This window comes from Panulirus ornatus, chromosome 4 (assembly GCF_036320965.1).
Source record: "Panulirus ornatus isolate Po-2019 chromosome 4, ASM3632096v1, whole genome shotgun sequence".
Classification (NCBI taxonomy): domain Eukaryota; kingdom Metazoa; phylum Arthropoda; class Malacostraca; order Decapoda; family Palinuridae; genus Panulirus; species Panulirus ornatus.
This window is the reverse complement of record NC_092227.1, coordinates 10,420,305-10,564,483: the sequence shown is the minus strand read 5'-3', so window position 1 is coordinate 10,564,483 and position 144,179 is coordinate 10,420,305. Positions and strand designations below refer to the sequence as shown.

General features: G+C 39.6%; 4 protein-coding genes across 5 annotated transcripts in view; 3 read left to right on the top strand and 1 right to left on the bottom strand.

The window, feature by feature from the left end:
- The window catches only part of Nulp1 (Nuclear localized protein 1), a 79,679-nt gene extending 10,692 nt beyond the window's left edge, over positions 1–68,987 (top strand). The window contains exons 2-14 of the mRNA XM_071693590.1: positions 4,465–4,660; positions 9,993–10,190; positions 13,008–13,095; positions 25,300–25,408; positions 30,587–30,803; positions 32,930–33,123; positions 40,499–40,718; positions 42,217–42,324; positions 43,152–43,321; positions 45,006–45,097; positions 56,820–56,977; positions 57,482–57,657; positions 64,580–68,987. Coding sequence (XP_071549691.1) covers positions 4,496–4,660; positions 9,993–10,190; positions 13,008–13,095; positions 25,300–25,408; positions 30,587–30,803; positions 32,930–33,123; positions 40,499–40,718; positions 42,217–42,324; positions 43,152–43,321; positions 45,006–45,097; positions 56,820–56,977; positions 57,482–57,657; positions 64,580–64,775 — 2,091 coding nt within the window. The 5' untranslated portion in view covers positions 4,465–4,495 and the 3' untranslated portion in view covers positions 64,776–68,987. The remainder of the gene's footprint in view (positions 1–4,464; positions 4,661–9,992; positions 10,191–13,007; positions 13,096–25,299; positions 25,409–30,586; positions 30,804–32,929; positions 33,124–40,498; positions 40,719–42,216; positions 42,325–43,151; positions 43,322–45,005; positions 45,098–56,819; positions 56,978–57,481; positions 57,658–64,579) is intronic.
- Positions 68,988–74,089: 5,102 nt separating this feature from the next.
- Positions 74,090–108,072, top strand: LOC139765780 (probable glutamate receptor). 2 transcript variants are annotated; one of them, XM_071693580.1, is made up of 12 exons: positions 74,090–74,181; positions 77,263–77,485; positions 78,257–78,447; positions 83,007–83,108; positions 84,546–84,800; positions 85,969–86,072; positions 86,459–86,635; positions 92,169–92,380; positions 95,439–95,656; positions 104,299–104,447; positions 105,233–105,340; positions 107,650–108,072. In XM_071693580.1, exons 2-12 carry the CDS (start codon positions 77,323–77,325, stop codon positions 107,948–107,950), a joined length of 1,980 nt encoding a protein of 659 aa, XP_071549681.1. In that variant the 5' UTR covers positions 74,090–74,181; positions 77,263–77,322; the 3' UTR covers positions 107,951–108,072. The 2 variants fall into 2 exon arrangements, with proteins under 2 accessions (XP_071549681.1, XP_071549673.1); XM_071693572.1 differs by lacking the exon at positions 74,090–74,181 and adding an exon at positions 74,188–74,267.
- Positions 108,073–110,556: 2,484 nt separating this feature from the next.
- On the top strand, positions 110,557–127,826 carry LOC139765768 (uncharacterized). Its single transcript, XM_071693560.1, has 3 exons — positions 110,557–110,709; positions 114,675–114,741; positions 122,247–127,826. The coding sequence occupies exons 1-3, from the start codon at positions 110,614–110,616 to the stop codon at positions 122,333–122,335; spliced, it is 252 nt and encodes an 83-aa protein (XP_071549661.1). The 5' UTR covers positions 110,557–110,613; the 3' UTR covers positions 122,336–127,826.
- A 5,270-nt stretch (positions 127,827–133,096) lies between these two features.
- Positions 133,097–143,004, bottom strand: LOC139765742 (probable methyltransferase-like protein 24). The gene is made up of 6 exons (XM_071693555.1): positions 142,569–143,004; positions 137,900–138,059; positions 136,368–136,481; positions 135,200–135,361; positions 134,015–134,119; positions 133,097–133,559 (listed from the first exon to the last, which is right to left on the bottom strand). The coding sequence occupies exons 1-6, from the start codon at positions 142,700–142,702 to the stop codon at positions 133,359–133,361; spliced, it is 876 nt and encodes a 291-aa protein (XP_071549656.1). The 5' UTR covers positions 142,703–143,004; the 3' UTR covers positions 133,097–133,358.
- Between the last annotated feature and the right edge of the window lie 1,175 nt (positions 143,005–144,179).

Below are 144,179 nucleotides of genomic sequence, written 5' to 3'. Positions count from 1 at the left end.
TTGGATATTTCAGAAAACTTGAGTATTCCCTTGAGGCACTGAAATTCAACTTTTCTGAATTATTGAGCTCTTACTGCAGTAGTAGCACCCCCTAATCTCATTGATTATGATACATTCTCTGTGGATTTTGTGATAGCACCTCCGAATCAAACAAGGTGGTTTCCACAAAGTGGGGAGTGCTTAAGTGAGAAGGAAATTGTTAGCTAAAACCACTCTATACAAAGTGTTAAATGTATAGAACTGATTGATATCACTTTTAGAATCTGTCAAGCAATGTAATTTATTGATGTCCTCGTGTACTCCAAGTACATTTGCAAATGAATGTCCTGTTGACAGATGTGAGCAAAACATTCTGGAAAGTTTTATTAAGCTCTTTAATCAATTTACAAACTAGATAAAGCTGTAAAAAACAAGATAGTAATTATAATGATGATAATGATAGTAATGATGATAATGATAAATTGTCTATGGGGTCTAGTAATGGCTAATTTCTCTTGTTATTGGAGGGACATTCTTCCCATGATTGTGTCATGCATCTTAAGATTTAAGACGTAAACATGACTGAATCCAAATCTTTTAGATATGTTTGATAAGTTCTGGTGTCTGTGAAGGTGAAGGGTCCAAATTACTGTATGAATAGATCTGTTGAAGACTGGATTAGATTCTGATGTATCTATTAACATAAGAATATAGGGTTTACTCTTGAATCTGACAATCCATGGTGCCGTGCTGTGAAGTACACCTCGATAATGAGGAAAATTGTCCATCACCAGGCTCCACATGTTAATTGTAGTGTTCAGATAGGCAAGTTATTTTATCACTTTATATTTATTGGAATTCCATATTACTTTATTTTGTATTCAATATCACTTCTTCCTCTGCCTGATAACCCAGCTTTCTATCAGGTCATTTATTGCAGAGTGATAAGATATAATGGTAACAGTCCAAAAACCACACTTTTAATGCCTGCTTTTATTTTGATCCCACATTTTCTCCTGTTTTCATAGACCTTTTTGCCGTCAACTTATTTAGAATTATAATGAATAAAGATTGGTATTACCCTCTCCAGCATTTCCTTAGTCTCCATACAATATACTACCATTGCCAGTGTTATACTCCACCATTAGATTATTAGTCAGACTGAACTATGACCTTACTCAAAAGTTTTGAAACCTTTTCCCTTTGGTTTATACCAGCGGCTTGTGTTGGTAAAGTATGATACAGAGTTGTGCCAAAGTCATAAGTATCTTTTTATAATACCTTCACCAAGATTTAAATGATAAAGTTTTACTCTATGGACACAGTGACCCTCCTGATACCCTGGTGGGTAGTACTGGCATTATACCTCCTTTGTTGTTGGCAGCCTACCAGCTACTAACTTTTTTTCAGTATTCATTACTTTTAATTTCATGGCCACTGGATATGCACAGTACTAAATAGTGACACGCTGGACGGTGATGATTAGATGCATGATTCTAAAATCACCACCTCTCATCCACAGCCAAATTGCACAGACTATTTCATAGTTTACTATGAGCATTTAATTTGCTGCATTTCAGCCCACTGACATTGTGTCACCCTCCTATATACCACATCATTTCCCTTCAATCTAATGCATGCCTACCTCTTACCTTCTTGAATGTTCAGGTCTCAGCTCCCTAACACCTCTCTCAGTTATTCCATCTCTTTCTTAGTCTTCTACCCTTCACTATTCTGCTGTTGACACAAGGATACTCTTAGTCAGTTTTTAATTGCTTATCCTCTTCATATGTTTGAGTCATGTCAGTACTCTGATCAACTCTCTTAGACAGCTCTTACTACCACATCTATTTCTCAGACTCATTCTTTATACAATCATCCCACCTCACACCTTATATTGTCCTTGGGAATTTAGTTTTCAGCATGTCTACACTGTCCTTTTCCTTAGCATTTAAAGCTCATGACTCATCCATACAACACTGTTGGGACTGGAATATCTTCAAACATGCCCATCTTTGCTCTAACAGATGCTATCATCTCCTTGCACACTTTCCTTAATGACTAACAGCCTTAACCCTTTCTTCATCCCTGGAGTACTTCAGCTCTCATGGTTCTATACTTTTCGACTTGTACTCCCATGTTTCCTTCCATTCTAGATTTTAGATAGAAGCTCTTCTCAATAGATTTATTGCCAGACAAGATTTGCATGAAATGTATAGATAGTAGCCAAAAGGAATTTCTTTTCATTAGCTGCTGTAAACTTTCATCCACGTTTAACTTAAGCTGTGCATGGTTTTTGTTCCTGTCTTTTATTTTTCCTGTAGGGTGGGGAAAGAACCTTTATACTGGTCAGTCCTAACCTCAGCTATCAGAAATATAAATATAACTACCATAATATTAGAATATATATTGGTATTAACCTTGTCTTAGGCCAATAGGTCTGTTTATTATATTTTTTAATTTATTTTATTTATTTATTTTGCTTTGTCGCTGTCTCCCGCATTAGCGAGGTAGCACAAGGAAACAAACGAAAGAATGGCCCAACCCACAGACATACACATGTATATACATACACGTCCACACACGCAAATATACATACCTATACATCTCAACGTATAGATATATATACACACACAGACATATACATATATAGACTTTTTTTTTTTTTTTCCTCCAAAAGAAAGAACAGAGAAGGGGGCCAGGTGAGGATATTCCCTCAAAGGCCCAGTTCTCTGCTCTTAATGCTACCTTGCAAATGTGGGAAATGGCAAATAGTATGAAAAAAAAACAAAAAAAAAACATAGTTCATACTGTCTGCCTTTATTCATTCCCATTGCCACCCCGCCACACATGAAATAACAACCCCCTCCCCCCTCATGTGCGCGAGGTAGCGCTAGGAAAAGAAATATTTTTTATGTACTCTTAAATTTTTTCTCACACTTGACCACCACTTCCCACCTCTCAAGTTAGGAGCAAGTGGAACTCAACTGGATGAAGAAGTTTTATCAGTATTCCACATAATGATAATACCCTGCATAGTCAGTTACATAATAGAAAGTGTAATATGATGCTTCATAGATGACATTAACATAAGCAAAATGGTAAGCACAGAAGAGGGCAAAGAGAAAATGCAGGAAGACTGAAACATGAATGGGTAGAGGAAAGTCTAATGGAATCCAGTGAAGGGAAATTTGAACAACCAAATCATGGAAGGGTATTTGTTGCAGTGATTACAGCCAGTAAAGGGCCAACAGGAAAGGAAATTATGAAGAATAAAGTTAGGAGTAATCATAAATGGAGAGCTTGAATATGGAAAATACATTGATGGAATATTATTACCTGGTTAAACATTCAGTGTAATGATAATGAGACCTTTCACGTGAGAGATAAACTGTTATAATAAAGCCATTTGTTTCTTACTGTAAATAAAAGGCAAACTTATTACAGTTGTATGATACTGTCTCCATTAAGACCTAGAGGAAATTCAGAGACATTGCACATGTAAGATCAGTTGACTGTAGCTTTTGAATTATCATGAGAAAAGTGAACTCTGTAGCTTACAAAGAAAAGAAGGATGTATATGATTTTATGGATGGCAACAAAACAAACATACTTGCCTTAAAAGTGTCCTAGCATAAAAGAAACAGTGGTATCTTGTGAAACATGCAAAGAGGATGCCCAACAGAAATATATAAGAGTCCATCAAGACTGATGGAGAAGTTATTCAGTATACTATCTAGAAAAGAAATCTATACAGGATAAACACGAAAAACAATCAAAAGAAACCTTGTTGCATGGCTGAAGACATTTTGAGTTGCAAAAGATTGATAAAAAACAATGGGCACGGTAGCAGAGAAGAATATTATTATTCATAAAGCAAGATTTGTGGTGACTGTTATGCAGAACTGTATCTAATGATAGAATCTTCATATAGGTACTCTTGTTACCTAGATGCTCCATCACCACCTCCTCCTCTTCCCTCTCTTTCCTCTTCCACCTCCTCCTCTTCCTCATTACTTTACAGAGCTACCTCATCTGTTATGGTACCTTTCTCCCTGTGGTTTAAGAAAAGTGCATCACTTAAGGTATTAACCTTTAATTTTGTAAGTTTTTGACAGCACTAGAGTATGCAGAGTTCTAAATGTGGAAGAGGATTTTGCATTTACTATCACTTAGATTATAAGGATTGTGAATTTGAATATTTTTCTAAATCTTCCTTAGATTATAAGGATTGTGAATTTGAATATTTTTCTAAATCTTCCTTCTTTGAGGAACAAAAGTTTTATATTTTTTTTATCTTCTATATCTGTTATGTGTGGTTAGCATTTATTCAGATCATCCAATTCCTTGGAATGGAGTAGGTTCAAATTTTACATTATTTTTCTTTGTAGTGATATGTGTTACAGTTATTCAGACTTGTTAATAATAAGGATTTATGACTCTGCAGTTAAAGAATTGCTTGCTGACAAATTATCATAATTCCAGAGTAAAGTAACCTTTCAGAAGAATAATCAGAATGTCAACACGCGCCTTAAGGAAACTGCAAGGGGGAAAGAGAGATTTGGACTTGCCAAATGACTGTCAAGAGGAAGAAGAAGAAGAAGAAGATGAGGAGGATGAAGATTTAGAGACAGAAGAAACTCAAGTATTGTCTTCAAAGGGACAGAATAGATTTGATTTGGTATGTTACTTGTTCTCAGTGAATCCCAGTTATGTCATAATAGACAACTGCAGAGTGCATGCTTGAACAGCCAGTTAGTTACTTGACCATAGCTTCCTTACAAGACTTATGATGGCTGCTTGGGGCTATTTGTGTGTGCATTTGTGAGAGTACCTGCTCAGTAGTTGGCTAAGCTCATTTTATACCCTCTGAATTAGATATGTCCATGAAAATTTACCTTTCTCTCTGTTATAATAGAAATAAGCGAGCAGGTGCTCATTTATGTTACACATCGACCATACAATAGTTCATCCAGGTATATGACACTCTGTGTAGAGATGAAGCATTGCAGCCTCTCACCCCCATTCATATTTACACTTGCTTTCTGATGTTGTTTGAACTTCCTGATGGTTGCCTATGTCATCTTAGGTTTGTCTTATCTATTATATCTGTACTTCAGGAGGTTGAATAGTATTAGTGTTTTTCAGTTGTAGGTTTTCCGTGACATTAATCTTAAAGTATGTTGTTGTCTCTGGAGAACCAGTTTACCTGAAGGTAATGCTACAAGCATCAGCTGCTTCAGGAGGATGGCAACTTTGTTCACTGGTCAGTGTAATGTTACTCAGCACTTTTTACTTTATTTAGAAATAGGTCTGTTTTTCTTTCATTTTAAATAAATGATGCACCTTTCTGTTATGTAAAGGGATATTTTCCAGGAGAATTGCATATTATATTAGAAAAACAGGGATGCATTTCCAACACCTCCCAGAGACTTCCTGCTTTGTTTTTACATTAAGGCTCCAGTCACGGGTGAAAGTCTACATCAAGGCCTTGTTTTAATTGAAAAATAGAGAGGATTATGAGGTTCCAAAAGAATAACAATCAGTTATTTATTTAAAAGCCTCTATTTCCTCAAAAAAGATTTGCAGGGAATTTTTTGCCCAAATTTCTATTTGTTTCAAAATTGAAATATGTCGTATTGAAATGCTTCAATACTTGAAATGATCTTGCAAAATACCTTGTAATGCTTCCCCAAGGTGACAGATACCCCATAAAAACTGAACAATCACAAGATCTTTTAAAAGAGTAACAGTTGATTACATGTTTATAGGTTTCAGTATACCCTGACATATATTTCAACCCCTGATTCGAATTTAGTATGAAAAATAGTGCTTATACTGAAATTTCAAACAAATATATTACCCTCACAAAAATTACAGGGCATTGTTTAGGGAAAAACCTTTTTTTTTTTTAAATTGAAATATGGCATAATGAAACCCTTCTGTACTTGAAATAATCATGGAAAATATTTCTTAATGCTTCCCCAAGCTGACGACAGATATCCAATTAATACAAACTGAATGATTACAGAACCTTTTAAAAGAGTAACAATTGATTACTTATTTGCAGGCCTCAGTATCCCCCAACATATATTTCAGCCCGAGATTAGAATTCAGCATAAAAAATTGTCCTTATATTGAGGTTTTCAAGTAAATTCATTACCCCCAAAGAAATACCAAAAATTGCAGGTAATTTTTTTTGCCTGAAAAGCTTTTTGTTTCATAACTGAAATGTGGCATAATAAAATGCTTCTGTACTTGAAATGATTACGGAAAAGTCTCATAATGCTTCCCCAAGCCGACAGACACCTATAAGTATGAACCAAATAATTACAGAATCTAAAAGAGTAACAGTTAATTACATATTTACTGGCCTTAATATCCCCCAACATATTTGAACCCTAGATTATAATTCAGCATGAAAAATTGTCCTTATACTGAGGCTTTAAAGTAAATATATTACCCTCACAATGATCCAGATCTGGATGTACAAAGGGGTGTTTATGAAACACTGATATGAAGAGTCAGCTTATGGTAGGAAATGTCACAGTGTATATATTATGTCTGTTTTTTATTTGTTTTCTCTAAGAATATCCCAATATTTTAGAATTACTATAGATAGTGCCATCTTATGATGGAAGTAAAGGCTAGTTATTTGAAAGCATAGTGCCAAGAGCTCTGGTTGATAAAGACAGGGCAGATCATGCATATTTTTGGAAAGTATTTAATGTGAATTAGGTGCATCTTAAGAGTATTTTTTTGGTGTAATAGATGACAGCTGGAGACTGAATGTGAATGGGTGTGGCGTTTGTCGACTTTTCCCTAACGCTACCTCGCATGCATGCGGGGGAGGGTGGGTTGTCATTTCATGTGTGACGGGGTGGCGACAGGAATGAATAAAGGCGACAAGTATGAATTATGTAAATGTGTATACATGTATATATATGTATATGTCTGTGTATGTATATATATGTATATTGTATTATACTTTGTCGCTGTCTCCCGCGTTATTGACGAAGTGCAAGGAAACAGATGAAAGAATGGCCCAACCCACCCACATACACATGTATATACATACACTTCCACACACGCACATAGACATACCTATACATTTAAACGTATACATATATATACATACACAGACATATACATATATACACATGCACGTGATTCATACTTGCTGCCTTTATTCATTCCCGTTGCCACCCCGCCACACATAAAATGACAACCCCCGCACGCGTGCGAGGTAGCGCTAGGAAAAGACAACAAAGGCCACATTTGTTCACACTCAGTCTCTAGCTGTAATGTATATTGCACCAAAACCACAGCTCCCTTTCCACATCCAGGCCCCACAAAACTTTCCATGGTTTACCCCAGACTCTTCACATGCCCTGGTTCAATCCATTGACTGCATGTCGACCCCAGTACCATATTGTTCCAACTCACTCTATTCCTTGCACGCCTTTCACCCTCCTGCATGTTCAGGCCCTGATCGCTCAAAATCTTTTTCACTCCGTCCTTCCACCTCCAATTTGGTCTCCCACTTCTCCTTGTTCCCTCCACCTCTGACACATATATCCGCTTTGTCAGTCTTTCATCACTCAATCTTTCCATGTGACCAAACCATTTCAAAACACCTCTTCTGCTCTCTCAACCACACTCTTTTTATTACCACACATCTCTCTTACCCTTTCATTACTTACTCGATCAAACCACCTCACACCACATATTGTCCTCAAACATCTCATTTCCAGCACACCCACCTCCTCCGCACAACCCTATTATAGCTATAGCCCACGCCTCACAACCATATAACATTGTCGGAACCATTATTCCTTTAAACATACCCATTTTTGCTTTCCATGATAATGTTCTCGCCTTCCACACATTTTTCAATGCTCCCATAACTTTTGCCCCCTCTCCCCACCCTGTGACTCTCTTCCACTTCCATGGTTCCATCCACTGTCAAATCCTCTCCCAGATATCTAAAACCCTTCACTTCCTCCAGTTTTTCTCTATTCAGTTACTTCCTGATTGACTTGACCCTCAACCCTACTGTAATTAATAACCTTGCTCTTATTCACATTTACTCTTAACTTTCTTCTTTCACACACTTTTCCAAACTCAGTCACCACCTTCTGCAGAGTCTCACCCAAATCAGCCACCAGTGCTGTATCATCAGCGAACAACAACTGACTCACTTCCCAAGTCCTCTTATCCACAGCAGACTGCATACTTGCCTCTCTCCAAAACTCTTGCATACACCTCCCTAACATCCACATCCATAAATAAATTAAACAACCATGGAGACATCACGCACCCCTGCCGCAAACCAACATTCACTGAGAACCAATCACTTTTCTCTCTTCCTCCTCGTACTCATGCCTTACATCCTCGATAAAAACTTTTCACTGCTTCAAGCAACTTGCCTCCCACACCATATACTCTTAATACCTTCCACAGAGCATCTCAATCAACTCTATATGCCTTCTCCAGATCCATAAATGCTACAAACAAATCCATTTGTTTTTCTAAGTATTTCTCACATCTTCAAAGCAAACACCTGATCCATCCACACATCCTCTACCACTTCTGAAACCACACTACTCTTCCCCAATCTGATGTTCTGTACATGCCTTCACCCTCTCAATCAATACCCTCCCATATAATTTACCAGGAATACTCAACAAACTTATACCTCTGTAATATGAACACTCACCTTTATCCCCTTTGCCTTTGTAAAATGGCGCTATGCATGCATTCCGCCAATCCTCAGGCACTTCACCATGAGCCATACATACATTAAATATCCTCACCAACCAGTCAACCACACAGTCACCCCTTTTTTTATAAATTCCACTGCAATACCATCCAAACCTGCTGCCTTGCCGGCTTTCATCTTCTGCGCGCTTTCACTACCTCTTCTTTGTTTACCAAAGCATCCTCCCTGACCCTCTCACTTCGCACACCACCTTGACCAAAACACCCTATATCTGCCACTCTATCATCTAACACATTCAACAAACCTTCAAAATACTCGCCCCATCTCCTCCTCACATCACCACTACTTGTTATTACCTACCCATTAACCCCCTTCACCGATGTTCTCATTTGTTCTCTTGTCTTATGCACTTTATTTACCTCCTTCGAAAACGTCTTTTTCTTTTTTATTATACTTTGTCACTGTCTCCCGCATTAGCGAGGTAGCGCAAGGAAACAGACAAAAGAATGGCCCAACCCATCTACATACATGTCCACACAAGCACATATACATACCTATACATTTCAATGTATACATATATGTACATACACAGACATATACATATACACACATGTATATAATTCATACTTCCTGTCTTTATTCATTCCCAGTACCACCCTGCCACACATGAAATGACAACCCCCTCTCCCTGCACGTGCACGAGGTAGCGCTAGGAAAAGACAACATAGTCCACATTCATTCACACTCAGTCTCTAGCTGTCATGTATAATGCACCAAAACCACAGCTCCGTTTCCACATCCAGGCCTCACAAAACTTTCCATGGTTTACCCCAGACACTTCACATGCCCTGGTTCAATCCATTGACAGCACGTCGACCCCAGTATACCACATCGTTCCAATTCGCTCTATTCCTTGCACGCCTTTCACCCTCCTGCATGTTTAGGCCCTGATTGCTCAAAATCTTTTTCACTCCATCCTTCCACCTCCAATTTGGTCTCCCACTTCTCTTTCCATCCACCTCTGACACATATATCTTTTTATTCTCCCTAAGATTTATTGATGTATATGTATACGTTGAAATGTATAGGTTTCTATATGTGTGTGTGTGGACGTGTATGTTTATACGTGTTTATGTGAGTGGGTTGGGCTATTCTTTAGTCTGTCTCCTTGCGCTACCTCGCTAATGTGGGAGACAGCGACAAAGTATGATAGATTTGTGGTTTGTAAGAAAATTATGGAAAATGGAATTATATGGCATCGCTGTTGATTCTCTTCATATCTTGTTAACAGTTGATCCAGGGGTCTCCATCAGAGTCTGAAGTGAAAGAAGATGATGACTTAACTGAAGCGGGTGAAGGAAGAGATGATGTCCAGAGAGGTGGAGCCTCACCACAGCCTCCATTTGGGTCTGGAGCTAAACGGAAGCGCAAGAAAAAGAAGAGGAGAGGTAAAGCCAAAATTCCTGCCAGCAGTGAAGATCCAACAGATGTAAGTACTCTCTTGCAAAAGTTTGTTCTTGCTATAAGATAATAAACTTAAGTATGAAGGAATAAGTCATAAGTATATAGTTATCCAGATAGCTATCGTTCTTTACCCCCTCTTATTGGATTTCTGCTGCTTTGAGGCTGAGCTTTACACATAAGGAGGTTAAGATATTGTGATGTAATTACACAGTTTTGGTGCTCTACACATGAACAGGGTAAGGTGGGTTATTGTGATCACACAACCTCTGTGAAGTTTACTCTATGCTTAGGGTGTTACAACATACAGGCAGAATTCACTCTCTTCCTAAATGAATTCCCATTACCTTCAGAAAACCTTAACAAAGGTCTTCCCATTTGCACTGACCTAACAGTCATATCGCAATGCCCTGACGCCACAATAGCATCAGCAAACATGCCACAACATTGCACAATTGGAATGATAACACCCAGAACAGAATGATGGAATTCATGGAAGTCTTCAATAATTTTTTTGTATTCCCAAAGAAGTATGAATCAGACTCACACCTTCCAGTCACCTTGAATGGACAATCACTCCTGCAAAACAGTGCGCCAACTGTTTTAGCTAGACATCACATACAACATGTGTAACATTCACTCCCCACACCAAAAACATTAATGATTTAAATGCTAAGGTGAGTAATGTGGCAGTTGAGGGTATAATTAGAGGCCATGAAGTATTCAGTGCTATGAATGAAAATGGTGAAGAGCTTGTGGAGTTGTTCATCCTGTCTCAAAGAAGGTTGATCGTTCTAACCCTTCTAACTATTTTGCTGTTACTTTGACATCTACTTTTTTCAAAGTCTGAATCCTCGCTCAAGTTCCATATCCTCAGATATCTTGAATCTCATGGTCTTCTCTGTGATCACCAGTATGTCTTTTCATAATGCGAGATCCATTGGTGATATTCTTTCCTATCTTACTAATGTCTGGTCATCATTCTGGAAGATTTAGGGGAATCCTGTGTTGTTGCCTTTGATATATCAAAAGCTATTGACATAGTATGGCATTGGGGTATCATCTCTGTTTTAGAGGGTGGTGTAAATTTTTTTTTGTGTTGAGGATGTATCATGGGATAGTGTCAAAGGCTTTGCTGATACCTGTTGCTACAGGTACACCCCCGATTTTCCGGCAACTGTTGGTTCGGTACCTACTTTAGTCCGGACAAAATTACGTGAGGGAACTTGAAATTACCATGGCCACCAGACTAGTTTACTGGGCGGCCACAGATGGTGTTGTGTGTAGGGCGTGCTTATTTACATTCTTTACTCTGCACTTGTTGGTGGTGATACTGCAATTCTGTGAGATTCTGAGCTTATTGTGCTTAAGTTTAACCTTAGCTATGGCTTCTAAGGCATATGAGAGTGTCACTTGTGGTGTCAAACATAAACACCAGTCCATATCAATCCAAGATAAAGTAGAACCATTGAAAAAGAATGGACCGTGGTGTTTTGGTGCGTAAGCTGTGTGACTTTCAGTGTTGATTCATCATCTGTTTATGATATAAAGAAGCACAGGGAGAAATTGTATGCAGACAGTGATTCCAAGAAGCAAATGATGAATAGAAGAACTATAAAAGATGGTAAGAGTACTGAGCACAATTGAGTGATGATGGAATGGTTTCGTCGGAGTGATGGAGTGGACTTGTCAGGTAGCATGATAATGGACCAGGATAAGTTGTTTCTTAAAGAACTTAAATCACATCATGACGTGACTGTAGTGAAGGATGGCTTCAAAGATTCAATAAGCGCCATGGAATTTCCGTGAATAAAGTGTGCGGAGAAAAGCGGTCTGCAAACCACAAAGGAGCTGCCAAGTTTGTGGACGAATTTGCAAAACTCGTAACTGATGAGCACCTCAGTCCTGAGCAGGTATAAAATGCAGACAAAACTGCATCATTCTAGCGATGCACACCTAGGAAAACACTAACAACAGAAGACAAAGAAGACCCCACAGGATTCAAACAATCTAAGGACACACTTACCATCTTAGGATGCTCAAACATTTAATATTTGTTTGATGTAAATTTCTAGCAGTCTATGGTATACTTTAGACACATGGGAGATGTATAATTAGTGGGTTAGAAGTGTGTTGATGAATTATTATTACGTAACTACGGTTGGTCCAGCAGAATGGTTAATCCGACAAGGCTTTGGAACCAAGAGTGCAGGAAAATTGGTGGCGTACATGTACTAATATCATGTGGGAAGGGAGTAGTAGTTGGTTGAAGCCATCTAGGCCATTGGTTCTTGTGAGGTCCTTGTGTAGTTTGATGATGGTGTGGTTAGGTCTGGAGCCATATTGTGTAGGTAAGAGTGGGATAATTTGCTTCATTTTTTTGTGGATCAGTTTTTCATAGTACTTGGATACTGAAGACAGAAGTGAAGACAAATGAAATATGGAGAGGATTTCTGAAACCTCTATGGAGTAGTGACTTTGAAATTTTAACCTAAAATGTTTTGTAACTGTTTATGTGCACCTTCATATATTTGAGATTAGATTATGCTAGATTGCAGAGTTTTTTAATTCAGAATCATATTTGCTTAACTTTTTTCATAGAATACTCTGGGACTTGCAGATTTTTACTGTTATTTATCTGATGTGCTTTTCCTTGTTGTTCAACAGGATGTCCTATGCAGAATATCAAATGACAAAAAAGATTTTATTTATTGTAAATGAAAGGAGCAGGGTGATATTGCGCTTTGTGACAAGAAAGATATTATTCATTGTAAATGAAAGGAGCAAGGTGATATTGCACTTTGTGGTTCACATGTTGATTTTTCCCTTTTCCTTTTGCCTTCAGAATGATAAGGATGATATTGATAACATCATTGAAGAAGTGAATGCCATTTCTGGTGAAAGTCGAGTTCAAGTCACCATTGAAAAGCCAAGTAAGTGATTTATGATTTTTTTACAAGGATTTTTTTCTTCAGCCCTATTCTGTCTATATCTCTGGCTTCTGCTCCAGTTGGAGAGATGTTATTGGCACCATCATGCAGTATGCAGGAGTGACCACAAGAATGTGATCACTAAACATTGTCATGAAAATGATCACCCACAGATCTGGAAAATCCGTTATTCTATACCCCTCTGCTGATTATGCCACATGCAACATCACTGAATGTAATAAGTGCTAATACTAAGAACTCTAATTTGTCCCCAGGCAGTTTTAAAGCCCATCCTAGGATTAACCAAATCATTATGAGAGAATTGACAAAACACGAAAACATGGTAAAAGTTGTTCAAGACGCACCCAGGTACCCAGGTCAACCCCCGCCATGTGACCCCCCCCCTTAATCACTCTCCCTTTCAGTGGTTGCTGGAAATCCTCCCCACCTGTTTTTGATTTTCCAAAATAGGGAACAGAGAAGGTGGCCAAGTGAGGATATTCCCTCTAAGGCTCAGTCATTTGTTCTTAAAACTACCTCACTAACACAGGAAATTGAGAATGCCTGAAAAAGAAAAAGACAACAAAAGCCACATTTGTTCATACTCAGTCTCTAGCTGTCATGTGTAATGCACCGAAACCACAGCTCCTTTTCCACATCCAGGCCCCACAAAACTTTCCATGGTTTACCCCAGACACTTCACATGCCCTAGTTCAATCCATTGACAGCATGTCGACCCCAGTATACCACATTGTTCCAATTCACTCTGTTCCTTGCACGCCTTTCACCCTCCTGTATGTTCAGGCCCCGATTGCTCAAAATTTTTTTTACTCCATCTTTCCACCTCCAATTTGGTCTCCCACTTCTCCTCATTCCCTCCACCTCTAACACATATATCCTCTTTGTCAATCTTTCCTCACTCATTCTCTTCATATGACCAAACTATTTCAGTACACCCACTTCTGCTCTCTCAAACACACACTTTTTATTACCACACATTTCTCTTACCCTTTCATTTCTTACTCGATCAAACCTTCTCACACCACATATTGTCCTCAAACATCTAATTTCCAACACATCCACCCTTCTCTGCACCACCTTATTTATAGCCCATGCCTTGTAACCATATAACATTGTTGGAACCACTATTCCTTCAAACACCCATTTTTGCTCTCCGAGGTAACGTTCTCACCTTCCACACATTCTTCAAGGCTCCCAGAACTTTCGCCCCCTCCCCCACCCTTTGACTCACTTCCGCTTCCATGGTTCCATCTGCTGCAAAATCCACTCCCAGATATCTAAAACACTTCACTTCCTCCAGTTTTTCTCCATTCAAACTTACCTCCCAATTAACTTGTCCCTCAACCCTACTGAACCTAATAACCTTGCACTTATTTACATTTAATCTCAGATTTTTTTCTTTCACACAGTTTACCAAACTCAGTCACCAACTTCTACAGTTTCTCACCTGAATCAGCCACCAGTGCTGTATCATCAGCAAACAACAACTGACTCACTTCCCAAGCCCTCTCATTCACAACAGACTGCATACTTGCCCTGCTCTCCAAAACTCTTGCATTCACCTCCCAAACAACCCCATCCATAAACAAATTAAACAACCATGGAGACATCACGCACCCCTGCCGCAAACCAACATTCACTGGGAACCAATCACTTTCCTCTCTCCCTACTCGTACACATGCCTTACATCCTCGATAAAAATTTTTCACTGCTTCTAGCAACTTGCCTCCCACACCATATGCTCTTAATACCTTCCACAAAGCATCTCTTTCAACTCTATCATATGCCTTCTCCGGATCCATAAATGCTACATACAAATCCATTTGTTTTTTTAAGTATTTCTCACATACATTCTTCAAAGCAAACACCTGATCCACACATCCTCTACCACATCTGGAACCACACTGCTCTTCCCTAATCTGATGCTCTGTACATGCCTTCACCCTCTCAATCAATACCCTCCCATATAATTTCCCAGGAATACTCAACAAACTTTTTTTTTTTTTTTTTTTTTTTTTTTTTTTTTTTTTTTTATACTTTGTCGCTGTCTCCCGCGTTTGCGAGGTAGTGCAAGGAAACAGACGAAAGAAATGGCCCCCCCCCCCCATACACATGTACATACACACGTCCACACACGCAAATATACATACCTACACAGCTTTCCATGGTTTACCCCAGACGCTTCACATGCCCTGATTCACTCCACTGACAGCATGTCAACCCCTGTATACCACATCGCTCCAATTCACTCCATTCCTCGCCCTCCCTCAACAAACTTATACCTCTGTAATTTGAACACTCACCTTTATCCCCTTTGCCTTTGTACAATGGCACTATGCATGCATTCCTCCAATATATATTTATTTGTTTATTTTGCTTTGTTGCTGTCTCCCGGGTTGGCGAGGTAGCACAAGGAAACAGACGAAAGAATGGCCCAACCCACCCACATACACATGTATATACATACACATCCACACACGCAAATATACATACCTATACATCTCAACGTATACATATATATATACGCACAGACATATACATATATACACATGTACATAATTCATACTGTCTGCCTGTATTCATTCTCATCGCCACCCCGCCACACATGAAATAACAATCCCGTTCCCCCTGTGTGTGCACGAAGTAGCGCTAGGAAAAGACAACAAAGGCCACATTCATTCACACTCAGTCTCTAGCTGTCATGTATAATGCACTGAAACCACAGCTCCTTTCCACATCTAGGCCCCACAGAACTTTCCATGGTTTACCCCAGACGCTTCACATGCCCTGGTTCAATCCATTGACAGCACGTCGACCCCGGTATACTACATCGTTCCAATTCACTCTATTCCTTGCACGCCTTTCACCCTCTTGCATGTTCAGGCCACGATCGCTCAAAATCTTTTTCACTCCATCTTTCCACCTCCAATTTGGTCTCCCACTTCTCCTTGTTCCCTCCACCTCTGACACATATATCCTCTTTGTCAATCTTTCCTCACTCATTCTCTCCATGTGACCAAACCATTTCAAAACACCCTCTTCTGCTCTCTCAACCACACTCTTTTTATTACCACACATCTCTCTTACCCTATTATTACTTACTCGATCAAACCACTTCACACCACATATTGTCTTCAAACATCTCATTTCCAGCACATCCACACCACTCTGCCTAACTATATATATATATCCCACGCCTCGCAACCATATAACATGTTGGAACCACTATTCCTTCAGACATACCCATTTTTGCTTTCCGAGATAATGTTCTCGACTTCCACACATTCTTCAATGCTCCCAGAACTTTCGCCCCCTCCCCCTCCTTCACTTCCGCTTCCATGGTTCCATCCGCTGCCAAATCCGCTCCCAGATATCTAAAACACTTCACTTCCTCTGGTTTTTCTCCATTCAAACTTACCTCCCAATTGACTTGTCCCACAACCCTACTGTACCTAATAACCTTGCTCTTATTCACATTTACTCTCAGCTTTCTTCTTTCACACACTTTACCAGATTCAGTCATCAACTTCTGCAGTTTCTCGCACGAATCAGCCACCAGCGCTGTATCATCAGCAAACAGCATCTGACTCACTTCCTAAGCTCTCTCATCCACAACAGACTGCATCCTTGCCCCTCTTTCCAAAACTCTTGCATTCACCTCCCTAACAACCCCATCCAGTAACAAATTAGACAACCATGGAGACATCACACACCCCTGCCGCAAACCAACATTCACTGAGAACCAATCACTTTCCTCTCTTCCCACATGTACACATGCCTTACATCCTCGATAAAAACTTTTCACTGCTTCTGACAACTTGCCTCCCATACCATATGTTCTTAATACCTTCCACAGAGCATCTCTATCAACTCTATCATATGCCTTCTCCAGATCCATAAATGCTACATACAAATCCATTTGCTTTTCTAAGTATTTCTCGCATACATTCTTCAAAGCAAACACCTGATCCACACATCCTCTACCTCTTCTGAAACCACACTGCTCTTTCCCAGTCTTATGCTCTGTACATGCCTCCACCCTCTCAGTCAATACCCTCCCATATAATTTCCCAGGAATACCAAACAAACTTATACCTCTGTAATTTGAGCACTCACCTTTATTCCATTTGCCTTTGTACAATGGCACTATGCAAACATTCCGCCAATCCTCAGGCACCTCACCATGAGTCATACATACAGTAAATAACCTCACCAACCAATTGACAGTACAGTCACCCCCTTTTTTGATAAATTCCACTGCAGTACCATCCAAACCCGCTGCCTTGCTGGCTTTCATCTTCCACAAAGCTTTTACTACCTCTTCTCTGTTTACCAAATTATTCTCCCTAACCCTCTCACTTTGCACACCATCTTGACCAAAATACCCTATATCTGCCACTCTATCATCAAACACATTTAACAAACCTTCAAAATACTCCATCTCCTTCTCACATCACCACTACTTGTTATCTCCTCCCCATTAACCCCCTTCACTGATGTTCCCATTTGTTCCCTTGTCTTATGCACTTTATTTACATCCTTCCAAAACATATTTTTAGTCTCCCTAAAATTTAATGATACTCTCTCACCCCAATACTCATTTGCCCTCTTTTTCACCTCCTGCACTTTTCTCTTGACCTCCTGCCTCTTTCTTTAATACATGTCCCAGTCATTTGCATTATTTCCCTGCAAAAATCATCCAAAGTCTCTCTCTTCTCTTTCACTAATAATCTTACTTATTCATCCAACCACTCACTAGCCTTTCTAATCTGCCCACCTCCCACGCTTCTCATGCCACAAGCATCTTTTGTGCAAGCCATCACTGCTTCCCTAAATACATCCCATTCCTCCTCCATTCCCCTTATGTCCTTTGTTCTCACCTTTTTCCATTCTGTACTCAGTCTCTCCTGGTACTTCCTCACACAAGCCACCAAACCAAGCTCACTTACTCTCACCACTCTCTTCACCCCAACATACTCTCTTCTTTTCTGAAAACCTCTACAAATCTTCACCTTCTCCTCTACAAGATAATGATCGGACATCCCTCCAGTTGCACCTCTCAGCACATTAACATCCAAAAGTCTCTCTTTCGTGCACCTATCAATTAACATATAATCCAATAACACTCTCTGGCCATCTCTCCTACTTACATATGTATACTTATGTATATCTCTCTTTTTAAACCAGGTATTCCCAATCACCAGTCCTTTTTCAGCACATATATCTGCAAGCTCTTCACCATTTCCATTTACAACACTGAACACCCCATGTACACCAATTATTTCCTCAACTGCCACATTACTCACCTTTGCATTCAAATCACCCATCACTATAACCCGGTCTCGTGCATCAAAACTACTAACACACTCACTCAGTTGCTTCCGAAACACTTGCCTCTCATGATCTTTCTTCTCATGCCCAGGTGCATATGCACCAATAATCACCCATCTCTCTCCATCAACTTTCAGTTTTACCCATATCAATCTAGACTTTACTCTCTTACATTCTATCACACACTCCTTTCACTCCTGTTTCAGGAGTAGTGCTACTCCTTCTCGTGCTCTTGTCCTCTCACTAACCCCAGACTTTACTCCCAAGACATTCCCAAACCACTCTTCCCCTTTACCCTTGAGCTTCGTTTCACTCAGAGCCAAAACATCCAGGTTCCTTTCCTCAGACATACTACCTTTTTTTTTTTTTTTTTTTTTTTTGCTGTGTCGCTGTCTCCCGCGTTTGCGAGGTAGTGCAAGGAAACAGACGAAAGAAATGGCCCAACCCCCCCCATACACATGTATATACATACGTATACACGTATACATACGTATACACATGTATATACATACGTATATTGGAGCGATGTGATATACCGGGGTTGACGTGCTGTCAGTGGATTGAATCAAGGCATGTGAAGCGTCTTGGGTAAACCATGGAAAGCTGTGTAGGTATGTATATTTGCGTGTGTGGACGTACGTATATACATGTGTATAGGGGGGGTTGGGCCATTTCTTTCGTCCGTTTCCTTGCGCTACCTCGCAAACACGGGAGACAGCGACAAAGTATAATAAGAAAAAAAAAAATATATATATATATATATATATATATATATATATATATATATATATATATATATATATATATATAACTGCAGAAGCTGGTGACTGAGTTTGGTAAAGTGTGTGGAAGAAGAAAGTTGAGAGTAAATGTGAATAAGAGCAAGGTTATTAGGTACAGTAGGGGTGAGGGTCAAGTCAATTGGGAGGTGAGTTTGAATGGAGAAAAACTGGAGGAAGTGAAGTGTTTTAGATATCTGGGAGTGGATCTGTCAGCGGATGGAACCATGGTAGCGGAAGTGGATCATAGGGTGGGGGAGGGGGCGAAAATTTTGGGAGCCTTGAAAAATGTGTGGAAGTCGAGAACATTATCTCGGAAAGCAAAAATGGGTATGTTTGAGGGAATAGTGGTTCCAACAATGCTGTATGGTTGCGAGGCGTGGGCTATGGATAGAGATGTGCGCAGGAGGATGGATGTGCTGGAAATGAGATGTTTGAGGACAATGTGTGGTGTGAGGTGGTTTGATCGAGTAAGTAACGTAAGGGTAAGAGAGATGTGTGGAAATAAAAAGAGCGTGGTTGAGAGAGCAGAAGAGGGTGTTTTGAAATGGTTTGGGCACATGGAGAGAATGAGTGAGGAGAGATTGACCAAGAGGATATATGTGTCGGAGGTGGAGGGAACGAGGAGAAGAGGGAGACCAAATTGGAGGTGGAAAGATGGAGTGAAAAAGATTTTGTGTGATCGGGGCCTGAACATGCAGGAGGGTGAAAGGAGGGCAAGAAATAGAGTGAATTGGAGTCATGTGGTATACAGGGGTTGACGTGCTGTCAGTGGATTGAAGCAAGGCATGTGAAGCGTCTGGGGTAAACCATGGAAAGCTGTGTAGGTATGTATATTTGCGTGTGGGGACGTGTGTATGTACATGTGTATGGGGGGGGGGGGTTGGGCCATTTCTTTCGTCTGTTTCCTTGCGCTACCTCGCAAACGCGGGAGACAGCGACAAAGTATAAAAAAAAAAAAAAAAAAAAAAAAAAAAATATATATATATATATATATATATATATATATTTATTTATTTATATTTATTTTGCTTTGTCGCTGTCTCCTGCGAAAGTTCTGGTAGCGTTGAAGAATCTGTGGAAGTAGAGAACATTATCTCGGAAAGCAAAAATGGGTATGTTTGAAGGAATAGTGGTTCCAACAATGTTATATGGTTGCGAGGCATGGGCTATAGATAGAGTTGTGCAGAGGAGGGTGGATGTGCTGGAAATGAGATGTTTGTGGACAATATGTGGTGTGAGGTGGTTTGATCGAGTAAGTAATAATAGGGTAAGAGAGATGTGTGGTAATAAAAAGAGTGTGGTTGAGAGAGCAGAAGAGGGTGTTTTGAAATGGTTTCGGCCCATGGCGAGAATGAGTGAGGAAAGATTGACCAAGAGGATATATGTGTCAGAGGTGGAGGGAACGAGGAGAAGTGGGAGACCAAATTGGAGGTGGAAAGATGGAGTGAAAAAGATTTTGAGCAATCGGGGCCTGAACATGCAAGAGTGTGAAAGGCGTGCAAGGAATAGAGTGAATCGGAACAATGTGATATACCGGGGTCGACGTGCTGTCAGTGGATTGAATCAGGGCATGTAAAGTGTCTGGGGTAAACCATGGAAAGTTGTGTGGGGCCTAGATGTGGAAAGGGAGCTGTGGTTTCGGGCATTACTGCATGACAGCTAGAGACTGAGTGTGAACGAATGGGGCCTTTGTTGTCTTTTCCTAGCACTACCTCGCACACATGAGGGGGGAGGGGGATGGTATTCCATGTGTGGCAAGGTGGCGATAGGAATGAATAAAGGCAGACAGAGTGAATTGTGTGCATGGGTATATATGTATGTGTCTGTGTGTGTATATATATGTGTACATTGAGATGTATAGGTATGTATATTTGCGTGTGTGGACGTGTATGTATATACATGTGTATAGGGGTGGGTTGGGCCGTTTCTTTCGTCTGTTTCCTTGCGCTACCTCGCAAACGCGGGAGACAGCGACAAAGCAAAATAGATAAATGAATGAATATTTTTTTTTTTTTTTTTTTTTTTTTTGCTGTCTCCCGCGTTTGCGAGGTAGCGCAAGGAAACAGACGAAAGAAATGGCCCAACCCACCCCCAAATATATATATATATATATATATATATATATATATATATATATATATTGGAAAAAAAAATGTAGCTTAGACATTGAAGCTTATTGATACAGTGGTTAAATTGATGAGAACTACTATTGACGTTTGTGTAAATAGATTATACATTTCCCTTTTCCATAGCCAGAGGTTGAACCATTATGTGACATTCATTTTCTCATTTCATTTCAAGCTAGAAGTTTCAGTTTTCTAAATTATTTCTTACTTTTTTCATATGTATATGAAGAATACCTCGCAAACGCGGGAGACAGCGACAGAGCAAAAAAAAAAAAAAAAATGAAGAATACATATGTATGTGTATATGAGAAGAAAGATCATGAGAGGCAAGTGTTTTGGGAGCAGCTGAATGAGTGTGTTAGCGGTTTTGATGCACGAGACCGGGTTATAGTGATGGGTGATTTGAATGCAAAGGTGAGTAATGTGGCAGTTGAGGGAATAATTGGTATACATGGGGTGTTCAGTGTTTTAAATGGAAATGGTGAAGAGCTTGTAGATTTATGTGCTGAAAAAGGACTGGTGATTGGGAATACCTGGTTTAAAAAGAGAGATATACATAAGTATACGTATGTAAGTAGGAGAGATGGCCAGAGAGCATTATTGGATTACGTGTTAATTGACAGGCGCGTGAAAGAGACTTTTGGATGTTAATGTGCTGAGAGGTGCAACTGGAGGGATGTCTGATCATTATCTTGTGGAGGCTAAGGTGAAGATTTGTATGGGTTTTCAGAAAAGAAGAGTGAATGTTGGGGTGAAGAGGGTGGTGAGAGTAAGTGAGCTTGGGAAGGAGACTTGTGTGAGGAAGTACCAGGAGAGACTGAGTACAGAATGGAAAAAGGTGAGAACAATGGAAGTAAGGGGAGTGGGGGAGGAATGGGATGTATTTAGGGAATCAGTGATGGATTGCGCAAAAGATGCTTGTGGCATGAGAAGAGTGGGAGGTGGGTTGATTAGAAAGGGTAGTGAGTGGTGGGATGAAGAAGTAAGATTATTAGTGAAAGAGAAGAGAGAGGCATTTGGACGATTTTTGCAGGGAAAAAATGCAATTGAGTGGGAGATGTATAAAAGAAAGAGACAGGAGGTCAAGAGAAAGGTGCAAGAGGTGAAAAAGAGGGCAAATGAGAGTTGGGGTGAGAGAGTATCATTAAATTTTAGGGAGAATAAAAAGATGTTCTGGAAGGAGGTAAATAAAGTGCGTAAGACAAGGGATCAAATGGAAACTTCAGTGAAGGGCGCAAATGGGGAGGTGATAACAAGTAGTGGTGATGTGAGAAGGAGATGGAGTGAGTATTTTGAAGGTTTGTTGAATGTGTTTGATGATAGAGTGGCAGATATAGGGTGTTTTGGTCGAGGTGGTGTTCAAAGTGAGAGGGTTAGGGAAAATGATTTGGTAAACAGAGAAGAGGTAGTAAAAGCTTTGCAGAAGATGAAAGCCAGCAAGGCAGCAGGTTTGGATGGTATTGCAGTGGAATTTATTAAAAATGGGGGTGACTGTAGTATTGACTGGTTGGTAAGGTTATTTAATGCATGTATGACTCATGGGGAGGTGCCTGAGGATTGGCGGAATGCATGCATAGTGCCATTGTACAAAAGCAAAGGGGATAAGAGTGAGTGCTCAAATTACAGAGGTATAAGTTTGTTGAGTATTCCTGGTAAATTATATGGGAGGGTATTGATTGAGAGGGTGAAGGCATGTACAGAGCATCAGATTGGGGAAGAGCAGTGTGGTTTCAGAAGTGGTAGAGGATGTGTGGATCAGGTGTTTGCTTTGAAGAATGTATGTGAGAAATACTTAGAAAAGCAAATGGATTTGTATGTAGCATTTATGGATTTGGAGAAGGCATATGATAGAGTTGATAGAGATGCTCTGTGGAAGGTATTAAGAATATATGGTGTGGGAGGCAAGTTGTTAGAAGCAGTGAAAAGTTTTTATCGAGGATGTAAGGCATGTGTACATGTAGGAAGAGAGGAAAGTGATTGGTTGTCAGTGAATGTTGGTTTGCGGCAGGGGTGTGTGATGTCTCCATGGTTGTTTAATTTGTTACTGGATGGGGTTGTTAGGGAGGTGAATGCAAGAGTTTTGGAAAGAGGGGCAAGTATGAAGTCTGTTGGGGATGAGAGAGCTTGGGAAGTGAGTCAGTTGTTGTTCGCTGATGATACAGCGCTGGTGGCTGATTCATGTGAGAAACTGCAGAAGCTGGTGACTGAGTTTGGTAAAGTGTGTGAAAGAAGAAAGTTAAGAGTAAATGTGAATAAGAGCAAGGTAATTAGGTACAGTAGGGTTGAGGGTCAAGTCAATTGGGAGGTAAGTTTAAATGGAGAAAAACTGGAGGAAGTGAAGTGTTTTAGATATCTGGGAGTGGATCTGGCAGCGGATGGAACCATGGAAGGGGAAGTGGATCATAGGGTGGGGGAGGGGGCGAAAATCCTGGGAGCCTTGAAGAATGTGTGGAAGTCGAGAACATTATCTCGGAAAGCAAAAATGGGTATGTTTGAAGGAATAGTGGTTCCAACAATGTTGTATGGTTGTGAGGCGTGGGCTATGGATAGAGTTGTGCGCAGGAGGATGGATGTGCTGGAAATGAGATGTTTGAGGACAATGTGCGGTGTGAGGTGGTTTGATCGAGTAAGTAACGTGAGGGTAAGAGAGATGTGTGGAAATAAAAAGAGCGTGGTTGAGAGAGCAGAAGAGGGTGTTTTGAAATGGTTTGGGCACATGGAGAGAATGAGTGAGGAAAGATTGACCAAGAGGATATACGTGTCGGAGGTGGAGGGAACGAGGAGAAGTGGGAGACCAAATTGGAGGTGGAAAGATGGAGTGAAAAAGATTTTGTGTGATCGGGGCCTGAACATTCAGGAGGGTGAAAGGAGGGTATACCGGGGTTGACGTGCTGTCAGTGGATTGAATCAAGGCATGTGAAGCGTCTGGGGTAAACCATGGAAAAGCTGTGTAGGTATGTATATTTGCGTGTGTGGATGTATGTATATATATGTGTATGGGGGTGGGTTGGGCCATTTCTTTCGTCTGTTTCCTTGCGCTACCTCGCAAACGCGGGACACAGCGACAAAGTACAAAAAAAAAAAAAAATATATATATATATATATATATAGATATGTGTGTGTGTGTGTGTGTGTATGTATGTGTACATGTATGTGCTTTTATGTACATATATGTCTGTATATGAGTGGTTTGATTGTTCTTCGTCAGTTTCCTGGCACTACCTTGCTGACACAAGAAACGGCATTCAAGTATGATAAAAGATAAAATATATGTATTTATACATTTATTTTTTCATACTTGTTCGCCATTTTCTGCATGAGCATGGTAGCATCAAGAACAGATTAATAAGCTTTTGAGGGATAATCCCTTACTTTGCTCCTTGCTCTGTTCTTTCTTTAAGAATGTAATACAGGAAGTGAGGATTTCCAGCCCCCTGCTCTTGCTGATCTTACTTGCCATCTACAACACATAGGGAATATGTGGGTAGCAATCTCTCTCTCCTAACCCCAGTGTACAGTGTTTGATATATTGAGGTTTTGTTGTATGGTGTTTGATATATTGAGGTTTTATTGTATGGTGTTTGATATATTGAGGTTTTATTGCATTCTGCTTGGGGCTGATATTTTGTGACTTATAATGTGTCATACTTATCTTTTAGATGTTTTAGGAACTTCATTTGTATGTAATTCATAATTAGTTAATGCTATGGTAGGTAAGCAAAATGTTTGCAGGAGACTCGATAAGTCATGTTGATTTTAGGATAGATAAATGAACTCTGTTACCATAATGTCAAATGTGCACTGTAGATTTATTACAGTGTATACAGGACATGAACAAGTATAGTGAACTATTCATATATGCATGTAGGACCATATACAAGTTAGTGATGATAAAATTTTTTTTTTGAAAAGTATGGAATGTTGATATTCTCTCCTGCTGTTGCTAGATGACAAAGTCCCACGGAATCTGCTGATGGTGGAACATAGACACTTGAATCCACAGAATGAAATGAAGAGGATATTTGGTTCAAGAGTTGTGCAAGCAAATGAAAATAAGTAAGTATACCAAGAAATATGTGCCTTTGTATATTAAAAGCATAATGATAGTTTACATTGTTCTGTTGATTACATTTTTGTGGTAAGCAGTAGAAGACGGATTTTGATTGGTTCAGTGATGATAGATATAATCTTTTTATTGGTCATTAGTGATAACCAGATTGAAATACAGAATTCCATCAGTACATGTGCAGTTTGCAAGCAATCATTGCTTATTCAGTGCCATGAAATTTCTTCATGGCTTGCCAGTCTGTTATTCAATAAGATAATAACATAACAGGGATAGTATGCATACTGTTCATGCTCATGATGTTTGATTAGTGTGTACTAACTGATTTCTGGATGATGTTTGTGTTCTGTTCGTGTTGCAAACTGTATGCTGTTATTAGGGTGAATTGGTTTTCTGTAGTGGCAGTAGGCAGATGTCTCTCTGGTCCAAGCAAGTATTTGTTGGACATTGCTGACCAGTTTGTATTCTGGATTAATTATGATGCCATTTGCAAACACCATGCAATACACCTCCCTTGCTCCCCACTACTAACATACTGTGAACCCACACCTTGCTCTAGAACCTTTCAATTTTCTCATTCCACTCAGTCCTTAAGCAGCTTAAACAACTACAGTCATTATATATCCTTGATGCATACCTTTTTTTGCCAGGAACCACTCTCCCATCTTCCTTCCTACTCACACACATACCTAATTCTCCTGGTAAAGACTCTCCTTTATGTTTTTAACTCCATTTACTCATATATTTGTTACACATTGCACATGATATCTCTGTCTATCCTTTCATGAACTTTCTCTAAATGTATGAGTGCCTCACACAGCTCACTCTTTTTTTCTCAAAGTATTTATCACACAAATTCTTCATAGACTGCTCCATGCATTCTCCACTACACACATGTTTATGATAACTATAAATCTGTTGTGCTGCATTTGATCTTATCTCTTTTCATAAGCATTTGTTTGGAAATGATAGCTATATGTTATTATGTACAGCATATAGTAAATATTTTACCAGAATCACTAGTACAGTGAATTTGTTGAGATTGGTACTCTTACTAGCACATATATATATTTATGGTGATTTTAGGTATGAGACGCTCCTTTTGATTGTATATTTTTTAAATGCATTTTTACATAACTGATTATGATTTTTTTTACACCAAATAGAAAATCTTGTACCATCTTTGCTATTTTAAAGCAGCATTGATCATAAATATCTATAGATATATATTTGTTTTATTGATTATTTGGTAAGGATTTTCAGTGTGTGTATGGATCATGATGAGGTGCCTGAGGATTCATGGAATGCATGTATAGTTCCATTGTACAAAGGCAAGGGGGATTAAGGTGAGTCCTCAAACTACAGAGGTATAAGTTTGTTAAGTGTACCTGGTAAGTTGTATGGAAGGGTATTGATGGAGAGGGTGAAGGCATTTACATAGCATAAGATTAGGGAGGAGCACTCAATGATGTGTGGATCAGGCATTTGCTTGAAAGAATGTACGTGAGAAATACTCAAGAGAACCAGATGGATTTGTATGTGGCATTTATGAATCTGGAGAAAGCATATGATAGGGTTGATAAGAGATGCCTTGTTGAAAGTCTTGAGAGTATAAGGTTTGTGGGGAAAGCTTTTAGAAGCATTGAGAAGTTTTCATCGAGTGTGTAAGGCATATGTATGAGGAGAGGGAATGGTTTCAAGAGAAGGTTTGTCTGCAGCAGGGCTGTTGATGTCACCATGTATGTCCAGTTTGTGTATGGATAGGATGGTGAATTAGGTAAATGTGAGAGTCTAGGAGAGAGGGGTGAGTATGCAGTCTATGGGGGGATGAGAGGGGTGAGTATACAGTCTAAGGGGGGATGAGAGGGGTGAGTATGCAGTCTATGGGGGGATGAGAGGGCCTGAGAAGCGAGTCAGTTGTTGTTTGCAATTGCTGATGATAGAGCACTTGTTGCTTATTCAAGTGAGAAACTGCAGAAGTTGGTGACTGAGTTTGGAAGTGTATGTGAAAGGAGGAAGTTGAGAGTTAATTAGGTTTAGCAGGTTTAAGGGACAGGTTAGCTGGGGTGTAAGTTTGGAGGCAGTGAAATATTTTACATACCTTTTAGTGAATATAGCAGCAAATAGAACCATGTAAGCAGAAGTGAGTCATAGGGTGGGGGAGGGGGGCCAAGGTTCTGGGAGGGTAGAAGAATATGTAGAAAGAGGGAATGTTATCAGGGAAAGCAAAAATGAGCATTTTGAAGGAATAGTAGTCCCAACAATATTAAATGGATGTAAAGCATGGGCCATAGATAAGGTTGTGGAGAGGAGGGTGGATGTGTTGGAAATGAAATGTATGAGGACAGTATGTGGTGTGAGGTGGTTTGATTAAGTAAGTAATGAAAGGCTAAGGAGAGTTGTGGTAATAAAAAGTGGTTGAGAGAGATGAAGAGAATGTGTTGAGATGGTTTGGACATTTGGAGAGAATTAGTGAGGAAATGTTGACAAAGAGGATATATGTGTTTGAAATGGAGGAAGCAAGGAGAATGGGAAGACCAAATTAGCAATGGAAAGATAGAATGAAAAAAGTTTTTAGTAATCAGGGTCTGAACATGCCAGGGGAGGTGAGTTGTGTGCATCGGATAGATTGAATTGGAACAATATGGTAAACTAGGTTGACATGCTTTCAGTGGACTGAACATGGGCACTTGAATTATTTTGGGCAAACCATAGTTAGCTCTGTGAGGCCTGGTTGATAGGTTGCTGTACTTGCATTGCATACCCATGACAGGTAGAGAATGTATGTGAGTGGATGCGTCCTTTCTTCCATTGTTCCTTGAACTACCTTGCTAAGGCAGGAAATGACGCTCAAGTGAGAAAAGTTTTTTTAAATGCATTCATTCATTTATTTTCATTCAGAAATCATTACTTTCAAATATATGTTCACATAGAAGTTTTCACTTCATTTCATTAGACATGTTCAGTTGGACAGATCAGACAGAAACATATCATTAGAAATGTATCTTTTAGAATGATGTTTCATTTCAAAATTATTGCTTCAAATAGCTGTTTATTATGTACAAAAGGACTTGCTATCTTTGCACACCACCATAAGTCAGCTCTTGATAACACATTTGTGAATGCCTTTGTGAAATAATTTTAGTCATTTGAGAGCCATGATGATAAATAATTTTTCCAGGCAACCATTCTTCCATATTGCTTAGAGAGCCACTGCCAAGCCCAAAGCCCCTAGAAAGGGCATGTGATTTCACAGAGAGATCCGAGCCTTTCTTGCAGGTTGGGCAAGCTTATGTATTCTGAGCTTTATTGATTTCCAGAAGGCAAAACCTGTTCAGAGGGGTTTACCCCCATGGCTATGGGTTTAGGCCTTATTTTGTGTCCATGAAATTTATCTTGTATTTGTGCCACATTCTGCCTACATCAACTATTGATTTTTTCTTATTTGTGCTATATTTCATTAGTACAGACCATTCAGCTTAGCTACCTAGGGTCATATTTGCTGGCAGGCATTCCACTCAGACTGACATGACAGTTCTTCAGTTTTTCTCTGATATCACCCTGTCACAGGTGCATGCACATAAAAGTTACTGGTGTGATGTGTGGTATGGCCAGAAAAGTGTAAGGAAAGGTTGGTGCATGGTTCAAACCTTAACTTGTGCCTATCGACCCCAAATTAGACTCATATATGTACCTATAGACTGAAATTGAGTTCTAATGAATATACAAAGTTTTTTATGCATATTGCATCCACCATATATAAGCATAAGCATTTTGGATGATGTGTTAGTCATCTGTGCACAAGAGTGTTGATTTTAATCTATGCAGTATCTTGATTGGAGAGGCAGTAATCTGGTTAAGTTCATTAGTACAAAAGCCCCATTTCTTCCTGTATTTCTCTCTGAATCCCATCCATTTCTTATGAAAGAATTTCAAATTATTGAAATTTAGCCAAGGAGTAATATAAACATGCTCTGCATAATCATATCCTCAACCTTATCTTGGCACCCCCACAACATGATAGACAGTATGGGTACCATAATTAGTTTTCTAGTGAACAGCTGTTCCATATCTACAAGAATTTTTTTTGCATCAGTTTGAGGCTCTTACTTTTAGCCAGAGTTTAATCAAGTCTTTCTCCTCATCAGTTATTCATCCATCTTTTTCCATCTTTTGGGGTGCTGTTTCAGTTTCCTTGACATATAGGTATTATTTCAGCTGCTGTTTTGTGAACTGTTTGCTTGCATCCCTGCCCCATGGCATGCCCCTGGTGCCTGCTTCCCATAGATTTATGTGAAGAATGATTCCATGAGGATTGACTATTGTATTCCTGCCCTGTTCTATGGAATTCTCTCCCTTCTTTTGTCTTTCTTTTAGTGTCATTTTTTTCACCTATAAGACTCAGGGCTGTAAACTTTTGAGAAGTTATAGTTAATCTCATTCTTTTCATGTGCTCTAATTTTCATTCATCAGAGATGGCCATTGATTTTGCTGTGTTTCTGCCTGTGCCATGTTGGTTACTCTAAATAAGAAATTGAGTAAGGTTAATGGTGTTAGATACAAAAAATGGACCAAAGTTGATGTAAAAGGATTCATTCAGTACATGGGGAAGTTGGATGTTTTTTGGAAGAATCTGTTAAAAGTTGGTTAGATAGGTATATAAAAATGATTTTGTACAAGTTACCATGTATAAGTGGGGAAAAGCCTGTGGGTTGTAAGTAGATGTAAAGATGGATGTTTTTAATTTTTATGAATTTTATATGAAAAGGGAATAAAGAGCACAGTATAGGATTTGGACTGCAGTGGCTTCTATATTAAAAAAATGTTGACCAAGAGATATCAATTTCAGTGGTTTCACGTGGTTGCTACATTTGTATAATTAAAGCTAATGTTTTGATTGATATATTGGGTAGTACTCTGAACCTTACTCTCTTCTGAAGGCTGAGCACTTTATAAATTTTGGATCAAGATAGCTTTGCCACTTATCTCTGTGAAGGATGTCTCTATATAGATATTAGGAAAGAGTTTACTCATTTTTTGTATGATTTGAGATCTTTGGAAATGGCGAGTGCATAATGATTGTTGAATTTAATAGAAATAGTAAATGCTAAACCAGGTGCTTTTATCATGAACAGTGTTTCATATATTTCTCTCCTTTCTTCTTCCAGTAGACGCCGGGGTAGAACTGGTAGATCAACACGTTCAACATGGATAGTTCAGGGTCATCCAAACTGGGATCATGATTTTCGACAGGGTATATCCATGGTTGTGGCTGAGTCAACACAAGATTACCAGGTGTTCAAATATGTCCACAGTCAGGCCTTTCAGCAGACGCAGTTCAAATTCTTAGAGGCCGTTGAATCCCAAAATACGAGAAATATTGTGGTTAGTGAATTTCATTCAAGTACAAATTGATGTGGACAAAGATGTGTGATTCAGTATGAATGAATTATTGAAGAGTATACCCTTCCTTACATGACTGTTGCTCATTTACTGGATTTTCTTTTTAACTTAACAGATATATTAGGTAACTAGTTCATCTATGAGAAGGATAAGCCTTGTTGAAGTGGAATTTTGAATCTTGAATTTATTACTTCTGTATATCTGTTATACTGGAGTCGATGTGCTGTCAATGGATTGAACCAGGGCATGTGAAGTGTCTGGGGTAAATCATGGAAAGTTCTGTGGGGCCTGGATGTGGAAAGGGAGCTGTGGTTTCGGTGCATTATTACATGACAGCTAGAGACTGAGTGTGAACGAATGGGGCCTTTGTTGTCTTGCCTAACGCTACCTCGCACACATGAGGGGGGAGGGGGTTGTTATTCCATGTGTGGCGAGGTGGCGATGGGAATAAATACAGGCAGACTATGAATTATGTACATGTGTATATATGTATATGTCTGTGTGTGTATATATATGTGTTCATTGAGATGTATAGGTATGTAGTAGTAGTAGTAGTAGTAATAATAATAATATTTTGCAGAAAGATAAGGCATTATTGTGGAATTTTTGGATTTAGATCTGGAAAAAGCATTTGTTGAGATTAGCTGAGAGGCATGGAGGAAATACATGTATAGTTGGCATAAATGGAAAATTATTGAATGTATTGAGGAATGCAGTTATGTGTGAATGAGGTGTTTAAGATGTTTAGAGAAATACCTGTAAAAGTTGTAGAATCAGTAGTTGGATACAAGGTAGTGAGATACAGGAATAAAAAGGGCAGTGCATGGTGGACAGAAGAGATTAGAAATACTGTGGAAGTGAAGAAAAGGGCATATGGTAGATTGCTCAATAGGAGTGTACCAGTGGAAGTTTAGCAAAGGAGGAGGAAAGAATAGAAAATATGTAAGTGGAATGTCAAGATGATAGATTAAAGCAAAAAAAGAGTAGATGAAGATTTTGGAGGAAAGTTAAGTGAAAAGTTTCGGGTTATTAAGAAAATGTACGGGAAGGAGATGAAAAAGGAAACAGGTGGATGTAAGAGTGGTAATGTTGATGTGAGAAATAAGGAAGGGGAATTGCTAATTCAAAAGGAGGAAGTGAAAGGAAGATGGGAAGAGTATTTTGAAGAACTGATAGATGTTGGAGAAGGGGAGGCAGCAGTTGTTACATGCATGAGTATTGAGGAGGGAAGGAAGAGGATACAAGTGCAGGGGCCTATAGCAAAGAGGGAGATAAGTAAAATCTTAGTGGATGTTTGAGAATGGGGTGCTGGAGTTTGATTTGAATGGACATACAGAAGAGAGAAAGGCTACTGAAATAGAAGCTGAGAATTAAGAAAGTTTTTAGAGGAAGACAGAACTCTGAAGCTCCAAGGAAAATAATGATACAGGAATCATGTTTTTTGATGTTTTATTATTAGTTCCCCTATCCTACTGAATACTCATGAAGCAAAAAAGTCTATACCAAAGGATTAGCTATTCCTATGCAGACATTAGAATGGGTTTCTTGAGAAATATATAGAGTATGGTTTAAGTAAAAGAAAGGAAGACATTATTGTGAATGAGCTGATTATGATTGAAGAAAGTTTGAGGTGAAATGGATGTATGGAGAGAATGATTGAAGAGTAATATCTAATAGGTAAGGTGAACAGGGCATGATATAGGACGAGATTCATTTTCTGTGAAAAGACAGATTTAGGAAGTATATGTGAAAGGGATTATTGAGTGAGGAATCCACAGAAATGTGCAGAGATCATGGTTTTTGGTACCATAGCTGCTTCCTTCCCTAGTATTTGCATGTCAACCATACAAGGTTGCCATTATGATCCCTCCTTTCCTTGTATAGCAAAGCCATGGAATTTGCTATCCTTTTGAAATATAAAGATTTCCAAGTTAGGCTTACATGCATTACAGGAGCTTTGATCATTCCCCAGCTATAAGAAAATATGGTACTTTGTGAACCACTGTACAGCATGATAGAAGCTTGCAGAAAAAGGAAAAGAAAAAAAGATAAATGACTAAAATAATCCAATGTTTCTAATTTTCTTTTTTCTTTTTATATGGCATCAGACACTCCTTGACCAGGACCCCTTCCATGTGGACACTCTTCTTCAAATCTCCGAGATATTTCGGCTTGGTGATGACTCTGCTGTTGCTGCTCGCTTGATTGAAAGAGCACTCTACGTATTGGAATCTGCTAGCCATCCTTTATTTAATATTGCTACTGGTGCCTGTAGATTACACTATCGCCAACAGGAAAACAGGTAAAATGATATGTCTGTCATGATATTTAATCTTTTCCTCATCTATATAGCTTCTGTCCTGTCCCCTACACTTTTTCTCCCTTTTTACTAATGATTTACAATTAACCAAATGCTCCCATGTCCTGAAGACTCAACACTGCATTCCTCACATTTTTCAAATTTTCCCTTCTCTATCCACCAGCATCTTATCACGACACAACTTCCTCAGTAAACTCAGACTTGGATAGGATATCTGAGTCAGCTAGGCAAAATGTTTAATGCCTCCAAGACCCAGTTTCTGCCCTTTATCTATCAAAATTTCCTTACAGCTTTCCTCTTTTCTTTGAGGGATCTGTAGTTCCACCTCTTAATTCAATGTGCATCCTTGTTATTACTGTAACATCCACACTTTATGGAAATGGCTAAGTCTGCCTTTAAGAAACTGTGAATCTTGCTTCAGTATTGAAATTTCTTTTCTGTTGAACAGTTGCTCCATTTATACAAAGAATTGAGTGCCTTCACTCTTGGAATGGTTCTAGCTGTGCATCCTTACTTGATGAAGTTGAATCAAAAGCAGTCTCACTTATTAACTCTCCCAGGCTAACTTTAGAACTTGACCTGTTTGCTGGACACAGAAATGTTCGTTCACTTTTCAATTTTATAAGCATTAATTTGATTTTTACTCTTGAGAGCTGGCTGCTTGTGTCTCCCTACCACAAGCTAGACCATGCAATACTTGGCAGGCTGCTGCATCACATGATTACTGTTTTGGCAACTTAGGGGTAGGCCATTTAATAACTTTTTTTCCCTAAACCTCTCATATTTTTCTCGGTAGCTATGACCTGGCACTTTTTATAACCCAGTTTGTTCACATCCTTCATTAGTCATAAATACTTTTCCTCATTTCTCCTTCTTCCCATTGTTAAGCTCTTTATATTTCAGGTAAGGCCCAGCCTTGATGTTGATTTTTGTACATGAGTGGGACCAAAGGAAAAAAAAAATCCATTTTCTGTGAAATCACAGCCCCTATCCACAACAAGGCCCCACAGACCTTTCTGTGGTTTTCCCAGGCTACTTTATATACCCTGTTACAGTCCCTTGAAAGCACGTTACCCCCTTTATACCATATTACTCCAGTTCATTGTATTCCATGCATGCTTTTCATCCTTCTTCATGTTCAGGCCCTTAGCACTCAAAATCTTTTTCATTCCATCCTTCCTTCTCCAACTTGGTTTCCCTCATCTCCCTAACCCCTCCACTTGTGACACATATATCCTCTTTGTCAACTACCATCACTCATTCTCTTCATAATTCTCAAATCATTTCAGCACACTCTCATCAGTTCTCTCAACCATACTCTTCATATAGCCACATTTCTCTCATCTTTATTACTTACTCGATCAAACCACCTCACGCCAATTAGTGTCCTTAGACATTCAGTTTCCAACACATCCACCCTTCTCCATTCATTCTCATCTGTAGTCCAATCCTCGCATTCATACAGCATAGTTTGGACTACTATACCTTCAGACACCCACTTTTGCCCTCCTAGATATCGACCTCACTTTCCAGTCATTTTCTCATTGCTCCCAGAACCTGCCGCCTGCATATGTTCACGCACATGCACACATGCACACCCGCGTTGATAGAGATGCCTTGTGGAAGGTCTTAAGAATATATGGTTTGAGAGGAAAGCTGCTGGAAGCAGTGAGAAGTTTTTATCAGTGGGATAAGGCATGTGAACAAGTAGGAAGAGAGGAGAGTGAACGCTTCCATATGAAGGTTTGTCTGTGGCAGGGGAGTGTGATGTCATCGTCATTGTTTATTTTGTTTATGGTTAGGCTGGTGAAGGAGGTAAATGCGAGAGTCTTGGAGAGAGCAATAAATATGCAGTCTGTCAGAGATGAGAGAAGTTTGAATGGAGAAATATTTGAGGAAGTGAAGTGATTTAGATAGCTTGGAGTGGACATGGCAGTGATTAGACCCATGGAAGCAGAAATGAGTCATAGGGTGGGAGAGTGGGCAAAGGTTTTGGAGCGTTGAAGAATGTGTGGAAAGAGAACATTATCAGGGAGCTCAAAAATAGGTATGTTTGAAGATATAGTAGTCCCAACAGCATTATATGGATGCTAGGCATGGGTTATAGATAATGCTGTGCAGTGGAGTGTGGATGTGTTGGAAATGAAATATTTGTAGAGAGTATGTTATATGAGGTGGTTTGATCAGTTAAATAATGAAAGTGTAAGAGAGATGTGTTGTAATAAAAAAAGTGTGGTTGAGAGAGCTGAAGAGGATGTGCTGAAATAGACTGAACATATTTAGAAAATGAGTGAGGGAAGATAAACAGAGAGGATGTATGTGTCAGAGGTGGAAGGAGCAATGAGAAAGGGGAGACCAAATTTCAAATGGAAGGATTGAGTGATTTTGAGTGATTGGGGCCTGAACATGCATGGGGGATGAAAGACGTGCATGGGATAGAGTGAATTGGAATGATATGGTATACTGGGGTCGATGTGCTGTTAATGGACTGAACTAGAATGTGTGAAGTGTTCGGGGTAAACCATAAAAAGGTCTGTGTGGTCTGGATGTGGTTAGGGAGCTATGTTTTTGGAGCATTACACTTGACAGCTGGAGGATGGGTGTAACCAGGTGTGGCCTTTCTTCGTATGTTACTGGCACTAAATTGCTAATGTGGGAATGACAATCGGGTATGATATTTTTTCTTATATATTCTCCATTTCCCTCATTAGTGAGGTAGCCTTCAGAACAGAGGACCGAGCCTTTGAGAGAATATCCTCACTTGGTCCCTACTCAGCTCCTTCTTTTGGAAAAGTAAAAACTTGATTGCCATTTCCCACATCAGCGAGGTAGTGCCAAAAAAGGTTGCCTTCTGAGTGCATAGGTTCTTGTCTGGGAACTTCTCTTATCCTTTGTTTGGTGGATTGACAGAAAGGACATCCAAATACACTATACTTTTGAGACCTCCGGTGACTTTTATATTGGTTTGGATGGATGTGTTGAATTCAGTGAGTCATGAAAGTTCTGGCCCTTGGATGGAGTAACAAAGACCTTTTCTATCAGCAAAATGAGCCATTGGTCCCATGCTTTTTCATATCCCAGATGTCCTGGGTGTTGTGTGCAGTATTTTATATCTGTTGAACATTCCTCTGGCAATTTTCAACTTATTGAACAGAAACTTTACAGATCCCTGCCTCTCTTAGAGTTTGTGGAGATATTCTCTCCTTGGTAGTTTATAATGCCTTTCTCTCACAACTTCTTATCTCAAGTGAGTATACCCTGTAGAGAGTTGACAGAATGTCAACAGAATTGTCTTTGGGGAAATAGGCTTTTAATTCATTTCTTTCCTTAGAAGTGGCTTTCCATTTGGATCTTTTTGCCATGAAAACCAATACATTACTATCATAGTATGTATCTCCAGTTTTAGACTGTTGCAACATGTCAGTGAATTAGAATTATTGGGACCTCGCTGACTTGGGAAACAGTGGTTAAGTATAATAATGAATAATATATGGATAGAGTTGTGCGCAGGAGGGTGGATGTGCTGGAAATGAGATGTTTGAGGACAGTGTGTGGTATGAGGTGGTTTGATCGAGTAAGTAATGTAAGGGTGAGAGAGATGTGTGGAAATAAAAAGAGCATGGTTGAGAGAGCAGAAGAGGGTGTTTTGAAATGGTTTGGGCACATGGAGAGAATGAGTGAGGAAAGATTGACCAAGAGGATATATGTGTCGGAGGTGGAGGGAATGAGGAGAAGTGGGAGACCAAATTGGAGGTGGAAAGATGGAGTGAAAAAGATTTTGTGTGATCGGGGCCTGAACATGCAGGAGGGTGAAAGGAGGACAAGGAATAGAGTGAATTGGATCAGTGTGGTATACCGGGGTTGACGTGCTGTCAGTAGATTGAATCAGGGCATGTGAAGCGTCTGGGGTAAACCATGGAAAGTTGTGTGGGGCCTGGATGTGGAAAAGGAGCTGTGGTTTCGGGCATTATTGCATGACAGCTAGAGACTGAGTGTGAACGAATGGGGCCTTTGTTGTCTTTTCCTAGTGCTACCTCGCACACATGAGGGGGTAGGGGGATGGTATTCCATGTGTGGCGAGGTGGCCATGGGAATGAATAAAGGCAGACAGTGTGAATTGTGTGCATGGGTATATATGTATGTGTCTGTGTGTGTATATATATGTGTACATTGAGATGTATAGGTATGTATATTTGCGTGTGTGGACGTGTATGTATATACATTGTGTATGGGGGTGGGTTGGGCCATTTCTTTCGTCTGTTTCCTTGCGCTACCTTGCAAACACGGGAGACAGCGACAAAGCAAAATAATAATAATAATAATAATAATAATATATTTCATATTGTTCTCCGAGTACATCTTATGGGAAAACTTTTTCTTGTTGGTTCACAGAATTTATTAGTGCCTTTAGCCCTAATGTGGGACAAACAGCCTTAATGCCAGACTACTGTGGCTTGCCATACTCCCAGGGTCTTAAGCATTGTTGTTGGACCCTAACCTCAAGTCATGGAATCTGGAATTTATGTACATGGTGTTTTCTCAGATTACTAGAGTTAGAAGCCTTTAAAATACTGAACAGATAAATTTTTACATACTGTTCATTCTTCTCAACTACATTACCAATCTGTCTGAAAAACTATATTCTTCCTTAAAGAATATAGTGTCTTGGACATGACTGAAGCCTTATGTTTTTATGTTAAGAGTCTTCTTTAGCATTTTTCAAGAATGACGATTAATTTGTGCACCCTGAAACCTTGAAACCCCTTTTGGCAAGGAGTATCTATGTGGATGAAGAAACTTGTTTCCTTGGCCCAACTTGGGCTTTTCACTAGGGCACATGATGTGAGGAAAGTGGCCTGTACCTAATCCTACCTCAGAGACTTTGCATTGGAGAGAATGAAGAATAGAAGTTGTTGGCATTCATCTTTCTCTACCCTCAGTTGGTGCTTTAGTTTAGACATTGTGGATTTTACCTTCTGTAGCTCTGGGGGATTCCTCCTACAGGAGGGATGTATTCCAATTTACCTCATGATGGCCATATAAGGTATTTAACCTTGCTTTTGTGTTTAAACTGCTTACCTGGAAATTTTTATCTAAACCTTCCTTCTTCATGTGGGTATGTTCTCGTGCATATGGGACAACTGCAGAGGAAAGAGATGGAGAGTTTGAATATAAAAAACATTCCATCTGTAAGGCTGTCTCCTGGGCATTTTTTGTGGTTTTCTTACCCTGCCCTCTCTTTCCCTCTCTTTTTTCAAAAGATTTTCCTCTGTACTACTTTTGATTGCATTTGTTGTGATACTAGTTATCTGGAAATTTTGAGCTCATTGTGGCTGGGACTAAGATGGTGGATGATGACACCTCTTTGGTGGTCTCTTGCTGAGAGTGAGCCTGAAATGAGTGTGCTGCTGCAGCCACCTTTGAGTGGCAATTAAGGGTGAGGAAGGCCAATGATTCCTCACCAAAGATACTGAAGGTTGGAAGGGCCTTACCCTGATAATCCACCAGATATCCAATAGAATGTCTTATTCTCGTGGTGCATTGCTTCAGATTTTTTTTTTTTTCATAACCTTCATTTCTAACCTTTGGACTGAGCCATAGGAGTATCTGAGAAACCACCTGCTTAGTGGAGAGTTAATTCAGTTTTCTCCAGCAACTGTCATGAAATGCATTAGTCTGGCAGATGCATATTCACATGAGTCACACAACATACAGCAACCTATCTAAACCTGTGATGAGAAATCGCTTACTCTCTTTCATTTACATTTGCTTAATGAGGCTGTTTGGACCTGCTTGGTGTTGGCTTGTGGGGTCTTCAGTTTTGTGTCTAGCATGCTGATAGGCTGGATGGGTATTTTATGTCTTTTATATATTGGATTTCCCTGGGGATAGGGGATTAAGAATACTTCCCACATATTCCCTGCGTGTCGTAGAAGGCGACTAAAAGGGGAGGGAGCGGGGGGCTGGAAATCCTCCCCTCTCGTTTTTTTTTTTTAATTTTCCAAAAGAAGGAACAGAGGGGGCCAGGTGAGGATATTCCAAAAAAGGCCTAGTCCTCTGTTCTTAACGCTACCTCACTAACGCGGGAAATGGCGAATAGTTTAAAAGAAAAAAAAAGATATTGGATTTCCATGTTAAGAATTGTTAAAACTTTGTTGTATATTTAGAGCAAGTGGACATACAGACTTTGCTACAACACAGTGACGACTTACACTGTCTTGCTGATGTACTTTTTGTTTATATTTTGTGCTGTTTTTGGAATATTTCTAGATATTTTGACTTTATTAAGGAAGTATGATGACAAAGGTTCGGATGACTGTAGGGGGACCTTTCCCTGATTCTATCTAAGAAAGTGTGTAAACTGTTAGTCAAGACTTGAAAGACACCTACTTTCATTTTAAGGAAAGGCCATCATTGTGGCAGTGGCCTGGTTGGAGATTGATTGATTTTGTATCAGGAGATGCTTACTGGCACATGCCAATTCATCCAAGGATGGGAAAGTCTTTAAGAGTGAGTGTAATGAAGCAAGAGAACTTTTCATTTCAGATTGATGCCTAAAATTTTAGGGTGGGCACAACAGCACAGACTTTTGCTTGGATAATTTTGGTGACAGTGCTGGCTTATTAAAAATGGTCTTATTGGAGCAGATTCAGAATAAGAACATTTCAAGCTAATTTTATTAGTTATAAATGCTTCTTCAATATAACAGATTTTTTTCTTAAAGGAAGAAACTGTATCATATCAGATTTTCATTTAGTTCAGGGTCAACTTATGTGCCATAACAGGTTAGCTCTGCCTTTTAGTAGATTAAGCTTGAGCTGTTTTATAGTACATATAGTGAATCACATGTTCTTGAGCTTATGTTATGGACATTACAGCTGTGTATTAAATGCATGAATAGTTGATATTGAATGGATTTTTTTCTCTTTTACATAGAAGCTATAACTGCCTTGCTAGATCAGAGAGATACATTGCTGTTGAAGTCTCCTGTTCCCATCAGGTTGTCTTGTTTATAACTTTCAAATGCTTAAGGGGCTCTGCCTGCTTTGGAGAAATGGTTTTTCATGCCTCAAAACTTATACTTTTTATTGACACCACCAGATCATTCCCATATGAGGAGGGTGATGTTCTTACTCATACTAGAAAAACAAAAATGGCTGCCATAAACAGTTTTCAGTTGATAAGAAATATTTTAAGCTTGCATTATATGTCAGATGTGGTAGAAATCCATGCATATGTTTTTTGCAGCATTCATCTTAGCCTCTTGTGCCAATTAGCTGTTTATCAGTAGAGTACACTTATTGCAAAACATTGCTTCACACAGCATGCATAATAGTTATGTCCTCTTCTCTTGCAGGAGCTTATTTGTTGCTCTTTTCCGCCATATCCTTAATGTGGGGCAGAAAGGGTGTTATCGCACAGCCCTTGAGTTATGTAAACTGTTGCTGAATCTCTCTCCTGATGAAGACCCCCTGGCTGTATCTCTTATGATGGATTTTTATGCACTCCGTGCCCAGGAATATGCATGGCTTGTTGCATTATATGATCAATATGAGCCCACAAAAAATCTGTCACTGGTAAGTTTGGATCATTTACATAAGTGTTTTTATTCATGTGAAAATAAGCTGCTTGAAAAAATGTAATGCATGAAATTTTTTATCATTTCTATATTATTGTCCATGTATGTGTGATTAAGTTTGTATATGGTCAAATGAGTTAGGTGTTCCAAAGATTTGTTAATGTCCTTACTTTATTTTTACTCTTTGATGATTTTATCTATCTGCATCTCTGATTCCTGTTCCCTTTGGGAAATCCTTCAAGGGGGTGGCCTTGACAAAAGAGCCTTTCTAACCTGTGAATTCCATTGCCACTTCTTAAACTTTAGTGCTAAACCTTTAATGGTTAATAGTAAGTAAGCAGCCACTGATTAGAGGGTATAGCATTACTGGTACAACCCGCCCCAGTATCAGAAGGTTTAGTACCACCGCATAGGGAGCTAGCACTTCCCTGGTTGTCAGGTTGCACATCTCTGACACAGGTAGCTGGCTTTCCTTTCTGCTTCATTCACATGCAGACTGCCAGCATTCTGTCCACAAACATAATCTCTCCTTGTCAACAATGACACTTCACTAACGCAACTGATTCCTCTAGTGAGTGCTGTTTGCTAGCTCTGCCTTTTGGCAAATTTGTAGGAGCAGTAGGTAGAAGTAGTAGGTAGGAAGATTAGACAGGAGCATAAGGTAGAAACATTAGACAGGAACATTAGATGGGAGTATTAGGTAGAAATAGTAAGTTGGAACATTAGATATGCACAGTAGGTAGAACTAGTCAGTAGAAACATTGCGTTGTAGCCTATGGAAAATGCCGCACTAAGAGTTGCCCATGCCAGTGGCCTGTTAAGGTTTAGGCACAGAAGGCTAAGAAGATAATTTTATCAAATTTTGCAGTTCAGGAATGTACAATCATATTTCAATACGTCTAGTGTTTTTCAATTTTTCTCATTTCTTGTTGTATTCTAAACTCTGTATAGATTGCCTCTCCAGCATGTAATTCTGATGTTGCAACTAATATGGTTTAGTGCATTCATAATATTTTGCGCCTCAAGGGCTTTCACGAACTACAGTATGTAGAATCATTGTAATTCCTTGGACATAATAATGAGGCTTCACTCATATTAATCCACCCATCCATGTTCATGGAAAAGAATTGTGTTAGGTCATGAAAATGGTTTGATTATTTTTTTATTTGAATTAATCAGATTATTTCTTTAATCATTGAAGAAAATGATTCATTATGAGATTTTTTCATTTTGAAAATATAGATTAGTTGTATAACCCAACAAACATATGGCAGATGGAGATCAGAGATAGAGGATACTTTTCGAAAGTTAAAAAAAAAATTTCCAATATGTTATTTCACTTGCATGTGAATTATTCTTGCTTTCAAACTATTCGCCATTTCCCGTATTAGCAAGGTAGCGTTAAGAATTATATATGACCATAATTATAGATATTGCCTACATATGCTGCGCCAAAATGTTTTATGAATTTCTCTGTTTTTCCTGTTTTTCTTCAGCTTCCAAGTTTTTCATACTCTGTTCCTCTGGCATTGTTCCATTTGAGTGTTGGTGTGGATCAGCCTGTATGGCGGGATAAACGAGACTCCAGTAAGGCAGCAGCATTGGTGAGTTGAAAGTTTACATACATTTATCAATTTTATGAGTTCAGACTTTTTAGAAACAAAAATATTTACATGCTTGTCATATTAGTTTAATGACTACAAAAAGTATTTTTGCATGTGCAGATGTTTTTCATTTCATTCAAGGGCATTAATTGAAAGCTTAGTCCTTGATATTGGCAACTCTTAAGCCATTATTTATTTGTTTTACCAGTATCCAGGTCAAAGTGACTTTCTGCTTTTGTGCAGTCTGAGTTTTGTGCCAGCTGGTGTATGCTGCACCTTTCAGTTATGTCAGAAATTAGAAATTTCAACTTTCTGAAGTATGCCTGTTTACAGTTAGAATAGACCACCACTACATGATGATGATGATGATAGTTGACTTTAGGCCTGTCCCAGCTAGAAGCTTTTATATTAGTTTGAAACCACACCATTCCCTATGGACTTTGATGGACCCTTCACCTAATAACTTTACTGAAGATGTATATTACATAACTATAGGGCAAACAGCCCTTTTACTATTTAAGTGGATGAATGTTGGAATATTTGGCTTTTTTATGTTAATTTTTTATTTGCTCTATTTTTATAAATGAGAAGATTAGTAGATACAATTTTTGGAATGTTTATATGTGTTCATTCTTGGAATGCAGAAGATTGGCTCATGATAATAGAAGGGAGTTGGCATTTGTAAACAAAGGTGTAGTATGCCTGTAGTAGGTACTACTGAAGCTGTATTTCTCTTCTGATTTCATATGCCCTTTTCGTTTGATGTTGTGCATTGCTCACTCAAAGAACTTGAAGTATTGCCTTTTCCATTAGTTATTATGTTGCAGGCTGAAGAATTGGGGACAACCAAGGAGATGCGGCAGCGAGCAGACCAAATGATACAGCGGGCCCTCATCATGTTCCCTGGTGTACTGATCTCACTGCTTGATAAATGTAATATTCAGCCAGATCCAGTTGTTACTAGCCATCCATTTTTTGGTCCAACTGCAGTATTAAAGTAAGTATATGTATTTCTTTTCCTGTGTTAACCTCATCATCTTATAATATACATCTTGAAAGCCTGGGATATTTGTTGGACAAAATGCTTTTAGGGAAACCAAAATAGATAGTATAAGTCCCATTATTTTGTATGGATTTGTGGCATGGGAAATGATGAAAATGTGCAGAGAAGGGTGAATGTGATGGAAATGAAATGTTTAGAAACAGTATGTGGTGTGTGGTGGTTTGATTAATTAATGAAAGGGTAGAGAGAAGTTTGGTATTAGGAATAGTGTGGTTGAGAGAGCTGAAGAGGATGTGCTGAGATGGTTATTGACATATGGAGAGAATGAGTGAGGAGAGGTTGACAGTGAAGTTCTGTCAGATGTGGAGGTGGACAAGGAAAAAGGTGAGAGCAAATTAGAGATAAAAGGATAGAGTGGAAAGATGTTTTGAGTGGTTGAAGCCTAAACCTACATGAGGGTGAAAGGCCACAAATGCACAATCTCTACTCATCATATGTAACACTTTACAACACATAACTCACACAGCTCATTCTTCATAACTCCAGTTCTTCCTGCGGTGAGCACAATGCGCTGCCCCTGCATTTTGGCAAAATGGTAGAGAGTAGATAGAAGTAGTAGGTAGGAACATTTAGGCAGGAGCATTAAGTAGAAATATTACGTAGAAATAGTTTGTAGGAGCATTAGGTAGAAGCAGTCTGTTGGAACATTAGGTAGGAACCTCAGCAGTCACTGCACTATAGCTGTCCTCTACAGTAGCATGTTAAGGGTGAGGCACTAAAGGCACTGGAGTTCACTTGTTATGGTGACTCTATTGCCATGGCCACCCCTTTGAGGGAGTTCCAGTTGGAACAGGCATTTGAGATATCGATAGATAGATAGATTGAATGATACAGTAAGATTTATTTCTCATGTAGGTTTTCTTCACAGTGTTTATTCAGTACGTTCATACTTGATGCATGAATTAATGGTTATGTACATGTTCAGAAAAAGTAGAGGAAAACCTTGCATAGCAATGGGACGCAGTGGAAGCATTTTATTCATGGAGTTGATATGAATGGAGGGGTGTCACTAGACTTCACCTGTTTGAGGTTACACCACAGTTGAAAAGTCTCTTTTGGTGAGGCTGAACCATTAGGAAGACAGTCTCATTGAAGAATTTCTTACTCCAAAGGGGTCTATATTTCCCTGACACAGGAAAAAGTGCTGCCTTAGGTTGCAGGAACCTGTAAAAAAGTCCTGGGTAATACCAGGACATTTTCATAGGTAAATATGAATGGAGGTATAGTCTCACTGGAAGAATTTACTTTGTGTGTGAAGTGAAATAGGAAGAACTTTTAAGGGTGAGGAAGTCCATACTATGTTTCACTTTAAAACACTAGGCATGGGTTGAGGATGTGTTATTGAGTTCAGAAGGTATATTTACCAGATCCCATCCATTAAAATGGGATTGGAGAAATGATGATAAACAGAATAATGGTTAATCTTGAAAATTTCACACATTCATGAAAGTGAAAGCATGTGTTAATCTCTTGTTGCATACTTTCACAGATATTAAGTAAAGACACATTATATATCATATTGTATCCATTAGGATTTATCAGATTTTGAGTTTTAGTATCATAATTAGACCTGATCTCAGCTTTTTTATATGAATTTAACTTTTTATATGTTTTACAGTCAGAATAAAGGTTTGAGCCAGATTGTGAACCTTTATGTAGGTCGCTGCTATCACGTATGGAAGGAGGCAGGTGTCGTGAGCTGGTTAGAAGGTGAGGGCTGCATTTATTTTTGTGGTTGTATCGTATATTTATGATATTTATCTACACAAAGCATGCATTTGTTGTTATATAATATATTGCTTTTCAAGAATTATACTTCCATTAATTGAATCTTTGTTGAGTTCCAAATATGTGTAGTTGAAAATTTCAGCAGCTTTACATCTCATATGTGCTTAATGTATAAAGGCCAGAAAACTGCATTTCAGAGGCTTGAATTAAAGCGGTAAAAATGCAGAGTAGCTGAATTCTTAGAGTAGGTATATTAAGGGGGAAGAAAAGAAAAATTACAATAAATCAAAGTGGGCACAGGAGCTGAATATTTAAACATATTTAGATATGTCAGAAATGTCAAATGAGGGTGTGATGGATGTAATCAGTTAGAGAAAAAAGAGTTATAAGGATGCAAGAGTGAATGATGTGGCAGTTGAAGGTATAATTGGTGTGTGTGGAACCTGTTGTAAATGAAACTGGGAACAAGTTGAGTTGTGGGCTGAAAAAGGTTTGATGATTAGGAATATTTGGTTTAGAAAATGTTTACTCATGTGTGAGTAGGGTTAGCCCATGGGCATAATTGTATTATGTGTTAATGAACAGGCATGCAATGGAGAGGTTTATGGATATGAATGTACTGACAGGATTTCTCATTACATCTTGGTGGGGGCAAGTGTGAAAGCTTGTGGTTTTAGGAAAAGGAAATTACTTGTGTGGGAGAAAAGTGAAAGTGAGTGAGCTTGGAAAAGAGGACCTTATGCAAAGATAGTGGGGGAAATTCAGTGAAGAGTGACATAAGGATAATAATGCTTCAGAGAGATTACCCTACCTGCTTTACTAATGAGAGAAAATTGAATACATACTTTGTATTTTTTTTAATGGTAGTTTTTAAAACATTTTAGTCACTCATTGGTGAGTTTTTAGAACATTTTAGTCACTCATTGGTGACTGGCTAAAGTAGAAACATATCTCTTAGGGACATATTTGATTGTTTTCTAGGACTATTGCTTCTTTTTTTTTTTTTTTTACAAATCCAGATGGGCATCTGATAAAAACAAGAGAAACTTAAGAAAAATTTTGAAAGTTTTTCAAGTGGATTGTGAATGCATCGGCATTCCTGCAAGCATTGAAAGTGAGCTCCACAGTGACCAATGAATAGTTGGTATATCTTACATTTACCTCCATTGTCTATTGCAGTGGTATTTCTTCAAAAATTGGACTCTTTGTCAAGAACCCAGAAATGGAATGCCAATAAAGATGTTCATCTGCATCTTTAGAAACTTCATTTCATTCAGAAAATCATTGAATTGATCACCAGTTCAAAAAGTCCCTTTGTTGTGTACTGCACAAACAAGAGCTCTTGCAGTTTATTTTGAGGGCATGGCAACAACATAACAATGCACAAAAATTAGATTGGCATTTAGTCTGTTTAACCAGAAGAGAAGAGTGCTGCCTTCTTAAAGTAACTGGAGGAGAAAGAAACCAGGTCACTTCCATTCCTTTTCCAGAATTGTTTTACAGCCATGAAGAACAAACCGCTAGCCTTCCAGGTGCATTGCATGCTGCCAACCATGGTTCATCAACAGTAATTTTGAAGTCCCCTATGCTGATTTAGCTCTTTTGGCCATAGAAAAGTCATGATGTTATAGCACCCATGTTATTCAAAACAGGTACAAATCAGAAATGATACGTCATTCTCATAACTCTGAATCTGGCATCTGACTCTTGCATTTAAAGGCTATGATTCAACTAGTGTATATGTTCAGCCTAAAACTACTGCAGAATGAGCAGCTTTTCAGAAATGCAATGACTTGATTTGGCAGATCTTTTCTATGTAATGAAGACCTGCTTGAGGTTGTTAGAGTGACTGTTTGTTCTGTACATGGTTACATGTAAGAATGTGGAGTAAACAAACTCTGATATGCAGTGTTAGGTTCAAGGGAAACAGATTCAATCAAGCTGCCACTATGCCAGGATGCATGTGACAAGAATAACAGAAATGCAAATTACCAGGTAGCTATGTAGTGCAGCTGTTTGAAAGCTAGTCCAGTGATACCTTCTGCATATGGAAATGGTTGGAAAATTTGTTGTGGTGCTGAAGGGACTTAACTCAGTGGACATACCAGCAGCACCATAGACTGTACTTTAGTATTTTGGTGGTGGTTGTATGTGCAGGCTAAACAGTCCTCATTGTAGTTGAGCTTGTTGTGACACAGATCAAATAAAAAATAGACCGGACCTTGAAACAGACATGACCGAAGATCAGCTTCTGTCTAATGGGGATTCAGATTCAGAATGAGTCACATCCTCTGTAGTGTACTAAGTGTTCAAAACTAATACTAGAGTTATTCTCTTCAGCACAAATAATGTTTAAATGTTATTTGTTGCAATAGATAATGTCATGTATGCCAATTATTCCCTCAACTGCCACATTACTCACCTTTGCATTCAAATCACCCATCACTATAACCCGGTCTCGTGCATCAAAACCACTAACACACTCATTCAGCTGCTCCCAAAACACTTGCCTCTCATGATCTTTCTTCTCATGCCCAGGTGCATATGCACCAATAATCACCCATCTCTCTCCATCAACTTTCAGTTTTACCCATATTGATCGAGAATTTACTTTCTTACATTCTATCACATACTCCCACAACTCCTGTTTCAGGAGTATTGCTGCTCCTTCCCTTGCTCTTGTCTTCTCACTAACCCCTGACTTTACTCCCAAGACACTCCCAAACCACTCTTCCCCTTTACCCTTGAGCTTCGTTTCACTCAGAGCCAAAACATCCAGGTTCCTTTCCTCAAACATACTACCTATCTCTCCTTTTTTCACATCTTGGTTACATCCACACACATTTAGGCACCCCAATCTGAGCCTTCGAGGAGGATGAGCACTCCCCGCGTGACTCCTTCTTCTGTTTCCCATTTTAGAAAGTTAAAAAAATACAAGGAGGGGAGGATTTCTGGCCCCCCGCTCCCGTCCCCTCTAGTCGCTTTCTACGACACGCGAGGAATGCGTGGGAAGTATTCTTTCACCCCTATCCCCAGGGATAACATATATATATATATATATATATACACATATACACACACATACATATGCACATATACACACACACACACACGTACATATATACATATGAAAAATGTAAGAAACAATTTAGAAAACTGAAACTTCTAGCTTGAAATGCAATGAAAAAATGGATGTCACATAATGGTTCAACCTCTGGCTATGGAAAAAGGAAATGTATAATTTATTTACACAAACATCAATAGTAGTTCTCATCAATTTGTTCAGTGTTGTAAATGGAAATGGTGAAGAGCTTGTAGATTTATGTGCTGAAAAAGGACTGATGATTGGGAATACCTGGTTTAAAAAGCGAGATATACATAAGTATACTTATGTAAGTAGGAGAGATGGCCAGAGAGCGTTATTGGATTACGTGTTAATTGACAGGCGCGCGAAAGAGAGACTTTTGGATGTTAATGTGCTGAGAGGTGCAACTGGAGGGATGTCTGATCATTATCTTGTGGAGGCTAAGGTGAAGATTTGTATGGGTTTTCAGAAAAGAAGAGTGAAGGTTGGGGTGAAGAGGGTGGTGAGAGTAAGTGAGCTTGGGAAGGAGACTTGTGTGAGGAAGTACCAGGAGAGACTGACTACAGAATGGAAAAAGGTGAGAACAATGGAAGTAAGGGGAGTGGGGGAGGAATGGGATGTATTTAGGGAATCAGTGATGGATTGCGCAAAAGATGCTTGTGGCATGAGAAGAGTGGGAGGTGGGTTGATTAGAAAGGGTAGTGAGTGGTGGGATGAAGAAGTAAGAGTATTAGTGAAAGAGAAGAGAGAGGCATTTGGACAATTTTTGCAGGGAAAAAATGCAATTGAGTGGGAGATGTATAAAAGAAAGAGACAGGAGGTCAAGAGAAAGGTGCAAGAGGTGAAAAAAAGGGCAAATGAGAGTTGGGGTGAGAGAGTATCAATAAATTTTAGGGAGAATAAAAAGATGTTCTGGAAGGAGGTAAATAAAGTGCGTAAGACAAGGGAGCAAATGGGAACTTCAGTGAAGGGCGCAAATGGGGAGGTGATAACAAGTAGTGGTGATGTGAGAGGGAGATGGAGTGAGTATTTTGAAGGTTTGTTGAATGTGTTTGATGATAGAGTGGCAGATATAGGGTGTTTTGGTCGAGGTGGTGTGCAAAGTGAGAGGGTTAGGGAAAATGATTTGGTAAACAGAGAAGAGGTAGTAAAAGCTTTGCAGAAGATGAAAGCCGGCAAGGCAGCAGGTTTGGATGGTATTGCAGTGGAATTTATTAAAAAAGGGGGTGACTGTATTGTTGACTGGTTGGTAAGGTTATTTAATGTATGTATGACTCATGGTGAGGTGCCTGAGGATTGGCGGAATGCGTGCATAGTGCCATTGTACAAAGGCAAAGGGGATAAGAGTGAGTGCTCAAATTACAGAGGTATAAGTTTGTTGAGTATTCCTGGTAAATTATATGGGAGGATATTGATTGAGAGGGTGAAGGCATGTACAGAGCATCAGATTGGGGAAGAGCAGTGTGGTTTCAGAAGTGGTAGAGGATGTGTGGATCAGGTGTTTGCTTTGAAGAATGTATGTGAGAAATACTTAGAAAAGCAAATGGATTTGTATGTAGCATTTATGGATCTGGAGAAGGCATATGATAGAGTTGATAGAGATGCTCTGTGGAAGGTATTAAGAATATATGGTGTGGGAGGAAAGTTGTTAGAAGCAGTGAAAAGTTTTTATCGAGGATGTAAGGCATGTGTACGTGTAGGAAGAGAGGAAAGTGATTGGTTCTCAGTGAATGTAGGTTTGCGGCAGGGGTGTGTGATGTCTCCATGGTTGTTTAATTTGTTTATGGATGGGGTGGTTAGGGAGGTGAATGCAAGGGTTTTGGAAAGAGGGGCAAGTATGAAGTCTGTTGGGGATGAGAGAGCTTGGGAAGTGAGTCAGTTGTTGTTCGCTGATGATACAGCGCTGGTGGCTGATTCATGTGAGAAACTGCAGAAGCTGGTGACTGAGTTTGGTAAAGTGTGTGAAAGAAGAAAGTTAAGAGTAAATGTGAATAAGAGCAAGGTTATTAGGTACAGTAGGGTTGAGGGTCAAGTCAATTGGGAGGTGAGTTTGAATGGAGAAAAACTGGAGGAAGTGAAGTGTTTTAGATATCTGGGAGTGGATCTGGCAGCGGATGGAACCATGGAAGCGGAAGTGGATCATAGGGTGGGGGAGGGGGCGAAAATTCTGGGAGCCTTGAAGAATGTGTGGAAGTCGAGAACATTATCTCGGAAAGCAAAAATGGGTATGTTTGAAGGAATAGTGGTTCCAACAATGTTGTATGGTTGCGAGGCGTGGGCTATGGATAGAGTTGTGCGCAGGAGGATAGATGTGCTGGAAATGAGATGTTTGAGGACAATGTGTGGTGTGAGGTGGTTTGATCGAGTAAGTAACGTAAGGGTAAGAGAGATGTGTGGAAATAAAAAGAGCGTGGTTGAGAGAGCAGAAGAGGGTGTTTTGAAATGGTTTGGGCAAATGGAGAGAATGAGTGAGGAAAGATTGACCAAGAGAATATATGTGTCGGAGGTGGAGGGAACGAGGAGAAGAGGGAGACCAAATTGGAGGTGGAAAGATGGAGTGAAAAAGATTTTGTGTGATCGGGGCCTGAACATGCAGGAGGGTGAAAGGAGGGCAAGGAATAGAGTGAATTGGAGCGATGTGGTATACCGGGGTTGACGTGCTGTCAGTGGATTGAATCAAGGCATGTGAAGTGTCTGGGGTAAACCATGGAAAGCTGTGTAGGTATGTGTATTTGCGTGTGTGGACGTATGTATATACATGTGTATGGGGGTGGGTTGGGCCATTTCTTTCATCTGTTTCCTTGCGCTACCTCGCAAATGCGGGAGACAGCAAAAAAAAAAAAAAAAAAAAAAAAAAAAAAAAGTCAATAAATTATTTATCATGTTGCAAGGGCACACATGTAATTAGTAACTGTATTGATGTCTACAATTTAGTGTGAATTTCCATTATATTGTCAGTGTTCTTTTCTTTTTTCGTATTAATGTGAATTGTCATTTGCATATTTTTCGACGCACCGCAGAAAACCAAAATTGGTTTTGATTTTTTGAGTGTTTTTATTAAAAAAAATTTGTTTAAAAGAATGTTACCATTTATATGTTTTCAAAAGAGTTTTTACGCAAAATTATTTATTTGAATATTTGCAAGCAGAAAATGTGTATTTTTAAGTGGATAGGTGTGTGTATTCCTGGTAAATTATATGGGAGGGTATTGATTGAGAGGGTGAAGGCATGTACAGAGCATCAGATTGGGGAAGAGCAGTGTGGTTTCAGAAGTGGTAGAGGATGTGTGGATCAGGTGTTTGCTTTGAAGAATGTATGTGAGAAATACTTAGAAAAGCAAATGGATTTGTATGTAGCATTTATGGATCTGGAGAAGGCATATGATAGAGTTGATAGAGATGCTCTGTGGAAGGTATTAAGAATATATGGTGTGGGAGGCAAGTTGTTAGAAGCAGTGAAAAGTTTTTATCGAGGATGTAAGGCATGTGTACGTGTAGGAAGAGAGGAAGTGATTGGTTCTCAGTGAATGTAGGTTTGCGGCAGGGGTGTGTGATGTCTCCATGGTTGTTTAATTTGTTTATGGATGGGGTTGTTAGGGAGGTAAATGCAAGAGTTTTGGAAAGAGGGGCAAGTATGACGTCTGTTGGGGATGAGAGAGCTTGGGAAGTGAGTCAGTTGTTGTTCGCTGATGATACAGTGCTGGTGGCTGATTCATGTGAGAAACTGCAGAAGCTGGTGACTGAGTTTGGTAAAGTGTGTGGAAGAAGAAAGTTAAGAGTAAATGTGAATAAGAGCAAGGTTATTAGGCACAGTAGGGTTGAGGGTCAAGTCAATTGGGAGGTGAGTTTGAATGGAGAAAAACTGGAGGAAGTGAAGTGTTTTAGATATCTGGGAGTGGATCTGGCAGCGGATGGAACCATGGAAGCGGAAGTGGATCATAGGGTGGGGGAGGGGGCGAAAATTCTGGGGGCCTTGAAGAATGTGTGGAAGTCGAGAACATTATCTCGGAAAGCAAAAATGGGTATGTTTGAAGGAATAGTGGTTCCAACAATGTTGTATGGTTGCGAGGCGTGGGCTATGGATAGAGTTGTGCGCAGGAGGATGGATGTGCTGGAAATGAGATGTTTGAGGACAATGTGTGGTGTGAGATGGTTTGATCGAGTGAGTAACGTAAGGGTAAGAGAGATGTGTGGAAATAAAAAGAGCGTGGTTGAGAGAGCAGAAGAGGGTGTTTTGAAGTGGTTTGGGCACATGGAGAGAATGAGTGAGGAAAGAGGATATATGTGTCGGAGGTGGAGGGAACGAGGAGAAGAGGGAGACCAAATTGGAGGTGGAAAGATGGAGTGAAAAAGATTTTGTGTGATCGGGGCCTGAACATGCAGGAGGGTGAAAGGAGGGCAAGGAATAGAGTGAATTGGAGCGATGTGGTATACCGGGGTTGACGTGCTGTCAGTGGATTGAATCAAGGCATGTGAAGCGTCTGGGGTAAACCATGGAAAGCTGTGTAGGTATGTATATTTGTGTGTGTGGACGTATGTATATACATGTGTATGGGGGGGGTTGGGCCATTTCTTTCGTCTGTTTCCTTGCGCTACCTCGCAAACGCGGGAGACAGCAACAAAGTATAATAAAAAAAAAAAAAGTGTATGTAAATGATGATTTCTTTGTTAGTATCCATGGTATTTTTCATATTTTTCTTTCATATGCAAGTTGTATGAAAACACACAATGATATTACAATTTCTATACCACAGTATTTCATAAATGATGGGTTGATTTTTTAGAAAACTTTGTATTAGTATCAACTTTTCATCCATATCTATCGTTTTTTTCCCCATTTCTCATGCTATCTTGAAGAATCAAGTCAAATTGTATGAAGATCCATCTAAAATTGATTGTTTAATGAAATTGATCACATAATGAAAAACAGAGTGTTTTTCATTTTTTTTTTCTCATTCCTTGTATGTTAGAAAAATTGTTTTCATAGAATGATCCCCTGAAATTTGGGAAAATGTTCTGAAAGTATCATCTTTTATAATAAAAAATCACCATGAAACCTATGTTGTACTTGGAGTGCAGCCAAATGATGATTTAAGGCCTATTCGAGAATCAGCCCCAAAACTATCGTTTAATTCTTCCAGCAAGGAGGTGCAAGGCAGAAGTCTTTCCATCCTTTATTTGATTATTATTTGCAAAAGAGTTGATGAAGTGAAGCTTTAATTGCAAACATGGCTAATGGTAATGGTTTTTCAATGAATTTCATCCCATTCACATTTTTTTCCTCCTCTTTCATTGGTAATTCATTGGTAATTAGATATATATCTTTCACATGTTATTTCATGTGTGGCAAGGTGGCGATAGGAATAAATAAAGGCAGACAGTATGAATTATTTACATGTTTATGTATGTATATGTCTGTGTGTGTATATATATATATATATGTATACGTCGAGATGTATATTTGCGTGTGTAGATGTGTATTTATATACATGTGTATGTGGCCATTCTTTTGTCTGTTTCCTTGCGCTACCTCACTAACGTGAGAGACAGCGACAAAGGAAAATAAGATATGAATAAAAAATATATCTTTCACATTAGAAATGATGCAGTAAGGATGATTTGCATTCTTTATATGTCATAAAAGGATTGGTTTGGTTTCATTCTCATTCATTCATTTAAGGTCTTAGGTATGCTCATATGTATTATCTAGGAGGATGTTACCCTGTTTAGTGAATCATGTTATAAATGATTTGTATTTTTGCAGAAAATATAGGATTTAGATTTGTAGTCCTTGTGATGCAATTGACTTCCATCAATATGTAAGAATACTCCACTATATAAGTATGTTTGACACTAAGCATGAAGTGTTTCAAAGCTCAATTGACTTCCATCAATATGTAAGAATACTCCACTATATAAGTATGTTTGACACTAAGTATGAAGTGTTTCAAAGCTCAGTTGTTGAATTATAAAAGAGTTGTTAGTGTTTTATAAACTAAGATGATTTTTTGAGCATCACATATTACTTCAAATAAAATTAACTTTCTAAAAGGGGAAACAGAAGAAGGAGTCACGCCAGGAGTGCTCATCCTCCTCGAAGGCTCAGATTGGAGTGTCTAAATGTGTGTGGATGTAACCAAGATGAGAAAAAAGGAGAGATAGGTAGTATGTTTGAGGAAAGAAACCTGGATGTTTTGGCTCTGAGTGAAACGAAGCTCAAGGGTAAAGGGGAAGAGTGGTTTGGGAATGTCTTGGGAGTAAAGTCAGGGGTTAGTGAGAGGACAAGAGCAAGGGAAGGAGTAGCACTACTCCTGAAGTATGTGACAGAGTGTAAGAAAGTAAACTCTAGATTGATATGGGTAAAACTGAAAGTTGATGGAGAGAGATGGATGGTTATTGGTGCATATGCACTTGGGCATGAGAAGAAAGATCATGAGAGGCAAGTGTTTTGGGAGCAGCTGAGTGAGTGTGTTAGTAGTTTTGATGCACGAGACCAGGTTATAGTGATGGGTGATTTGAATGCAAAGGTGAGTAATGTGGCAGTTGAGGGAATAATTGGTGTACATGGGGTGTTCAGTGTTGTTAATGGAAATGGTGAAGAGCTTGTAGATTTATGTGCTGAAAAAGGACTGGTGATTGGGAATACTTGGTTTAAAAAGAGAGATATACATAAGTATACATATGTAAGTAGGAGAGATGGCGAGAGGGTTATTGGATTACGTGTTAATTGATAGGCGAGCGAAAGAGAGACTTTTGGATATTAATGTGCTGAGAGGTGCAACTGGAGGGATGTCTGATCATTATCTTGTGGAGACGAAGGTGAAGATTTGTAGAGGTTTTCAGAAAAGAAGAGAGAATGTTGGGGTGAAGAGAGTGGTGAGGGTAAGTGAGCTTGGGAAGGAGACTTGTGTGAAGAAGTACCAGGAGAGAGTGAGTACAGAATGGAAAAAGGTGAGAACAAAGGACATAAGGGGAGTGGGGGAGGAATGGGATGTATTTAGGGAAGCAGTGATGGCTTGCGTAAGGGATGCTTGTGGCATGAGAAGCGTGGGAGGTGGGCAGATTGGAAAGGGTAGTGAGTGGTGGGATGAAGAAGTAAGATTATTAGTGAAAGAGAAGAGAGAGGCATTTGGATGATTTTTGTAGGGAAATAATGCAAATGACTGGGAGATGTATAAAAGAAAGGCAGAAGGTCAAGAGAAAGGTGCAAGAGGCAAAAAAGAGGGCAAATGAGAGTTGGGGTGAGAGAGTATCATTAAATTTTAGGGAGAATAAAAAGATGCAAATGACTGGGAGATGTATAAAAGAAAGAGGCAGGAGGTCAAGAGAAAGGTGCAAGAGGCGAAAAAAGAGGGCAAATGAGAGTTGGGAAGTGAGTCAGTTGTTGTTCGCTGATGATACAGTGCTGGTGACTGATTCATGTGAGAAACTGCAGAAGCTGGTGACTGAATTTGGTAAAGTGTGTGAAAGAAGGAAGCCGAAAGTAAATGTGAATAAGAGCAAGGTTATTAGGTATAGTAGGGTTGAGGGACAAGTCAATTGGGAGGTAAGTTTGAGTGGAGAAAAATTGGAGGAAGTGAAGTTTTGTAGATATCTGGGAGTGGATTTGGCAGCGGATGGAACCATGGAAGCGGATGTGAATCTTTGGATGGGGGAGGGGATGAAAGTTCTGGGAGCATTGAAGAATGTGTGGAAGTCGAGAACATTATCTCAGAAAGCAAAAATGGGTATGTTTGAAGGAATAGTGTTTCCAACAATGTTATATGGTTGCGAGGCATGGGCTATAGATAGAGTTGTGTGGAGGAAGGTGGATGTGTTGGAAATGAGATGTTTGAGGACAATATGTGGTGTGAGGTGGTTTGATCAAGTAAGTAATAATAGAGTGAGTGAGATGTGTGGAAATAAAAAGAGTGTGGTTGAGAGAGCAGAAGAGGGTGTTTTGAAATGGTTTGGTCACATGGAGAGAATGAGTAAGGAATATAGAGGATATATATAAGAGGATATATGTGTCAGAGGTGGAAGGAACAAGGAGAAGTAGGAGACCAAATTGGAGGTGGAAAAATGGAGTGAAAAATATTTTGAGTGATCGGGGCCTAAACATGCAGGAGGGTGAAAGGCGTGCAAGGAATAGAGCGAAAGTGAATTGGAACGATGTGGTATACCATGGAAAGTTCTGTGGGGCCTGGATGTGGGAAGGGAGCTGTGATTTCAGTGCATTATACGTGACAGCTGGATACTGAGTGTGAATGAATGTGGCCTTTGTTGTCTTTTCCTAGCGCTACCTCGTGCACATGAGGGGGGGAGGGGGTTGTTATTTCATGTGTGTCGGGGTGGCGATGGGAATGAATAAAGGCAGACAGCATGAATTATGTACATGTGTATATATGTATATGTCTGTGTGTGTATATATATGTATACATTGAGATGTATAGGTATGTATATTTGCGTGTGTGGACGTGTAAGTGGATGTGTATGTGGGTGGGTTGGGCCATTCTTTTGTCTGTTTCCTTGCACTACCTTGCTAACGCTGGAGACAGTGACAAAGTAAAATAATAAATAAATAAATAAAATGTTTCATGAGCTACTTTGATAATTAGTATTTTATCATCCTTCCCAACAGAGAATGTCCATGTTGTTCTGGCTCGTGTAGACAGTGGTGACCCATTGGTGAAAGAAGGAGAAGAGATGCGGAAAGTGCGATACCAAGGGACTCCTTTGGCCATCTACCGTCACATTCTCATGTCAGAAATCAAGGATGCTACTGTAACATTACCTCCAGTAAGTTTTTGTTATTGTATTTTACTTTGTCAATACAGAAGGTGTACAGAAGGTGAATTGTGAAACTTTGTCTCTCTTTGAACATTATTAGTAAATATGGCATGCATATTTGTGCTATTTTCATTGTAAATAGAGAAGTGATCTTCCTACAAACTTGCCAAAGCTACAAAAGTGGCATACCACTTTGGCAGCTAGACAACCATTGTCATACCATGGTCATTCACAACTGCCAAACTGTGGGTTGTATCAGGATTAACTAGTTTGTGAAGCCATATTCAGATAATTCATTAAGTTTGTGGTGAGATATGAAAAGACTAATGAAATATGATTTTGTAATTGAGGCTGGAGGCAACCTGTGTTGCTTTTGTCAAACTGTTTCCTTGATATTTTCTGTACATTACTTGAAAGTTTCATTTGAGCTAATATTTACCTGAAAGTTCCATTTGAGCTAATATTAGTTTCATGAAGATGGGCATAAGTAATGGAAGTTAATCTTTTTTCCAGGCCATAGCCAACACTCCAATAATGAGTTATGACCCATTGCCACCTCCTGACTCAGTCTGTGGCTACAGTAGGCCTACACCACCTGGACAGCAGACACCCAACTCGTCCAGTATTTTAGCTTCATTCTTTCATTCACTGCTTCCCAACTATGACCCAAATTCAACAGAGGGTGCAAGGTGAGACCTTCAATTAATGACTTTCATTAAGGAAGATGCAGCTTTAGAGTTGATTTGCTTTTATTTGTCTGTCTGTATGCCATACACTATCTGGTTTACAGTACATTAGCTAGGATTCCATGCTTACATTGCCATAATTTACTGTGCTTAATTTTCTTGATAGATATATACAGGTTTGGTTTTTCTGTTATGTCTGTGCCTTTAAGATATTGTACAGCACTGCATGAAAGTTGTCATCAGGCAGTCAGAGCATGTGTCCATATGGTCATAAGTAGAGTTATTTCCTTTTGAAGTTGGATAATGTTTGCCGTGAATTAGTTTATTCTTGGACAGCTTAATTGAAAGAAGTGCAAGTAGAACACATAACATTTTTCACGAAATGTAGATGGTATGGGCCCTCTACAGTTCAGTAAGGGAAGCTGTACATGGGGACTTATGGCATTTTTGTTGTCCACGTATCTGCCATGGTGAGGATTTTTTTGCAAATATCATTAAAGGAACAGGTATTATTTCAATTTCTCATAAGCATGCAAGTCATTGTTAAAGGAGAAAGGAGGCTATACTTTGCACTACCAGAATCTCCATATTGCAGGAACAGTACACTATATTCCCACAGGCAAATGAACGACATGAAATCATGGTACATCTTCCAGAAGTAAGACATGATGGACACTGATTTTTTGACATACAGGTCTGATGTTACTACACCCATTCAAAATCACATGAATTTTTAGGACAGCTAGGGACTTGAATCCATCCATGAAAATCATTGAAACCCAGTCCTGTATGTGATCCTTGTAGATTTCAGCCTGCTAAAACAAAGATGGTAAAGGATGAGAAACAGTGCTGTAGCTGAGAACTGTGTGTATAGTAGTTCAGACAAACTTTTGCAAAAAAAAAGAAACTTTGTTGTCTATGTGACAACTTTGCTTTCAACCAGAAGGGATGATATAGTGGATTTGCTTTTCACGAATAATCCAGACTTATGCAATGTTATCACCTTAGACACTACTGCAAAATGATATTTTGATTTTAATTGATGTACAAGCAAACATGAATACTAAACCCCACAGTACAGAAAAACTACAAAAGATTGAAGTTAAGATTTTATTCCAACAAGAAACATATTATCGCTGGGGATGAGAGAGAAAGAATATTTCCCACGTATTCCCTTCATGTTGTTGAAGGCGACTAGAAGGGGAGGGAGTGGGGGGCTGAAAATCGTCCCCTCCTGTTTTTAATTTTCCAAAAGAAGGGACAGAGAAGTGGGCCAAGTGGGGATATTTCTAAGGCTTAGTCCTCTGTTCATAACACTACCTTGCTAACATGGGAAATGGTGAATTATGTATATACTTTTTGTTGTCTTTATTACTTGTGTGTTCTTTCTCACAATAGTAGTGTTAAGTACAATGAAACAAAAGTCCTCATTTGCTCATTTTTATTCCCTAACTGTCATGTGTAATGCACCAAAACCACAGCTCACTATCCATAACCAGGCCCCGTAGACTGTCCTTCCATCTTCATTATATGCCTTCATTCAACTACTGACAGTGCATCACCCCTTGAATGCCACATTGCTCCATTTCTTTCTTGCTGTTTAAGCCCTGAACATTCAAAATCTTCTTCCTTCCAATCTTCCATCTCCGATTGGTCTTCCCCTTCTTGTCCTTTTCATTTCTGACATATATGTCCCCTTTGTCAACCTCTACTCACTCATTCATGTTTCCAAACCATTTCAGCACACCCTCCTCAGCTTTCTTTTGTATACTCTTCTCATTATCATACCTTTATCTTTTACCTTATCATTACTTACTCAGTCAGCCCTCCGTACATCATATCTTGTCCTTAAGCATTTCATTTCAAACACATGCACCCTCTTTGTGCATTCTCATCTATAGCCCATGCATCACTTCCTTACAACATTGTTGGGACTACTATACCTTCAAACATACCCATTTCCACCCTTTTGAATAGCGACCTCTGTTTCCACATGCTCCTTAATGCTTTCAAAACCTTTGCCTCCTCAACCTTTGCATCTGTGGTTCCATTCATTGCCATGTCCACCCCTAGGTATCAGAAACTTCTCACTTCCTCAAGTTTTCCCCACTCAAGCTTACAATCCAGCTAACCTGTCTCTCTACACTGTTAAACCTAATAACCTTGCTTTTATTCACATTTACTCTCAATTTTCCCCATTCACACACTCTCCCAAACTTAGACTCAAACTTCTGCACTTTCTTTCTCAAATTTGCTACCAGTACTGTGTCATCTGTAAATGTATAAGTCAATTTTTAGGCTTTTTCACCCTCTAGAGACTGCATACTTGCCCCTCTTTCCAAGACCCTTGAATTTGCTTCCCTCACCACCTCAACCATAAGCAAAGAAACAGCCATAGTGATGTCACACACCCATGCCACAGACCCACCTTCATGTAGAACCATTCACCCTCCACTCTTCCTGCTCAAATGCATGCCTTACTCCCTTCATAAAAACAACTCTCTTTTTCTAGTGCGCTTTCTTCCCACACCATATATTTGTAATTCCTCCCATAAGCATCTTTATCAACCCTATCATATACTCTCTTCCGACCCATAAATGCCACATACAGATTGTTTTGTTTCTCTAAGTGTTTCTCACTTCAGTGTAAAGACTATGATGCACACACTCTATACCACTCCTGAAACCTAATTGTTCCTCCCCAGTCGGATGCTCTATACATACCACCAACCTTTCAACCTTTTTCCCATACAACTTAACAAGTGCACTCAACAAACTTATACCTTTGTAATTTAAACACTCACCTTTGTCTCCCTTGCCTTTATGTAATGGCATTGTAAATGCATTCTGCCAATCGTCATGCATCTTGCTGGAAATCCTGAGTAATCAGTCAACTATACAGTGACCCTTTTTTAAAGAATTCAACTGCATACCATCCACCCCATCCACCATGCGACATTTAATCTTACATAAGGCTTTCATCACCAAACCACTTGCCATGATTTTATTTTGCATACCTGCTGGACCTTACATTGCCACCTTGTCATCAAAGATATTCAACAATCTTTTAAAGTACCCACTTCATCTCCACTTCACCACTGCCTGTTACCATCTCCCCACTTGTCCATCTAACCTAGGTTCCTGTATGTTCTACTTATCTGACTTTGTTCACCTCTTCCGAAACATCTTATTCTGAATGAACTTTGCTGATACTCATTCACCCAAACTCTCATTCATAAATGTTATTTATATTAATCTATACACTTTGTTTTGTGTACATTTTCCTTGTAGTTTGGGCAATATGAGTATGAGGTGCTATCCTCTATGGCATTTTGATTGTTACTGACCAGCTGAGTTGAAAAACTGTGGGCAAAGGATATGGAAACCTTGTCTGAGTTTCTGAATTGTACATTGACCAAATACTTCACTGTTTACCAAGGCCAGGATTTTTAAGTGACCCATAGCTTTTATGGCACACACCGTCAACTCCTAGAGGTGTCCTATGCTGTATACAGTACATCAAGAGTCATTTGGTTGAAGGAGAATAAGGTATTGAAAAGAATGGCTTTATTTGTTGGAGAGTAGGCTGAGGATTGATCATGTTGGAAAACCAGAGGAAAGGTTGCATTACAGAAGGTTTATCAGTGGAAGATGGAGTCAAATTCACACACTCTCTTTAAATGAAGGTGTGTTTGATTTGGTGGTGAACAGCTTTGCAGTGATTTTGAGTGGAAATGAAAGCATACTGAGATTCAGTTCATGGCCTGATACATTTTTCCCTAATTTGACAGGCATCAGAGCAGGAATGATCCAACCATGAATAGGCATCAGAGCAGGAATGATCCAACCATGATTGAGGGGTGAAAGATCTGGTAGAATAGGGGATGCAGGAAGGACTTCATCCTAACGAAGATAATATTTGCCGTGCAGTCAGCACAGCCGGAGTCATCCTCGTCAGGAAGGCAACACAAGTCTCAAGGAAAGTCAGTACAGAAACTGGGCATGAATTGCCACTGAGCTTTCCTAAAGTGCCATTGTTGGTATTTTGAGGTGGGGATAGGGGTCAAAAACAACAAAGATAAGATTGTGGTTAGAAAATCCCAAGGGGTCAGTTATTGTGTATGTATGATGGGAGGGTTCATTTGTAGAAAAGAGGTTGAAGAGTGGTCGTCATGGTTGGGAACTCAAGGGGTTAAGATGAAAAATAAATGATTTTATGTATAAAAAAGTCAGTGAGGTTTTAGAACATTTAACAAAAATGAAATGAATATATGAAATTCATATCCTTGAAAAATAATCAAATGATTTAGTACTAAAAGTTGAAAATGATAATTTCAGGGAAAATGAGTACCTTCCTACTTATGAGTACCTACAATGAGATTTTGTCAGAATGGCAGTGCAAGCCCCCCTTTTTTTTTTGTTAGCTGGGACAGCTAACATAATGCCTCAATCAAAGCCAGGTACCCACTTTATTGACCAGCCCTTTGGGAGAATGTACAGCTGTTGCAACCAGAATTCAAAGTTTATGGATGTGTCACTGTCAGCAGTGGAGATTGCTACACCATGTATGTACATGTGTATATATGTATATGTCTGAGTATGTGTATGTATATGTGTATATGTTGATATGTATATGTGTATATGTTGATATGTATATGTATATGTGCAGATTTTTTTTTTTTTTTTTTTTTTTTTTTTTTTTATACTTTGTCGCTGTCTCCCGCGTTTGCGAGGTAGCGCAAGGAAACAGACGAAAGAAATGGCCCCCCCCCCCCCATACACATGTACATACACACGTCCACACACGCAAATATACATACCCACACAGCTCTCCATGGTTCACCCCAGACGCCTCACATGCCCTGATTCAATCCACTGACAGCACGTCAACCCCTGTATACCACATGACTCCAATTCACTCTATTCCTTGCCCTCCTTTCACCCTCCTGCATGTTCAGGCCCCGATCACACAAAATCTTTTTCACTCCATCTTTCCACCTCCAATTTGGTCTCCCTCTTCTCCTCGTTCCCTCCACCTCCGACACATATATCCTCTTGGTCAATCTTTCCTCACTCATTCTCTCCATGTGCCCAAACCATTTCAAAACACCCTCTTCTGCTCTTTCAACCACGCTCTTTTTATTTCCACACATCTCTCTTACCCTTACGTTACTTACTCGATCAAACCACCTCACACCACACATTGTCCTCAAACATCTCATTTCCAGCACATCCATCCTCCTGCGCACATCTCTATCCATAGCCCACGCCTCGCAACCATACAACATTGTTGGAACCACTATTCCCTCAAACATACCCATTTTTGCTTTCCGAGATAATGTTCTCGACTTCCACACATTTTTCAAGGCTCCCAAAATTTTCGCCCCCTCCCCCACCCTATGATCCACTTCCGCTTCCATGGTTCCATCCGCTGACAGATCCACTCCCAGATATCTAAAACACTTCACTTCCTCCAGTTTTTCTCCATTCAAACTCACCTCCCAATTGACTTGACCCTCACCCCTACTGTACCTAATAACCTTGCTCTTATTCACATTTACTCTCAACTTTCTTCTTCCACACACTTTACCAAACTCAGTCACCAGCTTCTGCAGTTTCTCACATGAATCAGCCACCAGCGCTGTATCATCAGCGAACAACAACTGACTCACTTCCCAAGCTCTCTCATCCCCAACAGACTTCATACTTGCCCCTCTTTCCAGGACTCTTGCATTTACCTCCCTTACAACCCCATCCATAAACAAATTAAACAACCATGGAGACATCACACACCCCTGCCGCAAACCTACATTCACTGAGAACCAATCACTTTCCTCTCTTCCTACACGTACACATGCCTTACATCCTCGATAAAAACTTTTCACTGCTTCTAACAACTTTCCTCCAACACCATATATTCTTAATACCTTCCACAGAGCATCTCTATCAACTCTATCATATGCCTTCTCCAGATCCATAAATGCTACATACAAATCCATTTGCTTTTCTAAGTATTTCTCACATACATTCTTCAAAGCAGATATAGGCATTTATGTACATATATGTGTATGAGTTGATGGACCATTCTTTGTTTTCTCGCACTGCCTCGCTGACATGGGAAACACTGATCAGGTATAATAAAAATGACCATGTTTTTCACAGTAAATGCATACTTCCTCAGTCTTTGGAAGTTGTTCTTTTTACAAAATTTAGACTTTTTTCATGTTTCTTTGTGTGTATTAGCGTCCTTCGCATGTAATGTTTTGCCAGGGTTTTAGATTGTCTAGAACCTGTAGGCTGTATTGTAAGTATTAGGGAAAAAGTACTTTTAGTGTTATGGTGTACAGAATCAGTTCTTTGCCTTTTGCCATGATTACTGAAATCTTTCACAATCTCAGCATCATTAGAACTGTTATATTGTATCAAAATGTGAGAAGGGAATGCTCTTGAATATCTTGCTTTAAAAGCCAGAGTGCCTGCTTTTGCCTCTGAATACAGTACAGGTATTAATATCCAAATCTCACCCATTTTACTTACTTTTGACCAGGATTTTGTTTTTTACATGATGTAAATGATGAATGTATTGGGTAGTGAGAGAATCATTTAAAGAAAATGACTAGATATTTGAGCAGATTTAGTATTAGCATTACTGAAAATTACTAATAAACCTAGTGGTGGCTTTAGAAATGTATTACAATAGTTAATTTAATACCTCAGTCCAACTGTAACTACTCATACTTAAATACGATAGTGTTTCAGGTTTCTCAGTGAACTGATAATGTGACACACACAGTTGCTCACCCATTTCACATTCTCTCTCCAGTGATATAATAGCATTGGCTTATGTAAGGAGGTTGCAGAGTTATTAAGTCATCCTCATGAAGAAGACAGTGAGTTTTTTCTTAAACCAGCAATGTTTTTGTAGGGCTGAGGAAGGAGCAGCAGCAGCAGCAGAAGGTGAACCTGGTGCTGATGAAGTGTTGCGAGAAGTTGGAGATCTTAGGGCATCAGTCAACACACTCTTGGATGCTATGAGGGATCTACTGTCAAACATACATCTCCCTGAACCACCAGGGAATGATGCTGACATGTCAGAGGAAGAGAATAATGAATGGGATTGAGTTTTAGAATACATAATAGCATGTAAGAATGTTAAGAAAAGAACATAGTGAGAGATGTGTTAATAAACAGACAGGATGAAAATATAGACTCCACATTTCTTTATGACTCACTGAAGGCATCTTATAAGTTTTGAGCAATTTTGAAATCACAGTGGATTATTTGAATGTTTTGAGAACTATTGCAGTGATTGAAAATATTGGAATTGAGGTTAATGTTTTTAATTACCTGTTCTTATAATGGTACCAGAATCCGTTTTTCTATGCATTTTATATCTGATTCTTAGATCTATGCAGTTTTCATGTTGTGCTGTAAAGGTTGAGTTATCAAGAGCATAGCTATAAAAACTTGGTTTCTCTGGTAACAGATATACCACTGTTCTTTTACCATGAATTATCCAGTAATGGTAACATGTTTACTATTGTCTTAGCAGTTACCATCGAGAAATTTTTATGTCAAAAAGAATCATTAACAAGATTTTAATTAGCTGAGTTAATGCTGTGAATGACTTTGACTGTATTGTGCATAATTGATCTAATGCTTGTTATGAGAGGATGTTGCATTGTCCTCAAAGATATATAGATATGAAGCACCAATTTTTGGATTTTTTTCATTTGTATATATGATTTAACTACATAACAATCATCTTCTCATAAGAAATGCCAAAGATTAAGCAGCAGCGGTTGCAGAGACACTAGGATGTTTGCAAAAAATAAAACTTTGAGAAGATGTGTTTTGAATTTTATACATCTGGAAAGAATGCTACACATTATGGTATTTTATGGAATATTGAATTTATCATTTTTTTGTCATCATGTGAGGAAAAACAGTGTTCAGTAGTTAGTGGTATTTCCAGTAATATATCTACAATAAAAACAAGAATAGAAGCAGTCATGTGTCAGCTCCCAGGATGCATGCATGACTTCTTGGCATTTAGGTTTTACACTGATTCTTTAGAAGGACATCAGATTTCACAGATGGTGAAGAGTGCACAGTATAAATTACTTTAATCGAAAACCCTTTATTTACTTACAATTGTCATAGATAAGAACTTCACCATTCTCTCTACTTATTTGTCACCTTTGTGTATCATTTCACTTTGTCTTCCATTCAAAACAAAATGGAACATACAATATTAACCTTAAGCAGTTTAGCTACTAACTGTTTCTTACTGTGATATACTTGGCATTTTCATTGTTTTTTTATATTTTCTATATAATTATTTGTATTATATCACTTCCCATATTTAGTACGAGATAGGACAGCCAAGATATAAAGATTTTTACTGCCAGTTATCTCTGCACTGTCTTGTGTCAAAGACCAAAGAGCACTGCTCAAAATCATATGCTAAAGAATACTTTATGTTAGCTTGGGGGAAGCTTATGCCATATGTATGGAAGTATGGGAGGTTTTTCATAGCATGTAGAAGATATAGAAAGAAGCAAAGGAAACCAGATACATGTAAAAACAAAAATCTGCAGTACCTCACTTGGTTTGAGAATGTGTGCCAACTACCATGGCCACCAAAATGAACCAGTTTATAGCTATTCAGATAATTTTGACTAAAAAAGAGACAAATAAGATTTAAGAGGATAGCTGTTAGACTATTAGCAGGTACAGTGGCTGAAATGTATGGTGAATATTTACCATAAGAAACCCTTCGTACTGCAGAAAATGGCTAGTCTATGCAAGTACTTGTAGACTCTTTTTAATCTCAGAATTACATGGGTGTTGTCTCTTTAAATCGCATTCTCTTTAGTAAACTCCATCCAACCCTTATCAAATTCTATGACTGAATCATTTTCAGATATGTTAGGATTCTTATTTTATTTTTTATTTTTTTGAGTGTTTTTTTGTAGTGAAATTGATGCTGCAATTTGTTTGAGGTTTCTTACTGTTGTTTTTATAAACGTTTACTCCAAGCAGTGATTAGGGATATTTTTAGTGTGTAGTTGTGTTGTGAATATTTCATGCAGAATATCAGTAGCAGTTCCTTTTCTAAATGTATGTTCTTGATGAGAAATAAATTACTGTACCTATGACAGCTACATCAGTGTTGTGTTTAAAATAAGATTATTCTTTTATTGTAAATTATTTTTTCTTACAGGTAAGCAGGAAGGAACTAGGGCAAAAAGATCTGCCATAGAATGGTAACTCACCACCCAGTTCTGAATCAGATGCACCTATATTAAGAACTTTTTTACAGTTGGTGTTCAAAGTTCTTTATCTAAACTTCTCTGTTGCATTCATTGACATGTAGGAACATGGATGATTATTCTTTAAGGCTTAGTCTTCCATGATATACTGATTTAGAAGAATGTAACTCATGGAAGTCTTAATGGAGTTGCAGTAAACATGGAAGTGTTTTATGTCTCTAACTGTTCACAGGTGGTTACTATTTTATATCAGGAGAATGCAACTTATAGTAGTAGGTGTACTGATGAACATACATTTCAAGGAATGCTGGCCTGTCTAGTACGTTGATGAAGATCTAAATTTAGACATTGAATTATGTAGATGAAGCATATTTTGTGGGAATTCTGTGAATGATAGCATAATTTTTTTTTCTTGATGAAATTAAGGTAGTTAACATAGTGAAGATGCAGATCACTTGTATCATTATTTGAAGATGTTGTCTGAAAAAACTTGTTTTCATGTAAATTTCACTTACTTTGAGTGATTATGAGTTTCTTATGATACAGGGGATTCTCACCAAATAACAGTTACATTCCTTGTGATCCATTGTTATAGTGGAATGTCATTGAATAAGTAATTTAAAATCCATGTTACGAAGGGGTTACATTCCAGATCAAAAATTTCCCCAGTCTAATTCTCATGTATGGACCATACGTGGGACATGTTAGTTTACTATTGATATACTGTGCTCTAACATGATGTAAATTAAACTCTGATTCTACATCTTTTCCACATTGGTAAATCAGACGATATTTTATGATTTTTACTGAGATAGCTTGTGAATGGTACGTCAAACCTTCCAAAGTAAGTTTATCCATTTCAGTATGTGATATCTATGTTTGTTGATGCCTTTGAATATCACATTACCAATTTAAATGTTTTCAGGTTGGGTAGATCTCATTCAAATGGCACAATAAGAATAGGAAAATTTGGTGTTCCTTTTAAGGTGACCATCAGTGGCTGGAATACAATATGAATGTAATATTTTTTGCTTTGATATCTTTATGAAAGGCATTTTAGCTGAAAAACCATACATTATACCTAAATGTTTCACTATTAATTGAAAAGAAAATTTGAAAGAATATGAATTTTCCTCAGACTTGTCAACTCTTGCAAAAACTTAGTGTTCTTCCACAAATTTACACCCTGATTCTCAAATGTTGCTATGGAAACATCGCTCTGTGAACTGTTGTTGTGAGAGGTTTGTTTACTTGTACTTTACAAATTGAAATAATCTAAACTGGTGCCACATCATACAGCTTGATTAGAAAGAAAATTAAACATATTCTATTAGATGTGGACTTCTCCTTTACACCTAATTTCTTCTGCTTTAATGAGGTAGCATCAGAACAGCCTCATTTGCTTACATCTGTAGCTGTTACGTATGATGTATGAAAACCAGTGCCTGTATAGACATAGACTATTTATATGCATAAAAACTTAGTGAGTGATATCAGTTTCCTTTATGGAGATGAGCATTGCTACTATGAACGTTGGAGGAATACACATCATGCTGTCATGAAAGCTTAGGGATTGCTTTTCTTCTTCACAATGAAAAAGATTATGGAGAGAGACCAGATCAATTAAAATGTATGAGGTCTTCACATCCAGTACGAGAATTGTGAATTTTTAGTCCATTACCATTTTGTAGAATTCATTTTCTTATTTTGTAACTTGTGAGGCTTTTTTTAGATTGTAATCAGACTATTTTTTATTGTGAAAAGCAAGTTCAGCAATTCAGGATGTCAGTTTATTTATTTTTGACACTAAGGAGGTCTGCATCTTGACATTGTAAAAAGATATCTCTTTTTATATATCTTAATTATATAAAACAGAAATTGATACTTTATGTTGTAAAATAGTTATTTGATACTAATATGTGTACTGTGAAAAAAAATGAGTTTAAGGGCATGATTTTGCTCTTTGCTATATTTTTACTTTATGCTGATTTATTGCTAAGGCTGATTCTATATCTGGTGTGCAGTGCTCAAAATAAAAGTGTGGATTAATGCACAAGAGCTAAGAGCTTTCTTATTTACAATGAACCTAAAACAAATATTTGGACAGCGATAGATTGATTGCTGTAAAGTCTTATAACATTTGTATGTATGTCCTGTATTTTAGGTTCTTTTCTATGTAACACTAAAAAATTCCCATTCTGTGCCAAAATTTTGTGCGGGTATGAAAAAGTTAAGATTTGTTTAATCCCATACCTCTTCAGTTTGGTTTCCTTTCCACTCTTGTGAATTTCACGATTATTCTAGTTAGAATTTCTTTTCCTTTTCATACTTGTTCACTGTTACCTGCATCAGTGAGGTAGCACCAGAAACAGATCAAGAAAGGTCTCATTTGCTTACATCCATTCTCTAGGTGTCATGTGTAATGCACCAAAACTACAGTACTCTATCCACAACTGGGTCTTCTAGACCTCTCGATGGTTTACACCAGACACTTCACATGCCCTGGTTCAGTCCACTGACAGCACTTCAACCCCTATATACCACATTGTTCCAATGCAATCTATCCTGTACACACCTTTTCACTCTTCTGCATATTCAGGCCCTGATTGCTCAAAATCTTTTTCACTCCAACCTTACTTCAATTTGGTCTCCATCCTCCATATTCCTTCCACTTCTGAAACACATATCTTCTTTATCAACCTTTCCTCACTCTTTCTCTCCATATATCCAGTCCATTTTAGCATACCCTCTTCATTTCCAACACATCCACCTTCCTCTGCATAGCCTCATTTTATAGCCCATGCTTCACATCCATATAATATTATTGGGACTACTGTACCTTGAAACATATATTTTTGCCCTTCCAGATAACGATCTCTCTCCATACATTCTTCAGTGCTCCCAGAACCTTCACCCCCTCACCCACCCTCTGATTCACTTTCTCCTCAGTGGTTCCATTTACTGCCATGTCCACTCCCAGGTATCTATAACACTTTACTTCCTCCAGTTTCTCTCCATTCCAAGTCACTCCTTAACTAACCTGTCCCTGCATCCCTGCTCAACCAAGTAACTGCTTTTTTCATATTTATTCTAAACATCCTCCTTTCCCACACACTTTCAAGTTCATTCACCAACTTCAGTTTCTCACTTGAATCTGCCTCCAGCACTGTATCTTCAGCTAGTGACTGACTCACTTCCTAGGCTTCTCATCCTCTACAGACTGGCTCCTTTCTCAAAAACTCTCTCATTTACCTCCCTCACCACCCCATCCACAAACAAAATAAACAACCATGGTGACATCACACACCCCTGCAGCAGAAGAACCTTCATTTGGAACAATTCACCCTCCTATCTTCCTACACCACATGTCTTACACCCTTAATAAAGACTTCTCAGTGCTTCTTAGAGCTTTCCTTCCACAAAGTATTTTTATCAACCCTCTCATATGCTTTCTCCAGACCCATAAAGGCCATGTACAAATCCATCTTCTCTGAATTAGATATTTCTCATATTCTTTAAAGCAAAGACCTGATCCTAAACATCCTATACTTCTGAAACCATACTGCTACTCCCCATCTGACGCTTTGTGCATGCCTTCATCCTTTTAATCAATATCCTCCCATACAACTTTCCAGGTACACTCAGCATACTTATAACTCTGTAGTTGGAGCACTAACCTTTATCCCCCTTGCCATTATACAGTAGCACTATACATGCATTCCACCAATCCTCAGGCATCTCACCATGATTTTTTTTTTTCTGTATACTGTACTTTTTAAATCACTGGAGATGGCCTTTAATTGTTGCATGTTTTGCCTGTGTCACATTGGTCACTTTGAAAAAAGAAAAATATCAGAGGCTTTTGATTCCGCTCTAAGGAACAATGAAGTGGCAGAAGTTCTTCCTTGAATATGTGAGCAGTACTCCATTTTGGTGTGAATGAGGCCCATGTAGATATAGCTGCCCACAAGAAAGAAAAAATATGATGACACCTATATAACCCCCTCAGCTTTTGGGAAGCAGGCTAGGGATGATGTCAACTCCCAAGACCGTGTCACGCACAGGGTCTGAAGCTTATTATAAATGATTATTATAATGATGTCTTCTTTCATTCTGTCCTATCAGGATGAACTTCATCAACCTTGTGTGAGCCAAACTTTGGAGTCCGTCTAGGTTCCCTTGCAACCATAAACAATCGTGTTCACTTTACACTTCCCTCATGACCTTTGCATCATCTACAAATTTGCCAAATATATGCAGGCAGGAGTCCATACCTTCAGGCAAGTCATTCATAAAGATCAAGAAGAGTAGCAGTCCCAAAACAGAAACTTGTCATACTTGATTGCCAAACTGTGGGTAGGGAAGAACAATTTAACTGGATTGTTACCTTTAGAACAGAGACTGTCAGTTTTAGAGGAGAGACTTCAATGATCAAGCAGTTGATGGAACTGGATTTCACACCATGGCGAACTTGATACCAAAAATTCGTATGGAAAAGATAAGGGAAGTACCCAACGTTTGGCCTTCAAGTATAGTGCAAGGGGAAAAATGTCATGAAGCTTTGTACACTCTATTAAAGAACATAGGCTTCAGCAACTTTGATAAACAAAGGTGCAGCAAATGCATATATCACTGGAATATTAAAAAAGTTGTGTGATACAAGTAAAAGGTTAGGAAAAGTTGCCTCAGGGGTGGAAAGCTCCCTCCCCATGTCTAGAAATAGGAAAAGAAATAATCAATCAGACACAGGCAGAAGACACTTGGTTAAGTGGTAAATCAAACCAGGACCCAGACGCACATTAAAAGACATGCAAATAGAATCATACATGAAGATACGTCCACACGAAGGCAAACTCCACATTACACGCACACCTACACAAAGTCTTGGACCTTGTATTCTATCTTTTATTTAGTTATTTTTCTTTTTTACATGAATGAAGGATATTTCATACGTTAGTTTTTCTTTTGTCATGGTAATTTTTCTTGATTGTAGGTATAGCTCACGTCTTGCTTGATGGATAATACCATTTCTCCTGGAAATGTCTTCTGCTATATATGATTTCTTTTAGTTGTTTTTGTACTTATACCTTTGTTTCTAGCTTCTGGTAGAACGCTTAATAGTCCTATTTCTTTTTTTTTTCAGGGTTGTTGTATTTTTTCAATGTCTTTTTTTGATATAATCACTGGTATTCTTGTAGAGGTAAAGAACTTGTTCATACCTTACGTCGAGCCTTTAACTCGTAGGCTATTTTCCTTCATTCTTTCAATGTGTTGCCACGCGCTAGTTATGTGTATTTGTCTTATAAGCAGGAAAATTTGACATATTTCACCCTATGATGGTTTATTCGTGGAGGAGTCTGTAAAAGCTTTGCAACCAGTTAATGTCCGTTGGGATGGTTGGTGACCATACAACGTGGCCGTATTCAACTTTGAAAGTTTCTGTCCTTTTCTTGCAGTGAAATTTATCATCATACCATTCATCACTTCCCTCGATGAGAATGTCATGATATTTATGATGACTTTTAAAGACCTTATACGTTTGTTTTCAGTTATCATTACTTCCCCTGTCAATAGCAGTGTCACTAATTTATTGTCAGTTGTTCCATGACTTATTTAATAAGAATTCGTCAACGAATTCCGATGAATGTAATGAGGATGGGATGAAACGAAAGACGGCATCAATTTGATTATCATTTAACAAGAAATAAACTTAGGATTCTGTCGCCGGAGTCCCACATTAGGAGAATAGTTAAAGAGACAAACTGTCTGCTGGGAAAATACTAGAATAGCTTTCAATAATACTGATAAGAAAATATTCAGCATGCTTTTCGTATCCTACGTAAGGCTAGAACCAGACTATGCTTATTTGGTTTGGTTACCGCACTTAAAGATGCAGAAAGAGCTAATACAGAGGTTGATGATGTGAGCAACAATGATGGTGCCAAAATTAAGATAGCTGAATTAAAGAGAAAGGCTTTCAATTTCTCCATCTTGGAAGAGAGAAGAGTGAGGGGTGACCTGATCACGACCACTTAAAAAGACCAAGGACTCAAACAATGAACAGATCTTTGAGATATGTAGGAATAGTGAGAATAACCAAAGGATATAACAAACAAATAAACCTTAGTTGTTACAAAAGATGTAAAGAAGTACTTTTATAGTATGAGTGATGCACGAATGAAATAGAACGACTGAGGACATTGTTAATGGAGACAGCATACATAGATTTAAGAAGTTGCATAAAAATGTTCAAGAGATGGGACCCCATGAGTGTAGAACTCCCTCTCCAAACACAAAAAAAGTAGGTGACCACAAATCTAAACAAACGATAGGTCCAATGATCGTCTTGTCTCCCGAGTTAGTTTCTTCATGCACTCATTTCACCACCTTCCTCCAATTATTCACCGAGTTTCGTTTCCTTCCTCGCCTCTCCACCTCATAACCAAATCAGTTTGCCAAACGAGTGGTCCGCGAATAAACGGAATTCACACGAGCTTCGTTTGTGCCATGATTAATTCAACTAGTAAGATGTCGTCTCTTGGTAGATACTTGCGAAATACTTTTTCTTTTTAAGAATATATTCCTGCCTAGCTCGTGTTACATACTCTGGCCCTAGTGTTCCATGAAATTTCAAAGAAATGGTCTGTTGCCGTCACCATGGTTCCTGGACAGTAAACACTGTTATTACGATGTATCCCTATGTATTATGTAGGAGGGAGATCTGTTGACTTATTCTTGCATGTAAGTGTCGATTTTCCTATGTGCGCATATGTTATAATCTAATGTGCGCAGGAGCATGAGAGCTCATATATTGTGCGGTTGTTGAACGATAGCAGCCATGACAGTTGCCGAGGTTTGAATAACCCATGGTGTTCTTTCTCGTGGCATGAGCCACATGCATAGTGAAGGTGTCAAAAGATTTTTTTCTTTTTTTTCCGGTTGGTGGATGTAACTTACGTTGACGGCCTTAATGACCCTGGCAGTTGATAGGCCCTAAATCCCAAACAACCAACGAACCAACCAACCAACTTCCTTGAAGCTAATAGGAGTCTGCCGAACACCACTTAATGTCTTCTTGTAGGTTCACAGTAGGAAGAGTGAAATGAAGAGGAAATTTCGAATCAAATAAAAGTTTTAACTTCCAGGGAAAGAGTTGACGTATGAAAGAATCCCATATGAGTGAGCGGGGCGGTGACTGGTGGGTGGTGGTAGTTGCAACTTGCATGTCAGTCTGCAGTGTAGTGTAGGCAAGGTAAGACGCGTTGTAGGTGTGTGTGGTGCACAGCACTACCGCCTCAGTGCTCCTTGGGCGTTTCGTAGATGTAGTAAATATCGTATGTAAGTACTACTATTTTGTGTTCGGACACTGTGACCAGCCTGACTGGTAAAGAGACTGATCAGACACTGGGAGGTGAACTAGGTTATATTAAAAAGGTTCCGCGTCAGAAGGGTCTTAAAGACGTTACCATGCGTCATAGTTGAATTTGATTTTAGCTGTTTTACTCAAATACATTTCTTTCATGAATTAGTTTTTTCTCATGGATGTGAATGTGACCGAAGGCAACTAAACTATACATTTTTGTTAAGCAAGCACCGGGAAAGATTATAATTCCGTATGTACATGACAATTTTGTTTATGAAATGAGAATAACACATGAATTAAAGGCAGAGACATTCATTCATGAAGTATTTCGAAACATAAATTTCCAGAAGTATTCAAAATGTTCTTGTCAAAAATGGAAAAAAAAAATCGTATACAGAGAGAGAGAGAGAGAGAGAGAGAGAGAGAGAGAGAGAGAGAGAGAATTACCTACCTCACTACAAGATTTTGCCATTAGGCTAGTTCCTAAGCATTCAGTTTGAGTATAACAGTACGATGTGTTGGCCACCTCTGCAACACACGTTGTACAGTTGTCAGTTTTGGTTTCATCTGGCACTTTTTACATTCAATTAGTTAGTTAGATAGGCTCAACATCTTTCTCGCTTGGCATATTCTAAGGGATAATTGCAGACTTAATCACTTTGTTTCTTGTAACGTTTTTAGGTCAGAATCGTTGTCCCCGACTCCGTCTTCCGTTGCTGTGTGTAGGTTAGAGTTTCCAGGTTGTTAAATTTGAGATGTTTTGACCCATGGATAATAATTCGTAAGTTCTACTTCCTCGACTATGCTTTTGAAGTACTTGTGAGATATTTCTGATTTGTTGATTTCATCTTGTTTTGATTGGTGACCACATAACTGTGGTTTCGGTGCATTATTACATGACAACTAGAGACTGAGTGCGAACGAATGTGGCCTTTGTTGTCTTTTTAGGCCTAGCGCTACCTCGCACACATGAGGAGGGGAGGGAGTTGTAATTTCATGTGTGGCGAGGTGGCGATGGGAATGAATAAAGGCAGACAGTATGAATTATGTACATGTGTATATATGTATATGTCTGTGTGTGTATATATATGTATACGTTGAGATGTATAGGTATATATATTTGCGTGTGTGGGTGGGTTGGGCCATTCTTTCGTCTGTTTCCTTGCGCTACCTCGCTAACGCGGGAGACAGCGACAAAGCAATATATATATATATATATATATATATATATATATATATATATATGGTTCTCAGTGAATGTAGGTTTGCGGCAGGGGTGTGTGATGTCTCCATGGTTGTTTAATTTGTTTATGGATGGGGTTGTAAGGGAGGTAAATGCAAGAGTCCTGGAAAGAGGGGCAAGTATGAAGTCTGTTGGGGATGAGAGAGCTTGGGAAGTGAGTCAGTTGTTGTTCGCTGATGATACAGCGCTGGTGGCTGATTCATGTGAGAAACTGCAGAAGCTGGTGACTGAGTTTGGTAAAGTGTGTGGAAGAAGAAAGTTGAGAGTAAATGTGAATAAGAGCAAGGTTATTAGGTACAGTAGGGGTGAGGGTCAAGTCAATTGGGAGGTGAGTTTGAATGGAGAAAAACTGGAGGAAGTGAAGTGTTTTAGATATCTGGGAGTGGATCTGTCAGCGGATGGAACCATGGAAGCGGAAGTGGATCATAGGGTGGGGGAGGGGGCGAAAATTTTGGGAGCCTTGAAAAATGTGTGGAAGTCGAGAACATTATCTCGGAAAGCAAAAATGGGTATGTTTGAGGGAATAGTGGTTCCAACAATGTTGTATGGTTGCGAGGCGTGGGCTATGGATAGAGATGTGCGCAGGAGGATGGATGTGCTGGAAATGAGATGTTTGAGGACAATGTGTGGTGTGAGGTGGTTTGATCGAGTAAGTAACGTAAGGGTAAGAGAGATGTGTGGAAATAAAAAGAGCGTGGTTGAGAGAGCAGAAGAGGGTGTTTTGAAATGGTTTGGGCACATGGAGAGAATGAGTGAGGAGAGATTGACCAAGAGGATATATGTGTCGGAGGTGGAGGGAACGAGGAGAAGAGGGAGACCAAATTGGAGGTGGAAAGATGGAGTGAAAAGGATTTTGTGTGATCGGGGCCTGAACATGCAGGAGGGTGAAAGGAGGGCAAGAAATAGAGTGAATTGGAGTCATGTGGTATACAGGGGTTGACGTGCTGTCAGTGGATTGAAGCAAGGCATGTGAAGCGTCTGGGGTAAACCATGGAAGGCTGTGTAGGTATGTATATTTGCGTGTGTGGACGTGTGTATGTACATGTGTATGGGGGGGGGGGTTGGGCCATTTCTTTCGTCTGTTTCCTTGCGCTACCTCGCAAACGCGGGAGACAGCGACAAAGTATAAAAAAAAAAAAAAAAAAAATATATATATATATATATATATATATATATATATATATATTGGACATTTTGATCATCAGAGGGTCAATCTCTTGTTACGAAATTTCTCTATTAATCCATTCATTACTTGATTCGAGTATTTTTTTTTTTTTAATCACGATTGCTTTTTTATTGTGATTGCTCCCATGTCTTTAACTCTGTATTTCTGTAATTACCTTATCTGTTGGTCCTTTGTACAGTGTAACCGTTGCATCGCAAGTCTTCCCTCGATTTGATAATGCTTGAGTTTTCTCTTCATTGAAATCCATGAGATTTTCCTGTGTCCATTTGAGAGATGAAGAATGTCCATTTGACAGACGACGGATCTGTAAAGTACTGCTAGGCTCACGGAACTTGTGATATTACCGAGATGTAAAAGTGACCTTTGTTATCACCTACTTTCTTAGCAGATGTGTAGCCATTTGTGTAAAGGAAACTTTTATAAAGGACGCTATTGTAGGAATGGCCGCCCTTCCATACAGGAAGTGTATACACTATATGTTGACAGTAGCAATGAGTTACAAAATCACTGAAGAGCTTTGAACCCTTTTTTTTTTTTTCAGACCGGTGATCCCAATGACCCCAACCTGTTGTGGAGGGAGAGGTACTCAGGAGCTGGCCTGATGGTGGTGTGTGGCGTGGGTGTGGTAGTAGCAGCGGTGCTGGTGTGTGGTGTTGGTGGTGGTGAACAAGACTCGCCAGGTTGGACGGGCATCGACAAGTTCATCATGGACTACGTGCTCCGCTGGGGAGCCAAGAGCCTCCACTTCCTCTACTTGCCCGAAGGTATGTGGGCTCCGCCCCTTCCCGATCACCTTCGTCAGGAGAAATAGATATATAAATCCTCAAGCACTGTAGGTACATAAGTGTGCAGGGCCATGTGGCAGGCTCCTAGACTTCAAGAAGTGTGTGTGTTGGGTGACGCCACAACCCTTATGAAACAAAAGACTAACAAGCAAGATTAAAAAGATTGGTAACAGGTCCCCAAAGATTCCATCATTGTGGCCAAAGTTCTACAGCTCGAACAGAATGTCACAATGTGGCTCTACACTCCCCGCGGTTTAGTTCCCACAACAGGGTCAAGATAACATGGTCTGTTTCACCGTACATTAAACCAAACTAATTCCCATACTTTGTCTATATTGCCTATACTCCCACTAGGGCCACTGGTACCCTAACTACCAGTATAGCTACAATTAATACCATTTTACTACTGATAACTTATATTAACTTCCATACCACCAGTAATTACTGTTACTACTACTGCTACTACTACTACTACTACTACTACTACTACTACTGCTGCTACTAATACTACCACTACTACTATTACTACTACTAGTAATACTAATATTACTACTACTACCACCACCACCACCGCTATTACCACTACTGATACTACTTCTACTACTACTAGTACTACTACCCCTACCACTACTACTACCACCACCACTTACCACTACCACTACTGGTACTACTTCTACTACTACTACTACTACTACTACTGTACATCTGCTAATACCACGACTACAGCTGGTACTTCTACTCCTATGGTAGAGGACGGCGAGAGGTACGTGGCCACGGTGAGAGCCGTCGTCTTCCGCATGGCGAGGGACAGGGGGCTTCGGGCGTACGTTCTCTCCAACCTGGGGCAGTCGGCGGGCCAGCTCTACCGGCACGTTCCCTCCGGCCACTCGCTCCTGGTGGCGTCCCTTCGCACCGATCACCACGTTCACCTCCTCTCACAGGTAACTCACAAGTGAGTGAGGTGGGGAGGAGGGGGAAGGAAAGAAAGGGCAAACAGTTTCTAACCCTCGTAAGAATCATGAGATTTTCATGATAGCCTCCCGACCCTCATAAGAGCCATGGGATATCCTCATAATATCACACTAATGTTTATTGAGACCCATTTAGATCTAAGAATCCTCATAACGTCACTCAGACTTTCTGGAGACCTTTATGTTACTCATAATGCCCTCATGACCATCATAAAGCCATTGAGATTATCATAGCATTCCCCTGGCCCTCACAAGACTCATTAGATCCTCATAATGTTCTCATGACTCATTAGATACTCATAATGTTCCGATAACCCTCATTTGATCCTCATCATTCATTCATAACCATGAGACCCATAATATCACGAAAATATCCTCATAAAACCCATCAGATCCTAAATATCCTCATGGCTTGAAAATCCGATATCCTCATAAAATCCTTTCGACCCCTTGTAAGTCTCATGACTTTCATCAATTCCTCATAACTCTCATAAGGGCCCATATAAACCTCATAATGTCCTCATGAGGCTTATAAGATTCTTACTCATCATGACCCTCATGAGCCCCATTGTCCACGGTGGCCCGACTCATGAGTATGATTGCCATGTCAAATGACTCTCACTAAGCCATTATACCCAAGGATCGTACCGGTGTGCATGAGGATTGTGTCATCGTAATCAGTGGTCGTACCGTCGTGCTCAGTGGTCGTGCTCGGTGGTCGACCGTCGTGCTCAGTGGTCGTACCGTCGTGCTCAGTGGTCGTGCCGCCGTGCTCAAAGGGTATCGCTGTCGTGCTCAGTGGTCGTACCGTCGTGCTCAAAGGGTCTCGCGGTCGTGCTCAGTGGTCGTACTGTCGTGCACAGAGGGTCGTACCGTCGTGCTCAAAGGGCCGTACCGTCGTGCTCAAAGGGTCACGCCGTCGTGCTCAGGGGTCGTACCGTCGTGCTCAGAGGGTCTCGCCGTCGTGTTGTCGTCGTACCGTCATGCTTAAGAAGTTGAGAGCGTGCGTGCGTGCGTGCATGTACCGTCATCTGTACCTTCTCACGGTACTGCAGTTTTCATCGGTATTATTTACTATACAGATCTGGTCTGGGTTGTGATTTCATCTGGTCATACGGTCATTAGTATGACAATCATTATACTGTCAGCGCTGAATCGAGCGAGAGTAATTAGAATGGCAGGCTTAGGTAAGTCTGATTCGAGGACACTGAATGAGGCGAAATATTGAGGTAGGTTAGACTCTTAGCTGCTCTTTTCTGTAACTCGCTTGCCATAGGAAATGTTTCAGGAGAATGTAAGTATAGCACCGATTAGAAAAGAAAAAGGTAACAAACCGCTTCCTAGAAATTATCGTACAATTAGCTTAACGTCTGTATGTAGTAAACTAAAGGAAACCATCGTCCGGTATAAGGTTGTAAACCGTTTACAGGACCTTCGCTTGGTAGACGATTCTCAACATGGTTTTAGACGCAATCACTTATGCTTGGCACATCTACTTAATTTCTTTTATGAAATAATTGTGCATGTATGATGAACGTAAAGTGCTCGATGTCATGTGTTTAGATTTTCAAAAAAGCACTTGATAAAGTTCCACTCAAAGGTTATCACCAAAATTTAAGTCACGTGGTAAAAAAAAAAAAAGGCGGCCAAAAATGTTTGAGATCATTGGCAAGTCATTCTAATTGAAGTCTCGGGGAATTATCCACTTTACGACAGAGTGTTGCGTCCCCACCTTGACTATTGTGTTTGATTTTGGTCACCCTGCCTCAGGAAAGACATGAGACAGAATGGAAAGAGTACAGAGGCGAGCTGCCAAGATGATTCTCGACCAGACAGACAAATCCTTCGAGAACTGACTGAATGAATTAAATCCATTCATCTAAGGAAAGAGAAGGTTAAGAGGTGATCTAATACAAGTGTTCAGAATCATTAAAGGCTTCGATATTCTCGATCTAACGAGCTGCTTAAGGATAGAGCTGTCTGGTTTCACTCTTATTGGATATATATATATATATATATATATATATATATATATATATATATATATATATATATATATAAGCTCGTGGGCAACCGTTTTATTTCGAATGAGGCGAAGTACTTTTTCTTCAATAGGATTGTTAACATGCGGAATTGCCCACCAATCAGAGTGGTTGAAAGCAGTACCACTGATATGTTTAAGCGTAGACTTTACTGTACAGATCTGGTCTAGGTTATGATTTCACCTGATCATACGGTCATTAGTATGACACCATTATACCCGACAGCGCTGAATCGAGTGAGAGTAATTAGAATGGCAGGCTTAGATAAGTCTGCTTAAAAAAAAAGATATCTTGTTCACCTCTTTAGCTACAAGAAAAGATTACAAGTATCTCTTCTCTCTAAAAAGGAGTCTGTGTCTTTCTACTCCAGTAACATTAATCCACGAATTTCAGTCTGTTGCACTACAAATAGCCTCGTTAGGATCCAGTGGTCTGTCTGTAAACTGTGTGAATTCAGGTGTATCCTAATTTTCTTCATTCAGTATCTTGATAGTTTGTAATATTCGCCATTCTAGGCCCTTTTCTGGGTCATCACTTTCAGTCTGTCTGGTGCCCACCAGTGATAACATTCTAGATTATCTTTAGTAAGCTTAACTTCCACAATTTATTTTTCCCGAGTACGTGGTCGACATGGAAGTCAGCACGCGACTGAGTCTTGCGGACACGTCGTTGGCAAGACCAGCACAAAATCTATTGTCTTCAGTGAGGTTTTTTTTTTTTACCAACAATTATTTAAGTGTGTGTAGTAAAAGCGTCATGCATATAGACATTGGCAGTCACTTGTGCTAAGCAAACAGCACTGTAATATTAAATTCTCATATCAAGTTATGCTTATGACGGTGTGTTTGTTTGTGTGTCAGTATTCTTCGTATACTTGGTTTACGCAGTGTTCCTTAAAAAGAATATTCAGGCCAACGCATCAGTAGGTTTATTTAATGTCTGAGATATAAGAAGCTGAAAATTTGTTGGGGGTGTAAAATCGTCCCTGGCGCAAACGTATCATGAAAATACACGAGTAAAAATAAAAGTCATATTCAACGTGCACTTCATTTTTTCTTCGACTGTGACACGTTAGGTTACGCAAGTTAGGTGTATGCTTTTTTTTTTTTTTTTTTTCCTTTTTAATTTTTTGTGCCAAGAAATGAGTGGATGGATAATAAGATCACCACCACTAGAGAGACAACATTGATAATACTGTTCAGTACGTAGATGAAATACAGACTTGAATATTGCTGTATTTATGTGGTCACCATCGAGACGTAGATAACAGCAACATAGACAAAGAAATCAGAAGCACTTAAGTAAAATCTGAATTATCAACAGAGGTTAAGAATTGATATGAAATGGGATGAATGAAATGCTAAGATGCCCGCTTTGAATGCGTTCCAACACGTAACTATTAGTAAGATGCGAAGTGAGCATCTACGCGCTAGCTCTGCCTAAAAGAAAAAAAAAAAGGAATTAAAGATAGAATCATCATAGGTACACATGAGTATAATCCTTCGTTTTTCATGGTTTGTAATCCTAACGTACCAGTTTTTATTCATAAGATCAACTCGTGAAGCCAGTATTCGTTTGTTCTAGTGGAGTGTACACGTCTCGCGCTGGTCAGGTATGCAACACAGTCCGCCAAGACACGCACCCCTGTACGGTGTGTGTCAACACACTCCACATACTGTATAAGCTTCAAAGAAATTTGGCTGACTTTCATGTTCATTATGTGAAATTCATTACAGTGGTGATATTCTCTCTCTCTCTCTCTCTCTCTCTCTCTCTCTCTCTCTCTCTGCTAAACCTGATAGCATATATTCTTTTTTTCTTGATCGTTTCCCGCGTTAGCGAGGTAGCACCAAGAACAGACGAAGTAAAGGTCACATCCGCTCACATCCATTCTCTAGCTGCCATGTGTATTGCACCGAAACCACAGCTCCCTATCCATAACCAGGCCCCCGACAGACCTCTCCATGGTTTACCCAGGACGCTTCACATGTCCTGGTTCAGTTCGTTGACTGTACGTCGAACCTAGTATACCAGATCATTCCAATTCACTCTATCCCGGGCACGCCTTTCACCCTCCTGCATATATATATATATATATATATATATATATATATATATATATATATATATATATATATATATATATATTATCCCTGGGGATAGGGGATTAAGAATACTTCCCACGTATTCCCTGCGTGTCGTAGAAGGCGACTAAAAGGGGAGGGAGCGGGGGGCTGGAAATCCTCCCCTCTCGTTTTTTTTTTTTTTTAATTTTCCAAAAGAAGGAACAGAGGGGGCCAGGTGAGGATATTCCGAAAAAGGCCCAGTCCTCTGTTCTTAACGCTACCTCGCTAACGCGGGAAATGGCGAATAGTTTGAAAAAAAAAAATAAAAAAAATATATATATATATATATATATATATATATATATATATATATATATATATCCTAGACGTACTGTGTGACTTTTGCTGCATATGTTGACAGGTACTAAGCGAGGCCCAGGCTGTCAGGTATCACTGGCTTCTTCTGGTTGACAGGGACAGTCACCACCTGCTGCACCAGCTCTTCCTGCCACACAACAACCAGGTAACAACACAGACATCTATGCAAATGCACGTAAGTAGGGAAGGGCCAGTCAGCCCGCATCCAAACTAGGTGTACATCCTTCCTTTGGGAGTTGTGTGTGTGTGTGTGTATAATAGAAGTAAAGACATGGTACATATACAGAAGGCTAAGAGACAGGGCAACACTCTTGCCAAACTGTCTCCCCGTACACAAACGGTAATCAAACACACAGGTGGTAAATAATGATATAAAAAGAACAGCAGTGAAACTTAACACACACACACACACATTATATATATATATATATATATATATATATATATATATATATATATATATATATATATATATATATATATATATGGGAGCGGGGGGCAGGAAATCCTTCCCTCTCTTTTTTAATTTTCCAAAAGGAGGAACAGAGAAGGGGGCCAAGTGAGGATTTCCCTCAAAGGCTCAGTCCTCTGTTCTTAACGCTACCTCGCCAACGCGGGAGATGGCGAATATGAAAAAAATGTGTGTATATATATATATATATATATATATATATATATATATATATATATATATATATATATATCCATGGAAATTACTTCACTGTATGACCTGTGGGTGGGCACACACGCTCATAATTGTGGGGTCAAAAGCAAGCGTAGCGCCTGCCTATTTAAAATCTTCACCTGCGATTTGGCTTCGGTGTCGTCCATGCTGAGCCCGGCACCAGCACGCTTGCTGAGGAGGGCATTGGGAACTTGGAGGACCAACCCCTCCCAAGCTTCGATGTCCCGTGGCTTGGCTTGAGGTTGGTCTCCCCAAACTGGAGGAGAGAGAGAGAGAGAGAGAGAGAGAGAGAGAGAGAGAGAGAGAGAGAGAGAGAGAGAGAGAGATTCATGTATGAACTCAGATCAGGGCAAAATATTTCCTAATTCTTTGAATGACCTTATAATGATGATTTGATTTTTTTTCATTCAGTATGCCAGGGTTAAAGTTTAGTAATCTGAGGTGATTAGTACGTATTCCAGGGTTAAAGTTTTAAGTCTTGTGAGGTTTGGTGAGGTTATGCAACGTGAGATTAGCTTCCCTTATACATCTGGAGTGACTGAGAACAACACTTGAGATGAACTGAATGAACGTCATCAATGGGTATGTCACCTTTCTTCAGGCCAGAATCCAATATCTAAACCTCTTCAGAATGAATCGAAGCCTTTAACACCTCGATGCTTGAGTCGCCTTGGTGGACCATTAACAACATACTGAACATAGCGATGATATGATATATTGTGAGTACTGAATGAGAAACGGATACATAAAAGTCTTATTTGGATTATAATTCTGTCGACAGGTAGGTGAGGTTAGGTTAGGTTTCGGATGCTGGACACAGCATCGCGTTGTTGTGATAACACAAGCAGTAATGATAATCACATCCAGCTTAACATGGTCATTATTACCCAACGACAGGTACAAGTGGCAAGCATCGGTAGCAACAGTAGCCAGGTGGAGCTGTGGGAGCAGTACCAAGTGGCACCGGGCCTCAGGCGGCACTCGGCCCTGGTGGGCAGGTGGGAGGCTGCGCCCGTGGGCACCTACCTCTTGGAGCCCAACGCCTCCCGCGGGGGACAGATTAAGAAGGGTGTGTGGGGCACCTTCCTCACCTACAAGCACTCCCGTCGGCCAGACATGACGGGACTGCACCTCAGGTGCTTGTCAGAAGAGGTAAGACGTTCGGGCCAGGTACAGAGGGGAGAAAGGAGGAAATTGGGAGGAGAGGGAAGGGGAGTAGGTGTTACTTTGGGGGGGTAGACGTTCAAGTGAAGGGGTTTTTTAAGAGGAAGATGTCCAGGTGACGTTTGTGGCAGCTACCGGTGTGTGTGTGTGTACAACAGTAGATGCCTTGAATGTTACAGGGTTAAACATCTCCAGTTTATGTTGGCCGCGAGATGACAAGCAAGATCGAAAACTGACGTTACACCAGCCTGCAGGTGGGTATTGGGCACTGGTTCAGTTAGTTCTGCCGAGCTAAGCATGTTAGCCCCATATCCTGAGGTATTGTGGCTATTATGAGATCAGGGTGTGAGGTGTGGTAAGTCATGGACGAAGATAATGACCGGAAAGATTTGTTGCTACTGAACTATGAAGGTAGTGTATTTCTTCTCATATTTACACTGCGATTTAATCAGTCAGATGCTGATGTTTATCGCGCGCGCACGTGTGTGTGTGTGTGTGTGCTTTTTGCTTGTTTATGGAGCGAGGCTTTGAGGTGAGGAGGCTTTCCATACGAAGATCGTGGAGAGTAAGTAGGTCTGTGCTCAGTATATGTTTTAGTTATACTGTCAATAACTGTCTATCAAATCTTATTCTTATCATTAACCCGGAACCTCCGTGTGACGCTTTCTCCATGGGCTCCTGTAGCTCCAAGGGTGCGTTACACTTCGTAGCAAGGACTGGTTGGACTCCATTGATGCGTGACGCTATGCGCACATGATCGGAAGATGCCTTGAGCCTAACTAGGCTTCATCAGCTGGTCGGAGATATTGTTTCATTGTGTTATCCCATTATTTCTTTATCATGGATTGTCATGCGTATTCTGATCAAAGCTCTCTTTTATTCTCTCTTGAAAGCAAAATGAAACTGTTGAGTTAACCGCATTGACTTGACAGAGACGGGTTTCGTAATACCAGATCCAGCGAACAATATTGGTCAACTGTAAATACTTAAATGCCAACAGCTTCCATCAGAAAGTATATACGACAGGTTGTGCTCTTTAGGATTTTCGTTTTCTTGACCTTCCTTCTAGTTTTACTGTATGTTAGTTCGTGTTTATGTGTAGCTTACATTGTCATTGCTGTGTTTCTAATGTAACAGAAGTTTGTTTTTGTTGCAGTGGCCGCCCTTCACCTTCGTGGAGTACCTTCCTGACGGGAAAGTGCGCGTGAGTGGTGTCCTCAAGGAGCTGTGGAACATCCTGCAGCAGAGATTCAACTTCACGTATGTACCTTTGGTAACCCCACCCTCCCCCCTACCCACACACACACACACACACACACACACACACACACACACACGCCTGGCCTGCACCCTCCACCACCACTCGACCCACCACTTGGCCCACCACCACCCACCCCTTCGACGCCTGACGACAGTAACTACTTGAGCTTTGAAGATAGCTGATCTCCGCATATAGATGTATATATATGTTCTCTTCCACTTTGCTTTGTTCAGCTTGATTCAAGTATGGTGAGCTACGTAGAGTATTTATGAACGTTAGCTGCCGCCACACATCACTACCATCGTCTTTCCCACATGCTGAGTAAAGTTAGTGTGACGCCTTGTCACCTGAGGTGAGGCTGAGAGCCGTGTGTGGCCTTCTGCAGGTACGAGTGCCGGAGGTCGCCCGACGGTGAGTGGGGCGGGCAGCGGAAGGACGGCTCATGGACCGGTATGATCGGAGAGCTGGTAGCCGGCAGGGCCGACCTGGTGCTCGGCTCCGTCGACCAGACCACCATCAGGTCCCAAGTGGTCCACTACTCACACCCGCTCGTCACCTCCACGTAAGTGGTCACCAGGACCCCGATGGGTCCGGTCGAGTCATTAGTTCTTGTGTGACGGTGGTACAGGGGCGAGCACTGGTGATGATGCTCTTGGGGCGGCAGCTGAAGGTATGTAGAGGGAGAAAGAATCTTGCCTTGAGGGAATGTTGTCATCAGCGTTTCTTATACAAAAAGCAACTCAAATTCAAAGCAACAACAGATCACTGGGAACTTTCGAGGCTATTCTTAATAGTGGAAGACGATAGAGGCTATTTTTAGTAGTGGAAGACGACAGAAACTCGCAAATCTCCGTGGAAAGAGTAGTAATGGCAGCATGGTCATTTAGAGAGAAGTACCTGTAAGCTTTTCATGTGATTAAGGAGGCGCAAATTTCGTTAATGATGGACTTGAAGCGAAATATTTATCAAGCCTTTCAAAGCTTATCTATTATTACAGCTTTCGACCACTATAATTAGGAAATCATTCCAAGTGTTAAAACTGTTGAAGAAAAATGACTTCGCCTCATTCATGAGTTTATGTGTTGGGGATGAGGGGATCTGTGAGTGGAGGCTACTGAGGTATGAGGCAGGGGTAAGCTTTTTATCTCTACTTTGGGGTTGGCGGTTAGTTGTAATGGGAGGGGCTTGCATAGAAGTGACTGCCGAGCAGGTTGAGGTGGATCTGTAATGGGAGACTCGTTGTTTCACGGTGAGGTTGTTGAGTGCCTGTGGGTGCTAGGCAGCTAGTGATTGGTATGAATGCAGTATCTTTTTTTTTTTTTTTTCGTGGTTCGCAGCTTTGATATAATTTCTTAAAGGCATAGTTTAAAGCAGAGCGGATGAATGGTTAGCGTATGATGTTGAGGGATTCTTTTTCTTATCCAAACCAGTTAGCATTCTGCGGGCGTTTTGTCTGTATGTTGCTTTTGAACTGATGTCATTGTGTGGGTGTGTGTGTCGTAGGTGGTGCACGCAATGGCTGGTGTTGTGTTTACTGGGAACGACTGTCGTCCATTCAAGGCGACTAGAGGTTGTAAGCTGGATTCACGTCGTCTAGGCCCCAGGGTTAAAAAGATGTGACTGAAGACTTCTTTGGAGATGCAGACATTCTGTTCTCGGTGAGCCACGGCTCCAATTGTGTCATGTCGTGCTGCATGGTTGATGTGAGTGCTGTGGTGTCAGGGTGTGGTGATTGATCGTCTGCATACGAAAGGACCTTCACTGTCGAGGTTTGCCTGAGGTGGTGGGAAGTCTTGCAAGAAAGACTGAAGAAAGTTGAAGAATGGACTGCACCTTGTGGGAACTCCATTGTAGAGTTGGTCAGCCACATTTTGGGAGGGGGGGGGGAGGATATGTTGAGGGACAGTGTGCAATACTTTGTTGAAGTCTCTCGTCACTAATACTGTACGGGATGGGGATTATGGCTGATTGAATCCATCTAGGATGAGTTGTGTGAGCTCAGTGTTTAATGTGGTGGTGAGAGGGTTTGGGTCTGAAGCCAATGTCGAGTAGGTGAGAATGGGATGTTTTCTTCGATTCTGTTATTATATATATATATATATATATATATATATATATATATATATATATATATATATATATATATATATATATATATATATATATACACACATATATATATATATATATATATATATATATATATATATATATATATATATATATATATATATATGAGTATATGTGTACATTGAGATGTATAGGTATGTATATTTGCGTGTGTGGACGTGTATGTATATACATGTGTATGTGGGTGGGTTGGGCCATTTCTTTCATCTGTTTCCTTGCGCTACCTCGCTAACGCGGGAGCCAGCGACAAAGCAAAGTAAATAAATAAAAAAAAATATGAGTAATGAACCAATTTAGTGGGTAATGACTGCCTTGGTTCCAACATAAGATTCTTTCAGGTTTCTCTTAGTTTTCAGCGATATGCGCTTTAAATTAACGTTTGCTTTGACGCATGTTTTTTTTTTTCTTATGCAAATATACGTATCACGTCATGCTCTCTCTCTCTCTCTCTCTCTCTCTCTCTCTCTCTCTCTCTCTCTCTCTCTCTCTCTCTCTCTCTCTCCCGCCTGGTAGAACCTGACCGTCTGTTCCGTGCGCTTTTTACCTCTCCCACCCATCTCGGCATTACTGTTTCTAGAACGATCTTCCTGAGCTTACTAAAATACCAGAACTTGGAGTACATTCCCGGCTGTACAAGACTGTGATGGACGAACCAATGTGCAATAGAGTTCCGCGACTGTGTCCTTGTTAGTCGTGGAGTCTGGCAATTTATGCGTAGGTCCTGTGGTGCTTCGTATTTACCCTGTTGTATTTTATCTGTATTCACCCTGTTGTATTTTATATATATTTACTCTGTTGTATTTTTCATAAATGTCCTGTTGCATTTCATACATGCACCGTGATGCTCTCCATATAATTACCCTGGTGTATTTCATGTATTCCCCATGCTGTATTTCATATACTTACCCTAGTTTATTTCATGTATTCGCTCTTCTGTATTTCATATATTCATTCTGCTGTACTTCATATATTCATTCTGCTGTACTTCATATATTCATTCTGCTGTACTTCATATATTCATTCTGCTGTACTTCATATATTCATTCTGCTGTACTTCATATATTCATTTTGCTGTACTTCATATATTCATTCTGCTATACTTCATATATTCATTCTGCTGTACTTTATATGTTCATTCTGCTGTACTTCATATATTTACCCTTTTGAATTTAATGTATTCTTCCTACTGTAATTCAGGTGTGCTCTCCTTCATGCGCTCATCCTGCTGTACTTAATGTATTCACCCTTTTGTACTTCCTGTATTCATCCTGGTGTAAGTCATCTGTTCACTCCGTTGTGTTTACTGTATTAAACCCCTGCTGCACTTCATGTATTCCTCTCTGAATTATAAATAGTTCAGTTATTGTTATTATTTTGCCCAGTTTTACTTGATGTATTCACCCTTCTCTAATTTGTGTATTCACCTCGCTGCACTTCATACATTCACCATGATGTACTTCATGTATTCTATCCTGCTGTACTATAGGGACTGACTCTCCCAGGGAACACCATATCGATTGGTCTGTATGTGGCAGTGAAAAGTCAAACTGTCTTAACAAATGTATCAAAAAGGTACTCTTCCTACAAAACCAACTAACCACTACACTATTTACATCACGTAAGCCAAAAAAAAAACACAGCTTCAGTTTGGACTAAACAGTAGTTACAAGTCGACTAATACTACTACTACAGCTACTATACACACATACAAATGGCCGCGGCCTCTAGAAATACACTTTAACGTCCCTTGGCACGTATTGCTGCGTCAGGCTGCCTTCCATTGTCATGTTGTTGACCGCTTGTATTATTCACACTCCACCCGCTGCTTCATCGGAGCCTTCCACTTAGCTCGTTGCCTCTTTGTGGGGGTGTATGTGAGGCTACACTACGGCCCTCGGACCACCCCACCACCCAGTGGTAAAACTAGGCAGGCTGCTTCGTCGGAACCTTCCACTTGGCGCCTTGCCTCCTCGTGGGGTGTGCGATAGGCTACACCACTGCCCTCGGACCCAACCCTGGGTCCTTTCTTCCGGAGGTCACAAAACTCTCGATGTCCTCTCAGCATCTAACATTGATGTATTACGTGATGCCGTCCAAATGACCCGTCATGCATTGCGGCTGAGATAAGGACCGTACAGGGTTATGTACACAGACGCTTTTCCCCTACTGTGACGTTATTTCTTTTTGTGGCTGCGCAGCAATCAACAGCATGTATGACCTAACGAGGACACATTTTGTTCATTCTTACAGTTGAACACTATCATACGGCCTAGTTTATCGCGTCACTTTTACGTAAACAATTCTTGATTATCCCTCATAGCAAGCTAAAAAAGAAAAAATATGCAAAATCTTTGTGGTAAACATACGAAAACTCACATTTATTGGAGATATTTGTTGTTTGGCACATAAGCTGTCAACTTCCTCAGGTGCATAGCATCGCAATCACTACAAACTCGTCCATATTGGTGTAACTGTTCCCTGTACTTATTGCAACAAAACTAACAGCGTCGAGACGGACGATGGGCCTGACACAGCCACGCCATTACCGGGACTGGACAACCTTCGTGTAGGGTTGGTTGACTTGATATGATCTGTGACACGACCCGCTCTCCCTTACTGTCCGAGCTGTGCTTCATTGGTTCACCCTGCTGTGCCCGTATATCCACACCTGTTTTACATTACATATATGCCCTCCTGTGCTTCATATGTATTCATCGTGCTGTGCATTGTTTTCAACCTGCAGTACTTCTGTACTCAACCGTCCGTACACTCTCTCTCTCTCTCTCTCTCTCTCTCTCTCTCTCTCTCTCTCTCTCTCTCTCTCTCTGTCCATCTATCTGTCTATCTATCTGTCTATCTATCTATCTATCTATCTATATATATATATATATATATATATATATATATATATATATATATATATATATACACATATATATACACATATATATAGTCATATCCCTGGGGATAGGGGAGAAAGAATACTTCCCACGTATTCCCTGCGTGTCGTAGAAGGCGACTAAAAGGGGAGGGAGCGGGGGGCTGGAAATCTTCCCCTCGTTTTTTTTTTTTTAATTTTCCAAAACAAGGAACAGAGAAGGGGGCCAGGTGAGGATATTCCCTCCAAGGCCCAGTCTTCTGTTCTTAACGCTACCTCGCTAACGCGGGAAATGGCGAATAGTTTGAAAGAAAGAAAGAATATAGTCACTTAGGTGATGTTCATGTATTCACCCTGTGGTACGTCTTGTAATCACTGTTGTATCATGTATTCACCCTGCTTTACTTCATATATTCACCCTTAAGTGCCTCATGTGTTAACTTCTGCTGTAATTCATACATTCATCTTGCTATACCCCATATCTCTGTCTCGTAATTACTGTCGTCCCTCATAAATTCACCCTAATGAACTTGAAAGTTTCACCCTACAGTAGTTCATGTATTTACTCAGCCCGCACCCCGCTGTACATCATATAATGTATACATATATCCGTCCTACTGTATTTTATAGATCCACTGTCCAATACTTTATACGTTCATCTTGTACTTCAAGTCTTCTTCTTGCTGTTCTTTATCTAATCGCCCTGATGTACTTCATATATATTCACCCAGTTAAACTGCAGAGTCAACCTATATCAAACCATGTCGTACATCATATATTCAACCTTCAGTAATTAATCTACCCACTTAGTAGCTTCCATGAGATTCCATTAGGTTCCATATACACAACTTTCCAATGGTGTCTGACAGGTAGCCTCAGGACCTTTTCAGTATGGCTTTGGTTAAGAATCATCTTCACAGTTTCCCCACTCTCTTTGTCACGTATTTGAACAGTAACATTATCCACCGATCTCGCGTCGTTTCAGTACCATGCCACTGGTTATCTATCGTAGTTCGGACTTTCCGTGTTCCCCTAGTGCTCTTGAGCGTGTGTCATGTCCTTACGATCTCCATTTCTGTTCGCTCAGGTTCCGGCTGCTGGTGAGGCGGGTGAGGAGCCCCGTGACGGGCTGGTCCAGCTTCAGCATGGAGCTCAGCTCGGGGTCGTGGGCGGCGCTGGCGGCCACGGTGGCAGTATCCTGCCTCGCCCTTGTCACAATCCTCCGCTGTGCTGACGAACACGCCCGATGCCCCACCACCGAGGCGCCAATGCTCGTCCTCGGCCTCCTGTGTCACCAAGGTCAGTCGAACTCGTATCTATAAACCTTCCATTCGTCCCTGGGAGGAAGATATGAATGGGGACTTCCAGTGCAGTCTTAAGTCAACCTGTCTTCACTACCTCTTATCTTTTCACAGGACCACTTGCTTTGATACTTTCTCTTCGCATATCTCCACGTCCAAAACGTCTTGAATCTGTCACTCTTGTTATCGAACACATTCGTCAGTCCTTCAAAGTACTCGCTTCATCTCCTCTTTTTTTTTTTTTTACCTCATCTCTATCTGTTCTTACATCCTCACGTGTTCCCTTAATTGATGATCCCATTTATCTTGTTTTCCTTAAATTTTAAATCTTCCAAAAACATTTTCTCATTCTCCATTAAGTCTGCTGATCCTCGTTTACCCCAACTTTCGATTGCCTTCTTTTTCGGCCCCTGCATTTTCCTCTTGACCTCCTGTTCTTTTCTTCTTCTTCTTTATGTCTCAATGACTAACACTCTTTCCCTACAAATACTTCCATGTACCTCTGTTATCCCATTCTCTGGCTACGTGACTCCGTTATCCCGCCAATCACTACCCTTTCTCATCTGTTCACCTCCCACCTTCCGCATGCCACACACTTCTCTCGCATATGTAAGCATTGCTTCCCTAAATACCTCCCAGTCTTTATACACGCCTCTAGATTCCTTTCCAAGTTTGCTCACGTTCACCACCTTATCATTTCCTCTTTTTCTTAAGGCCACAACAAACTTTCACCATCGCCTCCAGCTTCAAATGTCTCACCAGGTAACCCTCTTAGCACATTCACATTCGAAGGTCTCTCTTCTGCATGCCTATCAATTCCTACATAATCTAGTAATGCCCGCCTTTCACCGCCAATCCCAACCACGTATACTTAAGTATTTATCTCTTGAGACCATGTCTTTCCGAACAACAATCCTTTTTCAGCACACAGAACCACAAGCTGTTCACTAACTTCATTCACATCACTGGGTACCTCATGCACTGCATGCCTCTCAGTGACACACTCATCTGCCACATTACTCACCCTCGCATTCATAAAGTTATCACTAATACTACTGTATGTCCCTCATCAGAACTAATGACACACTCACTCAGCTTCTCCCCAAAACGTTCGCCTCTTCTCCTTACTCCTAGTACTCATCTAATACGTGATCCCTCTCGTCAGTATTGCTGACACACACTCTCGGTTCCTTCCAACACACTCGCCTTTCTTCCTTTCTTCCTCCTCAGAGAAAACTGTAAATCAATGCGAGTCAACTTGTGAGTCAAATGTAAACAATTTAACGCTTGTACCTGGTTAAGGTCTGCCTTTCCTCGCCGACTACTGTAACTCACGTTCCAAGGTTCGAACCCCGGGTGCACAGATGTGAAATCATTTGCACTGATTTACAGTTAAACATCATGTACTCTGATGGATTTCACTTTTCTCCTATGAGATTTTACAAAGCCGCAGTTAAGTTGTTGTTTTGTGTCGAAACTGCTTCGGAACCTGTAAGTGCCATCGTATTGATCAAAGTTCTTTTGTTTCACGTTTCATAATTCATATGTGGTACCAGTGGTCATAACATGTAGATTAGCCAGTCCATATTGAATAATTGACAACGCACACATGGGAATTATTCTTGGGAAAAAAAAAATATTCATACCACGAATAGCGCAGTGGGGTTAACGGAAAGACGTGACCAATTATTAAAAGGGTGAAGGGAGAGAGGCATGTGGCCGGTGACAAGGCCTGGCTAAGAGGGAGGTGGAGGGCCATGGCCCCTAACTGGGAGTACTAGGGGTGGGGGTTGACCCCCTCGACTGGGAGGGTACCTAGGGGCCTAGACCCTTGACTAAGAGAAAAGGGAGTTTTAAAGCCCCCAACTCGATACCTCTTATGTCCAGCAGGGGATACTTTGGTAATATTCTCTCTCCCCCTATCACAAGGGATATATATATATATATATATATATATATATATATATATATATATATATATATATGAATGAAAGTGAAGTCGCACTTCAGTAGGAGTTCATACAATTATATTTAACATGTAATTTCTCTATACATGTGGCACATGTTTCTTGGAGACAATCCACCTCATCAGATGCCAGTACTTAGCAAAGTTATTTAAATTACACGTTAAAGAAAATTGTATGAACTGAAGTGCGATTTCACGTGAACTTCATACTATCGCCACGGGTCATAGAGAGAGAGAGAGAGAGAGAGAGAGAGAGAGAGAGAGAGAGAGAGAGAGAGAGAGAGAGAGAGAGAGAGAGAGAGAGCATTGATACTGGAGTGTTGTTTTGTAATATCCGATCCTCATAACCTTGCGCTTATCTTGACTGAGTCTCGTCATCCACTTGTCAGAGTTTGTTGCTTGAGAACCCCTGTAAGCCGATGCAATCATTTCCATACCTTATTTCCTCTCATGATCATGGCATCATCCGCAAACATTCACGTACACCAAGTATAGCTGTGGGCTTAAGACCGAGCTCTGTGGTACTCCACTTGTAACTTCAGCCCATTTTGAGACTCTAACTTGCATCTTGCTTTCGCTAACACGTACGTAATCCTTAACCCAACTAAAGAGTTAATCCCATATGTTTGCCTTTAGCTCTAGTTTCCAAATCGACCTCCGTTGGGAAACAGTGTAAAAAGCTTTCTGGCATTCTTCGAATGCACAGTCTCCCCATTCCTCTGAGACCTCCTGTCGTAAAAGCAATAATGGTTCCTGACGCAGAACCTCCATCCTCTAAATCCGTGTTGTCTCTCAGTTAAGAAGTCTCTCCTTTGCAGGTGATCATTCATATATTTCCCGGTTATCTTTTCCAGTGCGTAACGAACAACATTCACCGTAGAAACGAGCTCGAAATTCTGTGCGATTTCACGGTCTCCTTTCTTAAAGATAGGCACGACAGCTGCCCTTTACCACATCTTTTGAACTACCCTTCCTCCTCATGTCTTATATATATATATATATATATATATATATATATATATATATATATATATATATATATATATAACGCCAATGCGGGTAGTAATGGCTAGTATTTATCCTACGCCAGGCTATCCCAAGGTAGTGTGGAGTACGTCGGAGCGACTCCTGTCGTGGACGGTGTCGATACTCGGGGTAGTGACCCTCGCCCACTACTCCTCCGTCATGATCTCCTCGCTGGCCCTCAGCCACCACACCCACCCCATCTCCTCCATGAGGACCATCCTCGCCTCCAACACGTTCTCCTTCGGCCTCGTCCGAGGCACGTCTACGGTAGCCATGTTTAAGGTAAGTCTATCTTCAGGTTTACATTGGTGTCTGTTGGCTCGTTTGATGTTTTTTTTTGTATCCATAGTCAGTTTATTTGGAGAAATTCTCACCACAAGATATTCATGTTGTTCATATATATATATATATATATATATATATATATATATATATATATATATATATATATATATATGAGGGGATGATTGCTCTTCAGTAGGAATTGAGTAAATTTAGTCTATTTAAACGTTACGAAATACACGTTTAACAGAGGAAATCCGCCACGCGAAGTGTAAAAATTCATAGAATTGCAAACCCCAGCACAGATAGTGAGGAAAGAGAGGATAAATGCATAAAAGCGACAGAAAATTACCCTCTGCAAACAAAAGTAGAATTTAACAAGCTTCACAGAACGACAAAAAAAAAAAAATCAAAAGAAAGATATTGGGACAAAATAATGGAGGGAAGTGATGTGAGTGAGTGTGTGTGTGTGTGTGTGTGTGTGTGTGTGTGTGTGTGTGTGCGTGCGTGTGTGAGAGAGAGAGGGGGGGAGAGAGAGAGAGAGAGGAATTCTATCGGAAATGAAAGGTATTTATATTAGAAGAAAAATTATATGACAGTAGGCCCTCCTTATTAATTTGTATAAATGTAGAACGAATTATGTACTGTTAGATAATAGAAATAGATTCTTTGACGGTAATAAGAGTTGTGATTTTGTGTGGAGTAGCGGAGGAAGATTTACATTTTATTCTTTGATGTCCGGAATTTTAAGAGGAAAGAAGGGAGCCAGAATTACCGCCACCATGTATACATCAAAATAAGATTATCGAACCTCCCTTGTTTCGAAATGAAAATCTAGGGAGCTGCGAGAGAACTAATTTATAATTTTTTGGAAAATAAGAAAAAAAAACGAGCAAAATATAATGTAAGCACTTACAATAACAGTACATAACAACAGACCAGAGTACATTGATACATCAAATGGACGAGAGAGATGCATTTGCAAAGGCTAAGACCCCGAAGTACAACTGAACTGAACTGTATGTGTAGGAGACATGATGATGTACTTCCCACTAGTATATCACAGGAACACCACATTAAGAAAACTTTTCCTGGAAGTGAAACATAAGTTCGTTAGCAACACAACTGCCTCGGTTACGCGGACAAGATGTTCACAAAAAGTAAATACGACCTAAAGTAAACCTGAATTGGTGTACGCATTACCAGTTTTGGTCTTCCCCTTCGGCCAAAACGCATTGATCTGCTGGAGAAAATGCAAAAGATGGCAAAAGATATATTTGCACTGAAATAGGGGTTATACGGAAAGAATAGTAGTGTTCTGCTACCACATTGGGAGAGAAACAAGTGGGAGATAGGATATGTGACCTTCAGGATAGTAAATTAATGTGACGGTAAATATGATCAGGTCTTTAATGTAGAAATGAATATAACCATGAGAGGTCGTACAATATGAATAAGAGAAGAATTAAGAAGACATGACGACATTCTCCGACAGCAACAGACTGGTGAATCAAACAAAGCAAGTTAGAAGGAATAGTGAATGTTAAATATTTTATAGAAGGAATAGTGAATTAAATATTTTATAGAGGAAATAGTTAATGTTCAATATTTTATAGCAGTAGTGAATGTTAAATATTTTATAGGAGTAGTGAATGTTAAATATTCCATAGAAGGAATAGTGAATGTTAGATATTCTATAAAGGAAGTGAATGTTAAATATTTTATGATGTTCAGAGGGTTTGTGACATGAAAGTGTGCGTGGTGAAGTCCCACTTCGTGTAGATTTCTTTCCTTGTATTGTACACAGGTTAATACAAACACACACACACACACACACACACACACACACACACACACACACACACACATACACACACACATAGATCGTAAATATCAAGTCTATGTCTGAAAATATATACGAAAATATATCACTAAGACCAGACAGTCGCTCACGCATGAATATGCTGGCCGACACTGGGAACAGATCGTACCGTAGTCGTAGTAAACCCTTTCTAGTAACTCACAAAGGGTTTTGTGGCAGTGTTCCTGGAATGATTTTGTCCTCTAACGTCTGGCCCTCGAAAGAATATAAATCATTCATAAAAATCCTGACATATTTTGCAAGTGATTTTGCCCGCCGGGGTGTCAAGAATTGCTATCGTTTGACAAAATTGTCTGTGATCGTGGTGCTGAGCTGGTTTGATAAGGTGAGATTTGGTTACGTCTTGTTAGATATTGAATCTCCCAGTTAGAGTGGTTAAAAGCAGCACCACAAACACGTTTAAGAATATCCTTGCTGAATATTTGCAACATCCACGGCTTGACACTACTATTTAGTTACCAGATTTTTTTTGTTTTTTATTTTTGCTCCTTACCGCATTAATCTACGAGTTCCCGATCCCTTTTGCAAGCACAAACAGTCTTGTAAGGATCCATTGGTCTATTGCTGTTTGAATCCCTTTGCAAGGCAAGGAGATTGCAATTATCTGTTGTTTACATGACAGCTTTGTTTGATAATTCATAGAGCCCGATTCAGGTTATTATTTGTCACATTCACTTTTTTTTTTCGAATTTTATCCGCTCTTCAGAGGCTGCCTAGTCTTTGTACCGTTTCTTTCACATAGTACCTCGTTTACTGTCTCCTAAACCACATTTCCATCTCTGGCCTCCCTACCTTAGGTAATTCCTAACTGGTCTTTTCATTGCAAACGTTAGGGAACCTTCCGTAACACCATTCTATACTCGCACTGTGAAATTGTTTTCTCCACTTTGTGTATGTGTGTGTGTGTGTGTGATTATCTATTCGTAGTGAACGGGGAGGTTCTTAGGCTCGTCGGGCGCCATCTCTTGGAACATTCTCTACTGTCATACAGCTTTTTAAAATGCTGTCTATTGCGGCGACATACGTCATATAGATGGGCTCCGTTGATAAAACTCATGTTGGGGATTTTTTTCTTTTTTCTTTTCATCGTAAAGTGGTTGAAATCGACATAATTCATGTAAATCTCTCTCTCTCTCTCTCTCTCTCTCTCTCTCTCTCTCTCTCTCTCTCTCTCTCTCTCTCTCTCTCTCTCTCCTTACACCATTCGCTCGAAATCGTGTTTCGGAAGAGCTTGTTTATTGTATTTCTAGTTTCTCGTGTGTTTATGTGCCCGGCAAGAAGAAAATAGTGAAATTTGTAACAAAAGTGCTATATATTTTTTTTCTATTGAGCGTGGCATGTGAGTGTATGATTGTTAGCACGGTACTGCATAGTTTTATTACAATACTTTCAAATGAGTGTAACTACACAAACATCGTATAAACAGAACAAAGGCAGCCTTAATATTTCTTTGCTCAGTATATTGACGTATGCAAAGATGGTACCTCTCTACCCTTCTGAGATGGAAACTTTTAAAGAAAGCAGTATGAATGAAGTTCTGTGGTCGGAATTTAAGAAGGGCAACTTCGTTTTTAACAAGAATGAAGTTTAGCTAATGGGGTTCATCGTCACAGAACACGAACATCGCTGGATGAAGGTTTTGTGGTGGGTTAAGTGGTATCACTGTCAATGATAGAGCTCGGAGATGGCTTTATGAATATATATATATATATATATATATATATATATATATATATATATATATATATATATATATATATTATATATATATATATATATATATATATATATATAGAGAGAGAGAGAGAGAGAGAGAGAGAGAGAGAGAGAGAGAGAGAGAGAGAGCAGTGGAGCTAGGCTAGTACTTCGAGAGCAGGAGGACACCAGAGCACTAATGGACTAAGTCCGGGTCATAAAGATCGTCAGGAAAGTCAGGTTTACAAGTTGGAAAATGGTAATACACCCATTTTTACCATGATGGAGATCTTACAAGCCTCGTTTGTCAATACTTTATGCCAAGCAAAGTTTAGTACATGATCCGCGTAACATGACCAGCATCAGCCAAGAGGCGTGCATGAATGTTGTGAGGGATAAAATCGTCGTTACAGGGTCTTTAAAACTATCTGGAACCCAGTGAAAAATAACCTGCAAACCTGGAAGAGTGTAAACCAAGTCCTCAAAGGATCACAAATTGTACACGTGAACATCCGGATGAGGGACGAACGTGCCCTGTTTGCCTCAGTTGCCAAGTCCACACCAGAAATTGATGTGAAGGAAACTTGGAAAATGTGAATTCTCTTCACAGCCGAGAAATGTCTTTGACGGCAAGTGTGAATTCCTCTCAACACAAAAGCAAACTAACGGATGCTCTTGTGGTACTTTCAGCAAGTAGTCTAAGAATAGTGCCAACTCCCAAAATAGTCATGCATTACTAAATACAGATGGAAGCAGTGGTTTTCATGACACTTTTGTATCCAGTCGAAGCTGCACAGTCGTGGATAGAATGTTATTAGGTCAGGCTGGAAGTGGGGTAGCCGTCATACGTAATAACATATGTAGACCTGGCAAAAACATTTCTGCGCAAAGCTGCATCTCAGAGTTTTTAAGCTATGACGTAGTTCATCGAGTATTTGATAGATGTGATTTACCCATGCCACGAAGGCAGGCAGCCAGAGTAAGATGATGCAGCAACAACATACCATCACTAAATCTTACAGTGAAACACCAAATCACATAAAGACACAGAGGACCAGTTGGCGTCATACCTGGCAGAAAAAGTGATGGATAGATATCAAAATTCGCTGAAAACTGTCGTTGTTATTCATAAAGAGTCAGTCAGTGCCGTCCAAGTGGTACAAATGGGAGTCACCTTGCAATCTCTAACGAAGAGGCAGGCACTAAAGTTTTGTTTCATGTTATGATGGCGGGACAAGAAGAACTGTAATAGGCTTAATGTACAAATCCCCAGATTCGGATGTTCTTGTCCTTTGAATCACAGGGTCTGCTGACCTCAATCCTGACACTTTCATAACTGGTGTTGGACAGTCTAAACCTCCGTTACCGTAAATACACACTACTTGGCAAGATGGAATCGGAAGCTTTGTCCAGGTTTCGTGTGCATTCTCTGGGTCGGACCAAATAGGGCGATTTGCTGGTACAAGTAAGATAACATGTTGGAAGACCTTCTGGAAATCCTATGATGATGTCAGAACTGCATTTGCCAGTCTGGGTAAACAAACCATGCCGTCCAGGAAAACACTCGAGGAAATGGAGAGAATGTTTGCCATCTTTACAATCCAGAGAGCTCCAGCATTTGTTGTCCCCTAACTACGCTGGAAACTATTTTGCATGAAACAAGCAGAAGGAGAGAGGAGACTTCAAACAAGTAATACTAAGGGCTCATTACCCATAGTATTTGCTGATCAAAATTAGTACCAGAATCAGACCTGCTACCGGCTAACAGACTGTGGTTAGTAAATCGCTAGCATGTACATCTGTTCAAGCCATCTAGTACACCAGAACAACTTACTGAACACGCCATTATTGATGAGATACAGTTTTATGAATTCCCAGTGGCATTCGAGATGTTCGTGCAGACATGATATACGCTGCAGAGGTGTGTGCAAGTGAGAATGTAGTGACGGTCTGTGCAAAAAGGCCATCGAATATTCATCATCAGCTTATGTTTCACTCCTCTGCCGTGATACTGCAGTGATTTTCTTTTTCAAATACCTTCAACGAACGGCACCCTTTAGATGATTTATGATATATAGTAAACTAATGGTTATGATAATGAATATTTCTGCATCTCACATATTTTACTGTTAATACACTATCGGTTGATACCAAATATGTAATTGGTTTTTTTTCTGTTATTGACATTTTGTAAACCCACCCAAGTATTTCAAAACCATTTTTGGTAGAAAATTAGTATTTTAGCTTTTGAGTTGAAATTTCAGGGAAAAAAAATTCCAAAATGCTTTTTCAGAATCGGGCCACAGTAAAGAACATGAAAATATATGTTGGTAACTTTTACCTTCGACTGCGCCTCACTAGTATTCTGTCTGCTTTAACCATTTCTTATTTCATTCCATTCACCACCACACTTATACTTTAAGAGTACTTTCTCATGTTTTTTTCTTTTTCTTTTACAGCCTTCTTACTCAATTTCATGTCATATCCTCTGGTTGTTCAGCGTCTACATATCCCGTAGAACTCTTTACTGTCCACGCCATCGTCGATATCTGTCTCGAGAAATTAAAGGTTGTGATCAGGTCACCCCTCACTTTTCTCTCTACAACGGTAGGCAAATTCAAGGCCTCTAACCTTTCCCTGTCGCTCACTATTCTTAATTCTGGTGTCATCTTTGTTGTCCTCTGGACCTTCTTCGTTCACTCTCTATGCTTCTGTAGGTGCGGTGACCAAACTTAAAGTAGCAGATACTGGTTTTGGCTTTTATGTTTGACGTGAATATCTTGTTGGATATTTCCACATCCACGAAGTTCAGCACCATTCTAACATTTGCCAGCAGACACTTGGTGTCAACTATTCTCCTAATGTGGGACATTGGCAATATGTTTGCAAGTCTTTCTCACACGTACATGTTCATGTATTATGTATCTTGCTAGATGATAACCCAAGCCTTTCTCACACGCTCATGTTTCTTTATCATTTACCCTGCTAGATGATAATCATATCGAGTTAACCCCTCTGTCTGGTAATGATATACAATCAATATCGAGATCACTATCAGGAATGTCGTCATCACAGTCGGCAATCACAATACATCATTGTCGGCGACATAACCTCTTACATGGGATGCGTCAGTCTTGATCCATTTCCCCTTGGACGTGCTTGTTTCCAGTTCACCTATCAGTCCTCCGTAGACAATGCCATCAAATCCTTTGTCTCTGAGAGTTTTACAGTCTAATATTTTATTGTTTTGCTTGATCATATTCTTAAGTTTCCGCCTTCAACTCTCCTTAAATCGTCCGAGTTACTCCACCTTTATCCTGGCTCCATTATTCAAAATCACTTTAAATCCCTTTTCTCTAGATTTCGTGATTGTAGCTAAACTCGGAGAAGCATAACCAACTAATGACTAAATCCTTTATAACTCCAGCAGAAACGCCAGCGTATTTCTGTGTCAAACACTGGAACTCAGCACCATTTTCCTGACTCTCTCCTACTTCCTTAAGGTACTTCATCCGTCATACATTGTCCCTTCATGGTCAGATGATATACCTAAGAATTATGGCTATTTTTTTTCCTATCTAAGTTTTCTAACTAGATATCACTATTTCCACTTTCTTGCATTACCTAGCCATACCCTCCTGGGCTCTCTGTACATGTAGAAATTCACCTTGATGACAGTATCATCAGCATATCCTATGTGCCTAGTGTCAGGTGGTAGATTCCCCTCTGCAGTAACATTCGTAACATTTAGAAAGGGTAGAGATAAGTGCTCCTCCGTGTGGAGTTCCAGTTTTTACGTCAGACTCCCTGCAAATACACTCTGGTTGCTCCTCAAGTTAGAGAACTCGATCCATTTCCAGAGGTATCCTCCTCTCCCTTTGTGGCTAACTCTTCGAAAAACTAGACTATTGGCGTTTTTGGTTGAGCCCTTAAGGTCGAGGACGACGGGACAACCTGTCTGCATTATTAGCTAAAACAAAAAACAAAAACAAAAAAATGGCATAGGCATCATACGCGTTTCTTTTCCGTACAAGATAGTTGTTCCTAGCCTAGAGGGGTCTGTGGTCCAGGTGATACGTGACCCTTCGTCAGGTAGTACGGGAGATACATTTCGAGGATGAAAAGGTTTATCACCAACTGTGCTCTTTTGCTTAAGCAGAAACACTGCTTTGGCACATGAGGTTTGCACCAGGCTACATTATTTTGGCAAGATCTGTCAGTATGAAAATGAGTAAAGAAACGCTTTCTGATAAAACAGTGATAGTTGTCATTGATTGAAGTATGAATATTATTAAAGATAGGGAGAAAAATAAGACGAGGAAAATATTTTGAGATCTGTAGAGGAAGTGGAAAACCTACCTTTTCAAAATGGGTGTGTCGTAGTTTTACGGAAAGACATGAGCTGGTAAAGACCTCCACATATTTGCAGAGTTGGGAAAGACATATTACCAACTGTGTCTCACCCTTTAGTTACAGCAACAGGCATACAGCAGTCATGTGACTCAAGCGGTCGCTGAGTATTGCTTGAACTAGCTAATGGTGGAACCACACAAAACCAGCAGAACCCTAAGTAAATTCTATAGAAGAGGGAAAAGTGAACCAACACTGGGGTGTAAGGATGGTGGATCAAACCTCGAAGTCAGACTGGGAGAGTTGATCGGTGAGGATTGCTTTGGTCTCGTATCTGTCTAGTGATCATTTTGTGTTGTTCATCCGGGGTTCCTCGACACCCAAGGAAAAAAAATATAGACCCAAGACTTTATAGTTCATGAATGAATCCCTTGTAACCTTAGCTTAGATTTTCATTATATTTTCATTAAGAAAGGAGAATAAAATGGTTCTCTTAGAGGTCAGGGTTTTCATAAATTATTACGTGTTTACAATGTTTCCTCGACCAAGAAAAGGTTTCAAAACACCGAAATGGTGGTAGACCCTCCGTAGACGTGAGAGGTATAGTTGTTGAAACTGTATGGTTAACGATAAGTGTTGGGAAGGTTGTGTGTAGCGCAAAAAGTTGAATGTAAGGAAGCGGGACTGACGTCAGATGAGGGGGTTTGTTCGGCAGGAGACGAGCGTGCCGGTGTACCAGGAGGTATGGCGAGAGGTGGCCGCTCGCTCCTCTGACAACCTGGTGCCCTCCATCCCCGCGGGCGTACACAAAGCTGCCACACAGAACTACATCTTCCTCATCGACGAGAACATCTACAACTACAGGTAAGTTGTGGTGGTGAGGGAGTATGGTTGACAGGACTGGTTGAGGAGGAGGATACGTCGACAGTGGTTGTGAGGAGTGGTTGAGGAAGACCAGTGAACAGTACTGGTGAAGGGATCAGTTGACAGTATCGACGAGGAGGACTGGTTGACAGAACTGGTGAGCAGGGTTGATGCAGGTCATGGGGACTGGTGAGAAGTATTTGTATAGGTTTAAGGGACTAGAGAAAAGTACTAGTAGCAGGTTAAGGGGTTTAGTCAGGAGTATTTGTGTAGATTATAGGTACTGATGAGATGTATTGAGGGATACTAAGACAACTGCTGTAGATATGATTACTAAAGTCGATAAAGAGCATTGGTGACGTGAGGGATATTATCATACATGATCCTGCTCAGGTGATGGGGCTGTATTAGAGCGAGAGGTATATCGAAGCAGGTGAGCAATGTTGGAATAGGTGGAGTAACGGTAGCAGTCATTGATACTGCTACAAGTGAGGAATACACATGTAGATCAGGCATAGGAATAGAGGACATGAGGAGTAATATTTCTTTTTTTGATTTTGGGAAATATCAGTCGTAGCGGTGGGGAGCACTGCCACAGGTACAGAAAAGACCATTTCTGTTACTCTCACGAAAAGTAGGATTTGTGTCCAAGCGCAGGCTATAAATCCTAGTGGAATTAATAACATCACCAGGCCTACTAGTGGTTACCAGGGATATCGGTACCAGCCCTTGCCTCGTACATTTACCTGGGGTGTTTGTTGTTGTTGTTTTTTATTATTCCACAGGTACGCCATGGACTGCAACCTGATGGTGGTGGGTCCTCGTTACTTCCGCCTTCCCTCCACCCTCATCTTCAGGAAGGGCCTGCCCTACACCCACATATTTGACAAGGAGTAAGGTCTTCCGCCGATCGTGGCGTGACGATGTGATCCTTGAGCATGATGGTGTGGTCCTTGAGCATGTTGATATGGTCCTTGAGCATGATGATGTGATCCTTGAGCATGATGGTGTGGTCCTTGAGCATGATGATGTGATCCTTGAGCATGATGATGTGGTCCTTGAGCATGATGATGTGGTCCTTGAGCATGATGATGTGATCCTTGAGCATGATGATGTGATCCTTGAGCATGATGTGGTCCTTGAGCATGATGATGTGGTCCTTGAGCATGATGATGTGGTCCTTGAGCATGATGATGTGGTCCTTGAGCATGATGATGTGGTCCTTGAGCATGATGATGTGATCTTTGAGCATGATGATGTGATCCTTGAGCATGATGATGTGATCCTTGAGCATGATGATGTGATCCTTGAGCATGATGATGTGGTCCTTGAGCATGATGATGTGATCTTTTAGCATGATGATGTGGTCCTTGAGCATGATGATGTGATCCTTGAGCATAATGATGTGGTCCTTGAGCATGATGATGTGATCCTTTAGCTGATGATGTGGTCTTGAGCATGATGATGAGGACCTCTTGAGCATGATGATGTGATCTTTGAGCATGATGATGTGGTCCTTGAGCATGATGATGAGATCTTTGAGCATGATGATGTGATCTTTGAGCATGATGATGTGATCCTTGAGCATGATGATGTGATCCTTGAGCATGATGATGTGATCCATGAGCATGATGATGTGATCCTTGAGCATGATGATGTGATCCTTGAGCATGATGATGTGATCCTTTGAGCATGATTGTTCTTGAGCATGATGATGTGGTCCTTGAGTATAATGATGTGGTCCTTGATCATGATGATATGGTCCTTAAGGATGATGATGTGATCTTGGAGCATGATGATGTGATCCTTGAGCATGATGATGTGGTCCTTGAGCATGATGATGTGGTCCTTGAGCATGATGATGAGATCTTTGAGCATGATGATGTGGTCCTTAAGGATGGTGATGTGATCTTTGAGCATGATGATGTGGTCCTTGAGCATGATGATGTGGTCTTTGAGCATGATGATGTGATCCTTGAGCATGATGATGTGATCTTTGAGCATGATGATGTGGTCCTTGAGCATGATGATGAGATCTTTGAGCATGATGAGCATGATGATGTGATCCTTGAGCATGATGATGTGATCTTTGAGCATGATGATGTGGTCCTTGAGCATGATGATGAGATCTTTGAGCATGATGATGTGGTCCTTGAGCATGATGATGTGGTCTTTGAGCATGATGATGTGGTCCTTAAGGATGATGATGTGATCGTTGAGCATGAGGATGTGATCCTTGAGCATGATGATATGGTCCTTGAGCATGATGATGTGGTCCTGGAGCATGAGGATGTGATCCTTGAGCATGATGATGTGGTCCTTGAGCATGAGGATGTGATCCTTGAGCATGATGATGTGGTCCTTGAGCATGATGATGTGATCCTTGAGCATGATGATGTGGTCCTTGATGATGATGCTATTGTGCATGATGTTAGTACCCATGAACATGACGATGCGACCCTTGAACAAGGACGATACGACCCTTGATCATGATGTTATTACCCCTGAGCATGTTGTTACAACCCTCAGGCATGAGGGAGTGTGACACCTGAGCATGACGGTACAGTCCTGGGGGCATGATAACGTCATGACATCTGACCTGACCTAAGCTTAGGGTTCAGCTGGGGACCAGGCCACTATACCCAGGGTCCCTACCGACGTGCCCCTGGGGTTACCAGCTTAGGTTGCTCTGGCCAGGTGCTGGCCCACTAGGGCGAGTTGCTCTGCTCAGGTGCTGGCCCACTAAGGCGAGTTTCTCTGGCCAGATGCTGGCCCACTAGGGCGAGTTGCTCTGGCCAGGCGCTGGCCCACTAGGGCGAGTTGCTCTGGCCAGGCGCTGGCCCACTAGGGCGAGTTGCTCTGGCCAGGTGCTGAATGAACTTCCTGCAACAGGAAGATCACCCAACAGTAGTTTGTGTAATTTGGTGTTTCCAAGTGAGGCATTCCCTTCTACATCATCAGGTTGCCATCATAGTTGCAGGAGGTGGATGTGATAGAACATAAGTGGTGGTTAGGACGTAAGTGGTGGTTAGAACATAAGTGGTAGGTAGAACATAAGTGGTTGTTAGAAGATAAGTGGTGGGTAGAAATGTGGTAGGTAGAACATAAGTGGTTGTTAGAAGATAAGTGGTGGTTAGAACGTTAAGTGGTGGTTTTAGCTGGGATAAGAACCTAACCTAACCAGTGGTGTGGCCCACAACAGGTTGGCCAAGATGGCAGAGGTCGGCCTCTTGGACCGGGAGTACAGCAGGTGGCGGAAGCGGATCAGCAGCTGCAACACCTCTAGCGTCAGCCCAGTCGACCTGGAGAGCATTTTCACGGCCCTGCTCCTGCTGCTGGGGGGCACCCTGCTAGCTCTCCTACTGCTCCTGCTGGAGAAGTCGGTCCCCTGGCTCGTCAGGAAGATCAACTGCCGAGTCCCAGGCCGTAGCCATCGCCGTCCGCCACCACCACCTCCTCTGTTCTACAAAACTTCAAAGATCCGTCGACGGAAATATCATTGAGTGTTGGGCATGATGCTTTCTCATCAAACTTATACCGTACCTCCCGCCAGGCCTGGGTCATTACTGTCTCTCTCTCTCTCTCTCTCTCTCTCTCTCTCTCTCTCTCTCTCTCTCTCTCTCTCTCTCTCTCTCTCTCTCTCTGCATTAAACCCACAGGAAAATGAAACACGATAAGTTCCCAAGTGCACTTTCGTGTAAAGATCACATCGTCGGGTAGATACAAGAATGAGATAGAAGACGTAGAACAGTCAGTTGATATACAAGGGAGAGACGTAGTTAAGACACCATTTGGTAAACAAGCATTAGCAGATGGTAATGTTCAGGTCTGGCAACATGCCTGTCATAACATTCTATGTGGACAGGAAAGGGAACTGTGCAAACTTTACCTACAACAAAGCTATCAAGTTTGTATAAACATTTACCAATATCAATGTTACAATTCTTTGTGTATTTAATGATAGAAGATTCAGTGAAATTTCTCGTGATAAAGGAATTACAGTTAATACTCGAATTAGCGTTACTCTAGTCAATACAATGGTCATCATTTTTATCACGATTAAACAAAGCATTTGATTCTTGTCCTGTTCTTTTACTATATTTTTGTTGCTTAAATCTAACATAAAGATCCTACCATGGTCTGTCCAACATAAAATATAATAGTTTTTACAAGGGATGCTGTAAACACAGCCCGCAGAATTTCCTGGCGAGTTTATGATTAGGATATCTCTATTGTATTGTTATTGCTTAGGGTAACATATACATTAAAAGATTTAAGCAACATGGGAAGTATTGTAGAAAATCTTCACTAAGAGGGATAACTAAAAGATTAATAGTATCAAGTGGAAGTTTGGGCTTTATGAAATAACTTCCTTGCCAACTTAGAGATTTATCAGTGGAAACTCCCATTGATATGATCTAAAACTCGGCATCAATAAATTCCTGACTGCGTATACGTAATACCGTAAGGAACATCGACTGGAATGATGATAATGTAATCTTGTCATGTCGAGGTGAGTAAAGATGAAAATTAGAACAAACATTGGTGGGTTTTCTGTTGATCTGGCAGAGCGTGTGACAGTCGGATGGGAGTTGCACATGTCATGGAGAGTGAGGAGGAAGGTCCGGGCAGCTTACGGCTTATATTACTAACAAACTTTTGGCTGGTGAGAGTGCTGGCGAGGGGTCAACCCCTCCTCTCGTTCTGATTAGTACAAATTACTTTTTACCTGAACACGTACAGCCAGGTGGTCAGGGGGCTTGGACACACAAGAACCTTCGACGTAGATTTACTAGGAGGATGTATTTGTCATCATGAAGTATTCTCTTTTATCTTGGTATACTTGCATCTAATTATATACATTTCAGTGTAGACGTATTAAATGTGGTTTTACCTTTGGAGAGGTATTGCCAAATAAGTTCTCTTCGTTAGGATTTTTCATATATATATATATATATATATATATATATATATATATATAACCAAGTATTTGCAGTGTTCATATGTATATACTCCATATCTATTGTTAACATTACTGGGGAAGTTATGGGTATTCAAGTAGTTCCTTCCGTTACATATTATGGTAATTTTATATACATATATATATATATATATATATATATATATATATATATATATATATATATATATATATATATTGTGTTGTACCTGTATACCCCCAGATGAGGTATACACCTGCACAGCTAGTTATAACGTATTACTGTATTGCAGCCACCTCAACACTTGTGTGGATCAGGACCCGTTTGTCTTAAGAATAAACTTTTTGACATTTGAATGTTTCTTTATAATTACCCCACGCATCAGTATCTAAGAAAATAGAAAAAAAAGTTTTACTCAGGACCTCTTTTCAGAGGCACCTGCAGCCTAATACTTCGCTACTCACAGTAGCAGAAAATTGTGGCTTCATTGGAGGGAGAGGGAAGAGGCATATGCAGCTTAATACGACGCTACTTATAGTAGTAGGAATATGTGGACTTTTTTGGGAGGGAGAAATTCTTTGACCAGACTGTATTCCCAGGCCTGAGGGATTTCAACCTGGCATATCCGTTCTTTTGGTGGGCCTTAAAGAGTAATCGTTACGGTATCTCTCATGAACAGCTTTTTCTGTGGTCTCTACGTTTAAGAGTCGTGTCAACAAACATCTGTAGAGGCCTCGGTAAACGCTGCTTTATTTTTCGTTTTCCCGAGATAACCTATGTTTGAAGCCCATGCCATGTCGGCCCCTATAAAAAGAAAAAATCAATAATAGCCTCAGCCCTTGCAGGCGGTAAGTTCATCTTTCAACTGAATAAAACAAACTTCTATGAACATTTCAGCTCTTTTATTAATCTACGTTCCGCATTAGGAATTTTAGTAGGGCTTTACCAATACACTTCGCTGATGAAGCTTAATGCTCGCATAAAGGACAGTTGTTAATCATACAAGTTACATTGTAAAATTTAAGAGATAAAAAGTATTTCATCTGATGTTCACACACTGTAAATCGAGTAACGATCAAATCAACGATGGAGCTGTCCTCTAACGTTCAGATTTCTAACTAAGATGGTGAGTTACCAGCTAGTGTATAAAGACCAGCTGGTGAGTTTCCCATCTTGATGCGGTACAGGTCCCACCAGCAGACGATAACAACAACAAAGACTGAACCATGGCAGACCCTAGGACGGACGTGCGTAATGATGCTGAAATGGGCGTCACAGTGGCCACCCCGGACCCAAAAAACGTTCAGGAGCTCACTCAATATGTAAGTAAAGATACTGGGGCATTAACAGCTTGGTGTTTGGGGTGACTGTGAAAATAAGTCGTAGTCTTTTTGTCTGCTTGTGATTGTGGAGGGTTGGAAGGTGGTTGCTATGCCAACGCCATTCTGACTTTCTTTTCGTGCCGTAGTATGCGACTCACTTACATGTTTTTACCTTTAGATAGCCTTCCCTTTTTTCCGTTTTAGTAGAGCCTGTTTTGACTTTTAGACATTTGTTTGGCATTAGCTTTGGGTACAGGGCTGTATCTGCAAGTGGGAAGCTACTGATAATAGAATTATTTTTTCCTTGATAAGGTTGCTGATTAGGGGCACCACAAAAGTGACATGAATTTGAAAGAATTGTATATCTTCGAGTTTAAATTACTTGGTAGAAATTATTGGATATGGGGAGCGTGTGTTGGGGAGTTATATTTTTTGGTAAACTTCCAGGTAAGGAACACCGTAGAATTTTGTATGGATTTGGAAGAAATGCACTTTAAGGGTCTTATGTCAGTAGTCATGACATAATATATATATGTATATATATATATATATATATATATATATATATATATATATATATATATATATATTTTTTTTTTTTTTTTTCCAAAAGAAGGAACAGAGAAGGGGGCCAGGTGAGGATATTCCCTCAAAGGCCCAATCCTCTGTTCTTAACGCTACCTCGCTAACGCGGGAAATGGCGAATAGTTTGAAAGATATATATATATATATATATATATATATATATATATATATATATATATATATATATATATAATGCAGGATAAGGCAAATATGTATGAAAAAAAATCTATATTTATTTATTATACTTTGTCGCTGTCTCCCGTGTTAGCGAGGTAGTGCAGGGATACACGAAAGAATGTCCCAAACCACCCACATACACATGTATATACATAAATGCCCACACACACACTTATACATACCTGTACATTTCAACGTATACATGCATATACATACACAGACATATACACATACACATATTCATACATGCTGCCTTCATCCATTCCTGCTGCCACCCCGTCACACATGAAATGACACCCCCTCCCCCTGTGTGCATGCGAGGTAGTCGCTGTCCCCCACGTTAATGAGGTAGTGCAAGACGAAACAATGGCCCAACCCACCCACATATACATGTATATATATATATATATATATATATATATATATATATATATATATATATATATATATATATGTCCCTGGGGATAGGAGAGAAAGAATACTACTCACGTATTCCCTGCATGTCATAGAAGTCAACTAAAAGGGGCAGGAGCAGGGGTCTGGAAATCCTCCCCTCCAAAAAAAGGGGATCTGATATATGCTTGGTAAGTTTTTTTTTCTTCACATACATAATTATTTTTATCGAGGATGTGAGGCATGTGTGCGTGTAGGAAGAGAGGAAAGTGATTGGTTCTCAGTGAATGTAGGTTTGCGGCAGGGGTGTGTGATGTCTCCATGGTTGTTTAATTTGTTTATGGATGGGGTTGTTAGGGAGGTAAATGCAAGAGTTTTGGAAAGAGGGGCAAGTATGAAGTCTGTTGGGGATGAGAGAGCTTGGGAAGTGAGTCAGTTGTTGTTCGCTGATGATACAGCGCTGGTGGCTGATTCATGTGAGAAACTGCAGAAGCTGGTGACTGAGTTTGGTAAAGTGTGTGGAAGAAGAAAGTTAAGAGTAAATGTGAATAAGAGCAAGGTTATTAGGTACAGTAGGGTTGAGGGTCAAGTCAATTGGGAGGTGAGTTTGAATGGAGAAAAACTGGAGGAAGTGAAGTGTTTTAGATATCTGGGAGTGGATCTGGCAGCGGATGGAACCATGGAAGCGGAAGTGGATCATAGGGTGGGGGAGGGGGCAAAAATTCTGGGGGCCTTGAAGAATGTGTGGAAGTCGAGAACATTATCTCGGAAAGCAAAAATGGGTATGTTTGAAGGAATAGTGGTTCTAACAATGTTGTATGGTTGCGAGGCGTGGGCTATGGATAGAGTTGTGCGCAGGAGGATGGATGTGCTGGAAATGAGATGTTTGAGGACAATGTGTGGTGTGAGGTGGTTTGATCGAGTGAGTAGCGTAAGGGTAAGAGAGATGTGTGGAAATAAAAAGAGCGTGGTTGAGAGAGCAGAAGAGGGTGTTTTGAAGTGGTTTGGGCACATGGAGAGAATGAGTGAGGAAAGATTGACCAAGAGGATATATGTGTCGGAGGTGGAGGGAACGAGGAGAAGAGGGAGATCAAATTGGAGGTGGAAAGATGGAGTGAAAAAGATTTTGTGTGATCGGGGCCTGAACATGCAGGAGGGTGAAAGGAGGGCAAGGAATAGAGTGAATTGGAGCGATGTGGTATACCGGGGTTGACGTGCTGTCAGTGGATTGAATCAAGGCATGTGAAGCGTCTGGGGTAAACCATGGAAAGCTGTGTAGGTATGTATATTTGCGTGTGTGGACGTATGTATATACATGTGTATGGGGGGGGGGGTTGGGCCATTTCTTTCGTCTGTTTCCTTGCGCTACCTCGCAAACGCGGGAGACAGCGACAAAGTGAAAAAAAAAAAAAAAAAAAACATAATTATTACTTCTAGTGTTACATATGGACCTACACAGCAACAATACCCGAGAGTATGAATACAATACAATTTACCATATCGTTCACAAAAAAATGTTGCCTTCCTTAAATACAAACATTCTACTGTATCACATATCATTTTCTGTGTGTTTTATGTTATTGTCATTGCTTAGATAACATTTTAAGTTTTATTTGGTACATTATTTCTGTTATTTACATAATGTTATGAGTAATTTTTTTTAGCCCATTGTCCCTGTCCAATGTTTTGAGTAATCTTTATGTAGCCCACTGTCCCTCTCCTTTTATTTACGTGCAAATGGATGTCGTGATATAGTGTGATGCAGTACAGCACAAAGTTTTTTGGTATGTCTTACAATATATCACAACACACTTCTCTGTTAATGCAAATATTTTTCTTTGTGCTTTACCTTCTGTGAATGCTGCATACAAAACAATAGGCCATTATTTTTTCTTTTTCAAATAGATCATATTAGTTGTGTACTATTATGAAATCCAAATACAAAAGTTCCTTACAAAGCATTGGGGTTACGTTCCCAGTGATTTACCATTTTATTGGAATGTCATTGCATGAATAATTGAAATCCACGTTTGGAGAGGGGTTTCGTTCTAGACTTAAAATTTCCCCAGTCTAATTCCTATGTATGGACAGCCTACCATCTGTATACCAAATTCTCATGATGTGAATTAGAGTTTTTGATTCAGTAACCCATGCCATGTATTTAATGATTCTAAGTGATATTGTTGGTGATGAGGGATTGAGGTAGATGTTCTTTATAGAGAGGGATGGGTGCAGAATGAATGGTAGTCAAACTTTCCAGAATAAGTTAGTTAATCCATTTCGGAATGCTATATTTATATTTGTTGATGTATTTGGCCATTATATTACTAGGTTTCATGTTTTCAAGTTTGGTAAATCTCACTTTTATGGCACACTAAGAATGTAAATACATGATGTTCCTGTTAAAGTGACTGTCTGTGGCTGGAATACTATAAAAATATAATGTAATTTGCTTTATATCATTATAAAAAGCATACAATATTCTTGAATGTATTGTTATTAATTGAACCATTGAAAAATACAAGTTTTCTTCAATTCTGTTGCTACTGAGAAAACTTAGTTATGTTCATTGACTTTCTACCGTAATTCCTGGAAGTTGCTATCTTGAAACATCACTTTTTAAGCCATCATTCTGTTAGGGTTGCCTGTTCTGCAGCCAAACTATATTGGCTAAGACCAAAACTTGCTATGCTCTGTGAGTCACTTCATATCCTCTTATAGTTAAACTTTGGTTGGTCACTAGTAATCACTTTTTCCCCCAATAGTTAGTTTTGGATGTATTTTATTACTGCTGTGTTTTTGTCTTTCAGGTGACGTTATTGCTACAGCAGATGCAAGAACGATTTCAGACCATGTCAGATCAGATAATATCAAGAAATATCCTTTTATAACCGGAAATTTAGTTGTAACTCACAATGCACTGTGGGTGAAAGCATGTGCAGGTTTGTCAGTATGAGCAGATTTTTGATAGAAAAAAAATTGAATTCTGTTTATCATTTGGAGGAAGTTCTTAAGAAATTGGAAAAGCTGGAATTATGGATGTGGTGGTGACTAAAAGCATAAAGAGTGGAGCTGAAATGATTGTTGTGGACCTGGAAAATGTGCATAGAATCACTTGAAATGGTTGTATGATTGTTGCCTAACCAAAGACAATGCATAATTGTTTAACCACATCAAGGCAAATGGATTAAGATTAGATATGAGTTTCCAGGATGAAAGTGATCATGGCATAGTTAGGCTGACTGATTCAGATTAGTTTGCCGTTTGTAAGTTCAGAAAAAGATCAGTTTAGGGAGGCATCATTGTGTGTAGACTAGATTTGTACACTTGGGGAATGGAGAAAGTTTTGGAGAAGGCTTTTGCAGTATTTCTGGATTAGGAAAAGTCACTTGATAGATTGACTAGAAAGCTTTCAAGAAAGATTTGATTGTATGTAGTGTGTATGGAAGAGATGAGTATTGTTAGGATCTTTTATACTGAAGGAAGTATATTTTCCCTCCCTTTTGTGATCTGTTATTTGAGCATGAAAGTTGGTCCCGGATTACTTTCAGGAAAATCATGGTCATGACCTTCCAACCATCAATATCTCCAGTGAGATTGTGGTAGCACACTCATTTTAGGCCCACCCTATGCCAGCCAGCTACATCCACTAAGATGAAGTTATTGAGCCATACTACCAGCTGCTTTGAGCTCAGTTTTTTGTGATTGCGTATGGTTAGGACATTACCACCAGTTTTTTTTCCATGTTTCAGCATGCCCTCTTGTTTCATTTTATTGAGTATTTAGTTCATTAAGAGAAAGGTATGCTAATGTGAGCCCTGGTCAGTATTCAAGGATATGGACTATACATTTAATTATGCTGTTTCTACATGAAGTGTTGCCATCTCTTGTACACCCAATCACTGGTTTACATTGGTGAACACAATTAAACCAGTCTTATGGAACCTATTTTACTATAGGATTCAGTGGGTTAAGGGGATTTATGTTCCTTTGGAAGATCAGTAAATTTATTCTTCATGAAGAAATACAAACAAAATGCCAAGAAATGTATTGTGCAGTACATTTATATTAATAATCTAAGTATTTAAATTGGAAAGAGAGCTTAAAAGATATTGCTTTTTAATAAGAATACAGTGCAGTAAGCTTAGGCACATTACTCTGATTCTGATCTTCACTCCAGACACTCAACATTTGCTCACTGTTTTCCATCTTCATCTCTGGTATGAGTAATCTTTGCACCCAAAGGTATCAACGTTGGAGGGATATTGCCTTTCTGTATCTGAATGCTCATGAATAGTTCTCTTTGATATAGTAGGCAAGCCAAGAGCTCCTATGATATCAAAACCACCCAGCATCAAAACTCTTTAGAATGTTAACTTTACCTCCAGACTAATGCTTTTTCTGTTTCTCTTCTTCCCATAAATACAAGTCACACTAGCTTCCCTACTCACACAATAGGTGTAAAGGGTTTGTGGAGGTCATCTCACCAATCATTACCCTTTCTCACATACCCATTTGCCAAACACTTCTCTTGCACATTTCAGTTCTAAATTCCTAAATGCCTCCCATTCTCCACATACTCCCTTAGCTTCATTTATGAGTACTCACCTTTTACCATTCTAACCTGCATCTCTCTTGGTGTATCATCACAAAAGCCTCTTTTCCAAGCTTTTGCTTTTACCATCCTTGTCCCACCTATATCATTTAGTCTTTTTTGAAAGCCTCTACAAACCATCCACTAGCTGCACCTCACAGCATATTCACATCTAAGAGTCTCTCTTCTACATGCCTATCAATAAGTATATACAGTACTTCAATGATGCATGCTCATCATCTATATTATTCATCCATGAATGCTTATGTATGTCCATCTTTTCAAACCAGATATTCCCAGTCACCATCCTTTTATCATCACACATCTCTACCAGCTGTTCACCATTTTCGTTCACATTACTGAGTATTACTTGCACCCCAATTTTACTGTCAACTGCCACATTACCCACCTTGGTATTCAGATTACCCATCACTAATCCCTGATCTCTTTCATCAAAATTGCTGAGACTAACTCAGCTCTTCCTAAAACACTTGCCTCTTTTCCTCCCTCCACTCTTTTACAGGTTTACAAGCACAAATAGTCACCCACCTCTTATAATCCGCTTTCATTTCAACAACATCAATATGGGGGTCACTTGGAGAGGGGGCAAGTATGCAGTCTGTTTTGGATGAGAGGGCTTGGGAAGTGAGTCACTTGTTGTTCGCTGATGGTACAGTGCTGGTGGCTGATTAGAGTGAGAAACTGCAGAAGCTGGTGACTGACTTTGGTATAGTGTGTGAAAGAAGAAAGCTGAGAGTAAATGTGAATAAGAGCAAGGTTTTTTGGTACAGTAGGGTTGAGGGACAAGTCATTTGGGAGGTAAGTTTGAATGGAGAAAAACTGGAGGAAGTGAAGTGTTTTAGATGTCTGGGAGTGGATTTGGCAGCGGATGGAACCATGGAAGTGGAAGTGAGTCACAGGGTGGGGGAGGGGGCGAAAGTTCTGGGAGTGTTGAAAAATCTGTGGAAGGCGAGAACATTATCTCAGAAAGCAAAAATGGGTATGCTTGAAGGAATAGTGGTTCCAACAATGTTATATGGTTGTGAGGCGTGGGCTATAGGTGGGGTTGTGCAGAGGAGGGTGGATGTGTTGGAAATGAGATGTTTGAGGACAATATGTGGTGTGAGGTGGTTTGATCGAGTAAGTAATGAAAGGGTAAGAGAGATGTGTGGTAATAAAAAGAGTGTGGTTGAGAGAGCAGAAGAGGGTGTATTGAAATGGTTTGGTCACATGGAGAGAATGAGTGAAGAAAGATTGACAAGGAGGATATATGTGTCAGAGGTGAAGGGAACGAGGAGAAGTGGTAGACCAAATTGGAGGTGGAAGGATGGAGTGAAAAAGATTTTGAGCAATCAGGGCCTGAACATACAGGAGGGTGAAAGGTGTGCCAGGAATAGAGTGAGTTGGAATGATGTGGGATACCGAGGTTGACGTGCTGTTAATGGATTGAACCAGGGCATGTGAAGCGTCTGGGGTAAACCATGGAAAGTTTTGTGGGGCCTGGATGTGGAAAGGGAGCTGTGGTGTTGGTGCATTACACATGACAGCTAGAGAATGAGTGTGAACGAATGTGGCCTTTATTGTCTTTTCTTAGCACTACCTTGCATGCATGCAGGGGAAGGGGGGTGCCATTTCATGTGTGGCGGGAATGGATGAAGGCAGCATGTATGAATATGTACGTGTGCATATATGTATATGTCAGTGTATGTATATGTATGTATAAATTGAAATGTATAGGTATGTATATGTGCATGTGTGGGCGTTTATGTATATACATGTGTATTTGGGTGGGTTGAGCCATTCTTTCGTCTGTTTCCTTGTGCTACCTCGCTAACGCAGGAGACTACATCAAAGTATGATAGATATAAATAAATAAATGAATAATGATGTATATATATCCTACATGCTTGCCATTTCCCACATGAGCAAGGTATCATTAAGAACAAATGACAGCACCTTAGGGGAAAAAATCCTCACTCAGCTCTTTCTTTTGTTCTTTCCTTTGGAAACTGATACAGGAAAGAAGGTTTTCCGGCCACCTGCTCCTCCCCCTCTTTGTTAACTTCTACAATGCTCAGGGTGGGTAGTATTCTTTCTCCCTATACTCAGGGGTATGTATATGCATATAACCAAGAGAAAAATGAAACACGATAAGTTCCCACGTGCACTTTCTTGTAATGATTTCATCATCAGGGGAGTTACAAGAATGAGATAGAAGACATAAACCAGTCAGTTGATATACAAGGAAGAGAAGTAGCTAAGATGCCATTGGTAAACAAGCATTAATGGAACAATGGAAGTGAAAATAAGTCATAGGGTGGGTAAAGGGGTGAAGGTTCTAGGAGCATTGAGCAGTGTGTGGATGAGAAGTTGTTGAATGGGAGAGAGGAAACAAGTATGTTTAGTGTTATGATAGTCTCAACAATGTTGTATGGTTGCAGGACATGTGATATGGAGAAGGATGTGTGGAGGAGAATGGATGTGTGTGAAATTAAATGTTTGAGGACAGTATGTGGTGTAAGGTGGATAAAGAGAGAGGTGTTGCAATAAAAAAAGTGTAGTTGAGATACTTGAAGAGGATGTACTGAGATGGTTTGGACTGCTGGAGAGGTTGACAAAGAAGATATTTTTGGTAGAATAGCACAGGACAAGAAGGGGAAGACCAAAATGAGATGAAAGGATGAAGTTGAAAAGATTTTCAAAGACTGGTCTCTTAACATTCAGAGGGTTGAAGGGTGTACATGGGATAGAGTGAATTGGAACAATGTTTTATAGAGGGGGCAATGTGCTGTCAGTGGATTAATCCAAAGCATATAAAGCAGTAGGTGGAAACCATGGAAAGGTCTGTGGGGCATTTGATACTGTTCCACAGAGGAGGCTCGTTAAGAAATTGGATCACTAAGCAGAAGTAAGGGGGAAACTCTTGTGATGGATAGAAGATTATCTCAGTGGGAGGGAACGAAGGATGCACCTTAAAGAGCCTTTCTTAAATGGGTTGAAGTGCTATCAAAGGAAATTCTCATTAGCTTGTGGGACAATGCCTGAAGGGTGACAGTTTTCATTCTTCAAAACTTGCTGTTATGTACTTTTCCTGGTTTTTCATATATCCATGTTAGCAGCACTGTATTTGTCTTTGTATCATAGGTGATTAGTACATTGCTTTGAATGAAGAAATTATATACCTGTCTCAAAGGTGATGTAGCAAGTTGCTATAAATGAAGAGATGTTCTTTTCATGATTTTGAATCATGTTTGAATATATAAGTCTTGCATTATGCTGAGGTTAGTGTAGAGCAATTTATCAGCCATTTCATCAACTGCTGTAGCTCTCTAATTGTATTGAAGTCACTGAATGATCCAGTAAAATTTCAGTCCTCCATTTCTGATATCTCTTTGTAAACATACTTAGATGCCTTTGATATTACTTCTGTTGTATCTTTCACTTAAGCACTATAAAATTGACCTGTTAACTTATCCTTGGTTCATTTTGAGAATATTGTTTCTGGCTTAGAGCCATGCTTTGAAAAATCTATATCTGGTGTGGCCTTAAGAAAGATTTTTTGAGACAGGGTTTGGTTTTTATTGGTTTTAGCCCTAAGTTGGTTGTCACACTATTTTCTTTAAGAAGAGATATATCAGTGCTTCGAAACTCCAGTTCATTGTTATTTGTGGTAACAGACTGTATTATATTAGCAATATCTATGTCAGAAATAGCATGACCAGTAATATCTCATTTTGAAATGAGACCATCAGAAAATGCGGTTAATTGAAAAGCTCATGTTTCCTTTCTTAAACAATATATGTGATACCACATATTTTGTGCAAAAGCATCTTTTGTCATTACAAAGGAAAGCAAATCCAGCATGAATTTCTTTACAAATACATGCCTTAATTGCAAAATAGCTTCTCTCCTGTGTCACCAAAGGTAACACTGTGCACTGGAGTTTAGGCAGTACTTTGACAGAACACACATTTGTCCCCGTGAAATGTTTTTCTTGTTTTTGATGATGAGGGCTCAAGTTTTGGCCTTCTTCATGTTTTATCATCTATTGAAGAAGTGATGTCCTTTACATTCTTCTTTTAAGCTCAGATTAGAAGACCCTGATGATTTAAAGTTTCATAACTTTTTCTGTGGTGGTGGTCAGATATTTTACTCTTCAAGTCCATCTTTCTATCAGATGTTTTACTCTTAACATTCTGTCTTTTTATCAGATGGTTGGCCTAGTGTTTAGAAAATGATTTGTTGGTCACCAAAATGAGTCAACTCCCTCCATTAACAAATAATGCACTTGTACTTCATTTTTTTTTTTTTTTTTTTTTTTTTTTTATACTTTGTCGCTGTCTCCCGCGTTTGCGAGGTAGCGCAAGGAAACAGACGAAAGAAATGGCCCAACCCCCCCCCCCATACACATGTACATACACACGTCCACACACGCAAATATACATACCTACACAGCTTTCCATGGTTTACCCCAGACGCTTCACATGCCCCGACTCAATCCACTGACAGCACGTCAACCCCTGTATACCACATCGCTCCAATTCACTCTATTCCTTGCCCTCCTTTCACCCTCCTGCATGTTCAGGCCCCGATCACACAAAATCTTTTTCACTCCATCTTTCCACCTCCAATTTGGTCTCCCTCTTCTCCTCGTTCCCTCCACCTCCGACACATATATCCTCTTGGTCAATCTTTCCTCACTCATTCTCTCCATGTGCCCAAACCATTTCAAAACACCCTCTTCTGCTCTCTCAACCACGCTCTTTTTATTTCCACACATCTCTCTTACCCTTACGTTACTTACTCGATCAAACCACCTCACACCACACATTGTCCTCAAACATCTCATTTCCAGCACATCCACCCTCCTGCGCACAACTCTATCCATAGCCCACGCCTCGCAACCATACAACATTGTTGGAACCACTATTCCTTCAAACACACCCACTTCCGCCCTCCGAGATAATGTTCTCGACCTCCACACACTTCATAGTTTTCATTTATTTTCATTAGACAGCCAGTATGTTTATTGGAGAGCATTCACTTAATTTCATTCTGAAAGAAAACATGAATTTATTTACAAATGTATGCACAGGTTTAACGTACTTAAAATGTAAATTACCAGCAGTGATTCCTTATGAAATGGTAAAACACATGCATGGGAGGGTTTAAACCGAAGTTAATTTGCTAAAATTGATTCAGTACATAGAAATGATAGATATGATACGATAGGTCTACATCATGTATTTAGATTATGCCATTTTAGCCCTATTTGTAGACAGCATCAGTATATAATGAAAGTGTATAATACATACCTGACATGGTGATGGTGAATTCATAACATATAAACTAAAAAGATAAAACAAGTTATGTATAGTAGCCCCAGCATGTGAACAAGTGCCAGCTGACTGAATCTTTTTAAACAGTCATTTTATCGTCATCATTATTTGTTGCATAACATACAATATGAAGCTTATGAATTTCCCTTTTCATTATATTTTTTATATGGACATTTATCCAGCACCTTTGGTAATCATTTAGTCTTGAGAAGGGTAGAGTGTATTAGGATGACACTAACAGTAATGCAGCTTTGAGTAAACTAAAATGTGATGAGAGAAATGAGTCTTTTCCAAGAGGATTCTCTGTCTGTAACCATTGTCTTTTGATGAAGAGAATTTAGAGAAATTTCACAATCCTCAATTTTATGTTTTTGTAGATTAATCACTGCTCTTTATGATAGCATAGATACGTACTTGTGTTTTTCGTATTTTCCTTGATTCCACCATACTAGATGAAATGGGGACTCGCATCGATGACCTAGAGAGAAACATTGCAGACCTAATGACACAGGCTGGACCAGAAGAAGCAGACAAATGAGACGGACAATAGATAGGAATTTTTGAGATACGATTCACTGTGAAAAATTGTGAAAATGGACCAGGTTAGATGAAATTTTTGAGGGTTTTTATGAAAGGAAATTGGTATAACCCTTAGTAGGTAACAACAGTTGTCCCCAGACCCTTCATGAGAAAAAGGTGGTTACCTTTGAAGAAGAGGTGTTGATAAGTAAGGGGACTACACTGTATTTTGTCAACTTTTGATAGCGATGCTTGCTTTGAATAATCCTGTAAACTGTTTTGAAAAGTAAATCACTTCCTGAATGAGATATCTTGGGAAACTGTCCTCTAAAATTAAGTCAACAAATCAGTCTGCCAATTTGCCTTTAAACAACTCATTTTTTCACAGTTATATATTCTGGAATGGAATTTTTCTGATATTGGGGTAACAGGCATGCATATCACATATATTTATAGATACTACATGCAATAAAGGAACTTTTGAATTGATGAGAACTGAGTTGGTCATCTTTTTTTCAAGTGATTTAAAAATTAGGTGCATTTAAAAATTTGAATGTGATTGTTCATAAGTTATGAGGTTATTTGATTACTTACTTGCTTTCAATGTACTCTTGTAAAGGAATTTCTGATTTGACCCTAATGTTAACTTATTACAATAAAGTAATTTTAAGCTCAACTATACCATATTGTGAAGATTTTCTAATATAAACTTGTAACATGTGCTATTTTGCACCCAGTTTGAATGCAGTGTAACTTGTGTTTTTCATATATGTGTTTGTATGTAAGCTTATATATATATATTTGTTAGTGCACAGCTTTCAGGATATTATTCTAGACATACAATCATCAAGCTGTGACATAAGCTTTATCTACAGTACTGACTATAGCCAAAAAGTTCTCTCTCTCTCTCCTGTTTGTGGGTAAATCATTATGGGCTGCCAAAGAATGCCTGTGCTCATTAATGTGCTAATGAATATTAACTTTTCTCTCATATCCAGTAAGAATATTCATCAATTTTTAAAGCAGAGTCAAACAGATTCTTCATCAGATATATGGTAGATGTAAAGAACAAATATATTTTTTTTCACAAAACAAGTATGTGCCTAGATGTTTAAGCTTTATTAAATGATACTTTGTGGTCAGAAGTTTACCATAACTCATTCCGGAAAAGGAGCACAATATACTTATCTTGCCATGCAGGGTTGTTAAACGGGTCGCTATCTTCCTTTGTATCTCACTGGAATTAGTCCTCCATTATTAACTTCCAGACAAATATTGTGTATAGCCGTGAGAGAATTTGTACCACTGCTGTAGCTAATACTTACTCTTCTGTACTTCACAGAATATTTGCATCATATAATAGATTTTCTGAAGTGGGGTTGTAACTTGTTGCTTCTGTGCATGGCATTTTTGAAAGTTTTGTTACTAAAACATATAGGATATGTGTTGGCTGCAGCTGATGCTGTTTTTTCTTATGAACCTTCTATAGATTCTACTGCATCTTTGTGTAACTAGTAGACCCAAAGCACAATGTTAAGATTATTTTTGCTGCACAGTGAAAGATGCCATAAATGGTAATTGAAGCACAGAAGACCATATGTATTATAATTTATTTCTATGATATTCTTTGGGACTAGGGGCATTTCTTAATATTTCTTTATAATTTTGTTTATTATCAAAGATTGTCATGGATTACACTGGAAATTGTGTGAATTGTTTAGAATCAAAGTTTGCCAATGAATTCCAGGACTAATGTGTTAATGCTGTAATATATTATAACCTGTACTGTGCAGATGAGTAAGTTACGTTCTTGAAAAACAAGTAGTTTGTTTAATGAGGGTATCTGTAGAGAAGAGAGCAGTGATGATTTAGAGGACTTTGGGTCAATTATCCCCCCCAAAATAACTAGTGATTTTGAAGTGTTTATTTAATTATTTATTGATGTGTACAGCAACTTAACTGTTATTATTACTATCATCATAGTGTCTTCATTTTTGACAAGTTGAATTAGGAATCTTAAAGGTTAGAATGCTAAGATTAAGATCGTAGTTCAAAAGATTTGAGCATATCCATGTGTATTGATGACATGACAGATAATTCTGAAAAATCACTCAATCCATGTGTATTAAGATATTACATAAATGGTGAAAAGTATGTTTCATTTATGTTATGATAGGTCATAAGAGTTTTAAACATGACATGCAGCTTGAGACGACTGTTATCAGACAATTAATATGAATATAAAGCTGTATGCCACATATTTTAGAATTCACTTACTTTATATTAGATGAATAAAGTCTAATTTACAAAACTTCAAGCAATACATTGTTAGTATGGGTAAATATGAAATCATCAATTATTTGAAGCAAGTGGGTTAGTTTTACACATCCTTGTTGAAAACTGAAAATAGTTTAATGCATTAATCCTGTAGCTTATTTGTGACTTGAAATTGTTAGTACTGAAGTTTCCCATTGACTGTTTGGGGACTACATCTGTTTGAATGTCTTTCAGACCTAAAGAGCAACTTGAAATTCATGAACTACAACTTATATAATCCATTCACTGCAGCTGCCTTAGAATCTGAGTTTACCCCATGTATATTTTTTCACTATTACCATTACAAGATAAAAATAACTATTGTAAAACTTGACTTGCAAGTGTATGAATGTGTTGAGTCATTAGACTTGAAGTTGATGGGTGGTAGGTGCTGCCAGTCATATGCCTTATTCTTTTATGCTGTATCATATACAGACACTGTAACTTTACTGTATATATTTGTCTTTCAAGTTTATTTTCTATTGTCTGCATTCACAGATTCATTTATGTATGTACATATAGAAGGTAGGCTAATTCATGATTAGTTTAAATTTTTCTACATAATTATTGTTTACAGTTTCCTACATATATTTACTGATATTACTTACACACCTTTGGTAATCTCTCTGGAAACACTTAAAAAAACTTTGGTGCAGTCAAAGAGGAACATTATCATCTGTACACATATCCAGTAGTATGTTTTCTTGGATTTTCTCCGTCATCAGGTGTTGTGTGACTGTATGTGACACATGTTGAAGAGGTTACGCAACATTTCCCATGGGTTGTTTTGGATCACCCAACATGTTGTATGACCCTTGTATTATCTGGTAATCAGTTGATATATGATTAATTACTTTACCAAGCTTAAACAATGGTTTTCTTTTGCAGCTTCTCACAAGGTGCATGGTTTATCATTTAAAACTTGAAGTGTCCATAAAAGGCAAGAATAGTTTGGTATGCCATCATGAACTTTTTCTCACACTTTGATTATAGTTGAACAGCATATCATATTTATCCACATTTCTCATTTCCTGATAATATTCCATCACTGCAGCAGGCTTTTGTGCAGTTTTACTTGCTTTACTTTTAACTGCCAAGCATAGTGTTTTGGTAGATGTACAATGTGGTTGTCACACCACTTTATGCTCAAATGTTTTTACAGTTCGGTGACACTGCTTCACTTTCTATATGATAATACAGGCATAAATTTCCTGTATGTGTGTACTCTGCCACATGCTTGTTTTTGTTTGTGTAGCTGAGAGAACAGTTTTAGGCTAGAAAACTCATAATCTGTTTTTGAATTACTGTATATCCTTTATCAAGATGAGATGAATTGAATGTTTTCACTGCTAATCAGAGATGCCAAGTCCTTCATCACATTCTCCATGACATAATTACTTTCAACATCACAGAACATGAATATTTTAACATCAGATGAATGGCATGTAGAGGCAATGTAATGTTTGAAGCTTAGCACCAAGTTGTTCATGTTCTGTTTCACTCTTCATGATATAATTACCTTCAACATCAGAGAACACAAATATTTTACCATCAGATCAGTGGCATTTAGAGGGAATGTACTGTTTGAAGCTTAGCCTTCCTTTCTGCATCATAAAACTTTAATGGAAATAAATATTTTTTCAACTTTTTCAGTGAATCAAACATCACATTTTCTATGGCCTATCACCGGTAGTTGGATGTGTCTTACCAGAAAAGATAAAGCAGTTACAATGCATTAATAGCCGAAAGTAATCCGCATTTAGGCAAACATTCTCAAATGAAATACTTCATTTTTAGTTCAGTATTCATATGTATTTTGTTTCTTTGCTTGAGACATAAGGATTATAATACATATAAAGGGATACTCTTCATCTGTAGTCATGGCAGGTGAAAATGGGTTGTATTACCTTCAAGTAGTCACTTTCACAATCAATGCACCATATCATTAGAATACTCTTAAAGGTAGTCCTTTTCTTCAAAATCATTTGGTTATGAAACCAGAGTTACATGGATCAAAATCATATGTTGGGAAATGTTTGTAGAATCCAAGATCCACCTATTATGAGATATTGATACTAGTCTTTGCCTTTGCACTTTGCTTGGCCTAGCCTTCTCCACCTCATAAGAATGTAAGTCACTTTTTCTTTACATCTGGTTTTGTGTATATCAGGCTGTACATCAGTCCATCCATTTTCAGTAATACTATCCTCTAAGCTGTCTTGAGTCCATGCAAGAGTTGGGTTTCTGAGCTGTTGCCTTGGTAGCACAAATTTATTGCACATTTCTCTGCCATTTCAACATTCCTGAGCCAGTTGAAGAGAAAAATACTAGGCATTCATGTCATAACAGTGTGTGGCATACCAGTTATTATATTATTACCCATAGAAATCATCCTTGGTACACACAGTAATTTTGAAAATGCTTGGCCAAATATGGTACAGCTGCAGCAATTAGAAGAAAAAGTGATGTTTACAGGACATCTGCAGTGAATGGATTATTTATTTTTCATTCATCCAGATGCCTATGAAAAACAGATATATATGGATATGTTGTGAAATCATGGTGCTTCTAGTGTTTGTTTCAGAATGGAAATTTCATGTTATCATGAACAGCTAGTTAGGTGATCATTGACAATGTTCCTTTGGCTTTGTTGTGTAATTTGAGAGCTAAATTCATCAAAATTATTACCTTTATATCAACATAAACAACTTGTAATGGGTTCACCCATTACATGCAACTTGAATGCTCTCATTAAAAAGCTTCATTTAATGTATTTGATATTTTGTATTAAATTCAATTAGGTTAACGCACAGCAGAGCTAAGTAGTAAGCTACATATGTAGTGTTCAATGTAGAAAATTCTTTTTTAATTTAATTCAAAGGCCCTTGCTTTTATGTATAGATGCTGTGGTCTGTTAATTCAAGAAAACATATTTATGTACTCATAATTACATTTTCAGTTTTATATATTGCCATGTAAGTACTGAAGTAACAAAGCCTTTACAGTACATTAAAGGAAATAAACATTTAAGATTTTGGATGTTTGTTTTGCTTGAATGTAATGCTACAATTTTTATAAGAGTATACCAACTGTTCTCTGTACGTTCCAAGAAGTACATGTTCTCATGAGTCTGATGTTCTATGAGATAGAAATGTGAATTTTTAAACATGCCCATTAAATACTGTATACACTCATTGGACTGTTTGAATTACCTTAGTTTACAAATATGAAATCCTAGACAGGGATTATGTAGGGTTTATTATTCTATGTACATTAAGCAGAGCATATGTTAACAAAACATTTAGGGGATATGGTAAGTATGTTACTTTAACAGGTGCTAGACAGAGATGACAAAGTTACAAATTGGTATGCATTAAGTTGATCCCACACCTAAAATGTTCCACATCAGCAGACATTTTCCCTCATCCACCGGAATTTTAACTTTACCTTTATCTGATAAAACAGAAGTGTAGTTAAGGAAATTATATGTTTACATACCCAGTAAATGGTATTATAGTACACCAGCATGTACTATTTCTTCATAACTTAGAATACTTTTCGTTCATTGTCATTTCTTGATTGTTCACAATGTTAGGGACTAACAATGTCCACAGATGACTAAAATCAGCAAAAATTAAAGTTCTTGTGGAGAAAAAGGTTAAAAACCAAAGTTGCAAAAAATGTACCAGCACTCCAAACACAAGTGCACCTCTTGTACTTGTCCTGCTATAGAATTTAAATACATAGATGGAAGGGAAATGGGTTTCAAATAAATGAAAAATAAAAAGAGTACTAACACATACTTAGAGTATCGTGATTATGTTACAATATTTTTGGCAGTAGAGAAAGATGTTGATTTTTTAGTCAGGCCATCTGACATATCTACAGCCCAAGGTGAGGCACCTAGGACTGGTACAGTGCAAAAAGGCTAAGGGGACTTGAATATTCAATTAATCGTGATATAAGCTTGCTGAGTATTCCTAGTAAAGTGTACTGGAGAGCGGTTCATGGACTACATGGGAAGGAAAGATAAAACGAGACCTAATAGTCCATAACAATATCAGGTGTTATATATCACGTGGGGATATGGGAGAATAAAAACTTCCCACGTATTCCCTGCGTGTTGAAGAAGGTGACTAAAAGGTGAGGGAGCGGGGGGGCTGGAAATCCCCCCTCTTGCTTTTAATTTTCCAAAAGAAGGCATAGAGAAGGGGGCCAAGTGAGGATATTCCCTCTAACGTTCAGTCTTCTGTTTTTAACGCCACCTCACTAATGTGGGAAATAGCAAATATGTATGAAAGATATATATATATATATATATATATATATATATATATATATATATATATATATATATATTCATATCTTATTCATTATACTTAATCACCGTCTCCCGCACTAGCAAGGTAGTGCAAGGAAACAGACGAAAGAATGGCCCAACCCACCCACATACACACGTATATACATAAATGCCCACACACGCACTTATACATGCACATACATTTCAACTTATACATACATATACATAAACATATATACACATGTACATATTCATACTTGCTGCCTTCATCCATTCCCGTCACCACCCTGCCACACATGAAATAGCATCTCCCCCCCCCCCCCCCCTACTCCAGCTAGGTAGTGCTGGGAAAAGACAAAAAGGGCCACAGTCTTTCACATGCACTCAACTGTTATGTGTAATGCACCAAAACCACAGCTCCCTTTCCACATCCAGGCCCCAATTCACTATACCTTGCACACCTTTCACTATCCTGTATGTTCAGGCCCCAATCACTCAAAATCTTTTTCACTCCATCCTTCCACCTCCAATTTGGGCTCCTCTTTCTCTGATACATATATCCTTTGTCAATTTTCCTTCACCCATTCTCTCCATGTGACCAAACCATTTCAACACACCCTCTTCTGCTCTCTCCACCACACTCTTTTTATTACCACACATTTCTTTTATCCTTTCATTACTTACTCGATCAAACCGCGTCACACCACATACTGTCCTTAAGCATTTCATTTCCAACATATCCACCCTCCTCCACATAACCCTATCTATAGCCCATGCCTCGCAACGTGCTGTCAATGAAGTGAATCAGGGCATGTGAAACGTCTGGGATAAACCATGGAAAGGTCTGTTGGACCTGGATGTGGATAGGGAGTTGTGGTTTTAGTGCATTGCACATGACAGCTAGGGACTGAGTGTGATTGATAAGTGTATGTGAAGCGGCCGGGATTAACCAAGGGAAGATCTGTGATGCCTGGTTTTGGATATGGGGCTCTGGGTTCTGCGCATTACGCAAGACAGCTAGAGAATGGTTGTGAACGCACGTGGCCATTCTTCGTATGTTCCTGGCGCTACCTCGGTAACCCGGGAAACGATTGCCAAGAGTGCTTCAGTGTGTGTGCTTTTGTGGAAGAGACAGTAATTCAAGACATCGAAGATGGTCGGAATTCACCCATACGTTACGAAATCCATACATGTTAGGCACTTTTCTTGACTTTACTCGAATGTCATTATATTTCATATAGTGAAGCCCGATAAAGGACGTGTTACATTTGCCCATGTAATTATGTGTATTGATATTTTTTGTCTTGTATTATTCCTATGTTACTGTGTTGTTGTTCATTGGTTCGAGACAAGTCTCGAATTATCATCAGCAACATTAGGGAATTTCAAAGAAAACCTAATTCGTTGATAAAGTAACCTGGTTTACATTCTTTTACATTGTTAATTGATTCAAACTTAGATACTCTTAGTATTAGATATCATATCTAGAAAGTGCACTATATTGTGGCAGAATAGCGTTCGTGGGGAAAGCCGATCTCGGCCCTTTTAGGTAAGAAGAAGGTATTTATCTGTGAGTCGTGACTGTGTTAACGTGTTAGGAGGTGAACGTTATCTTCGTTGACTCCAGGACATTGATTCTGCTTTGTATTCAAAGATCTTGGACTGCTAATGTATCTATTTTAAGTACCTGTAAGTTATATTTGTATAACGCAAGACCGAAGACGCATATAAACGTTCCCTGACACCTGTAAACAACAACGGTAGGTTGGTGTTGTGTGTGAGGTTCTTTCCTATGATATAGTTGGTCTTTCTTGTAGTAGGAAGTGCTCACGCTGATCTCCATGTATATTCAGTGAAGGTGATATTTCATTTATATTCTTCAGGATACGTCCATCTGTCCGATAGTCTGGAGACCTGGTGCTCTTATTAGAGATACAAATAAACACACTTGGCCACTGTTCGGTCTGATCAGCGAGTTTTAAGGAATGTCTCCTGATCAGTAGTTTGATAGGGAAATCCATCGATTTGATAATTGAATCTGGTAATTTTCTTACTGATAGAGATCCTGTGAAAAAAATATATTGTAAGCAGGATTTAGATAAGCTGTGTAATGATTGATTTGTTTCATATAATACCGTATGTCCAAGAGATGAAGTGATACGTCATCCTAACTCTAGTACAATACTGTCACTCTTAGGGTTCAAATAATTAGGAATGTTATGTTCTCTGAGCGTACAGGGGATGAGAGACACGTTACATATGTACAAGTCTGAAACTCCCTCCCCGTAACGCACATAACAGTAATCACATCCATTTATCAGTCTTGCCGAGGGTATGATGAAGGCTTAGGATGGTGTGACAGGGGTATAGGATCTGGCTTGTCCACTTCTCTCGCTCAAGGCTGACTAATATATTCTAATTTTGACCTCACTCACCGTCTTTCCACTTGCTCCAAGCTTTCCCCGTATGTGTAATTTTTCATGAGAACTTGCATAAAATGTTTCGCTGTCTTTTCATTCACTTCAATCCTTAAATCTCCAGGTTGTGCGATTACTTTGATTACTTAATGATATCCATTTGGGCGATTTTAAGTGGTTCGTTTGGACCACTTCGTTAAGGCCACTGCCCACATGTGAAGAGATCCACACAAACCGAACATGATAACTTGTTGTTTATGTCTTGTATTAATTTCTACCCCCTCTTTATTCACCTTCGCATTTAAATCACCCGTTAGTGATCAAAACGGATGACAATCATTAGTCTCCTTCCACAACACACACTTCTTTATCATCCTTCTCATGGCCTCGTGCACATGCAATAATCACCCACTTCTTGTATGTCACTTTCATTTTTACCCGCATTATTCTAGGGTTCGCTTCCTTACTCTCTTTCACGCATTCTTCTAACTCCATCAGAAGTGCTGACCCTTTCTTAACTCTCGCCCTCTCGCTGACCCCTGACTTTACCCGTAAGACATTGCCAAACCTTTTTCTTTTGCCTTATCCTTGAGCTTTGTTTCACCCAGGGATAGAACATCCAGGTTTCTTTCCCTAAACATACTATCTACCTCTCCCTTTTGCTTATCTTGGTCACACCCAAACACATTCAGATACCCCAAGCCTGAGTCTTTGAGGAGGATAAGCAGATAGATGAAATCAGCGGTGAAAACGATTCCATCATAGATTTTAACATACCGTTACCTTAGTGGTTAAAATTCCTTTACGGGAATTTGGGGTATGGGCTTTACTTAAATCTGCATGACAAGTGCCTAAATACAATTAGTTGGTAAACCTACGCGCGATGAGAATATATTAGATCTAGGTCTAACTACAAATGAGGATCGTTAACAACGTTGAAGTCGGAGAAAAGTTTGTATAAGTGATCAACGGCAAATCACTTATGAATTGTCTTTTATCATTGCTTGTAAGGCTGATGGGTAAGCAAAGGCGGCTGTATGTGCCTGCTTGGGGCGCTGATTTTACTCTCCCACAGTGATATGAAGTCCCACATACGAAAATGTTTTCGCAATAAATGAAGGCAGGAATGGACACAGACTACAAAGTATCGACTGCAAAGAATTGGAGTATGACTTTGGTAGCTGGATAACGGGTGTTCTACCCAAACCGACAAATAGGAGTGGTTGTAGAAAGCTTAAGGATCACATACAAAAGCTTGTCTCATGGGACGTTACTGGAAGGAGACCATCTTTCACAGTCATAAAACAGTGGCCCATGTTGTGCAACTTTTTATGGCATTTCCAGCATCTAGAATTAATGTTTCAGCCCTTTTTCCCATTAGTATATTGCGAGATTGTGGCTTTTTTCATCTCTTTCCTTAAGGCAAGTAATATTTCATAGAAAATATATTTTATTTCAAAGGAATTCAGTTATAAGGATTTTTTTTAATTGTTTTAACGAAGAATCTCGAGTTTACACCATTTGACCTGTTTAAGATCATTCCACCACTAAATGCCCATAGTTGTTGACATGACATAATTTCAGATAATCATTAATCGATTTAGATTTATTCCTGCAGACTTGGTAACACTGGGGTTACTACATCCTTAATATTATCTTAATTCTAGTTGTCATTAATCATGGTAGCCAAAGGCCATTGGCTGGAATATCAACTATCGTCGATTATGGAATTTTTTATGAAAATATGTTAAAGATTTACACTTTTTTTTATTTATGCAAGATCTTTATATACATATTTTAAATACGAAAATTAATTGTTACAAGGATCGGCTTGATATCAAAGTCGTAATATACACTAATAGTCATGGAGAACGACCACTTAAGTATTTTTTTCTTTTCAACTTACAAAGACAGGGAGAGCTGAATGGGCTGTGGGGGAAAGGAGGGCATTAGGAATCTGTTGTTGGGAGCGATAGACTGCGTCTGCACCTGAATTGCTTCCAGCATTATTACTGACGGAGCCACACGGTCTCGTATTTGGTGCCCACGACCCGGTCCATGTTGTAGTGTACGTAACTGGTGCCTGGGATGAGACGTGAGTACAGGAGGCGGTAGCCATGGTACTCCAGCCCCAGCAGCAGACGATACATGTCGTCCAGGGCAGAGAGATTCTCGTCCTTCGCCAGGGGCAGGTGGAGGAGCATTCGTATCTGTGAGGTGGTGAGGGAGACGTTACTGTAAACCACCTGCGTTGTACGTGGTGGTAGTATACACCATTTTCGTTACAATCCACCTAACAGCGTTCGATGCGGCAACATTCACGGTCAATTGAGATCAAAAGCTTTTTAAGTTGTAAGTTTTGAAGCCATAATATAACTACGAGAGGATTAGATCACAAGTTATTTATCAATTATTACACTGGAAGATAAGCAGTTCAGAAATTGAACAAAAAAGTAACAAATATATTAATATAGACTAACAAAAAAGAAATCTAGTTCCTCTTGAGTGGTGTAATACTGTAATATAATACTGTAACTCCTGAAGCGTTAAGCCTCGCTCATAGAACTGAAAGAAATTTTAGAAACTTTTTAATTCAATTTCCTGAGTGCTGCCTACACTATAGTAACCTATTGTGACTTAACGCTGCAAATGAATATTTGAGTACCTGTTTGACGTGGTTGTATGCCTCGTAGCCAGAAGTGAAGAGGTTCCTCAAGAGGGTCCACTCGCTCCCTTTGGTCGTGGTCTTCACGTACTGTATGGTCTTCCCCTGTGAGGTAAATGCTAGGTTTCATTTAAGGCAGGAAGCTCTGGGTCTCGATCCCGTGTTAATGACCCATCGAACTCCTTACAATGACACTTAATTGGGGAACCCCGAGGAAGTGGGTTCCTTGAGTCGACCCCTATATACTGACTCTCAACTCGAAACCCCGGGAGTTCAGCTGTGGGTTTCGACCCCGACATTGTGACCCTCAACTTTGACATTCAAATCCTCGGAGGCTCCGGGTGTCGACCCCAATGTAGAGACCCCACTCAGAACCCGAGGCGGCAGGCTCCCAGTCTCGACCCTGTTATTAACCTTTAACTCGGAACCCAGAGGAAGCAGGCTCAGGGTAACAATCTCGTTCTAGTAACCTTTTACCTTGGATCCCTAGGCAGTCAGGTTTTGGGTCTCGAATCTGTTATAGTGGCACCTCAACTCTTGATTCCGAGAAGCTTGGCTTCAGGCCTCGATCCCGTTAAAGTGGCTCTCAAACCCTGTCCCCTCTGAGGCAGGCTCCGGGTTCGATCCCATTATAGCAGCCCTCAACTTGGAACCTAGTCTCGAACCTGTCATAGTGATCCTTCATCTCGGATCCTCAATTAGTCAAGCTCTTGATCTCGAACCCCAATTTAATGGCCCGGAGTTCTAGGTTACAATACCTGGACAATACCAGTCTCGTCCTTATGTGGAATAGGGAACCTCCTAGCACACATATTGTAGTCCTTTGGGCTCGAGGACTTCAAACATTTTTATAGAGGACTACTGACCGTGCAATTGGAGGGAGGAGCTTGAATGACAGTGTGACAACACAGGCAGTATGTCGCTCTATCAGTGACTGACTCGGTATATAAATATAGACTGTATAACATTTGGACTGAGTCAATAATTTGACTTACAAACTACGGTCTAAAAAAGAAAAAGGCATATAACGAGGCAAGTTAGGCTAGACTAACCATTCGACAATGCAGGTAAAGTCATGCCTAAACCACACGACTGACATTATCAAACAAGATTGATTTCCTCACTAAAGTTGGTCAAGATATGAATCAACCAGAGACAGAGGAGGAGAGCAGTTTTGAGGCCAACCATGTGACTCAGGAGGTTAATGAAGTTGTCCAGGGTGTAGGCACCGATGCTGGAGGAGTTGGTCAGCTCTAGCGGGTAGAGGAAGACGTTCTTGCTGACCTGCGCGTAACTGTACTCCGTCAGGGCGGTGACCAAGTGCGTCCGGCAGCCTCGCTTACCCATCTGTGAAAGGACATGAACTGGGATGACTTGTAGTATTGATACAGTGCAAAAAACCGTAGGCATTTTCCGGATAAGTGACAGGCGACCGTAAATGCATTGCTGGTCATTAAAAAGGTAAAAATCCAGCTTAATATTATAGGGCAAAACCTAAAGCATGATAATTACAGTGATTTACGATAATTCTTTTACAAAAGCGATAGTTAGACCTCATGCAATATGGTTAATGGAAGATAACGAATCTATACGTAGCGAAAATTTACCAAAACTAATTACAGTAGTTAGTATGGCTGATGAAAGCACTAATAAAGAAGATGGAAATGTTCTGGTATGATGAAACATTAGGTGTGAGTGTAATTCTTTTTCTCATATCGAGCGAAATTTATTGAATTCACTTCGTTGTCCTATAGCTTCAGGTACCGTAAATACAGCCACGTTCTGTAGTCTTTAAGCCATTTTTATTTATTGTTTAACTTTTAGTTAGGACGGTATTTACAACTCTGAATCATTTGAGTCACCGTTGAAAACCAGTACAAACTATCCATTATTCTAGTCACATGACCCGTATGATGTTTTGAAATGTCTTTTTTCAGATATTATCGCTTATTTCCATTTTCTTTTTGTCTTCCTAATTGTAATAAAGGAAAAGTAGCCGTCATGAGAGTAAGGCTCGTTGGACGGACGTGGCCAATCTGCTTTTAATGTGTGCGTGCCTATCATTTGTGATTGTTTGTGCTGAGAATGTTTACCTTCGTGTTGTATGTATATGTACCATGTCTTTTGCATACACAAACCAGTCTAAGCCGGGTACCCATTTATCGACCAGCCCCGGGTTTCGGGTTGGGCCAACTACCGCGCCAAGGATTCGATCCCAGGCGATGGTCAGTAACTCATCCACTACACCACGTTGGCCTGCGCGCGCGCGCGCGCGCGTGTGTGTGTGTGTGTGTGTGTGTGTGTGTGTGTGAAATGAACGGTCCTTGACAGTGACCTTTCCACGTGCCCTTACCGTAGTTTCAAACTTTATGTCCTCCCGGTTGACGCCGAAGGAGTAGATCCTGCAGGAGTCCGGCGTGAATGGAATTCCGTCCAGGCAGATGTAGGTTCCCTCGTGACCCGACACCTGGCCCACAGACAGCAAGAAATTAATAACTTTCCAGCGTCACAAATACTTACACACACACACACACACACACACACATACGAACATCATATTGCGGTCATGGGCGGGTGTCATCTACGTTGCAGGTCGTGGGCGGGTTACACCGAAGTCATGGGTCCTTCTGAACACGTCAGCTAGGGAAGCGGCTGGTGAGCAAAGTTTGACTCGGGTGCATAGGACTTGACTAGTCCAAGGTTCATAGTACACCTAAATATGGGAAACGTAAGGTTGTGTGTGATATATATATATATATATATATATATATATATATATATATATATATATATATATATATATATATTTCATACTATTCGCCATTTCCCGCCTCAGCGAGGTAGCGTTAAGAACAGAGGACTGGGCCTCTGAGGAAACATCCTAACCCGGCCCCCTTCTCTGTTTCTTTGGAAAATTAAAAAAAAAAAAATGAAAGGGGAAGATTTCCAGCCCCCTGCTCCCTTCCCTTTTAGTCGCCTTCTACGACACGCAGGAAATACGCGGGAAGTATTCTTTCTCCCCTATCCCCGGGGATGATATATATATATATATATATATATATATATATATATATATATATATATATATATATATATATATATATATATATGTGTGTGTGTGTGTGTGTGTGTGTGTGTGTGGTTGAGAGAGCTGAAGATGTTTTGAAATGGTTTGGACATGTGAAGAGAAAAAGAGGACAGGATGACAAGGAGGATATACTTGTCAGAAGTAGATGGAGCAAGGAGAAAGGGTATACCAAGCTGGAGGTGGAAAGATAGTGAAAAAGTGTTTGTGTTCTGAGCCTGAACAGGCAAGAGGGTGAAAGGCGTGCACAGGATAGTGAATTAGAGCGATGTGTTGTAAGAGAGGTTGTACCAGGGCCTGTGAAGCGGCCAAGAGAATCCGTGGAAAAATACGTGGGGTTTGGATATGGCTTGCGGGCTGTGGTTTCTGTGTATTGACATTCCATAATCCTATCAACTGAATAGTTGTTCTGTGTACGAACTAAGAACGTTCTTTTTCACTCACGCTGCCTGTGTTCACCTTTAGTGTTAACTTCACTCACAAGTTCTCCATCCCTGTTAGCTTCGTACTATCCCATTCTTTCGATTACTTTTACCCTTTACACCTGCCACAGTTCTTCTTCCATTCTCCTGAGACTGTAAACAATTTGTTGTCTACAATCGGAACTTTCTTGTTTAATACTGTAACTTTGTCCTTATGTCAGGAACTTTCTTGTTTGGTATTGTAACTTTGTCCTTAACTGTCATACAGAAGTTTCACCATCCACTCCTCTCCAACTTATCACTTGTATTTCTTCTCTTCTCAGAAGTAGTGTGTGTGTGTGTGTGTGTGTGTGTGACACTGCAGCTATGCCGACTTACCGAAGTATCCTCTCCTTCCGAGAGCGTTGAGCCGGGGACGATCAACGAGTTGGTGCAGTTGACGGTGACGTGAGTGATGTAGTCGAACAGATCATCTGGCGCTGTGGGCAAGTAGGGCGGGCGCTGCTGGCGTAGCGCCGGCGCGGGAGTATGGCTGTACCTGGTAGGGACAGTGGTGACGATGCTTACTCGAATCACAGTAACAGTTCCTGTAACCTTGTTTCTTGTACTTACGTTTGATAGTGGAAATGAGTCATTATTGTCTTGTTGGTCTCTTTAGTAGTTCATCTACTGTCATAAAACTAGTCATGTCCTTTCAAAAAAAAAAAAAACCTGAAAACTGTCGAATAGTTCTGTGATTTCCGTGGATGGGTTGGAAGCAAAAGACTTGGAAGCCGTCCGTCTGTGCACAACCTTTCTCGCTTGGTACCACACCTGCTGCATCACTAGACCCCACATATGAGCCAGCTGCATCTAGCATTTTGCAAAGGCCAGGTACAGCGTTGTAATACCCATTTCGACTATCAAGTCAGCACACAGCATGGGAAAGTAGCGTAGACTTTCGCGTGTCTCTGATGTTTCGCCACTCCTCTTGTGGCATCAAAGGGACCGGGGAGCAAGTATCGAAAATTAGGCAGACCAGGATCGGTTATGCGTTTACTGCATGACTATTGTGTATAATAAAAACTCGAACATTTCAAACACCTAGTAGTCGATTGATATTGAATACAAAAAAAAAAAAAAAAGCCGACGAGATTTGCTAATAGCAACTTAGAGCAAGAAGTAACACTAATACCTTTGAACACATGATGGAAGCTTGAGCAGTTCCAAATCTCGATCAAGCTTGTGGTTATACTGTGACTTTGTGTAGCTAGGCTTTTGGTTACACTCAGGACTTGATGTAGCTTTGCTTTTGGTTGTAGGTCATCATTCTGGGTTTGAAAGTAAATATCATGGATGATACGGTATTAAGGACAATGTTCCTTTATTCATCTAACGTGCATCTGGGATGAATAAAGTATTAGGTGTCCACGTAACGCGGTGTGCATAGAGAATCATAGATTGTTGTGATGATATGGAGAATTCCTGGCAGTGAGGATATTGTGGGTATTTGACAGGAATCGGAGTGTAGGCGACTTGGCGTCATATGATGGAATTTGGCACGAGTTAGAATACTGTACAAAAATTGTACAGCAGGTTCTGGCCTGCTGTGTTGTGTTACAGACTGATGCAATGAGGCTAAGGAATCCCTCAGAAAGAAGAAATTTATCTGGCAAGATCTACCCCATTCTGTGACATGGCATAGAATATTACAAGTTGTATATGGCGCAGATATTGGCGCTTAGTGGAAGGACCACGCAGGTACGAGGAATGGTCGGTTTGACTAACTACCTAGGCTGGTTTCCAGAATTAAATCACCCTAAAGTGATAAGGCAGATTAATATGTGGAGTTAGTGTGGGAGCAGGACTTGTGTGTGTGACAAAGCGGTGCTGGTTTTAAGGGTTAATGTATGAAATAATTTTATGAAACTAGTTTGATGGTCAAACTGCTGGTTATGGACCACTTTGCAACCTGGCTTCCTCACCTCAGCTGAGACTGTCAACACCAGCAGACCTTCCTTAACCTCACTGGAGGTAAGACGCGTAACGTGCAATATAGCTGGTGTGATATCTATATTTCGTTAAGTGAGTCACGAACACAACGATATAGGTAAATGTGATTATGCTAACAGTGACTTGTGTAAAGTGCAATAGTTGTATTACACGGCTAAGATTAGTGTCGACAGTGATATATTTTCAAGAATGGTTTGTAACAAGAACGAAAAATATTGTTATTCATGGTGATATAAAAACAAATAAGTGGTTAGTTTGTGAACTGATAGGGGTCAGGAGATGGTGATAGAAAATTAGCGCAACGTTCATTCTTGTATGCGTCAAGTCAGCTGTTCCTACCGTCATATGTCACTCATCTACCATAGAGTGAGTAATGATTCATGATTTAAGATGAAAATGTGCAAAGTGGTATAAACATCAGAAAAAAAAAATGATTATATACAGTAGTCAGGAAAAACGTAAAATAACTGCAGTGTATTGGTTGGTGAACTATTTGGTGAAAATATATGTTTCCGTAAAGTAATAACTGGTGTATGTATAAATGCCTTTGGAAATATGTACATTACTTAATATAGCGTGGTTACATGGAAAAAAATTGTAAGAATGAATTGTTAATCAAGGCTGTCTTAACCCTACAACACCCGGGCGGCGCTGCCTAAGGTAAGTAAAATATTTACTTTAATATCGACTCTTTTGTTTGATTTTGAGCTTGATGTCATGTTGTCCCCTACAAATTTTAAGGGACGCAAAAATGCCTGGCTTAGAATGTTATGAACTTAAATTCCCCCTTTTTATCAGTGCCCTTAAATCATGTGACACCTGGTACTTTGATAATTTATCCATTATCCTTATCCTTCATCTTGCTGTCGTAATGCAAGTATTCGTAAATATCAATGGTGCTACTTAATTTTGAATTATAAACATTATGGGTAAAAAGATTGACAGGGGTAGCAAAGTTCTACGTTCATATGATAACCCTTAATTTCGATAAATTAACATTGAACGACGTAAATTTATAACCATAGTCGTAATGATAAACTTTTATTGATAGAATTATTTCAAAATCGGCAAACAATCATTAACCACGTCCATGACAACCGCACTATGATGGTTATGCTGCAGTCAAATTGCTGTAATTGACAAATTGATTTAGTGTACTTCATTAAAATTCAGTAACAGCTTTGCATTTTCGTTTTTTTCGCATATTACTCATTTATTTATTCATTTATTTATGCATTAGATATCTTGAACTTGGTATAGTATTTAATATTTTTCTGTTAGTCTTATGGCAGCTTTTCGCAAGAGTTGATACCGTAGAACACCATTTTTTTTTTTCAAGTAATCAACCGGCAAATTTACATTGTTACTGACTTTCCAGAATTGTCCTTTGATTAAGCTTCAGTGTACCATTATGGGAGGAAACTTTTTTATTTTCCCGAAATACCCGACAAAAATATTTATTTCTTTGGAGACTTGTGATATATGTATATTTATATTATTTTTTGTCTGAAATGACATCCTTCTTGGAATTCAAGATAATTTGTTTTATATGTACTATAACACCGCACTTAAATTTTGCATTGTCTTATCATTGCATTATTGTATTTGGAAATATTGCACTATTGTAGTATTTTATCTTTAATTTGTGCAAATTGATCATGCAAAGTTGTTTTAAAGTCATTATTAGTTTGCATAAAGAAATATTTACATGTTAGATCGCCCTTACAGACATCAAAGTTCGTTTTCAAGTATTTTGATTACATTTAACTGTGCCTTTGAAATATCCTTGAAAGTATCCTTTAAAGTAAAATTATTTACTGTGTTCCATTCTCCTGCGATAGTTACAATGAGTCTCATATTAAGATTATCCTGCGGTAGTTATAATGTCTCATATCATTATCATTATCTCATTATCCTGCGATAGTTACAATGAGCCTAAAGATTATCAGTCAAAAATTGGTTAGTCCCCATTCATTTCCTAATCACAAGCTTCTTAGACTGTCATGAGTCAAGAACAACTACAATAACAATAAGTATATTGTTTCTAGTTAAAGATACCAGCTGAGTAAATTTCCCCACATTCAGTTTCTTGAGACAACGCTAAATGGTAGACACAAGTCGAGCTAACGAAGTCTAGTAAGGATATCAGGTGAATAATTTCTTCACACTCTTGGTTTTCTTAAGACTACACTAAATGGGAGACACAAAGTCGAGCTAAGTTGGTTTTATATATCACGACTGGAACGTTCACCTTGACCTCCTGCAGCTTCCTCTACCACACCTCATTCGTCCTCCCTTCTAGAACGGAACACCTATACAACTCCGTTTTCTTCTTTACTTGGAGCAGTTATCCCACCATATGTTCTTTCTCCTTCTTTCTCCTGCCCATCTGCATTCTGGGCATTTCTCTCGCAAATGCCCGAACAACTTCCCTAAACACCTTCCCATTCCTCACACAGTTTGATTTAAACCCCCCTAGCCTAATTCTAAGCCTCTAATGGTAGTAATATTATCCGTAAAACACCTCGCATTCCTCATACAGTTTGATTTGAATCCCGCCTGGCCTAATTCTAAGCCTCAAGTGGTAGTAATATAATCCTGCGAATCAGTATTTGAATGATCCATGTATCAACAAAATCTTTTGGGGTAAATGAACAATTCACAATTTATCGGTGTACATTTTTTTTCTGTATAGTGCATTTGTCTCTGGTAAAGTCAATCCAGTCTCGAAACAAAGTACAGATTGAAAGTAGCGCCCCGACTTCCAGTTAAGGCGGGAGATTGGGAAAGAAATTCCCCCCACAGTGTAAGGTCATTAACTCTTGGGCACTGCAAGTCACACTGTTAATATCACCCTATTTCGTAGCAGACCTGCGCAGAATGATTTAAGACAGTGGTATTATCTTACCCCTTCATTTGAAGCTTAGATACTATCGGAATTGTTTTCTCCACTAAACCTCTCTCCAACCCCTTATCGAGTGTAGATCATGGGTGTTCAGTTCATTATCCTAACCCTGCCAAAGAATTGGTGCTAATAGAGTAGAGTAAACCTTACCTATAGAGCAGGAGGGTGGCGAAGATGGAATAGGCGAGAAGGGAGCTGATCAATGCTGCGGACGTTATCTTATAGCCTGCACTGGTTCCAAAATGTGCCATTTTCGCGTATTTATTGTCTTGCACTGCAATCATAGTCACTTGCAATTGAGCGGACTTTAAGCCTCTTCACCACACTGACAAAGGTCACTCAAATTTTGTCAAGTTTTCCTCGTTTGTCTTGAACTTTTCTGTACGGCTTTATATTATCAGTTTCTTGAATTAGGTAGCTTGTATTTACGGTAAGGTTATTTTGATTTTCGTGCTTGCAAGTCTTCTAACTTGTAACGTTAAGGTGAGACTATACATTTAAATGTTTATATATAGACGTGCGATGGGTGTGTGTACAGCTCCCGTACCTGTGTTGGTGGAGGAGGCTGTGACGGTACGTGGTGGTTAACCCCAAGGCGACCCAGTAAACGAGGAAAGTAATTTTCAAGGCAACTTTCCATTTTTTTTTTTTCTTCGGTCGTATTGATTTGAGTCAACATGATCATATGATGACGATACCGCCACTGATTTGATACCTTTACATGAAATAACTTTTCTAGTTCATAACTTTTATCGTTCTCGCAGTACATTTTTGCTCTGTGAATGTTAAGTCTCGCTAAACGCTCGCCTGGCAGCGGTGATGGACCCGAGGACACATCAACAGTTTTCACCTTAATTTCATTAGAACTGAAGGATTTCGGTAACGAAGATTGGGTATTTATCTGAGAGTTAGTGGAGATGGCAGAAATCTGAGAAAATGTAGTAATATATAGCGATGAGACACGAAAGTAAAACTCCCTCTCCGTGACGCACAGATGTTAATCACATAGATAAACACGCATAAAACATACTCTAATACACACACACACACACACACACTCCATACATTTACCTTGACACTGTATTTACAGGGATTCTTTTTGTTGTCCTTGCCCATGTCTACGTTCTCGTGTGCCATTGATGTATGTTTGGTTACACACTGTTTGTCCATGCACGAAAATTTAATGCCACAAGGCTTTATATCCAATATAGATACTGGATGTATTGGTATTTGGGTCTCAGGGACTGAGTTACTTGGTATTTTCTCCAGTCTGACTGACCCAGGTGTTAATACACTTCTCTCCCAGACATGTAGCTATTTTCCTTTCATAATCATTAGACCGTATCTCTCAAAAGTCTTAACCCATATTATCAAAACGGTTAGCCATAAACGGTGATGCACAACTGTTTTATGCACATGATTTTGTATGATTATTCATTGTCGATTGACAACATATGGATTTCATGCAATTGCTATCTAGAACACTTCCAAGTTGTACCCATTGTATGCCCATATAAGTAATCGGTAGATATCCATTAATTGAAAAAAAAAAAGGATTTTAAGAAAGACTTAGGCATATTCTTCAGCAGCTTTGCTACATTAAGATAGATTATACATATATACTTTAGGAGCTCGTTATGAGGGAATTATTTTCTTGTTAAATAGCATCTGTATATCTATTTCAAAGCACCGGATTCATCATTTCAACGTCGTTTTTTTCCGTAGAACATTTATCGTTATCCAGAACTTGCTGTCAGCTGC

Bases quoted from the DNA above. Each gene is read 5' to 3' on its own strand.
- LOC139765780 (XM_071693580.1), top strand. From the start codon at position 77,323: ATGGTGGTGTGTGGCGTGGGTGTGGTAGTAGCAGCGGTGCTGGTGTGT. The intron at 95,657-104,298 runs GTAAGTCTATCT...TTTGTTCGGCAG, and splicing joins CTACGGTAGCCATGTTTAAG to GAGACGAGCGTGCCGGTGTA. The intron at 104,448-105,232 runs GTAAGTTGTGGT...ATTATTCCACAG, and splicing joins GAGAACATCTACAACTACAG to GTACGCCATGGACTGCAACC.
- LOC139765768 (XM_071693560.1), top strand. From the start codon at position 110,614: ATGGCAGACCCTAGGACGGACGTGCGTAATGATGCTGAAATGGGCGTC. The intron at 110,710-114,674 runs GTAAGTAAAGAT...TTTGTCTTTCAG, and splicing joins TTCAGGAGCTCACTCAATAT to GTGACGTTATTGCTACAGCA. The intron at 114,742-122,246 runs ATATCCTTTTAT...ATTCCACCATAC, and splicing joins AGATCAGATAATATCAAGAA to TAGATGAAATGGGGACTCGC.
- LOC139765742 (XM_071693555.1), bottom strand. From the start codon at position 142,702: ATGATTGCAGTGCAAGACAATAAATACGCGAAAATGGCACATTTTGGA. The intron at 138,060-142,568 runs GTAAGGTTTACT...TGTCCCTACCAG, and splicing joins GCCACCCTCCTGCTCTATAG to GTACAGCCATACTCCCGCGC. The intron at 134,120-135,199 runs GTTGGCCTCAAA...TTTACCTCACAG, and splicing joins TTAACCTCCTGAGTCACATG to GGGAAGACCATACAGTACGT.